At 36.7% G+C, this 144,179-nt stretch overlaps 2 protein-coding genes, 2 long non-coding RNA genes and 1 pseudogene across 6 annotated transcripts; 3 read left to right on the top strand and 2 right to left on the bottom strand.

Moving 5' to 3' along the window:
• The first annotated feature begins 17,779 nt into the window (after positions 1-17,779).
• LOC114318485 (uncharacterized) lies at positions 17,780-19,418 on the top strand. The gene is made up of 2 exons (XR_003649026.2): positions 17,780-17,889; positions 19,149-19,418. It is a non-coding gene; the product is annotated as an uncharacterized LOC114318485 (long non-coding RNA).
• Positions 19,419-29,292: 9,874 nt separating this feature from the next.
• LOC114262637 (cuscuta receptor 1) lies at positions 29,293-68,270 on the top strand. Of its 2 annotated transcripts, XM_082925149.1 has the most exons (10): positions 29,293-29,830; positions 29,932-30,087; positions 30,192-30,266; positions 32,237-32,389; positions 47,889-47,954; positions 48,683-48,838; positions 62,449-62,517; positions 64,793-64,933; positions 65,700-65,846; positions 65,968-68,270. In XM_082925149.1, the coding sequence occupies exons 1-10, from the start codon at positions 29,455-29,457 to the stop codon at positions 68,199-68,201; spliced, it is 3,573 nt and encodes a 1,190-aa protein (XP_082781275.1). In that variant the 5' UTR covers positions 29,293-29,454; the 3' UTR covers positions 68,202-68,270. The 2 variants fall into 2 exon arrangements, with proteins under 2 accessions (XP_082781275.1, XP_028058815.2); XM_028203014.2 differs by lacking the exon at positions 62,449-62,517.
• LOC145824708 (uncharacterized) lies at positions 49,113-52,422 on the bottom strand. Its single transcript, XR_014366677.1, has 2 exons — positions 52,283-52,422; positions 49,113-49,241 (listed from the first exon to the last, which is right to left on the bottom strand). It is a non-coding gene; the product is annotated as an uncharacterized LOC145824708 (long non-coding RNA).
• Positions 68,271-78,391: 10,121 nt separating the features above from the next.
• LOC145789332 (uncharacterized) lies at positions 78,392-82,173 on the bottom strand. Of its 2 annotated transcripts, none has more exons than XM_082925148.1 (4): positions 81,923-82,173; positions 80,762-81,076; positions 79,353-79,672; positions 78,392-78,751 (listed from the first exon to the last, which is right to left on the bottom strand). In XM_082925148.1, exons 2-3 carry the CDS (start codon positions 81,059-81,061, stop codon positions 79,379-79,381), a joined length of 594 nt encoding a protein of 197 aa, XP_082781274.1. In that variant the 5' UTR covers positions 81,062-81,076; positions 81,923-82,173; the 3' UTR covers positions 78,392-78,751; positions 79,353-79,378. The 2 variants fall into 2 exon arrangements, with proteins under 2 accessions (XP_082781274.1, XP_082781273.1); XM_082925147.1 differs by having other exon boundaries at positions 81,960-82,170.
• LOC114306973 (cuscuta receptor 1-like) lies at positions 81,977-99,895 on the top strand (annotated as a pseudogene).
• Positions 99,896-144,179: the final 44,284 nt, after the last annotated feature.

The raw sequence follows: 144,179 nt of genomic DNA, 5'->3' as shown, positions 1-144,179 counted from the left end.
CTTCCATAAGTATGAAATGTACTTCGAAGCTGGCTTCTTAGTTTCGAACCCGTTTATTATTTGACTTTTGGCACCAAAATCTGGTTTCGAAGCCAAATACTATACTTCGAAGCTAGATTCAACACCTGGGATGTGTTTTTCCCTCCAAAAGTATCAATATTGAAGGAAGCTCATCAATTATTGGTTTTGATGTTTTGAACAGCAATTCCCATCCTTAAAGGATGTCAAGTTTTGCTTCGAAGGACATTACTTTCATTGAGAAACCTAAAACAGGTCTTTAATCCTTTCGAAGTAAACGAATACTTGAGCGTTCTCACATCTATAAGTATGAAATGTACTTCGAAGCTGGCTTCTTAGTTTCGAAGTTGTTTATTATTTGACTTTCGACGCCAAAAACAAATAATCTGCCACACAGTTGTCAAGGCTATAAGCCCTGTTGGATCCAATATTGAGCTAAGAGTCATCCTCAGGGTGGCACCTGGGCCTTTTCTCAAAGACGATCCGATTGAAGGTCACCTAGTTTTTTTTAAAGGTCTTTTCCTTACAATCGTTGAGCACTAGAGTCATCACGGCCCAACCCGGATCTGTTCCCTAGTGGCCAGAGTCACCACACACAGTGGAATAATTTCCCTGGACTAAATACACACATGGTCCCAATAATCAATACACATCAGTTTTGCAAAACATGGTGGTTCATCATTATAAACATGAGACCAAAACAAATAGTTTACAGTATGCCAAGTTCACACATGTTTCAGAAATAATTTGATTCAATTGATAATATAATAATTTATCAAAGCAGTTTAGTCTTGAAACAACAATTTAATTTTCCAACAGTTCAGGGTAGGGGAACATTTATAAAAATACGTAGCATGAAACTACTCACCTGAAAAACGAAATAATATAATTCTCGTATAGAGTGTAAAAGTCCAACTAGTGCCCTGAACCAAGTATAAAAACTACACGTCACAACTAATTTAAAAATACTAAAAAAAATAGGAACTAAGTAACCTCAAACTAAAGCGCACTAACACGGCTCAACCCAACTCACCGTTACTCTTAAATATTACCTAAGTTCATGTTCTTCAAGGTTTAAAATCACCCAAGACATGGGTTCCGGTTGAAACTTAATTAAATGTGACTTTGAGATAAAACAGAGTTTTAAACAAATTTTCCCAATCTATTCGCTAACTTTGAAAATTACAAAACCCACACCACACTATTCAAAAAATTCCAATAACCTCCAGATATGATCTAATATATCCTAAGTTTCAAACCCAATTGGTTTCACTTGATTTGCTTATCAAAATAATTTTCTACAATTTATTATATCCAAACAGGTTGTTTTCTGCAGCACTTTAAAGAAATTGACGGTTCTCTTAATATACACGAGCAATCAATGCAAGGCCAAAAACGTACGAAACTAGACTCATAACCGGTTCTAATGACACTAATTTGATAATTTTTGGATTTATACCCAAAGAGAACAACACTCCCGAATTTACTGTTTCGGGCTGATTTCCTGGACAGATTTGGATAACTCAATTTATATGAATTTTGACTCCCAAAAATTATGAAAAAATTCAGATATGCAATTCAATATGTAATTGATCTACTGTAAAAATTTCAGATTAAAATTCATCCGTTTGATATGGTTTCTTGATTTTTAAAGTTTGTGATTATGCGCAAAATTTTTTAACTAAGAATAATACCCATTCTTTATACATGAATTTAACTCCTCAAATTTCTTAACAGTATATATATATATACAAAATATATAAACCTACAACCTCCATCAATGAATTAAATAACAATATTATTAGGATAAAGAACAAAGAAAGAAGAGAAAAAAAACCTAGGAGGCCACATAGCACAACACACCCAAAGCTCTCCTTCTTGGCTACAACAATAGTCTTGATGATTGAAAAACCCCTCTCTTTCCTTCATAAACCCACGGCTGCTAGGGCTGCTAGTGTTGTGGAAAACAATTATAGCAAGAGTTAGGGTTTGTGTTTATTTTATTTTATACTAGTGGTGGGCACACATAGGTCAACTAAATAGATAAATATAGAAAACATATATATAAGTTATATGCAACTCAAATGGTAAGAGCCTAACTAATTAATTTTATGGTCTAGAGTTCAAGTCACACCCTCTTCTCTATTTTTTTTTAATAATAAATATTGCTTCTAAATCAATGACTTTCACCATAAATTTATTTTAGGTTTAAAAATTAATTAAAGGATCCTCCAATAATATTTAATTTGCACCTTAGAATTCACCACCAAAATATTTGAGATTGTAATATTATTATTTAATTATTTACTTAATTTTTATATTCGGGTTCTCACATTCTCCCCTCCAAAAAAAAAAAAGTTTCGTCCTCGAAACTAACCAAAGTAAATCATGAGAATAGATGTCGGTACTTCTCGCGCATCTCGTCCTCGCATTCCCAAGTCGCCTTTTCAACTAGATGATTACGCCACAATACCTTAACCAATTTAATGACCTTTGTACACAACCTTTTCTCTTTCGAATCCAAAATCTGAACAGGTATCTCCTCATACGAAAAATCCTCTCTAATCTGAAGTGGCTCATAATCTATCACATGCGACGAACTATGCACATATTTCCTCAGCATAGACACGTGAAACACATTATGCACTCCTGCCAACCTAGGGGGTAGAGCAACACGGTACGCAACCTCACCAACCTTCTCCAATACCTCAAATGGACCAATGTATCTAGGACTTAACTTTCCTTTCTTTCCAAACCTGATCACTCCTTTCCATGGTGATACTTTCAAGAATACCATATCCCCCTCATGAAACTCTAAGTCTCTCCTACGATGATCAGCATAACTTTTTTGTCTACTCTGAGCTGTCAATAATCTCTCTCTGGTGGTGATAATTTTCTGTGTAGCATCCTCCACCAAATCAGGTCCCAACATTTGCCTTTCACCAACCTCATACCAACACAAAGGAGACCTACACTTCCTTCCATACAAAGCCTCATAAGGGGCTACTCCCAAACTAGAATGATAACTATTATTATATGCAAACTCCATAAGCGGCAAATAATCATCCCAATTACCTCTCCACTCCAAAGCACAAGCCCTCAACATATCCTCAAGGGTTTGAATAGTCCTCTCCGATAGCCCATCTGTCTAAGGGTGGTAAGCTGAACTAAAATTTAACCAAGTACCCATAACTAACTGTAACGCACCCCAAAACTTAGACACAAAACGAAGGTCCCGATCTGACACTATTGACACAGGTGCACCATGCAATCTAATAATCCCCTTCACATACAACTATGCAAATCGAGCTAGAGAATAGTTCATCCGAACTGCAATAAAATGTGCTGACTTGGTTAATCTATCAACAACAACCCAAACTGCATCGTGATTACTACTAGTACAAGGTAAACCACACACAAAGTCCATGGTATCATGATCCCACTTCCACTCTGGTATAGGTAAGGGTTGTAGTTTCCCCGCAGGTTTCTAATATTCTACTTTAACTTGTTGGCACACCAAACACTGAGCCACAAATTCTGCAATATCTCCCTTTATACCATTCCACCAAAAATGTTCATAAAGATCCCAATACATCTTAGTACTTCCAAGATGAATGCTATAACTATAACTAGAACTATGTGCCTCTACCATAATCTCCTTCCTCAAATCACCACCAACAAAAATACAAATTTGGCTACGGAATCTAAGCAACCCGTCATCACTAACCACAAAGTCTACATTCTTACCCTCTGCCATCTTTCCTTTAATACGCTCACACTGGGGGTCAATCTCATGTGCTAAACGAATCCGTTCTCTCAAGGTTGGCTGAACTATCAATTGACTACAATAAGCCATATCACCAGGTGTAACAACCTCAAGCCTCAAACATCTCATGTCTTCCAGCAAACAACTCTCAATAGGCAAAGCAGCTACATCTCCGACTGCTACTTTCCTACTCAAGGCATCTACCACCACATCTGCCTTTCCCGGATGATACAAAATATTCACATCGTAATCTTTTAGTAACTCAAGCCATCTTGTTTGCCTCAAATTTAGTTCCTTCAGTGTGAAAATATACTTCAAACTCTTATGATTAGTGTAAATCTCACATGACTCTCCATAAATAATGTCGGCAAATCTTAAGAGCGAAAATCACTGCTACTAACTCCAAGTCGTGCATAGGATAATTTCTCTCATGTACTTTTAACTATCGTGACGCATAAGCAATCACCTTCCCATGCTGCATGAGCACACATCCTAAACCCTGTCGTGAAGCATCACTATAAATCACAAAACCACCTCCATCTGTAGGTAAGGCAAGGATTGGAGCTGATGTCAATCTCTGTTTAAACTCTTGGAAACTACGCTCATAATCATCATTCCACTCAAACTTTACCCCTTTCCTAGTGAGATTGGTAAGTAGCAAGCAATACAAAAGAATCCTTCCACAAACTGTTTGTAATATCCAGCAAACCCTAGAAAGCTACGTACCTCTATCACAGAAGTAGGTCGTGGCCAATCAACGATTTTCTACCACCTTTGTGCTATCCACAGACACCCTATCTTTACTCACCACATGACCCAAAAAGGACACACTACTCAACCAAAATTCACACTTCTTAAATTTTGCATACAGTCTCTTCTCCCTAAGGATCTAAAATACTACCCTAAAATGCTGCTCATGCTCCTCCTTACTCGATTAAATTAGGATGTCATCAATAAACACTACTACAAATTTATTCAGTTGGGGTTTGAATACTCTGTTCATCAAATCCATAAATACGGCTGTTGCATTTGTGAGACTAAAAGGCATCATTAAGAACTCATAATGCCCATAACAGGTTCTAAAAGCGGTCTTAGGAACATCTTCATCCCTTACCTTCAACTGGTGATAGCCTGACCTCAAGTCAATTTTAGAGAATACTTGAGCTCCCTGCAACTGGTCAAATAGGTCAACAATGCGTGGCAAAGGATGCCTATTCTTCACTGTGACTTTGTTCAGTTCTCTATAATCAATACACAATCTCATAGACCTATCCTTCTTCTTCACAAACAACACAGGTGCTCCCCAAGGTGAAACACTAGGCCTAATAAAACATTTGTCTAACAACTCCTATAACTGAGTTTGTAACTCCCTCAACTCCAATGGTGCCTTTATATAGGGCACTTTAGAAATAAGTGCTGTGTTGGGGACCAAGTTAATGGAAAATTCTACCTCACGATCTAGAGGAAGTCTAGGTAGATCCTTTAGAAAAACATCAACACAATCACTCACTACAGGCAATTCCTCTAACTTCTATTCTGGCAGTTCAATACTCACCACACAAGCTAAATAATCATGACACCCTTTACTTATCATTCGATTAGCCTAAAGAGAAGAAATAAAACAGATAGAAGACCCTTTCCTATCCCCTTGAAAGAAAAACTCAAGTTGTCCCAGCATAGCAAAACTACCCTATTTCTAAAACAATCAACAGAGGTATGATGCTTGGTCAACCAATCCATCCTCGGAATCACATCAAAATCCTTCATCTTTAAAGAAATCAAATCCACTGGAAAAATTCTACCATCCATCTCTATCTCACAAGATCTACAATCATCCCCTAACACTACTGTTTCCCCCACCTAATGGAGTAGACAAGGTAATACAAACATCAAAGGCTCACAAAGAATAGACAATCCAAAAAGATATCTAGGTACTAACTCTTAACCATCAAATTGAAATCAAGAAAGATTCAACACAAGTTTAAACAAAACTAACTTAACCAAACACAACTAAGGACTATAGGGACTCGGACCTCGTCTAAATGATGAAATGCAAGATATGTAACTCGATAAATCTACAGCTCTGATACCACAATTGTCACACCCCAAATCCGGGCATGACCGGCCGTGGCCCACAGGGACTTAGCCCAAGGCACACGTAAGCCAAAACATGAACCCAAAACCATAAAGAATAAATGTGATGATAGCCCAGAAATAAATAAATCAACACTTAATCCAGTGACATACCACAAGTGAAAAACAAGTCATAACCAACTTCCTAAAAACATATATATACTAAATGGGACACAAACCGCCCACAAAATAAAATAATTCTAAATAAAACTTAACCACAATGTATGCACAAAACTCGACAAAGCAACCTAAAACAAATTAAATAAATGCCCTAGAGGTCCATGCAATTGAGTCCCCGCTACGCCATGAGTCCACTCTAAGTCCTTCTAACACCTGGAAATGGTAAACAACTAAGTCAGCTGATAGCTCAGTGAGTAGCAACATGGATAGTAAATACAGTTTTGAAAACAGGGTTCAATTCCAAAATAAGATATATATCACAGAAACTAGATTGGCATACAGTTTGGTAAATACAATCTGTTTCAAAAAGAAGGTTCCACAGTTCAACACTTAAAATACTCATGTCTCGCAAGAACATGATAAACAACATTTTCCACTTAAAACAGATTATAGCATGAACACCAATAATTTTCTGGGTACCAGTAAAAACAAATAATCTGCCACACAGTTCTCAAGGCTATAAGCCACGTTGGATCCAATATCAGGTTAAGAGTCATCCTCAGGGTGGCACCTGGGCCTTTTCTCAAAGACGATCCGATTGAAGGTCACCTAGTTGTTTTTAAAGGTCTTTTCCTTACAATCGTTGAGCACTAGAGTCATCACGGCCCAACCCGGATCGGTTCCCTAGTGGCTAGAGTCACCACACACAGTGGAATAATTTCCCTGGACTAAATACACACATGGTCCCAATAATCAATACACATCAGTTTTGCAAAACATGGTGGTTCATCATTATAAACATGAGACCAAAACAAATAGTTTACAGTATGCCAAGTTCACACATGTTTCAGAAATAATTTGATTCAATTGATAATATAATAATTTATCAAAGCAGTTTAATCTTGAAACAACAATTTAATTTTCCAACAGTTCAGGGTAGGGGAACATTTATAAAAATACGTAGCATGAAACTACTCACCTGAAAAACGAAATAATATAATTCTCGTATAGAGTGTAAAAGTCCAACTAGTGCCCTGAACCAAGTATAAAAACTACACGTCACAACTAATTTAAAAATACTAAAAAAAATAGGAACTAAGTAACCTCAAACTAAAGCGCACTAACACGGCTCAACCCAACTCACCGTTACTCTTAAATATTACCTAAGTTCATGTTCTTCAAGGTTTAAAATCACCCAAGACATGGGTTCCGGTTGAAACTTAATTAAATGTGACTTTGAGATAAAATAGAGTTTTAAACAAATTTTCCCAATCTATTCGCTAACTTTGAAAATTACAAAACCCACTCCACGCTATTCGAAAAATTCCAATAACCTCCAGATATGATCTAATATATCCTAAGTTTCAAACCCAATTGGTTTCACTTGATTTGCTTATCAAAATAATTTTCTACAATTTATTATATCCAAACAGGTTGTTTTCTGCAGCACTTTAAAGAAATTGACGGTTCTCTTAATATACACGAGCAATCAATGCAAGGCCAAAAACGTACGAAACTAGACTCATAACCGGTTCTAATGACACTAATTTGATAATTTTTGGATTTATACCCAAAGAGAACAACACTCCCGAATTTACTGTTTCGGGCTGATTTCCTGGACAGATTTGGATACCTCAATTTATATGAATTTTGACTCCCAAAAATTATGAAAAAATTCAGATATGCAATTCAATATGTAATTGATCTACTGTAAAAATTTCAGATTAAAATTCATCCGTTTGATATTGTTTCTTGATTTTTAAAGTTTGTGATTATGCGCAAAATTTTTTAACTAAGAATAATACCCATTCTTTATACATGAATTTAACTCCTCAAATTTCTTAACAGTATATATATATATATATACAAAATATATAAACCTACAACCTCCATCAATGAATTAAATAACAATATTATTAGGATAAAGAACAAAGAAAGAAGAGAAAAAAAACCTAGGAGGCCACATAGCACAACACACCCAAAGCTCTCCTTCTTGGCTACAACAATAGTCTTGATGATTGAAAAACCCCTCTCTTTCCTTCATAAACCCACGGCTGCTAGGGCTGCTAGTGTTGTGGAAAACAATTATAGCAAGAGTTAGGGTTTGTGTTTATTTTATTTTATACTAGTGGTGGGCACACATAGGTCAACTAAATAGATAAATATAGAAAACATATATATAAGTTATATGCAACTCAAATGGTAAGAGCCTAACTAATTAATTTTATGGTCTAGAGTTCAAGTCACACCCTCTTCTCTATTTTTTTTTTAATAATAAATATTGCTTCTAAATCAATGACTTTCACCATAAATTTATTTTAGGTTTAAAAATTAATTAAAGGATCCTCCAATAATATTTAATTTGCACCTTAGAATTCACCACCAAAATATTTGAGATTGTAATATTATTATTTAATTATTTACTTAATTTTTATATTCGGGTTCTCACAGGATGAACCGCCCCCACCGATGCTGGCCCACGGTGAGACCAGAGTGGCAAGAATGGTATGATCGAGTTGTTCCTAGTAGGACCCTGGACCTTCAAGAACTCTGCCTTCTCGACGCCCTCCGACTATCCAGGTTAACCATCTCAGAAGACCCTTATTTAATCCCTGCTGCTCTGTGCTTTTGGAATTCTACTTTTAACTTCTTTCAATTTAGATGTGGGATGATGGCCCCTACTGTTCTTGACATTTGCCACCTATTAGGATTATCTCCCATTGGAACCCCCATTGGACCAGATTATCCTGACCTAGCAGTCCCCTTTTCCCTCCCCTCTCTTAACTCGTCATATAGTGACTTTGTCAAGGCTGAGAATAGAAGGGAGGGTCCTGTGACTGAGAGGGAATTCTTCTCTTTCTTGTTATATTGGCTTTGCAAGTTCCTTTTTTGCACCTCTTCTCAAAGAATTATGCCTGAATTTGCCCCTCTTGCCAAGCCCTTGTTTTACAGAAGACAGCGGCTTTAGCTCCATACGTTCTAGGTCACGTATATAGAGTCTGCTCTCTTTTCTGTGAGAAGCCCTTAGATGCCAATCAAGGGGGGCCATTTTGGATTCTTCAACTTTGGCTTTTTGCTTATTTCACTGAATTACAATCCAAATGCCTTAAATTTTTTGAGCCAAACCCTTCTACTCATGGCATGAGGCTAGCCAATACTTCACTTTACCCTTCTACTTTTGCTTTTTACTTCTCTTTCTTCCACCAACTTCCAGCTTCTCCTCCTTCCTACTGCTTTCGTCCCTTCGAATCCATGACCATTGTCCCAACTTGGTTGAAGAATTTTCTAAGTGATAGGCTCTGTGCTTTACCTGCTCACAAAGACATATGGGCCTCTATTTTAATCCCTAGAGAACTATTCATTGGGACCCTGAACCCCAGAGCTTACAAATGCATTGCTGAGCCCTACTGTCCTGCTCAATTTGCTAGACAATTTGTCTTTTCACAAGGGGTCCCCATACCTCTCTGCAGTAACACCAATCTAAGCCTTACCACCAAGGATTTGAAAGTTCGACAATCCAGACTAGAAGAAGCAACTTCTAAGTTTATACAGGACTTGATCGATTTTGAGTATACTCCTTTTCTTCCTCAAGGTAACATGTTGAAGAGGTACCACAACTGGTGGGTGACCAATATGGAAGTACACCTGGCCATTTCTCCCCAAGACCTGCTGATGGTGTTGGATGTGCCCAAGCCCAAAAGAGCTGGAGTTGTTACTTCTTCCACTGCCCCTGTGACTTCAGCTCCTGTGCTTGCTACTACACAGTCTGCTCCTGCTGCCTCAACTCCTCCTAGAGTTACCCGAGCCGCCTTGAAGAAAGGTATATACCCTTGTCTCTTCTCCTTTTGATTTCTTTATAATGCTTTTAGCCTTACCTTTAGTTCTTCTTTTGCGAAGGTGGTGCGGGTGCCTCACAGGGAGATTCTCCTCAGAAAACCCAGGCTCTAAATCTTCTCAAAAGAAAACGGCAACAAAAGAAAATGAGGCTTTTACTTGAGCTTGAAAAGGAAGTACCTGAGGTTCAAGCAGAAGAAGAAGAAGAACTTCAAGAGCAAGAGTCACCCCTGAAAAGAAGGGAAAAAGTGACCATCCCTTCTCCTGACTTGGTTCAAGATGAGATAACTGTCAGAGAAGTAGAAGATGAGCTCACTCCTAAGGAATTCGGATCCCAGATTGAAGAAGTTGAGGAGGAAATTGAGAAGGAGCAGACAACATCAATACAGAGAAAAAAGAAAAGAAAGATGGTTGTCTCTCCTTCTGATTTCGTCGAGGATCCTGTATATGAGGCAGCTGCCAAGGCAGTAGAGCAGGAACACTCTAAGGCCATAATCATTTTTGAGAGAGCAGAGAAGAGACGGCAGCAACAATTTCTTAGAGATGAAGCTGCTGCTGCTGATGCATTACAAAGGGAAACTGCAAGAAGGCAACAAACTGCCGAACATTACTCCCTTCATAGCTCTCCTATCATTGCCAACACTTCTGAAAAAAGTAATTTCTTTTATGCTTCTGCTGTTTTTTCCTTGTCAAACTTTGGTATTGAAATTTGACATTACTTTACATTTCTTCCTTTTGCAACAACAACTTCTGAGCCTATTCTTCCAACGTGGACTCCCTCAGTTTCGGTTGAAGTTGATCAGCTGCAGAATGTGAGGACTATTCAAATCATCCTTCACTTCCCAAGCCTGCATTTGATGTACCCTCCTTAAGACCAAGCATTCCTAGATTTCTTTCTTTTGGTTTGACTCCATATCTTCCTTACCTATCCTTCGTTGCTCTTCCTCCTTCTTCCAAGGAAATTCCAACTGCTACTCCATCTCTGATGGCAGTTGATTCTCCTATAAAGGGTGCTGGCAGCTCTCCAACCCATGGTTTATCACCTCTGCCTTGTTCCAGCCCCTCTTCCCTTGACCTATTGGTGGCTAGGACCATAGAGACTGCTGAAGATGCTCCACCCATTTCTCCTATCTCTATGCAGTCTTCTGTGCCTTCCACCACAGCTCTCTCTGCGCCCCTCATGTCTACGGATGAGGTAGATATCTTTGAAGTAAGACTAGCTAGTCTCTTCGACATACCCTCTACCTCTCCGATAGCTAATGATGAAGCTGAGCCATTAGTCTTGGCTAACTCCTTACTAGAAATTCTTGAAAGCTCCTCTTCCTCCAGTAGCAAGCCTTGTGCACCTCTAATGGACTTAGACACCTGCCTGGGACTATTAATCTCTTTTTTGAGGATCCCTTTTGAGGCTTTACAAAGGCCTATAATAAGAAATGGGTTCCTTCAGTGCTGCAAAGTTACTGAGCAGTCCGGCATGAACGTCTCGAGTCATCTATCTCAGGCAGCAGCTACCATCGACTTCTACATCAACATTTGCCATGCTGCCAAGGCTGCAAATGAGAAATTAGTGAGAGACCAGAGCTTTGTTTCCACAGTACATGCTGAAGTCTCAGGACTAAAGGAACAACATTCCTCTGCCTCCCATTTTCGAACTCAACTACTGGAGAGAAAAGCTCAACTTGAGGAGGAGCTATCTGCAGTGAACCAGGCCTTAATCCGAACTAACACCAAACTGCAAATCACCAACCAAGGATTGATTGATCGAAAGGAAGAAATGAGTGCAGCTATTCAGTTGTTTTCATCATTTAACAATAGGAAATTTGTTGTAAAAGAACAATTAAGACATTGTAATGATTTTTGGGCCAATTTATGGCAAAATGTACTCAACTCTTTATGAAGGATAAATTCTTATTTATCATTTGAGTATTCTTGTGTTCTTGTACTTAGCGTTTATTTTATTCCTTGTGTTTCCCAAATGGTTGGAAAATAAGGCTTCAAATAGCTGCCATTAATCTTTTTGGGATGTACATATCCATTCAAATTTCTCAAATGGTATGCTTCGAAAGGAAGGACTCTATGGACTTGGTATGGTCCCTCCTAGTTAGGTGACCATTTGCCAAACTTATAGCTTTTAATCCCTATTGGGAGTATGGTTTTCGACACCAAATCACATTCATCAAAGTATATGTGTTTGACTTTCTTATTATAATTTTTGTCTGCTTTCTTCTTTTGTAAAAGAATGCTATTTAATGGTAGAATTCTAACTTCATCTATGCTTTCTAACTCCAAGAACATACTCTGATGGTACTACTCAAGATCTATTTGGTCTTGGCATCTTACCCTCAAGGAATTAATATTAATTTCCACATGTAGTACTACATCATGCCCATATACTAAGGCATAAGGAGTGACTCCTATGCTTGACCTTGGAGAAGTTCTATAAGCCCACAACACATCCAACAATAAGTTATGCCAATCCCTAGGATTGTCTTCCACAACCTTTGTATTCCCTTTTTCAAGGACTTATTGGATGATTCAGCTTGACCATTAGCTTGTGCATAATAAGGGGTGGAATTAACAAGGCTAATTCCAAATTCTGCCATAAAAGATTTCACCATTTTCCCATCGAACACAGTCCCATTATCAACGGTTATAGTTTGTGGGATGCCAAATCTATAGATTAAATCCTTAATAAATCCAATAACCTCAGTCTGGTCCACAGCCTTGTATGGCTTAGCTTTGACCCACTTAGTGAAGTAATCAGTGGCCACTAGAATGAAACAATGATGCTTCGAAGAAGGTGGGTGTATTTTTTTCATCATATCCATGGCCCATCCTCTGAATGGCCAAGGCTTCACTACTACATGTAGGTCAGTTATGGGCACATGCCTTATGGTGCCATGCTTTTGACATGCCTGGCAACCCTTTGCATATTCTATACAATCTTTAAGCATAGTTGGCCAATAGTAAGAATGCCTTCGAAGCAACCACCTCATCTTCACACCAAGTTGATGAGCACCACAGATGCCTTCATGAACCTCAGCCATAGCTGTCAATGCTTCTTTTGGGCCTAAGCATTCCAGAAATAAACCATCTCCCCCTCTTTTGTAGAGAGCATTACCGTATATGATGTATTGCATAGATTGCAATTTAATCTTTCTGCTGGCCTTCAAGGATGGGCCAGCCAAGTACTGCATTATTGGATGCCTCCAATCTTGTTCCTGTAAGTCACTATGATTGACTTTCAAGACCACATTCCCTTTATTTAAAGGTGGTATAGATTTCTGGTATGTTGTTTGGCTTATGTCCCTTTGAGCATTACCCCTTCTCTTGAAATTCGAAGCTTTCTGAGCCACATCATTAGCTCTATTATTCAAGAATCTTGGGACATGAGTTACATTTGCTATTTGAAATTGAGAAAGCAGATGTAATGCAACAACATAGTATGGCAGCATGCTTATAATCTGACATTTGAAAATCCCTTTCGCTTGGTTGACCACCAATTGAGAATCTCCAAATATGTCAACTGCATGAACTTGTAATCCGATAAGAATTTCCAACCCCACTATTAAGGCTTCATATTCAGCTTGATTATTTGAACAAGTAACTTCATCCACTCTGAAATCATGTGTGGTTTCTACCCCTTGTGGTGACTTAATCACAATACCAATTCCAATTAGGCCATTGGCTTTTGATCCATCGAACCACATTTGCCATGGCTCAACACTAGCCATACCAAGTTCCATTATCTTTTGGCTTTCTGTTTGGGATGGGTAGTCTGCCAAAAAATTGGCTAAAACTTGTCCTTTTACTGCCTTTTGGGGAACATATTGTAAATGAAATTCTGATAAGGCTAATATCCATTTGCCAATTCTTCCTCTCAACATAGGTCTAGATAACATATACTTAACCAAATCTGTGGTTGCAATTACCAAGACAGTTGAAGGCAAAAGATAGTATCTTAATTTTATTGCAGCAAAATACAATGTAAGGCACAGCTTTTCTACAACTGAATATTTACATTCACAAGAATTTAAAAACCTACTAAGGTAATAAACAGCTTGTTCCTTGCCTTCTTTATTGTCTTGGGCTAAGAAAGCTCCCAATGAATCTTCTGCTGCAGCTATGTACAACTTCAAGGGCTTATCACCCTTTGGTGGCATTAGCACTGGAGGGTTGGCCAAGTAGGCTTTGATACCTTCGAAAGCAATTTGATGCTTTGCTGTCCACACAAATTCCTCTTCATCTTTCAACCTTAACAAAGAAGAAAATACTTTAGTTTTCCCTGCAGTGTTAGAAATAAATCTTCAAAGAAAATTAACCTGCCCAAGGAACCTTTGTAATTCTTTCTTACTTGATGGAGGTCTGGCTTCAATGACGGCTCTGGCTTTATTTTGATCAATCTGTATTCCTTTCTTGTGTACTACATAGCCCAAGAAGTTTCCAGATGATACGCCAAAAGCACACTTAAGAGGATTGAGTTTCAACTTGAACTTTCTCATTCTTTCAAAGGCTGCTTCTAAGTGAAACAGATGCTCCTCCATGGATTGGGATTTAACTACAATGTCATCAATATAACATTTTGAATACCCTCGAATGAGGTCATGAAAGATAGTGGTCATAGCCCTCTGATATGTAGTCACAGCATTCTTCAGGCCAAATGGCATTTTAACCCATTTGAAGGTCCCAATATTCCCAGGACATCTGAATGCTGTCTTGTGAACATCGTCCTCTGCAAGGCAGATTTGGTTATAACCAGAGTGCCCATCCATCATTGATAAAATTTGATGCCCTGCTGAACTATCTACCAACAAGTCTACTATAGGCATAAGATATTCATCTTTTGGAGTTGCTAGATTTAAGTTTCTGAAATCAATGCATACTCTCATTTTACCATTCTTCTTAACTACATGCACAATAATGGATAGCCATTCAACATACCTGGCTGTCCTGATAAAGCCTGCCTTGAGTAGTCTAAGAATTTCTTCCTTAACTTTCTGAACTACTTCTGGACTCATTCTTCTTGGCTTTTGCTTGTACGGCTTGAAATTAAGCCTCATAGGGAGCCTATGTTCCACTAATGACCTATCCAATCCTGGTAGTTCATTATAAGACCATGCAAAACAATCTTTACATTTTTTCAGAACAACCAACAACTGGTCCCTGTCCAGAGTATTCAAACAAGCACTCATATAGGTGGTTGTTGAATAGAACCTTCCCCTAAATTTACCTCTTCTAAGGGGTCTTGTATTTGAGAACTTACTGAAACTTCCTCTTTGATCCCTTCTGCCTTCGAAGCAATCTTCTTGCTTTGTTCTGCTCCCAGGTTCTTTAATTCAACATCTTTACCCTCCTCCTCATAGACAAAGTCTGTCCATAAGGCTTCTTCTTCCTGTATCTCCTGGACTTTTGTTTCAATGTCCAATGCACAGTATTTGTCAACGACCAAAACTCTGGCCTGTTGTTGCTTCTGTTTGCAGCCAATTATCATGGCTTCTTTCTCTTGCTCTTGTACTCTCTGGACTATTGATTTTACATCCAATATTGAGAACTTAATTGGAGCCAAAGACTTGGCTTCTTGGACTTCATTTCTTTGCCTACAACCAGGCATCATTGTCATCCTTAACGATAACCTCTTCATCAGCACTTTCTTGGACTAAGTGCTTCAGGTGTGTCACTTCCTCATCAGCCGTCACTTCGGCTGAGCCATCAGGTTTCCTCAGTATACTGAGTGGTGTCACTCCCTCAATATGCAATTTGGCCTCTGCGAAGTCTGCACAGGCTATGAAGGGTTGAGGATCTGCATCAATTTCCTCTGTCTCCCCATTGCCCAAGGCCATCATTATTTTCTGATGCAAAGAGGAAGGCACACACTTGTTAGTGTGAGTCCAATCTCTACCGAGTAAAGCATTGTACTTAGCATTGCTGTCGATGACGAAGAATGCTGTCATACAGTCCCTGGTTTCTACACTTAGGTTGATAGGTAGAATTCCTTGAGCCATCTGTTTGTCTCCGGTGAAACCAGCAATGGTTGTGCTGGTTGGGATTAACCTGGGATTCTTTTTCCCTATTTTCTTCGTGGAAGATTTCGGTAATAAGTTCACCGCTGCCCCATCATCTATCAAGACTCGGTTCAATTGTATCCCATCGAAAAAGGCCTTAATATACAAAGGCTTGACATGCTGTGTCATAAAATTCGAGGGATATTCAAAAGGATATGAGAGGTTAATGCTCACCTCTTCTTCACTCTCATATTCAATTTCCATTGGGGTAGCCATTCCGAAATTATCTTGCACCATACTCACTTGTGAGTCTTCACTAGAGACTGGAATTGGGTCCATTTCTTGCCCCTCTTGGTTCTCATCTCCAGCTTGGAATTCATGCGGTAGTATGTGTACCATATTCATTGATACTGAGCCAAATTGGATGGCTGGCTGTGCCTGTTTGTAATAACCCGACCCTCATATCTGTTTCTAGTATATTTTCAATCTGTTATTCTGTGTATTTACTTGCTTTCTATGAAAAGTGATTTATATCTGTGGCATTTTTATTAGTGTATTTGGAACCTCCCTATTTTATTTTGGGGTATTGATTGTGGTGGTAATATGATGGTGAGGTAAGATTGGACCAAAAACTTTAATTCGACCAAATCGCCCACGATCAGCTGTTACTCTTTTGCCCTTTTATTTTTCCACATTTAGAATTTGGATGTGAGGTTAGAACCATTGGAAAGCTTATTTTCGGGGATACAATTTGGACACAAGAATGACATTAAACGGAGTCCGGATGAGAGAGTTACGCCTGTTTGAAGTTTTCATATCTGTGCTGGAAGCAGGACCGCACGTGCGGGAAATGCGGCGCACGTGCGGCGATGTGCGGGGCAGCAGCTCAAAAACGTGATTTTTGAGTCATTTCTTAGATTTTCTTTTCCTCTCTTCTTCTTCCCTCTTCCATGTCCGAAACCCTAGCTCCCAAAACCTTGATTTCCTCCACTTTTCTCAATAAATCAACCATGGATCTTGCATCAAGGATGGAGAATAAGAGGAGATCACCACTTTCTACCGAATGGAATTTCGAAATTTTTGAGGTATGTTGGGATTCTATTATGGGGTTTAGAGTATGGTTTATGGGTTATGGACCTAGGGTGCCTAATAAATGGGAAGATTTGAAATAAAAAGTAATGGGTTAAGAAGATTTAAAATTTTATTTGAAATTTGTAGATTTCTTAGAAACCCTAGGTTGATTTTTGATGATAATCCATGATTTGGCCCAAATTGATAGTTGAATCATGAAAGTGGTAGGTTGAATTAGATGTGTTCAAATTTAATTGGAATTTGGTTATGTTTGAAAATTATGTTTAAACTTTGCGATTGAGCTTTGTTAAATGCATTGTGAATTATGTTTTAATAAAGGGGAAATTTGGGGAAAAAGATTTATTGATAATGTGGATGATATAAATACGATTATGGAATGTTGAAATGGAATTTAAGAATTCCTTTTGAGATATGTTGAATTGTGATGATTATGTGGGATGGTATTGACTATGTTGATATTAATTTTTGTGACCTAAAATGTGAAGTTTTCAAGAATGGGTTTAATCTCAAATCATTTTACTAAATATTTGTGGGCTTGCTTAATTATTAAATCAAGAGAATGATTTAATAGGATTTCTTATGGGGATGGGGAAATGTTTGGTTTTTAGTGGAAACACTAGAAATTTAAGGAGTTTTGGGGAACGTGGAAATGTTCATAAAAATCCTTTCTTTCTTTGAATAGAAGAGGAATGGGTATAAATTCCATAATGTATTTTGTAAGACTAGTAATCTTTTATATATATATATATATATATTGAGTTGGAGAAGTAGGTTTGAAACTTCATGCTGCAAAATATTGTTTGCTCTATTTTACGTGCTTAACCCTCTAGTATTTCTGGAATTTGTGTTTGATGCCCTTAATGTATAAGTTGTTTACATGTGTAGGGCATAACCTGAGAAGGACAAGCACTCCGTTATAGCACTGTGAGTAGTAGTACCATTATCTGCTTCATATATATAGCTAATGATTGTCATTAACACCTTGTTTATACACGATATGTAATTACGTTATGTTTTGATGTGTGTATATAAAGAAAGGAGGAAAAATGAAGTGTTTTCATTCTTTAAGATTATGGGTCTTTGGCCATACGATGGAAGTAACTACGTTATGAAACAAAGTGCTACACGGGACTAAGTGCTACATTGTGAGTCACCGCTAGAACCCGTGTGAGACACCTCTTGAGTTCATACAAGAATTTACAAGGGCATTCTTAATGCCAATTTACAAGGGCTTAACGCCAATTTACAAGGGCATTCTTAATGCCAATTTGCAAGGGCTTTATGCCACCTTCCAAGGGCTTTATACCAATGTTTAAGGGCTTTATGCCACCTTCCAAGGGCTTTATGCCAATGTTTAAGGGCTTTATGCCACCTTCCAAGGGCTTTATGCCAATGTTTAAGGGCTTATGCCACACCATTCAAGGGCTTTAAGCCAACCATTATGTTCAAGCTGATATGTTTCAAGAAAGGGCCTATAAAGTGAAACAGACTCAGACAAATCATGTGGACTTTGCATAGTATGCTTAAGTATATGTTTTAAAGTTTGATAAGCATATGTTTTAAAGATTGATAAGTATATGTTTTAAAGTTTGGTAAGCATATGTTTAAAGATTGATAGGTATATGTTCTGAAGCTTAGTAAGTATGTGTTTTGAAGCTTAGTAAGTATATGTTTTGAAGCTTGGTAAGTATCTAAGGGCCTTGCGCCACTATGTTAGTGGGCTTCGTGCCACCATGATTAAGGGTTTGTGCCACATTATACAAGGATATTAATCCAAACCATTATATTCAAGCCAATATGTTTCATGATAAGATCTAAGTCTATAATGAATAAGAACAGATTCAGACTCGCATTGTGAATGCTGCATTAGTATACGAAAGTACATGTTTGAAGCTTTGAATACCAGGTTGGAACTTTACTTGGCATTGTAGAATTTCAGAAATTGCATGGTCTGCTCGAGCGGAGACCCATTTTCAGGAACATTTGAAAAGTTGCATTTAGTTCGTATGTCTATCCTCACTTATTTCCAAAGCATATTAGACACAATTTATGGTTCAATAAATATTGAGATGTTACGAATCCATGTGTATTTCTATTATACAATGTTTCAAGTTAAGCAGTATTTTATTTATGTATTACTATTCACTGAGCTTGGCTCACCCTCCGTATGTCTGTTCCTGTAGGTAACCAACCAGGACGTTCGTCCCCTTTTGTCAACCTTTACGAGTCCAGGCACTAAGCGAGATCACTCAGTTTTGTGAAGCTTTGTTAAGATATTGTCTTGTTTTTTTTGATTACTCATTTAAGGTTAAATGTACATGACTTCAATGTTTTTGCATATGCCCAATCTTAGGGCTGGGGCTGTATATGTATATCTATATGACTGATGCTCACAGTATAATTTTGGCCTGTGACTGGTTATTATAATGTATATGATGCATGTGATCCTGGCATATTAGAGGTAGCTCAATGGAGTTTGATATTATGTTAAATTTTAGTGCTTCCGCCAAGGCCCCATATATTACGTATAGCAGGTTAAGTGTCCGTTTCTGTATGGGTCATGCCCGAACTTTTAGGGGCGAGTTTGGGGCGTGATACTGTTTCTCCTTTTGGCCACCTTGTTCAGTTATTGCGGGAGCATCCTCCATGCTGTATTCTGGTACAGCATTACTAACGAGCGCCTCCAAATAATCTTTTCTGACTAGCTTTTCTGCCAAAAATGTTTGTTCAGCCATGAAGGCTTCAAACATTTCTTCCTCAACCATTTCTTCCTTTTGGCCTAAGCCAATTTCCTTCTATGCCTCGTTGTCACTCTCCATCAATGCTTTCTCCAATCCAGCTAGACTGGACTTCTCTCTAGCTTTTAGTTCAGAGTGAACTTTGGCCAACTGTTCTCTGCTACAACTCATTTTTCCTTGTAGAGTTGGTTTTAGAGTATGGTTTGACTTTGGATTCTTCTTCCCTTCTGTCTGTGCCAATGAAGAACTCTCTCCACTCTCCTTCAGGTCTTGCTGGTACTGAGTGTACCTACGTTGAATTTTCCTCCTCTGTGATCTAGAAATTACGGGGACCATATCTAGTTCCTTTGTTTTTGGGTGCTTAAGCAATACCCAATTGTTTGGAGCCACCAAATGAGGCTTGACCATCCTGCCTTGGTTTCCAATTGCACCTCTTTGGGTAAACACTTCCCTAGGTTTGTCCTACATCACAAACCAATCTGGGACCCCAAGTACCCACGAACTTACTGACCCAGCTGTTGAACCGCTTCTTTCTTCCTTCGAAGTCACCTTTGAAGCTGGCTGTGAAGGCCACTGTTTGGCCCTAATTTCATGCTTTGGGCCTAACTCAGGCTTTTGACGAAGGTGTCTACTTTCTATCATGCCTGAGGCTGGTCTAGGGAGCCAATCTCTGGCTTTGGTCCCATAAACTGAACCTCTCTCCAGTCTCCTCTTAGAATGACTGCTCTCCATTCTGTAATAATTAGGTGACCTGGATTCACATAAAGGCCTCTTGCCTTTGGAATGCATTCTGTCAGCTATTGGTTCAACCACCAATGGTTGTTGCCTAACACCAGATGGATATGGCCTTTTATTGTAAGCATTGGCTGGTTTAGGACGTCTTTGCACATCCCTGTATATTGCTTCCCATCAATTGGAAGCCCTTTCAACCATTTGTAGCTCAGTCTGTACCTGGGACACATCCTTTGCATTACAGCTGCTTCTAAGGAGTCGTCATCTAGTGCTTCTTCATCAGAGTCTTCCCTCTGGTGTGAGAAACCTTGTCCAATAGCTAGTAGATTTCCTATGTCTTTCTTGATAGTTGTCTGGTTGGCAACGTGCATCTGCACATTGACCTCTCCCAACTCTTTCAAGGACAAGCTTCGAAAGTCTGGCATTATGACATTAGCTGCCACCTCTCCAATTTCTGGAAATGGATTACTGTCAATCCCCATGGCTTTTTTAGCTTTGGCTGGGAATTTCAAACTTCCTTTCTGAATTTGTTCTTGGATCCTGTCTCAAAAAACAATGCAGTTCTTAGTTGAGTGAGACCAAGAATTATGCCATTTACAATATACTTTTCCTTTAAGTTCATCAAGAGATGAAATTTTAACTCCTTTTGGTAACTTAAGGAAGTTGGCCACAAGCAAATGATCAAAAATATCATTTGCCTTAGTTAAATCAAAAGAGTATTTCCTGTGAAGGTCTTTCTTTTTAAATTGCTGGTCAATTATTGTATCCTTATGAATTAATGCTTCACAGATCACAGGTTCTTTCCCCACAATCTCTGCTGCATCGATCTCATAATTAGGATCTCTATAATATGTCCTGTACGATACATTATTTCGATTTTGTTCCTCCTCTAGTAATGCTTCGTACCTAGACACTTTATAAGTGAGTTCCACTAAGTCTCTGAACTCAGTTGAGTCAAACTTCTTTTAAAGCCTAAACTCTAAACCATTTTGAGCCAATCTCACGAATTCTAGCTCTGGTAAGATGACTCTACATTTATTTCGAGCCCTTTTAAATCTGGCAATAAACTGAGTAGCCTTCTTATCAGGCCTTTCACTCAATCTTGCCAAGTCTGTCATAGAAACCTCTGGCTTTGATTGGAAGAATTGGGCATGAAATGCCTCTTTCATCTATTGCCAAGTTTAGATAGAACCAAGTGTAAGATTAATATACCATACAAATGCTCCCCCAGTTAGGGAATTTGGGAATAACCTTAACTTCATATAGTCATTATTGGTAAATTTGTCGCATTGAGCAGCAAGCCTAGCAATATGCTCCACTGTTGATTGGTTTCCATTTCCATAAAAAAAGGCAAAATCTGGTATCCTGAAACCTCTTGGGTATTCATGTACCCTATCCACCCATTCTGGGTATGGTTTCCTATACACTAGAGTCTGGACTCCCCGAGCCATTGGTCCACACATCTCTCTAACAATGTCAGCAATTTAGTCCCTAGGGACCATATTTTGTGCCTACTGGACCATTACTGGAGGGGCAAACACAGGATTTGGTGGGCAAACTTGTGCATGTGGTCCTCTTGGTCCATAAGGTAGTATATTTGGCACTGGTTGTCCCTGTGGTGCAGGTTGCTGTTGGGGGTGTGGGTAACCCCTTTGAGCCTGTCCTGCGAAAGGACCTACGAAAGGTGTTGGAACTGGTGTTGTGTCTCTTCCATTTGTAGGAAAACCTTCTAATCCCACGGGTATAAATTCGAATAAGGGATTAGTGAACCCCCTTGTACCAGGTATGGCTTCGAACATGGATTTGGAACCATTTTTATGCCATTTTCTTATACTGGGCCAGATCCACCAAATTGCATGGCTTCACTGTTAAGTCCTGAGGCAATAGGCCTCGGAATAGGTTCGTACCAAGACTGAGGTGATGGTCTTTCGTAGTTCTGATTACTAGTTTGACCATTGGAATGTCTATTAACTTGCATAGGCTGTTTATCTCTAGCCAATCTTTGTTGAGGGACATTCGAAACTTCCTCCATGTGTCTTACGTTTGTTAATTGGTGGTTATTCATTCGATCCAAAAAGGATGTTGCCCACCTTTCCATTGTGTTCATTAATTACTGTCCCATAGCATCTACTAGGCCACCCCATGGATTTATTGGCTAAGTAGATGGAACAGTTGTAGATGCGCCCCGTGGGCCTCATGCTACAGTTCGAACTCGTTTTGTTATCGGTTCTTAATATCGGTTCCAAATCCGACAAATCGTTTTGAAAAATAGATTTTTGAGAAAGAAGTGTCAAACATGGACTGCTTTTCCAGATACAGAGTCGCCACCTAAATATTTTTTTATGGGGGAATTTAGGAAACCTTGACTCGTTTGCCTAAGGCCACGTGTCCGTCATCACCAAAGTTGCCTCGGCTCGGGAACTTGGGTACGATTGGGGAAGGTCATCTATGAGCACCCCCGCTCGCCCGATCCGAAGATCGGCCTCTACTAACCATGATATCTAGTTTTGAAAACGTTATGTGTTCTTATTCTGATTAATTAGCTAATCTTACTATGTGATGCGCACAACACAAAAGTATAGACTAGATCACCTAATTTGGAACAAAGCATTACATATCCGTTTGTTCGGAAAATGGTTTGAAATTTGCTACTCGCAAGTATGCTAAAATACATATTTCAACGAGTTGTTCCTACTCAAGCAATCCAACCTTCACCCACAGGCATTCAGGCAGTAATATCACATAAGCACATAGCCACATGGTAAGCATGCTGTCATATTAACATTCACACTCATGCGAGATGCTAAAGCATAAATACTTACAGCGTACTCCGAGCCAAAACAAAGAACATGTTAGCAATCAAACGTATGATCCAAGTCCATGTTAAATGGCTAATGCATCACAGGCAAAATGCAATCTAGAATAGGCTCGGCTAATCCTAGGATGGCATGTGAAATACAACAAGTAACATGTATTCAAGTTAGATTTGAAATACTATGCAGTTAGCATGATACGCCGAGCCCGGTGCATGCAATACTGATGAATGGATGCACGCATGCATAGCATAAGGTATGCTAAATTAAATATGCCCTAGTACTAACCATCAAAAGCAGGTAAGTAAAAGGGAGAAAGAAATAGGGGGTTGGAAGACATGCACACACACACCCACACTTATTACACATCCGCCCTCACTCGGAGGGACCAAAAGAATAATACAAATTAATTAAGCTACAAGCTAATTAATTATTACAGACCACTTAACTAGTTAAGAAAATTAACTAAGCTAAGAAAGCAATAAAACAGCCTCGGGAAGAGGGTCCAATGCATGCGTGCTCGGGTTTGCTTGGAAATCCGTCACCATGCACAAGTTGCCTCTGTTTACCCTGCTCTGCTCTTCTAAAAATTGCACAAGTCCCAAAAAACACTCTCTGAACACTGTGGAGCATCACCGACCAAGGGGAAACATCACCGACTATGGTAGAAGGGTCATTGACCAAATATTCAGCTCTCGGCCATCCATCATTGGTCGATCGGCACTACAGATGGTCGGCCGACCATGTATGCCTGCAGAATCCTGTTTTGACAGCAACAAAGGACAAACATGGTATGGCAATACATTTCAAGCAAATGTGTGCACCAACACCCTCCTTGTCATGTTCATGACTCAAAAGAGGATGGTCCTCGACCCTCGGGCCACCAATCGCGCATTTCAATGCGTGATGGCCAAAGAGGCCAAGTTGTGCATTTTAATGTCAAATGTAATGCACATAAACACATAAGGAAACCAACCTCAATCATGGTGATTCAAGAGGCAAGGCATGCATGCCGAATGCAACCTAAGCATGTGAGCTAAGTATGCAATATGAGCATGAGGATAAGTGATATGAAGGTGCAAGCATGTAACAAGTATGCAAGCTAACAAGCATGCGAATGATATGTGACAACATGTCAAGTGAACATGTGACAACATGTTAAGTAACTACAAGGGGAATGCATGCCAAATGCAACACAACTTTAAGCATGCAACAACATGCCATGGGCCAAGTATGTGACAACATGCCTATGGGCCAAGTATGTGACAATATGCAAGGCAAATGTACACACAAGCATTCATGCACACAATGGTCCAAAACTTCAGCATGAGGGAGTAACTTTTAAGCCCAAAACAGTGGCTAATATATTAAGCACATGAAGGCAAATGTACATACAAGCACGCATAGATACATGATTCAAGACTTAAGCATAAAGAAGCAATTTTATGCACACTTAAAAGGGACAAACATGGGCATGTGGCAAGCATACTAAGCTCTGAAAATCATGTTAAGGATGGTGCCAAACCAGCTAAACAAGACAAACAAGGCATGCAACTATGTCCAAAACTCAAGGCAAGCCAATGGGCTCAAACCATGGCTATATGAAGCAAGTCCCAAAGGGCCATGGGGACTCAAAACCACCCCAAGAAAGACCAAAACAAGGTCAAAGACACACCTAGATGGCATCTAAATGGCCTAAGTCTAAAGGCATGCAAAAGGGTCCAAACATGGAGCATAAGACACCAACCTCTTGAAGCATTAAAGGAGCATCAAATGCAAGCATACAAGCATACCACAAGGACTGAAATGATGTTATAAGTGATGCCAAACCACTGAAACAAGCCAAGTAATGCATGCTCAACACTCGCACACCCAAGGCTAACAAGCCAAAATGCAAGGTGGCTATACAAAGCATGTCATGGATGGCCAAAACAACTCCAAACAGACCTTAAGCATACTAAAACATGCATAAAAGATTCACAAAACTAGGCCAAAAACATGCTAGAAACAAGGCTCAAAACACAAAGCATTTTAAGGCAATTCATGACATTACAAGACAAGTATGCTAAGCAAGCATGGTGTGTCTAAACCAACTTAAAACAGTGTTATATCATGGCAAAATAAGCACAAATACTAGCTAAGACATGGCGAACATGAACTCAACAATGGTGCTCACACATGAGGCTAAAATGATAACTTTTGAAGACAACAAGGAGAGGGGATGGCCCTCTCCTTCTTAGGACCTCAAAGCACCATCCCCACCACTGAAATCCCTCTGAATTTTAGTGGTGAGGAGGCCCAAACAAGGTGGTCCCGGAGCTCACCAAAATAGCACAAAATTGGGGCCAAATGAGGCCTAAGAGGGGTCAAACAACCCCAAACACCAAAACAACCTTAAACAACTATTTTAAGCACTTAAAATCAGAACTTTTATATGTTATAAGTTAAGCTTAAAAACAGATGCAAGGATGGCTAAAAGCCTATGCAAAAATGGGAAATAAATGGGTAAAGTTCTTACCCTTGAAGACTTTCTTCACAAGGACCACTCCAGCCCCTTCTCCAAGCTTAAATCAACTCAAAAACACTGAAAATCACTCCTTAGTACCTTAGTAGCCAAAGGAAAGTGTAACTCTAGGTGTTTGTGTGCAAAACTATGAACAAAACACCTTAATACACACACAATATGGAAGAGAAGGAGATATAGAGATAGAATAGATACAACTATGCTAACCCTAATCCAGAGCTCTGGAACTCAACCTTCTAACCCTTGAGGAGGGAGGAGAAGGCCTCCCTTTATAGAGGATCACTCTTGCAAAGCTTACAAAACAAGCTAGGCAAGAGTAAAATCCATCCATACACGTGTATGGAGGGGGTGCAAAGTGGGTGCCAGCTAGCACAGCTGGCACAAAATATCTGCCAAAAGCAGATGCACAGTGATCGGCCAGCCAAAAATGCCAAATTGACCAAATAAATGGTCGACTGACCAAACAGAGTGTCGACCGACCAAACATTTGGCCGATGGCAACAAAACAATGGCCGGTGGCCTCAAGCCATGGCCGGTGAGATGTGGGGATGGCCAACAAGCCATTCCCTGCTTCTCAAAAGCAAGACACAAGTGTTTAGTACAAAACCAAACACAAAACAGACAAGTCGAGAGGTCTTGAGGCAAGGCGCATGGCCGAGGCCTCCGAGAACTCAAGACGAACACAAACATGGATGATCACCGAGTGTTCAAACGGTGACGACCAAGTCTTGAGGATGGTCAAAAATGGGATGTCTACAACAGTGGATGGTCCAATTCCTTGGTCTCGTCCAATATTATGAACATGTGGTACTTGTTCTGAAGTGCTGGTCTGTTCAACCATGGGTTCTGATAAAATGGGAGTTTCCACATGATGTGTTATCACATTATCCTATGGATTAGGTATATCTACCTCTCCTTCCATGCCTTCTTCCAAGCATTCATTTTCTCCTTGTCTTCTACGTCTAGCCATTTAAATAGAGTCCCACTGGGCGTGCCAAAAATATATGTTGGCTTTTTGGCTTTCGAAGGTTATTTTTGTAATTGCAAGCGTGCCAGTAAGGATCAATCAGTCCTTACAGAAATTTAATTACCAACCAATTATCAGACGATTGTGTTTTAGTTCTTTCGACCTCAATGAAGAGGACTTTTACTGGTGGCTTGATTTAGGAGAATTAAACAAAATATCAATCAAATAAAGAACAACTGAAGCATTTCATTAGAATGAAAATCTTACAATGATCCAAACTCAGCCTCGTAGAGGTTTACAGCGACAATCTACTTGGAACTATCTTATGAACAAAGTGCAGTGCAGGAATTTAAAGTACAGGAATGTAAAGAACAGGAAATGTAAAACTGGAAAGAAAATATGTAAAGTATAATAAGACTGGTTTTTAGATCTGAGTCTGGGAGCTTTTTCTGGGGCCTTCTCTGCTATTTATACTGCTCAAGGATGACCATCGAATTGCATTTCCAACCGTCAAACTGCTCCTCCATGATCACTGATTGTGTTATCCCAATATTAGCTCCGTTACGCCATTACTCGCAGTTAGGTTTCTCTCCTAAATTTGAATTTGAAATGCGAGTAACCGTTGAAACCACATCACCTTGCATCTCTTTGTTGATCCACTGCTACTCAGATCTCGTAATAACGAATACTAATTGCCACGTGTACGATAATGATCAAAGACTTGAATAGTCTTACTACATTATCCTTATTTTATCACGTGTCAAATTATAATTGATTTATATAAAATATATAACCAACAAATATATTATGAACTTAATAATTATATTGTAAAGCGAAAGTTCACCAATTTTTATTTTTTATTGGGGATAAGGTGGGCCATTTGGTGGGTGTGGATAAGAACTAAATGCATGATAGTTACATTTTTTTGATCCACTATCACAACTTTTAGACAAGGTGGGCCATTTGGCGGGTGTGGATTAGAATTCAAATTTGGCGTCTGTTACAATGTTGACCTGGATTGAGGCTAGTCATTTGATCAATGAGGTCCAACCACGTTACCACTACATTCTTATGGAGGAGATAATTTGCTTTGATTTTTCCAAAAAAAATGTTGCCAAATCAATATGGGGAGGGCCTACACACTACCAAAAAAAAAAAAAAAAAAAAATTTAGAAACTAAAATTTATGAACAAAATTATTTTTAGGGACGAAATAATTTTGTTACGAAAAGTGTAGTCATTATATTTTTAATAACAAAAATTGGACATTAGTGATGAATTATTATCCTTTTAAGACCAAATTTTTTATCTCAAAAAATAAACCATTTTGAGACCAAATTATTTTGTCCCTAAAAGTCTATTTATTAGTAATATTTTCAAAATTTTGTCGCTAAAAGTCTTGTTTTTTCTTTTCGAGATGACCTTTTAGAGACTATCTTCGTGACGATAGAAATTGATCCCTAAATATCTTTTGCAACAAAATTTTCACTTTTAGAGATCAAAACAATTGATCTCTAAAACTCTTATATGTTGTAGTGACATGTCCCTACTCTCAATTTATTATTAAAGGCATTGTTATTTAAAATCAAAAATTCAATTCAATTTCTAAGTCTCATGATATAACAATTAATTAAGATATTAAAGGTAACATTATCTCTCATATATTCTTTAATCATCAACTAATTATAGGGGTGGTCGCGGTTTGGTTTTGGAGGGTTTGCGGATCGGTTTGAACCCGCCCACATGTATGTGGTTTGGGAAAATTTCAACCCGCAACAGTTCTCAGTGCGGATTGCAGTTTGTACGAATAGGATTCGCAAATGTACGAGTGGTTTGCAAATTAGACTTTTTTTAAAAAAAATATTATTTTGGAGCCTTTTTTTTCCCATTTTGTAAATATTTATTTTGGGTCATTTTCTCCCATTTTCTAAAATGTTCCAATATTAATAATTAATGAATTAAAACTAATAAAATCAAAAACACAACAAAATCAATTTCTAACACAAGCAAATCATTCAAAATCTTAAACTTTTAAATCAAATCATAAACTAATACAAGCACATCTTTCAAAATCCTAAATTAGATCATCAATCACATTCACTATCTACTACCCAAAAATATAATTAAAGTGAAATCATTCAAAATCCTAAGCTTACCTAAAAGTAATTCTTTGTTAACTTTTACATTCATTCAAAATGCAATAACAAAATAACAATGGTCCAGATTATAATAAAAAATAAAAACAAAGGTCTAAGTGTGGGCAGGTTCTTGTGGGTGCGGATTAAACCCGCAACTCGCAATCATGCCATATTTCAAACTGTATCCGCCCGCATTATGTCCGTGAAACCGTCCATTTGTATGCGGATTGGTTCAGGTTAGGCGAGTTGTGCAGTTCGAATAATCCTATTTCTAGTCCTAACCAATCATATTACTTACACATTATTAAATTTAGAAAATTAGTATAAAAAGTGAACTTATATATATGAATTTTTGATTATTAATTGTCAAGCCTCTGTTTACAAAATTATGAGTTTCACCCTGTTATTAATCAGAACACTTTACAAACACCACCTAACCATGTCTCATACCACCAAATAACATCTCGAGCCCAATGTATCATGGTGCTTTTTGTGCCTTTATAAAGACTAGCACTTGGGTGCTAAATGTGAAATTCTGAGTTTGTGCAAAACGTGCAAAGAAAAATAGGTGTGTCATCATGTTTATAGAGATGAGGTTGGTGTGGTTGTGGGTAATGTTGGTTTTGGTTAGTGAGTGTTATGGGTGTTTGGAGAAAGAGAGGATTGCTCTTCTGCAAATAAAAGCTTCCATCCACAATCCGAATCGCAATACCGTAGAAACATGGGAGGAGGCTTGGAAGGGTGAAGCAACTACTGACTGTTGCGGATGGGAAGGAGTCAAGTGCAACACCAAAACAGGGCGAGTGATCCAACTCTCACTCATTGTTGAACATATTATTTATTGGAGATTAGAAGATCGTTGTCTGAATGTCTCCATGTTTCTACCATTTGAAGAACTTGAAAGTCTGGATTTGTCAAACAACGGATTACAGGGTTGCCTTGAGAATAATGAAGGTTTTTTTATTGTTTGCTTTCAGACAATGTTTACAAAAGGCATGTCGTGCTTTGTGACTAATTGTGATATATGCATGTATATATTGTTGACTGTGTTACAGGTTTTGAGAAGCTGGCAAGGCTGAGCAACCTGCAATTGCTTGATTTGACTGGCAATAGCTTCAATAACAGTATCCTTTCAACTTTGGGCGGGTTAACTTCTCTTAAGTCTTTATATCTAGGTGCTAACAACTTGGAGGGAACTATCAACATTGATGGTGAGTTTAAAGTTTATCTCTTTCCAATCTCAACTAAGAATTCGAGAGACTGGTACTGCAAGATTTGAAAAACTAATATTCTCATTTTCTTGACTTGTGACTAGCTCTCAAATATTTGAATAACTTGGAGGAGCTGGATTTTAGTTCTAATAGGCTTGATGGTTTTACAACGCATTCAGGTATGTTAACAATATGGGAAAGCCTATCACAAATTAGCATAATTTTATCATAAAATTTCGTAATATCAATCCCAACAAAATGCGTAATCTCGTTATAAATTAACGTAATAAAAAATATTGTAATCAAATCACAAACTTTTGTAACATCAATTACAAAATTTTAGACATTTTCTTACGTTAATTTGTGATGAAATTATGTATTTTGTGGTTTATTTTTTATTGGGTAAATTATACTTTGCACCCCTGCACTTTGTACTAAATCTCACTTTGGTCTCTACACATAAAATCATGATAGTCAATCCCTGTATTTCTAGTCAAAATCTACTTTGGTCCTTCTACATGAAATTGTGACAATCAACTCCTTATACTTTTGGTCAAATCTCATTTTGGTACCTACACGAATGTCATTGTCCTATTTTTGTTAGTCAATTGTTTAAATCTTTAACATAATCTAGTCATGTGATAAACATATGACTACGACATGATGGTAAAAAAGAAAAATCATCTACATTTTTCATCAACATACACTTTATCTAAAAATTTACATCAAAATATTACTGTATTAGGCTAAAACAAAACGTAGATTGTGAACAATTAAGGAGATGAATTAGTTTTGCATAAATTGAAATCATGAAACTCTGTTTTTTATGGTACCACAGTCTTCTGTCTATTCATCTCTATTTTTTTTATTTCTTTGTCGCATTTTTTTTTTTAATATTTCAAGAGTTGTATTTTCTTGCCTTTTCGTCTCAATTTTTACCATACGAACATATATATTATATAACTCTCACGTGCTTATCACATAGGACAAAGTGTATTGATGAGAAATATGGATAATTTTCCTCTTTTACCTTCATTTCGCAGTCACATGTTTGTTACATGACTTGATTTTGTTAAAGATTTAAAAATAAAATAATAAAAGAGGAACATTGACACTTGTGTAGGGACCAAAGTGTGATTTGAATAAAAGTGCACGGGGTTGGCTGTCACGATTTTATATGTAGGGACCAAAGTGAAATTTGATCAAAAGTGTAGAGGGTTAACTGTCATGATTTCATGTGTAGATGTCAAAGTGAGATGCAAAGTGTAGGTGTGCAAAATGTAATTTACCCTTTTTAATTTGAGTTAAATACACATATGGTCCCCATATGATGTGTCTTCTGTTATTTTAGTCTCTAATATTTCAAATGTGTCGATTTAGCCCCCAACGTATTAATTTTGTTATTAAATAATCTCTACTTTCATTTTCGTCTCCAATTGATAACAAAAGTAATTGGATATTTTTGTAAAACCACATTTATACATCAACCAAACAAGAAAAAAATGACAATCTGATCACTCTCAAAATATGCGATTTGTGTTATTTAGATACTTAGGTCTCGTTTGGGGACTTATATATTTAGCCAAAAAGTCAAAAAGTTACTATTTTAGCCAAAAAGCCAACAACTCTTACCAAAAAGTCAAAAATTCTCTTTTCTCTCTACTTTTTGCACATCTTTTCGTAATTAGCCAAAAAGTCATCCCAAACATATAAGTTTTTTTTACCTACTTTTTTAGCCAAATAACTAAAAAGTTACTAAATTAGCCTGTTCCCAAACGAGGCCTTAATATTTTAATTATATCAATTTAATCTCCAACTTATTCAGTGTCATAGGTGATTTGATGAAAATGTCCTTACTTCCATTGTCAATGGTTGACAGAAACGGAGGTATGGATCATTTAATGAAAAAATTAATAGGTTGGGGACCAAATTGATGCATTGAAATATTTAGAAATAAAATCACACAAGATGTATATTTTAAGAACCATTTGTGCATTTATCTCTTTTTTATTTTAATAAAATGGATTTCGTATCAATCTTTGTGTTTCCTTTTTAGTTGTGAGGATAGTGGTGATTTGAAATGAAAATTGACTTCTTTTGTGTGTGTGTGTGTGTGTGTGTGTGTGTGTGTGTGTGTGTGTGTGTGCAGATTTTGAAAGATTATCTGTCTTAAGCAAGCTGAAGGTACTTACATTGGCCGGCAATTTATTCAGTCATAGCATCATATCATCTCTCAATGCGTTCCCATCACTCAAGACTTTGGACCTAAGCAATAATGCTATAAATGGATCAATTATGGAAGGTAAGCCCAACATAAAATGTTTAATTATAACCTCAAGGGTCTGGCTTGGTGAGGCTGGGATTTGGAGGTTTGTTTCTTTCAATATCTTAGATTTGACTTCCCTCATTATTAAAAATTCTTGCGGCCATGAACTATAGGGTAAAACTTTAATTCGGAAGGCTTGTTCAAATTGTAGAAATATAGTTTAGCTCATGCAAGTTAACTCAAAATAACCTACATAATAATAATAATAATAATAATAATAATAATTTATTTCATTACAATTGTTTAAATTAAAACAATATGGACTGTAAAATTTGAATTAGACAATAGAAGTGAAAAATATTATTTATCCTTTTTATTTAATTTTAATTTTACCATATTTTAGTATCTTGTAATTTATAATGTGTTTTTTGCATAGTTAATTTTCAATTTTATCATACTAACTTATCTGATTGTTCGAAGATTATAAATTCAATTCCTTTAAAATAAGCTTGTTAATTAATTAATTTGTTATGTTTTTGTTGTTTGTTGCTTAAAAAAATGAGTAAATAACTAATAAATTTCAAATAATGATCTTATGAATTGTTTGAATTTTTTATTTTTTATTTTTTTTATTTTTTTATGGACCCAAAAGTCTCCTTCTATTGTAAATTACATAAATGGCCAAACATAAACGCAAGTGTGTTGTGTGTTAAAGTATAAATGTGGGTTTTGTCATGATGTTAAAATTATTAAATGTAACATTTAAAAAATATTTTTTAGTGTATTTTTCTCAAATATAACACTCTAAAAAGTAACATTCCAATATAACACACCAAAAAACTTCTTAGTATACTTTTGTCAAACGTAATAGCGTAATATTGTAAAAAAAACTTCTTATATGTTTTTCCCAAACGTAACACTCCAATCAATAAAAAAAATTCCTTAGTGTACTTTTTTCAAACGTAACACTCCCCAAGTGGAAGATATTAAAGATAACACTCAAAAACTCCCCCAATGTAATATATTAAAAATCTCCTTAGTGTGTTATCCCCAAATGTAACTTAAACATAACACTCAAATGTAACATACTCAAAAACTCCTTCGTATACTATCCCCAAACGTGACAACGTAACATTTTAAAAAAACTCCTTAGTGGACTTTTTTCAAACATAATACTCCAATATAATACACTAAAAAACTCCTTAGTATATTTTTCTCAAATGTAATAACGTAACATTCTAAAAGAAAATTTTAACGTATTTTTTTCAAACATAATACTCTAATCAATGTAACACATAAAAACTCCTTAGTGTATTTTTTTTTAAACGTAACACTCTAATATAATTATATAGCATTTTAATATAACACCAAAAAATCACACTAACAAAAATATAGATTTTCATGCTTGACAATCAACACTTCAACCACCAATCTCCAAAAATAATCTCATACCTCACCTTTTCATTCTCATGCCAAAAACGAATCGGAAAATTAGAAAAATAAATCACAAAAGAATATTCAGTTAAACTCAAATAGTACCAAATCAAATAAATACAACTTTTTCAAAACGAAAAGAAGGCTAATTTGTTTATAAGAACATTATTAAGACTACATAAATCAATAATTCCCGTAAAAGATTTATGGATAAATTTTTTTAAAAAAATAAATAAATAAAAATAAAACTAACTAACTAACAAAACAGGAAAAGCTGAGGCCCGTGGAGATTGGGAAAAATCAGAACAGAGGATTGGGGATGTGGAGTTCAAAAGCTGTCCCATTCTGTCTGTTACTATCCCTAATTATAATATATTGGGGATGAGGAGATCAAAAGCTGTCCCGATCTGTTTGTTATCATTTCTAATTACAATTAGAAAAGGGTCCAGCTTCTTCCCAGTCTGAGATTGGATTAGAATATATTGTTAGACTTGTAAAGGTCTATCAAAGACCCTGTTTTAATTATTCGAATCGTTAAATGTGTAAAACTTGTCGAGTATTTTATTTCTGTAAAAAATTAAGTTAATTGAAATTTATTAACAAAAATATGATCCGATCAACTAGGTATCAGTATTTGATCAATTTGATTTTTTTTATAAAAATAAAATAATTGACGAAATTTATACATTGATCGGTCTGAATTATCGAAACAAAATCCACGACAAGTCTCGCAAACCCAATAATACTGTCAATTCCACGTAATAAACCGGCCCTACATAAAATGCCATAGAGAAGGTTTTAGAGGTTTTATTCAAATTTTTGCCTCAATACTTTATCTTGATTTTTAATTACACCCCAAATTTTAAATAATTTTAATTTTACCTCTAAAATTTTTAAAATCATTTCAATTTTATTTTTATCGACACGTTCAAAACGAAAAAAAGTTAAAAAATTATATTTTAATTTCAAATTTCAAAAGAAAAATACGAACTTACCCTCGCCTATCCAACTTCTCTCCAACACATTTTCCAAGAATAGTAAGAATTTGGATCGAACACCGACCCAATTTTCTTCTTCTTCCCTGTACTTTTCGACCCATCTTCTACCATATAATCAGTGGGAATCAATTCAGCATCACCATCCAAATCCTCATTTTCTTTCCCTTCTCCACCCACTACTTCTTCTAATTCACCTTCTTGTTCTCTCTTCTCTTCTTGAAGCTTTTTAGTTTCAGATCCCACAGACCCGTGATTATTATCTCCCTCTTTTTTCTCAGTTCCTGCTTTTCCCTCACCCTTGTGCGCATCAACAGTGACATTAGATGCAGACCCATTTATCCTTTTCTCGTCGTTCTCTTTCAAATCAGACCCCAATTTCGCTTTCTTGTGTTCTTTATCTACTTGATCTTTCCTGGGTTCTTTCGAATGAATCTCAGAATCGACAAATTTCCCATTGGAAGACACGGGTTCGGCAATATCTGCAAAAGTACTCCTCTGAGAGACCACAGAAGAAGAAGAGGAAAACAGAGACCAAATCAAAATGAAACAGAGACCCACGACGGCCACTGCCGTCATCTTTACGCAGAACCCATATGAGCGCTTTGCTTGTCGACCAAACCGAGCTATAGCCGTCTTTGTGTGTGTTTGTGTGTGTGTGAACCCCGTTATGATTTTGTGATTTTCACAAAGAAAAAAAACCCAAACAGAGATCATCAAACTAGGAAATCATCATCAAACTAGGAAATCATCATCAAATCAATGTGTAGATAAGAAACCCATGAGAATGAATCAGTATAAATTATTAAAACTGACAGAAATTAGCAGAGTAAAGTAGGCAAGAGAATAGAAATAGGATTCAAAGATGGGTTGATTTCCGACCCAGTTACATTTGAGCCAAATGCCTGATTTCCGTGTTGGGATCTGGGATCCCGCCCAATACCTTATAGAAATCGATCCCGCCCAAGACCTTATAGAAATCATTGCAAGCAGAAAAACACACCCACACACAAGGAGACACAATATTTTACGTGGTTCGGCCCAATGCCTACGTCCACGGGAGAGTAACCGGTTATCACTATACCAATGAGGAGATTACAGAAAGATTACAATAGAGGAGGAGCTCACACTCTCCTCACTCAGCCACTCACCCGTCTCCCTCGCTCACACCGAGGGAGACGGTCTCTCCGCCTCACATCTCTCGCACTCTTTGGTTCACGGTTTTCTTCCTCACTCTTACACCACATTTTGCTCTCTCCTCTCAACCTCCATTTATAGGTGAGGGAGTAGGTGGGAGAGCCTTTGGGCAGCCTCCATCCTTGACTCTTCAAGATGGTTGGTGGCCGCCAAGGTGGACTTTGGTTGGTTGCCTTCCCATTGTTGCCAACCAAACTTGACTTGGATGATCACCCCTTTCACACATGGGTGAATTCAACAAATCACCCCCTCAACCCATGTGAGGTGATCCACTGCATACACTGCTGCTAATCTTGTCACGCCCAAATTCAACATAGTCTGCATCTCTTCACTGAGACGCTGCATCCCCTGAAGCTAGAGATAAAACACCAGAGATACAAGAGGAGGAGGGAATCCGACATCCTCAACTCAACTCACACCACTCTCTGATTTGGAGAGAGCCACTGCTCCTATCTCCCACAGATCTCTTCCATGCTTCCTGTCTCGGATGTCTATACCTGCTATGCTTGAACTTGCGCAACCAAGATATCCGACACCCCCTGATTGGATGTCCTGCACCCCCTGCTTGGATGCCCTTGACTATCATGCAACTCCTTGCATGATGAACACTGGAGCAACTAGAAAACTTCAGAGTTTGACACATCAACATCCTCAAGTTTCCTTGCTCGGAGCTTATTTCTGAACAACCAGCCTTTGCCCTTCTGCACTTCTGAACAACCTCCTGGCGTTTCCACATACGCTTGTTGTCTGTGCTGCAATCCCTGATGTTCGGTTCTGTCTCACTTGTCCGTACTGATGTTTGACAGTTAGCCCTTCTGTCAAGACAACTTCCACCGGTCTGTACAAGTTACCACTATGCAACTCCGTGCATAGTGCTCGCACCCATAGCTTCTGGTCTCCCTGCGTCAAGCTTGCTTGAGAGATCTACATCAACTCTATCATTTGCTGCCATGGAACTAAAGAAACCACCATAGAGAAATAAGACTTGCCACTCCTTGGCACGCACTCTTGCGTTTTACCTGTCTCAATTTCTCTGTCTGGAAGTTCCTGTGAACTGTCAACAACCCGCTGCTGCACACTCTTCTCGCGCCTCTGTACGACACTCTAGCGTACCCTTGCACTGTTGCACGTCTGCAATTGTACTTCTGCGCTTAGTATGCTCCCCTGCAACTATTGTTCTACATGTCCACATACCATTAGTACCTTCTCGTATACAGTAGCTCCAACAGCCACAGTATTTCCCTGAGCCTGTACTGGTTGCCAAATCATCTATCCGTCGATGAATGGTCTTCTCTTTTGATTGAACCAGATCCTCCGATCACCTCAACAACCAGGAAAGTTCCCAGGAAAGACTGGTGGGGTCACAACCGGTCCCACTTAAGAACCAGTCTCCTTAGACAGTGTCTTTTTGACAGAACTTTCCTAGACCTTTGAGATAATCATGTCTGCAATCCTCTGATCGCCCCTGACCAATCCTGATCTCCCTCGATCTGCCATTTGATCAAGCCTGATCTCCTCTGGTCTTCAATGATCTATCTCAATCTGTATCTGGTTGTCCAATCTGGTCAGAATCTGCCCATTCTAACCTCTTCAGTGAATCCGCAGCGTTCCACAATATCCGGCAACCTTCCTTCGAGTATTGAAGATGACAAACTCCCATGTTTTGACAATCTTTCCAAACCGTTCAGAATTTCACTATTCTGACCTCGCGGTTGCGTCCGGAGCGGTCCGTTTAGCTAGGACCAACCTTCGCTGCACTTCCAGGGACCTCACTGAAAAACTATCCCCGAAAGCTGGGCCACACCACAATTTTCTGAAAATGTTGGGCCAAATTGCAATTTTTAGAAGTTCAGGGAATATTCCGTGTACCAACGAAATATTCTGTCCACTGTCCCTGACGCCGTCTGCCACTCTAATCTGCCTTCTTTTTACAGAAACTCCATCTCCAAAATCTGACCGTACGGATGTGTCCGGAATACTCCAAATAGTCGGAAACCACTATTGGATCACCAAAAACGGACTCCAAATGGCTTCGATCTAGCCAAAACATTTTGTACGCCTCAGATCTGCGGCTGCACCGTAGCCGCGAAGCACTGGATCCCTACCTGCCTCAGGTTGACTGGTCAACATTACTGCTGACGTGGCAGACACGTGGCACAACCGTGCTGACGTGGCGATGACATGGCTGCTGACGTGGCACGCGCGTGCCTTGCACGCGCCTCCCCCCACTCGTCTTCTTCCTTCATCCGCGCGTGGGGCGCGTGCCTGCGACTGGGCCGACGCGCCGGCTGCCTACACGGCGCGTGGCGGCGCGTGCCGAGACTGTGCCTCACGCGCCTTCTTCAGACGGCGCGTGAGAGCGCGTGGCAGCTCCTCTGGGTGTCTGCTTTATATGGTTGGACTCCTCTTCTCGAGCCCTTACTCCTGGTATGCTCAAAATTGGATTTCGAGCAACTTGATTTCTGGGCAGTTTCAGACAACACGCTGTTTTTGTTCCGAAACGCCACCGACGAGGCTCTGATACCACTTGTTGGGATCTGGGATCCCGCCCAAGACCTTATAGAAATCATTGCAAGCAGAAAAACACACCCACACACAAGGAGACACAATATTTTACGTGGTTCGGCCCAATGCCTACGTCCACGGGAGAGTAACCGGTTATCACTATACCAATGAGGAGATTACAGAAAGATTACAATAGAGGAGGAGCTCACACTCTCCTCACTCAGCCACTCACCCGTCTCCCTCGCTCACACCGAGGGAGACGGTCTCTCCGCCTCACATCTCTCGCACTCTTTGGTTCACGGTTTTCTTCCTCACTCTTACACCACATTTTGCTCTCTCCTCTCAACCTCCATTTATAGGTGAGGGAGTAGGTGGGAGAGCCTTTGGGCAGCCTCCATCCTTGACTCTTCAAGATGGTTGGTGGCCGCCAAGGTGGACTTTGGTTGGTTGCCTTCCCATTGTTGCCAACCAAACTTGACTTGGATGATCACCCCTTTCACACATGGGTGAATTCAACATTCCGAACAATGCCTGTGAGTACATTTTGGGTTTGAGAGAAGGTGGGTTGGAGAATTGAGTGATTGTGGTGGCGGCGGCGGCGGCTGTGGCGGGGGCTGGGTTTTCCCGGCGGGGGGGGAGGGAATTTTACAGAGAGAAGAGAGTGAGTTTGGGTAAGAGGCGGTTTATATTTTTTTTTTTTTTTTGAAATTTAAGATTAAAATGTATTTATTTATTTATTTTTATTTTTATATTTCAAATGTGACCGTACGATTTCAAAATTTTGAAAGGTAAAATTGAGATTATTAAAAGTTTGAGATGTAATTAAAGATTGAGACAAACTATCGTGGTAAAAATAAAGGTAGAGTTTTGTTTGTGTTTAGAATTATGATTTTAGTGTATAGTTTTATTTTGAGTTTGTGAGTTTTAAAATTATAATTTAAAAAGAAAAAAAATTGTTTGGTTATAAGTTTTGAAAAGAATTTTGAATTATGATTTCAATTGAGTGTTGGAAGATGGGTCACTGTTGTGGTTAAAGCATAGTAGTAACTGTTGTGTCTCAATTTGAGGTGTATTACGAACAGATTTTTATGATTCGAACTGTTCATTTTGTAGGGTTGTTGAGTACTTTATGCCTACCAAAAATCATATTAATCGGATATCAATAACTATAAGATTGAATAGCATATTTTTTATGCAATTTTTTGAAAGAAAAACTTTTATTTATTTTTTTGGTTATCGATCATATAGTTATTAATATCCGATTAATATGATTTTGCTAGATATGAAGTACTCAATAAACCCTACAAAATCAACGATTCGGATCATTAAAATATATTCATCATACACCTCAAATTGAGGCACAACAGTCACTGCTGTGTTTTAACCACAGCAATGACGCCTCTTCCTTGAGTGTTGAAGTTTCAAAATGAGTATTGAGTTTGTGAAAAGTTATTTGATTATGAGTTTTGAGAAGAATTTTCAAAATTTAATTCAAAAATTTATAACTCATAGCCAAACACATAATTTAAAACTTTATGGAAAATTCTATTCGAAACTCATAACTAAACTCTTTTTAAAATTCAATTTAAATAAATAATTATTGACAAAAAATAATTTTTTATTTAAAAAATTTTAAAAATTCTAAAAATACTTTTTTTTAAAATATTAAAAGAAAATATTATTATTGTTTTATTTTTAAAAAATTACTGTGACAAATTAATTTTTATTTCAATTTTTTTTTTTGTTAATTTTAAATAAATGTCCAAATAATTTGTCATTTTTGTCTCAAAAAAATATTTTCTATATTTAAAAAATATCAAAACCAAATATAAACTTTTTTCCTAGATAACAAGTGACAATTGCTATAAAAAAAAATTAAAAAAAAAAACACTTTCCTCTTTTCTTTTTTTTTTTTTATCAGCAAAAAAATGAACTTTTATTGATGAAAAACCACTTTCCTCTTAATTGGCCGGACGATTAGCTGGACGTCTGGGGAGACGACCGAGTAAGCCCAAAAATTCAAAAACTATCTAGGCGGATGTCCGGATGGTCGACTAGATAGACTAAAAATTCAAAAAACTCTCTAATTTACCAGTCATATTTTCAAAATGTGATTTGAAATTATAATTTGAAAACTGTAAACAAATGAAGGGTTGATTATTAGTGTAGAATCATAATTTGAAACACAAACCAAACATAACAATTTTTACTTTTTGCCAGTTGAAAAAGATAACAAGCAAGATTGTACATTTACAATAATAATAATAATAATAATATGTTATTATTAACGTAATTTAAAGGGAAATGTAAACGGGATTACCCCAACGCCCTATATCGGAGTTAAAGAGCATATTATTGTGGCACAATATTATTTTTACGCAAGAAGTTTTTTTTGAGTAAGATCAGCTTTGGAGACTTGACTTTTTTTAGTGATTTTAATTTTTTAAGTTTTTTTTATGAGTTGAAAACGTTAATTGATTTGGAAATGTTTTTTAAGATAATTATGAAGAAAAAAATGATTGATTAATAATGTGCATGATGTGACATTTTACTAATTTATTAATTTTTTAATAACTTTTTTAACCTTTTTTTTTATGGCTTTTCAATTTTTTTTAACCAAAAAAATATTTTGCCAAATGGAACCTAAACAAATATATTATGTAAATTTTCATAAATATACGTAAGTTACATTATTAAATCGCATAAATTTTTACAAATATACGTAAGTTAATTTATAAAAATTTTAAAAATCACAACTTACGTATATTTGTGAGAATTTATAAAATTTTGTTAGATAATTTATGTATATTTGTCTGAACTTATACAAATGCATATGGTATGCACCTTACACACCTAAACACTTCCCATATTTAAAAGCTCCCATGAGGGGATGTAGTTGTATGAGAATTTTTTGGGATATTAATGTATAGGGGCTGGCTTTCCTTCAGACCGTACTGGAGGGTACTATTGAGCCTGTGGGGCTTACCACGAGTCCTTTTTTAATAATCTGAATCATTTAATGTGCAGAACTCATCGAATGTTATATGCCTGTAAAAAAACGCATTAATCGGATATCGATAGCTACGTGATCCATTCAGTTTTGTACAAATAAAAAAAAAAGGCAGTGGCTTTGGTCCAGTCCAAGATCGGACTGGACTGTGTTGTTGGGCCCCATAAGGGCCCACCACGGGTCCCGTTTTGATAATCCAAACTGTTCAATGTGTAGAACTCGTCGAGTACTATATGCCTGTAAAAAATCACGTTAATCGGATATCGATAGCTATGTGAACTAAACAGTTTTTTATCAACCGTTAATTTTTTTACCGTCCATTTTTTTTTATACAAAATTGATTTGATCACATAGCTATTGATATCCGATCAACGTGATTTTTTACAGGCATATAGTACTCGACGAGTTCTACACATTGAACGGTGCAGATTATCAAAACAGACCTAAAAAATGGGCCCCATGGGCTGGACTGGACGGGGTCCAGTCTTGATCTCAACTTGAGACAAGCTGGACCCAAAAAAAAATGGATGGTGAAAAATAAACAGTTGACTGAAATTTGATCCGATGAGATAGTTATCGATATCCGATCAAAGTAATTTTTCACAGAGATATAATATTCGACGAGTTCTACACATTAAACGGTTCAGATTATCGAAACGGAACCCGTGGTGAGCCGCCACGGGCCCAACAGTATCCTCGAGGACTGGAGGGTAGCCTAGCCCTAATGTATACTATATATTAAGGAAAATGAGATTTTTAATTATAAGAGCCTTGTAAAGTTGAAAACTCTTATACTATTTTTTCAGAATTCTTATTTTTTAAATAATTAAAAAATCCTCTATGGACTAACTTTTATTGAAAAAAAAAAAAAATCTTATTATGCTTTTGTTTACACATTTTAAAAGGAAAATTAATTAATCCATTATAAATTTTAAATTTATAAATTTAAAAAGGAAAGTTAACTAATCAGTATTAAAATTTTAATTTTTGTATCACTTAAATATAGGAATTAATTCACATCTTTCATAATTTTTTCTCTTGCTGTTTAATTTTTTAAATAATTAAAAAATCTTTTATTGGTTAACTTTTATTGAATCATTTAAAAAATCTTATTATACCTTGATTTACATATTTTAAAAAGAAAGTTAATTAATCCATTTAAAATTTAAAATTTAAATTTTTGAAAAGGATCTATTTTAATATTTAAATTTTTGTACCACTAAAATATAAGAATTAGTTCACATCTTCCATAGAATTTTTCTCTTGATTTTAATTTTTTAAATAATTAAAAAATCTTTTGTTGGCTAACTTTTATTCCCTTATAATGTGATTAACGATCCATTTTAAGAACTTGCTTCTCTCACTAAATATCATATTGGTTCTTTTTTAATAGCGTATTGTGTATATCAATACAACAAAGTATACAAAACTCCTTTCAAACATTGATGATGTGTTTAGTTCATGGTTTTGGGTAGAAATTTTGAAAGAAAAAATGAAAGTGTGTGAAATAAAGTAAAATGAAGTTATTTTGTATTCATATTTTACCTATCTTTTTTTCCTTTCTCTTTTCAAATTCCAACCCAAATCCATAAATCAAAATAATATAAAGTTGGTTACATATTTTTCATACAAAAAATTTTGAATTAATATTACTTTTTAAAATTGCGTACTATAAACTCGTATCACATGTCTCTCTATATAATAATGATTAAAATTTGTTTTAGTTGGCATATCAAAGTTTAGTGACATAGTCAAAGAAAATGTGTACGTCTTAAAGTTTTAAAATAAAAATTTTATGTTAGAATTTGTTTAAATGCAATTTTCCTAATATTTATAAATTTTTTATTTATTGATAAAAAGCACAGCAAATATTAAGATTTTTTTTTTAATGATATTAAGTTATTAAATATGATGTATTATTATAGGCTTAAACTAGGAATTGTTGAAAAAAAAATAGACTCGAATTAGATTTTCTTGCCTCATTTTTAATATTTAATCAAATATTGAAACCCCAAATTAGCTCACACCGGTCACAAACAGATAAAGACAATTTTTAGTGATTAGGTGAAGGTCACATAAACATAAATATTGGGATAAATTATACTTTGTACCCCCTGCACTTTACATCAAATCCCACTTTGGCCCTACACATCAAATTGTGACACTTAACCTCCTGCACTTTTGGTCAAGTGTTACTTTGACCCTTCTGTTAGCCTCATTGTTAACAGAGGTTAGTCACATGAAAAATATGTGAGGATAAATTATATTTTGCACCCTTGTACTTTACACAAAATCTCACTTTAGTTTCTACCCATCAAAATTGTGACACTTAGCTCCCTAAAGGATAACTTATGTTAGCCTCACTATTAACAAAAGGGTCAATGTGATACTTGACCAAAAGTGCAAGGAGTTAAGTGTCACAATTTGATGTATAGGGACTAAAGTGAGATTTTGTGTAAAGTGCAAGGGTGCAAAGTGTAATTTACCCTAAATATTGAGTCGAGTAGGTTCTAGGTCACTTTTAATGTTTAGTCGAACACCACAAGTTAATCCTAATCTATTTTCACGTAAGAGTTATGATATAAGACAATTTTCAATTGTGAATAGACAAATTTTTAGACTTTACAATTTGCAATTCTGAATAGACAAATTTTTAGACTTTACAAAATAAGAAAAAGAAAAGTATATTAACAAATATAATTTTACTACTATTATATGATAACTTAAAATTATGAAACTTGTAAAATGAAGTATATTTATATTTTATCGTAAATATAATTTTTGTAATTTATTCTTTAATTTTTACCAATTAAATTATGACATGCAGTTTTTTATTAAGAACTTAGAGCACATAATTAATGATATCAGAATAAAATTTATATCTTATGTGTAACTATAATAAAAATGAATAAAATTTAATTGATTATAAATTATTTTTAATACATATTTTAAATAAATTTTATATTATTATTTTAACGTAAAAACTAATTTTTAATTATTTATTTAAACTTGTGCATAATACAGGTAATATCCTAATACATTATGAAAAATCTAGAAATCTCCTACATATCGATTTGTGATTATGTATCAATTTTAGCCAGTAAATAGCAATCCTAATCAAACAATCAAAGACAAATCAATACAACGATTTTATGTGAAAAAATCACAATTGCAACGCCTCTAATTGTGATAAAAAAAACCATGGACAAAAGTCACAAAATAATCTACTAAGAAAACATAAAGAAATTACACAAGTGCATTCTCAATTACCTAGCGAATCTACGCCCGAATCGAATCGACCCCTGTGTGCCTCTTCCAGCCCCGTCTTCACCTCGGAATTGTCTTGTCCAACGTTGAATCCACAACGTTGATGTCGCATCACGATGATGAGCTACTCCGAAATCCACCAAAGCTTCAAGCCTGAATTTCCCAAAATCCACCGAAAAACAACTCTCTCTTTTTTTGAATAAAACAAGCTAAACAAACCCTTTGATATAATCCACTCAATTCATGATTAATCTCTCATAGATATCAAATTAAACAAGTAAAGAAACTCCAGATGAAAACCTTAATACATAAGAACAATATCTGGAAGCCGTATCCTAAATTCGGACTAAAACACTTATTTATAGAAAACAGATCCGTGATCTACGCTTGAGCGCAATAATGGCCGCTTGAGCGAATCTACGCTCGAGTGCAGGAATGGTCGCTTGAGCGGAAAAAAACAACTTCCAGTACTTTAGCAAGCGAGTGAAACTTCTGAAAGATTACAATCTCCGCTTGAGGGCAGGAATGCCCACTTGAGCGAACTAAACAACTTCCCTGACATAGTCAGTAAAGTAGCAAACATGAAAGAATTAACTTTTGAAACATCTCTGCAAGGCATAATTCGGGTTGGATTCGTATCTAAAAACTCATAGCCTACTAAAATAAAAGAACGAATGCAATTACAACTGAAAGGAGTTTTGTCAAATAAGATTATCAAGAATAAAAATCTAACACACTGGAACGCCAAAATGGCTTTTGGTGAGCAACATTCAATAACATGAAATTTATTTGCCATTACATTGATATGTTAGGGGCTGTTTGGCAATGTTTACATTTCTAGTTTTTGTTTATATTTTCAGAATTTTTCAAAACTATCCCATAAACATGTTTTGTAAAAATTTGTATTTATAAATTATTGTAATCAGTTTGTAAAACAAAGACAACTTGTTTCGATTGAGTAATTTGGAGAGAAGAGAAAAAAGAAAAGAAAAGAAAAGAAATATCTCTTGATCCTAATCACTTGTTTGAATTATTAAACAAGAGAGAAATGAGAAGAAATTAATGGAGAGAAATATTTCTCTCATAACTCAATTTTTGAGTCTCCAAAATTGATGAGATTGAAAGAGAAAAGAAATGAGAAGATTACTAATTTCGTCTATTACCAAAATTATCCATCTACGTGCAAAAGAAATAAAAACATTAATGGTTATTTTAGTAAAATAACTTATAAAAATTTCTTTCGTTTTATGTAATTTATCCAAATAAAATTGGAGAGACTATATTTTCTTTTCTTTTCAATTTAACCAAACAAAGAGAATCAAAATCATTTCCTTTCTTCGTTTTCTTTTCTCTGCCAATTACCATTCCTAAATATTAAACATAGTGATAAGATCCAATTTACACTCCATTCTTCTCTCTCTACTACTACAGAAATAGTTAAATATCACACTTAGATAAAAAAAAATATCTCACTTTTATTGAAAGTGTGATAAAAAAAATGAGATTGATATTCTAGTCACACTTAATTTGATTGAGTGTGATAATATTCATTTTTTATGTCACTTTTCAATTTATATATATATTTTTTTAATCACACATTCTAATTAAAGTGTGATTATATATACACTATTACTTTTTAATCACACTTTTTAAATAAGTGTGATTATATATATATTTTTTAATCACACATTCTAATTAAAGTGTGATTATTTATATATTTTTTAATCACACCTTCTAATTAAAGTGTGATTATATATACACTACTACTTTTTAATCACACTTTTTAAATAAGTGTGATTATATATATATTTTTTAATCACACATTCTAATTAAAGTGTGATTATTTATATATATTTTTAATCACACCTTCTAATTAAAGTGTGATTATATATACATTACTACTTTTTAATCACACTTTTCAAATAAGTGTTATTATATATATATATATATATATAATATCACACTCCACTACAAGAAAAAGCATCTTTGGTGACTAAAAAAGCACATTTGGTCGCTGAAAGTATAGGTTTTGGCGATTAAAAAAGTATTAGTAGCCAAAAGTAAAGATTTTTGGCCACTAAAAAAATTTAGTAGCCAAAAGTATAGGTTTTGGAGACTAAAAATCTGTTTGGTTGCCCATATATGGCTTTTACCGACTAAAAAAATTTTAGTAGCCAAAAGTAAGGTTTTTTGGCAACTAAAAAAAATTTAGTAGCCAAAAGTGAGACACTGGACGACTAAAAAGGTGTTTGGTCGCCAAAAGTAAGGTTTTTATCGACTAAAAAAATTTTAGTAGCCAAAAGTGAGGCTTTTTGGTGACAAAAAATAATTTAGTAGCCAAAACTGAGGCATTGGACGACTAAAAAGATATTTAGTAGCCAAAAGTGAGACTTTTTGGCGACCAAAAAGAAGTTTAGTCACAAAAAGTGATAATTTTAGCCCGAGAATTAAATTTTTTAACGACAAAAAAATAATTAGTAGCGAAAAGTATAGAATTAGCGACTAAAATTATGTTTAGTCGCCAAAAGTGGTCTCTTTTTTCTAGTAAATAATTAATTTTTACATAAATTATGTTCAATAAAAAATAATTATCTTTATATATATACTTTTATATTAATACGGGTCTATGTACTATATAAATAATATATGTTGCATGTATAATCATATGGTATTATAGAGGCGTAGTGGAACGAGTATGTTGTATAAGGATTATGATGTGAGAGGGGTTGATGGTTCGAATTTCTATGAGAGCAAATGAGAAATTAGTGAGTGTAATTTTTTTCTTTTTTTTTTCACGAATGAGCTTTTGGCAACTAAAAGGTTTGATCTAAATGTTATTAATCACACTTAAAATGTGTGATCTAAATATTTTTAATCACATTTAAAAAGTGTGATCTAAATATTTTTAATTACACTTAAAATGTGTGATCTAAATATTATTAATCACACTTAAAATGTGTGATTAAAATGGCCAATTTTAATCACACTCTCAAATATCACACTTTAATAAAAACTTAAAAGGTGTGATTAAATAATATATATCACACAAAAAAATATAATTTTTATCTATTTTTGTAGTAATGCTCTCTCTCTCTTCTATTTATTTATTTACTTTTTTTGTGTGTAGAATTTCGCAATATGAGCAACTTAGAGGAGCTGGATTTGGGAAGCACTTCGTTAGACGATATAAAAGGTAACAAGGTGCATAGGTCTTTGTGGAATGAGATGCTCTCCATTATATGATTGTAATGGAAGATGTTCATTATATCATCTAGCTGGGTGCTCAGGATATATTAAAATAATGTTATTTTAGCATATTATTTTATTTGGGTTATAATTTTTTTTTTAGGTTACATCATTTCTTTATCACATCATTTCAAATTCAATTCATATTTCACATTTTTTTCGTAAAAAAAAATTAAAAAGTATACTTATTTAGATCATCACAAACACCCTCTAAATGTTGTCAAATAATTATAAGAATTTATTATAATTTCAAATTTAAAAAGAATAATTACAAACCCTTAGATAATATAATGGAAATCTTCCATTATAATTTTAGAATGAAGAGGATCATAATCCAATTTTTTAGAGTTTGTAATCTCATTTTGCTAGTTTGTTCATTTACAATATTGTTTCAGACAACAAATTTGTACAAAAATAATGTTTGTATATCATTATTCTGAAGGCCTCTAAATTTCTTAGTAAACAAACTAACTTTTTTTCTTTATAATAATATTGATTTCATGTCAATTTTACTGTTTTTTTTTTATATTGTGTTTGATTTATGGATTTGTTGAGATGTTTGAAAAAGGAAAGGATTTGCCTACATTTTCTTTCTAAATTTCTTACCAAATTCATAAACCAAACACAACTTTATTTGTGATGATAGTTTCCTAAAATGGAAATTGATTTTTGCAGGTTTGGAAAGATTATCTTTGTTAAGCAATCTGAAGGTACTTAAATTGGACAATAATATTTTAAGTAATAGCATCCTATCATCTCTTAGTGCGCTCTCATCACTCAAGACTTTACACCTATCGAACAGCAATTTGCGTGGATCAATTGATATAGGAGGTAAGTCATTAAATATAAATTGCTTCGCATATTCATAACATAGTAAAATATATGGTATATCGTTCATATTATTGTACGTCTTATCATACAAGAGTTTAATTTAAAATCATATTATGTTTCTTAGATTTTTTTTTGACCTAGTATTACTCTTCAGAACAAGACAATCTTTCCAGCGTCAATATGAGTTGATAACCACATGTTATTCACAGCTCCGGGTGTAGTAGTTCATACCATTATTTATGTAAAATAAATTGATGTATATTATTGATTGATATTTGTTGTATACAATGACTCTCCTATATATAGAAGAGAAAAACATATTCACCTACCACACTCAACTCTCACCTAACACACTTACATCTACCTACCACACTCAACTCTCACCTAACACACTCAACTCTACCTACCACACTTACAGCCCCCCTCAAACTCAAGGAGGATAGATACTAACCAACTTGAGTTTGGAGAGAGTAACAAAACAGGAAAGTAAACTGATAAATAAAATAAAACAGGATAGGAGACACGGTATGGTCGTGTCAGACCGTTGTAGGAGACACTTATGGTCGTGTCACACCGTTGGAGAAGATAATGTCTGGACAGTTTACGAGGTCACACCGGACCGATGTAGCAGACATTGTGTGGTCGTGTCAGATTGTTGTTGAAGACACGGTATGGTTATGGCAGACCGATGTAGAAGCTGACTGGAATCAATGTCGGGACAGTTTATGGGGTCATGTCGGACTGATGTAGAAGACAGTTTATGGGGTCATGTCGGACCGGTGTAGAAGACAGTTTACGGGGTCATGTCGGACCGCTATAGAAGACAGTTTACGGGATCATGTCGGACCGATGTAGAAGACACTGTATGAGTGTGTATATAGGCTGCCCAAAAGATATACATGTAGATATATATATATCGAGCCCTCAAAAGTCGCGCCCTCAAAAGGCGCGCCCATTTCATCAAAAGTCGTGCCCGACAGAAAGCGTCGAGCCATCAAAAGTTGTGCCGGACATGCGGCGAGGCACGTGACTACCGTGGCTTGCGCGCCCGTTTTGTCGTCTGGCGTCAAGTGGCGCGCGATGCACGTGTCTGCCTTGGCTATTTAACCAAGACGGGGGCTGAGGCTGAGGCAGAAACTTGCGAAAAACCTCTGAAAAACACTTCGTTTTGCTGAGAGAGATAGTCTGTAACACTCTGGTGCCCAGAAAATGGCCTCGTCTTCCCGTGGTCTGCTCACTCTCTTCCCCGACCTCAACGAGTCAACAAGAGAGATAACTGGTGCGGTGGCCAGTGAACCTCAACCAAACACCTCCGGTTTTGCTCCGTTGAACTTTCCGATGCGGTCTGTGGAGCAAAAAATGGCGGTGCAAACTGATATTGAGGTCAATCAGTATACATTGAAGTCATGTGTGGAGATGATGACGGCAGTCACAAACTTGTTGCACCGGCTGCAGAGTAGGACAAATGAGGTGCAGCAGTTAAACGCCCAACTGGCTCTGCTCCAACGCATGTATAAGGATGCGCGAGCAGAGATAAGTGTGCTAAAGGCGGAAAATAAGGAGCTGAAGCGGAAGACCACCGTTATGTTCCGATTTGGAGGTCCGCCATATGCTGTAGTGGAGGAGCAGGGTGGAGTGATCGTGCCCAGTGGAGTGGGAAACACGGAGGCAACACCGTCAAGGGCCGCCCAGGACGGAGGCAAGAAGAAAAGACCGGCGGAATAGGCGAAGAAGTGAGGTCGGTTGGTGGCCGGCTGCAGAAAAGAAAACAAAGCTTTTGGTGTTGTGTGGTGGTTTGTTGTTTTTTTTTTTTGTTTTGTTTTTTTTTTTTTTGTTTTGTTTTTTTTTGTTTTGTGTAAAATTGTGATCGGGGTGGATCCCTGAGATGAATAAAATATGGTTTGGTGTGCAAAGCTATATGGTATGAATGGAATTGGAAAAAGATTAAAAATAATGCGAAAGAAAAATAAAGAAAGAAATAATAAAAATATATTTGAAATCAAAAATGAAAGATGGGGGAAATAAGGAAAGTGGTTTGGAGAAAATAAATAAAAATAATGGAGTTTGAAATCAAACGGAGGAGAGATGATGATGTTTTTTTTTAATATAATATAATAAAAAGATATATATATATATATATATATATAAAATAAAGAAAGTAGGGAACAAGAGTGTAATGAAAAGAAAAAGTATAGGTTGGAGAATCTGAGCATCGTGGGTCACATGGGTGAGTGGTGGTAAAGGAAGTAAAAGAAAAAAAAATAAAGAAATGAGTGGGTGACCCGGTGGATGTCCTTGAGTAGAGAGAGAGAGATTTACACATTCATAAATTTTGCTTCCAGCAGAGTGTGTATAGTGAGCAAGCCTTCAAAACCTGAAATACCTAACACCAATTTATCTCACCTTCCTAGACAGCAGAGACATCAATCTTGGATGATTTTAGTTTTTATGAGGAAAGAGAAAAAAGCTTGCAGGAAAGGAAGGCTAGACAGCAGCAAAATGCCTCAGTTGTTGCTGATGCATCCTCGATTATTCAACTTTCTGATAACTTCGGTGAAGCCCTACAGTTGAAGTTGGAAGATGGTAAACAAGTGCCGCCAAGAACTGAATAGAGAGAGAGAGTAGATCTGACTTAGATGAAGAGAGAGCACTACCGAAGCACAACCCAACACCAGCACAACCCTCGCTTCGGTAACAACGATGTCGGAGCAGCTAAACCCATCACCGACGGCAACATAACCACTGTTGGTGATTCAACTCTGAGTCAATATCAGTGCGAACCACCCTTGCAATCACTCGATCGAACAGTGAGAGGAGGGGCAGTGGTGGTGGCTCGGTGCAAAGGTGATTTTTGCGACAACCGATCGGAGCTGACGGAGTGACTGGACCGGCGAGGTTTCGCCGTCGTGTGAGTCGCCGGAGATTTGTCTTCTTCGTTCTCAGATCTGTGAAAGTCTCTCTCTGGAAGGTACAGTGTTGGTGGCTTTTGTAGTTTGGAGGTGTAGGGAAACTGTACAGATTACAGAAATTGTATGATACCCAGATGAGCAAAACTGATGTTATTGGCAGTGGAAGGAGGAGGGTTTTGTTCTCTTCTTCAGCTTCTGGCTATAGCAAGGGTCTGACCCTTCTTCTCTTGGGTCAGAGGAACGAAGAAAAACCCATGAGAGTTTCTCGGTGACTGAACAGTAGTGCACTCAGCAGGGTGAAGAAAGGAAATTTCAAGGTATGTGTAGAAAATTCGAGCGGACTAGGTTGAGGTCCGGCGGACGGCAAAGGTGAGGTTGCCGCCCGCCGGTGAAGCGAAAAATACTAGGTTCTAAACCCGCTCTGATACCATGTAAAATAAATTGATGTATATTATTGATTGATATTTGTTGTATACAATGACTCTCCTATATATAGAAGAGAAAAACATATTCACCTACCACACTCAACTCTCACCTAACACACTTACAATTTATATATATATATATATATATATATCTATATTAAGATATGAATAAGTTATTATAAAAAGTCAAAAGATAAAATAACATATTACTGCTTCATTATATAATAAAATCCCATTTATAATAAGAAAAAATTTCCAAACAGAACCTATAACTATAATACTAAAAAAATAATTGAATCATTTGCAACAAAGCATCATTAAACATTACTACAAAATTACGAAAGGAAAAGCTTCTTCTTTTTTTTTCCCTTAAGAGTGTCATCGAGTTCTATCAATTTTTAATGTATACAACTAAATCTTAATTTGGTAGCTTGTTTTAAAAAAAATCATATCTCCATAATGTTATGTTTTATTTCAAATTGAATTATTCTCATTAAAATATCAATTACATCTTTATATTTTTATGACCGATCATTTTTTTTTTTTTTTAATGAGAAGAGGTAAAAGTGGAATAAAACATTATTTCATTTTGAAAAACTATTTTTAGACGAATTTTTTTTAAGGATAAATTACAATTATAGTCCCTAAAGTTTAACACTTTTTTCATTTAAGTCCCTAAATTTTCAATTTTGTCAATTAAGTCCTTAAAGTATTAAATTCGAATCAATTTAATCTTGATGACAATATAAAAATAAAACAGAAACCCAAAGGTTATATAAAATTCTATAAAGTCCGAATTTTAATTTATTATTAACATAATTATCCTCTGCGCTTGTGTTTTAGAATTGATATTAGAATTTGATTTCTTAGTTTAGCCAATATTAATATATAAGCATTAAATACATTGAAGAAGTCGACCAAGACAATCTAAATAATAGTATTGCACTACAAATAATTATTGAACAAAATAATACTATAATCAGGTTATGAAAAGAACCTAATCAAAATGTTAAGGAAAATCAAATAGAAATTATACATAAAGTTCAACATTTACTATTGGATAAAAGGTCACCAGTTAGCTCCTGTAGAAAATAATATAGATAATTATTCTTATTTTTATAGTATAACTCTCCAAGTGAATCTTTTCAATAATACCACCAAAAAAACAATGGATCTAAGTAATTATAGTCTAGCAGAATTAATGGCGGAACAAGAAAAAGATAATGAAATGAAATATAAAACAATAGCTAAAATAGTTAAAAAAATCAGATAAAATAGATAATTGTGTGTTAAAAGAAATAAATAATAGTAGAATAGAAATAGGAAAAGACCTATATAAGCAATTAGAATTAATTAGTCTGAGAGAAATATACCAATTATAAAAACACACGTATAGAGGATAATTAAGTTAACGATAAATTAAAATCTAGGCCTAATCTAATCACAAATTTATATAACTTTTAGACTTATGTTCTATTTTTATATTGTCCTCAGAACTAAATTAATTCGAATTTAATACTTTAGGGACTTATGGTGTGTTTGTTTGGACGAACTGAATAATGAGGGATTGGAATCCACCGAACTGTTAATCATGGGATACCTTGTCCCTGGACTATTTGGTTGGACTGGATTTATATCCATGTTTGTTTAGTCATGTGATTAGATGTTAGGAAATGACTATTTGGTTGAATAGGATATGAATCCTATGTTTAGTTGGGATATTATGGAGAATGATAAATGTTCAAATGATTATTTTATCTTTTTCAATTATTTACTAACTAATAGCAATATTAAACATATCTTTAATATTTTAATTATTTTTAACTAGATTAAATAAAATTTTATTTTATTTTATTTTTTACACAATTAAACAAATTTATTTTTTAAAAATTAAATTAATTAAATAAATAAAATATCAATAAAAATATATGTTATTTTTTAATTAAAACTTTAAATAAATTTATTTTAAAAAATAATAATAATTAATAATAAAATTAAATAAAAACATCTATTAAAATTTAAATAATGAAATTAAATAAAATATAAACAAAATTTTAAAATAAAACATCAATAAAATATCTATAAAAAATTACATAAATAAAACATCAATAAAAATTAAATAAAATTATTTTATTTTTAAATTGAGACAATTAAATTTTATTGAATTTTACTAAATATAATACATAATTAAATAATAGAGGGTCAAAATGGTCATTTCACAACCTAATCTCATATCCCCCCTTATCCCTCTATTTGTGTCCCACATGGGACACAATAGTCTAATAGATTTGGGACTAATAGTCCGGTATCAAAATTTTGAGCCAAACAACGGACTATTAGTCCGGATAGACTAATAGTCACATTCCACCCCTCAATTCCTCAAAACAAGCACCACCTTAATTGACAAAATTAAAACTTTAGGGACTTAAACAAAAAAAAGTGTTAAACTTTAGGAACTATAATTGTAACTTATCCTCTTTTAAACTATGAAGTTTCCTAAAAACGAAAGAAAAATCCGAACAAAAGGTTTTGTATATTTTTAAACGGATTTTCTTTCATCTTTAGTGAACTTTTTTCATATATAAGTCAATTTTATACTTTTTAGAGTTATCTAGGTTAGATACATCTAAAAAGAAAAAAAAAATTACTAAAATATGAAAAAAGTTTACTAAGGCAAAAGAAAACCTATTTAAAAATAGTTTTTGAAAAATCAAACTAAATTTAAAACTAAGATTTTGTCTACATTGAGATTTGACAGGGCAAAACGGTAATCTTAGATATAAAAAAAAAAATAAATAAATAAATAAAGGTTTTTTTTGTTTTTTGTTTTTTTTTTGTTTTAAGAGTTGAAAAAAAAATAGCACTTATTGATAAGGGAAATGCATTTAATCACCACATCAACTTGACTCTTTTCTTCACTCTCTATATGTATTTATGCAATAAATAATGTGTATATGTGAGAACCATCATATTTAAAAATTTGTAACCCCATCATACCACATAAAGTGAAAAAAAATTGAAAAAATATTTATTTGATATATTACAGTTCCTATTAATAATTTTTTGAGTTGTAATGCTCCAGACTTTTATTACTCACCAATTCATATAGAAACATGCGGAAGCTAGAATCATTAGTATCAATAACTAATAGAAATTCCCTCTTGTTCATACAATCGAATGCAAAATGAGTTACAATTAAATAAAATACCCCCAGGCTTACATTGAAAACAAAACGAAGGGGTTGGCCCTTTACAATTGTAGTGGCATGTTGCCAACAAATAAGGTGGCCCCGAAGCTGAAGAACAAAGTGAGCTTCTCAACTTCAGGGAATTCTTTATCTTTGTACTTGAAAAGTTTTCAACAGCATGGGATGAAGATAAAGGTTCTGTAGGAATCCCAAATGATTCTAAACAATAGCAATATACAGATAACTATGATCATGAATGCTTCACACCATATTATATAAATAATATGACATTTCTATATCCAAAATTTACATGCTTATGTACTTTTTCCCAAAAGATCCTCTTTGACCACAATGCAAAACATAACCCGTCTTACCTTTATACCGTCCCATTTTAATTGAAAAGAATCTCACAACACTTCTTTTTGAAACACAAGCTCACACATTCCAATCTCACTCTAGTCTTGCATCCCAACTCACCATGTACATACCAAGACAACTACCATGTTTTATGGCCTCAAGTATAAGGGTGAATGGAGAACCCACCAGGATGTATATAAATAAATTCAAAAGTTAATAACGAAAAACAACACATATTCCTATCACTACTAAAAAGCAGGGCTTTTGAGTCGGCAGCTTGCCGTCGCAAATAGCGGATTTGCCGACGCAAAAACTTTTTGCGACGGCATTTCGACGGCAACTCAAGGGACGAAAATGGTGGGGTCGCAAAAAGTTTTTGAGTCGGCAATCTGCCGACGCAAAAAGTTTTAATTTTTTGAGACGGTAGATTGCCGACTCAAAAAGTGGTTAAATGTTTTAAAAAATTTAACTCATAATTTTCTCACTGAGGCTCCCAAGGTTCGAACACACACCATTTGGACAAGTTGACCCAAGGTCAACGCACTACACCCACTTCACCAGCACACCTCTTTCAGATATTAAACGAGATATATATTATTTATAGTATATACACTCAATATTAATATAAAAGTATATGTATAAATAAATATATTTATTAAATATAATCAAGTAAATAAATATATATCTTGGTTATAAATTTTTTTTTTTGCTACGGCATCAGTTGCCGACACAAAAAGGTCTAATTTTTTGCGTCGGCACAAATTTGCCGACGCAAAAGGTCTATGCCGACTCAAAAGGTCTAATTTTTTGCGTCGGCACAAATTTACCGACGCAAAAGGTCTATGCCGACTCAAAAGGTCTATCTTTTGCGTCGGTAAATTCAACCGACTCAAATAATACTATCAAATATTAATTTTTTGTGTCGGCCAACGGTGCCGACACTAAAGGTTTGGTATTTGAGTCGGTAACTCTGTGCCGTCTCAAAAAGGCTACCTTTTGCGACGGTAAAATTTGCCGACTCAAAAAACCGACTCAAAAGACCCTTTCTTTAGTAGTGTATGTTTTATCGACCAAGGACAGAAGACAAATGACGCACCCTTCATAACATAACCCACTTTACTGCGAGCGAGGTAAAAGGGAGGGGAACCTGTCTCAACGCATGCACTGCACTTTACCGTATCAAAATCGGAAGGGAGAGGGACCTACCACACTTTACCGGGCACAAATCAGAAGGGAAAGGGATCACTGTCCAGGCGCACACTTTACCGGGTGCTAACTTGAAGGTAGAGAAACCTATATATAGCACTCCTTTAACCAACTCATCACAATTCCACATAAAATCCAAATTACACAAGTATTCTATATGACATAACATGTGTGTTCTATTCAACAACAATTAATACAATCATCTATCAATGCCCAAGGACAAAACCTCTAAGGCATAATAAAATAATATAATCCTCATAAGGCGTCAAGCTCAGCAACAACAATAACTCTTACAACAACATTTTACCCAAGGTATAACCTATTTTCTTTCTCAATTTACAAAAGAGTTTGCAAAACATCCTTTTATATCAAAACAAAAACCCATTGTCTCAATTCTTCAACATCCATAACCATTTGCCAAAAGCCTCATTTAACTTATAAAAACTCCAGTTTTGTTGGTATACAATCATAACCCAACCCATACACAACACCAATTAAATCCCATAACTCAAAACAAATAATATAATCTAGGGCTTTCAAGGCAACCCTCAAACATAAGCTCAACTAACCCATAACTTCCCTAAAACAACAATAACATAAGGTTTAAACTCTCAAAACCTCAAAACCCTAACCCACAAGTCATGCTTTTGAAAATCTCATGGCAAAACATGCTTTTAATGCGAGAAAATCTACTACATGTCTATCTATAACGAGGCATTAAAAATGAGTAAATAAATCCCTACCTCTTGAAGAGAAAATGAGAAGGAGAGAAGAAAACCTCAAAACTCAATGACGACAAAAACTAGATCTGCTCAAATTAAAACGAAACCCTTGATGCACTCAACAATCTTTCTCAAAGGAGCAACGTGAGAGGATAACTTGAAATGAGTAGATCTGAAGAAACTTGAACTTGGAGAGAGAAGAAATGGTGGTCACGACATAAAGGAGAAGAGAGAGAGAGAGAGAGAGAGGAAATAGGGTGTCTTGAGGGTCTATTTACAGTGCTAGGACAAAATAGAATATTAGCCCCAAAGTCAACAAAAAGAATAAGTAAAAAATCTCAAAAAGTAGGGCCCAAAACGCAAAACAAATTCTGAAATCTGCTATCAAGTGTCAACACCAAGAGGAGGGATGTCTCTACCAAGAACCAGTGTTGCTTCTTTCAGCTTTGCACCAGACAGGGTGTCGACACCATCAAGCCTAGGTGTCGACACCAGAAACCAATGTTTCATGCAGCATCCAGCACACGCAGTGTCGACACCAGGAAGTAGTGGTGTCGACACCCAAAAATTATAACAAAAGGAAAAAAAGAAGATAGGAGCAAGTGTTGATCTCATAAAGCCTAGGGTCGACCCCCAAAACAGAATTTCAAAGTCAACACTCCTATTTTGACAAGATTAATCGCTAAAGAACAATGCAATCAAGTTTAGATCGGATTTTAACAAACCAAAACTATGATACACCAATACCAAACAAAGTTAACTTAGACTTCAGTCAACCAACATCCAAATATACCTCCCATAGGATCTAAATGACATGACGGAATGAAATTAAATCCGTCACAAGGACTAAAGAAGCGCAAGTTTTACATGAGCAAATTACGATGGTAGTCCCTGTACTTTGATCATTGTGTCATTTTAGTCATTCTAATTTCAATTGGCCTGATTTTGACCTTAAATTTATGATTTTGTCTCAATTTAGTCCAATTGATTACAACTCTTAACATTTCCTTATGAAAAATATGCACATAAGTGTCATGTGTCATATTTTTAAAGGCAAAATTATAAATTTACTCAATTAAGTGAGTTAACCTCAATTAATTTAATGATAATTTTCTTTAAAAAATATGAACAATATTATCAATTTAACCAAATTAACACAAAATCTAAAATTAAGAGTCAAAATTGAACCAATTGAAAGTGTAGGAACCAAAATGACACATGAGGTAAAATATAAGGACCACCAATGTAATTTGCCCTATTTTTTTTTTAATTATTAATTAAGCTTGCATGATTAAGCTTATTTAGACTTCATTCAATCATTTTAATTTACTAAAAGTAAATGAAAGGGTGTTTATATTTTGGACTGAATTTTTGTTTTTTTTGTTTTTGTTTTTGGTTTTTTTTTTTTAACTTAATAAGATTTGAGGCTTGAATTGGGGCCATTTTTTGGATTTGGATAAGTGCCCCTTCATTTTATTGAAACTCAATAAGAGTAAATTGTGTTTGAACTTGATACAAGGATTGAACTGAAATGAGGGTTCTATATTTTTAGACAAAATTGGGTGCCCAAAGTGGCGACTTTGCGGCTATGCTTGGGGCAGGCCTGAACATATGTGTTCCACTTGCTGGGTGGCTGTGAGACGGATGACCCGCCTAACTTGTCTAACTTAGCTTGATATTTTTAAGATTTGAAAAAATATTTTGCCTATAGAATTAGGCTGGACTAAAATTTGAGCACATTTAATTACTAAAGCAAGGCTTAGGATATAAAATTTTAAATTTTTAGACAAAATTGGGTGCCCAAAGTGGCGACTTTGCGGCTATGCTCGGGGTAGGCCCTGAATTTATGTGCTCCACTTACTGGGTGGCTGTGAGATGGATGACCAGCCCAACCCGCCTAACTTACCTCGATATTTTTAAGATTTAAAAAAAATATCTTACCTATAGAATTAGGCTAGACTAAAATTTGGGCACATTTAATTTTTAAGTAAGGCTTAGGATAAAAAATTTTAACCTAGTCCAGCCTAGCTCAGTCCATCCCACCCATTTATAAATTACTAATTTTAATTTTTGTATTATTTAATTATACAATAATATAAAAATACATATGTAATTATTTCTTAAAAGAGTTTAAATTAAAAACTTCTTAAAAGATTATATTTATTTTATAATTAAATTGTTAATATTTCAAATTCAAATAATTATTAAAACAGTCTAAATAATTCAATAGCCCCTTAAGATGAGGGAAAAAAAAATATTAATAGCCCATTTGTTGTATTAAGTGGACAAGTCTAAAACATAAATATTTTTTTAAGGTCGAACTTAGAATGATTAGATGTAACCTGCCTAGCCAGGCCTGGTATAACACATATGGGATGTGTTGGGTACATTGTGGAAAGTTAATTTTTTTGATTTTTTTATGTTAAAAAAATTAAAAAATTACAAAAAAGAATAAAAAATAAAAAATAAAAAATTAACCTTTTCTTAACTTTTTAAAACACCACATAATCTTTATAAACACCATATAATATCCCAACCCAAATTCAACCCGATGTTTGTCTACTCCTGGCTGGGAGTAACGGACAATTTCCTTGGAAGACTCCATAGGCTCTCTCTCTCTCTCTCTCCCTCTCTCTCTCTCTCTCTCTATATATATATATATATATATACATATACACGCTGTTTGGTAAGACCAATCTTAGACCAATTCCATTGCATCACGTAACAACTTGTGGTGTCATACAAGGTGTCTGTACAATTCAAATAAAATAAATAAATAATAATAATAAAATTAGGGTCCAGCTTGTCTCAAGTTGAGATCAAGACTAGATCTGTCCAGTTCGGCTCATGGGGTCTATTTTTTGGACCCGTTTTGATAATCCGAACCGTTCAATGTGTAGAACTCGTCGAGTACTACATGCTGGTAAAAAATCACGTTGATTGGATATCAATACCTATGTGATCAAATCACTTTTGTATAAAAAAAGTGGACGGTGAAAAAATTAACGGTTGATAAAAAACTGTTTTGTTCACATAGCTATCGATATCCGATCAACGTGATTTTTTATAGGCATATAGTACTCGATGATTTCTACACATTGAACGGTTCGAATTATCAAAACGGGACCCGTGATGAACCCCTATGGGCCCAACAGACGGTCCAATCCGATCTTGAACTGGACCAAAGCCACTGCCTAAAATTAATATTATTATGTGTACTTATAATTTAAGTGATATAAGTCCTTCTACCTTAAATTTATAGACACGGATTTCAAACCTTACCTCCCTTTTTGTATATCTTTTTTATTAAAAAAAAAAAAAATACTATCACATGGTATAAGGAGAATAAAGATTTCATTACACCAAACTGAGATCCTCACTCAATAGAAGAAGATCAATAGATGGATTAATAGAACAGAATAGATATAAACAGAAGCTTTACCGGGTAATTCTTTTTTATTTTTATTTTTATCAATAAAGTAAAATTTTTATTAAAAATATAAAATTAATGGTACAAAAAGATACAATGTATCAAGAGAGATTCAGACAATACAAAGGGGGTGTTTGTTTGTGGTTTTTTGAGCTAACTTATAACTTTTAACTTTGGAAAAGTTATTTTGGATAGTTTGATTAAACTTATTTCAAACAGTTTCTGATTCTAACAATTTATTTTAACTCAAAAAGTTGATTATGAGAAACTGCTCAGCCTTTGATTCTGATTATCAACTTATGCGGTGAACATGTTAATTTATAGTTATATTCTTAGATTTTTTTTTTATAATTTTCTTTTTTAAAATAGAAAAAGGCCCAAATAGATTATAGATCATTATCATTATTTTTTATAAAAAATATATGTAAGTAATGAATAATAAAAAATAAAAATTAATTAAAAAAAATTATTTCATAATATATTTAATAAATACTACTCATAATGTATAATTTATTAAGTTATAACTTATAATTTATTTTAATAATTACACCAAACGAAATTACTCACGCTCAAATAACCAACCTGTCGACGTCATGAATTTTTTTAATAAAAAGTAACCCCAAAACAGGACCAGACAAAAAAATTTACAGTTAAAAAAAAAAAAGAAAAAAGAAAAAGCATGAAGGCCAAAGTCAAACACCACAGCAGACATGCACAGCCACACCACACTACTCCCAAAGCAGATGAAGCCAACCTTGATTATTTAATCTTTTTCAGAGCTTTTTCACACATTGATCCATAGCATCAAAAAAACGAGACGCGTGCGTGAAGAAAACGAGCGAGGATCCCTCCTTGCCAATTTTACTTGATCCCCTCCTAGCAATATTTAAGATTTACTCTAAAAAAATTTAACAGTCCAAATCACTTTATTAAAAAAAATTAAAAATAAAAAGATAATATTTTTAAGATGATCTGGCCATTAGATTTTTTTAGAATGAATCTTGACCATTAAAAAAAAGAGCCAAGTAAGAAAGAAAAGGAAAGGAGAGAATCCTTCCTCCTCGAAGAAAACCTTCATCGCTGTTCTGCTGCTCCGACGCTTGACCTTTCCGCCAGCCCTCACCCACCCCTGAAACCTCCGCCGGGCTTTACCTGGATAATCCATATTCCTCAGAATTGAATAATTACCCAATTTCACGATAGTTAGAGTCGACAAAATTCATAATACGACCAAAAGAGTCATTCCTCCTGATTGAAATGCAATTCATTGCATAAGGTATATAGCCTGCCAAATTTGTAAACAACGCTTCAGATTTACTCTCGTTCCTATTTTTATTAATATAAATAATTAATATATATTTATATTTTTTTTAGAACTTCATAATATGAGCAACTTAGAGGAGCTGGACTTGAGTGACAATCAATCCATGGACGACATAAAAGGTAATGGACAAGATTTCAGAGGTTGTACTCTCATTTCCCAGTTGAAAAAGATTTGTTACCAAAATTGTGGTATGTATGGTAATGCTTATATTTATGGGGATAAAAGACAATTTTAGTTCTTAACTATACTTTTTTCATCATTTTAGTTTTATCATTTTAATTCTTAAAGTTGTTAATTTGATAATTTGATCCTATCTCTAAATGTCCGTCTACATTGGTAAATTACACTAACACCCCTCTAATTTTTTTTCTTCAAATATCACTGGCAGCACCTTTAATACTTAAAATTACACTGACAGCCCTTGTTGGCTAACTCTGTTAAATGTAATGGTTAGAGCATCTCCAACGATAGTAGACATTTTACCTATCTAAATATTACTATAAAGTATATATTTTATTTTGCCTATCAACTGTTTTATATTTTTACTCCAACCATACTCTTTATTTTAGCTATTTATCCAAATACTATTAATTTTATAGAATGCCATGTCAACAACAAAGATGGAGGGAAATGATCCTAATGATTGAATACATTTTGCCTAGCGTTGAAGGCTAGCTACATGTAGCTAGTGAATATGAGTTGAGCCAAAATGCCTAATCATATGCCTAGTGCATTGGAATTGAAAAAAGTGAATCATACTAGGCATTTTAACTAACAAGTATTATATGCCTAGTGCATTGGAGATGCTCTTAAATGAACATTTCTAGATTAGGCAAATTTCATCTATCAACCACTATCCACAACTTTACTTAGGGTTGGTTTGAGGGTATTGGTTTGAGAAGTAGAGGTGAAAAAAAAGTTCAAGTGTTTGGAAGTAATTACTTTTTACTTTTTTATGAAAAAGTATAAAAAGTAGAGAGAATTTTCGTATGATTTTTAAAATTTTTGTCTTTTTAGCGATTTTTTTTTTTAAAAAAACTTTTTAGCTATATCACCCTCATTTCAAGCCATTCCTTAATCTCTTTCGCCCTATAATAGTTGTGGTTTTGGGTTTGAGTTACAACCCAGAAAAGAGAGAGAAATGAGAAAGATATTGTGTATGGTGATACAATACAACAGGGTGTAAAGGTTCTATTTAATTTGATTTTCAGAATTTGTTTTGTGAAATTTTTTGAAAAAAACTAAAAAATAATTTGGTGAAAAAAATAGATCCAAAACTTATTATTTTCATGTAAATTTACATTTTTTTAGAGCAAAAATATTATTTAAAAATTCAAAACTATCGTTTTTTATATTTATTTTTGTTAAATTAATTTTAATTTTTTTAAAAATATTATGAAAACAATTTCTAAAATTGAAACCAAACAAAGCCAAAATATATTCAAGGTAAATAGACACGTGATATAACATGATTGAAGTTAGGATCAAATTGACTAAAATTAATGATTTTGAGGATTAAAATGACAAAATTAAAACGTAAGGGACTAGAATAATAAGAAATGCATATTTTAGAGACTAAAATAGTCTTTTATCCACATTGTTCCCATTATTAATGTCAACAAACGTTAGGGTTAAAATCAAATTGACTCAAATTGAAAACTTTGAGAAACAAAATAACAAAATTGAATTTCAGGGACTAAAACAATAACGAGCGCATATTTAAGGAACTAAAATTGTTTTTTTATTTTATTTTATCCAATTATAGTTTTATGTTTATATTTGTAGAATGTTTGAAAATCGTAAACAAAAACTCGTTTGGTTTTTGTTTTCAAAAAATTGTACACAATTAAAGTTTATAAATAAATAAAAAATTGATTATTTAATTTTTTTTTTTTTAATTCTTGGTTCATTTCTTCCTCTTTCTTCCACTCTTTCTGACCACCGCCCATTGTTTATCACTACCAGATACCATTGCCAATAACCTCCTCCGTGGCCACCACCTCCCTCAGCCACCAATTTCCTATCACCGTCGCCAACCACCTCTAACAGGATATAACCGCCTTTGGCCACCACCTCTTGTTGAAACCATATTAGATAGCTGATTGGCCACTATCTTCGACCATCTGCAATACTTTCAGCCGCCACTTCCCATGGCCAGCAACCATCTCCAACCACTGTGAACCACCTCCTACTGGAGGCAACCATCTTCAGCCTCCACCACCAATAGCCGACAACTACCTTCTCCAACCCTCGATAACCATCTCTTTCACTTGTTTCCAAAATAAAATTTGAAAATACTTGTATAGAAACATTTTTTTTTGGTTTTCATTTTTATTCAAAATAAACATAAACTTTGCTAAACGGTAACCCTACAGTGTTCTTTTCAAAGAACAGGTTTGAAGAGACTGGACAAGCTGAAGATTCTTTCCTTGAGTTATAACAATTTTAATGCAAGCATTCTACAGTCACTACCATGGTCCCTAGAGATGTTGGACCTCCGACGGACAAACTTGCAAGGATTGGTTACGAGTAATGGTAAGACCTTAAGCTTAATTTAAATTGGCCTTAATTCACTTAAGTCCAAAATTTAACTACTTATTTTCCACCAAAATGAGCCCATAATGTCTTCTAACATAGCATTAAATGCCCATACAGAAGATTTTGTAAAGAGTAATGTTATACAAAACAATTAAAATTTACAAATTTTTTTATTCAAAACTGATGTGGCTCCTATCATGTAATGAGTAATGTTTCTAGGTTTCATTTGCAATTCTAAAGTTCTATTACCTGTATGTCATCTCAATTTGTAAAAAGTGTTTATACAAATTTTTGTTTAGTGTAACGTTTTCCTTCCATAATAACACGAAGCTCTATTAGATCAGTTACCTTTTTCTTACATGGCTTGAGATATTGGCTCATGATACATCAACTTATCACAATTTGAATCATCTTTGTAACTTTCAAGGGCATTCATTTTATGGATTGAGACATGGGATTGTATTCTATGTCCAATAGATTTACTAGTCCAACGTTTAATTAGAAAAGTGAATGTCGTACTAATAGTCAAATACACATAATTTTCAGCCAAATAGTTTAGGAACTATTTATCTCAAGACTAACAACCCATTGTATTGTAATCCTCCCCTTATCTAGTCGATACAAATAGACACCCTCGAAGGATCTATTTATCTCATTGCAATTCTCTTTTATCTAGTCCATCCAGGAACTATTTATCTCATGTAATGATCACCACATTTTCATGGCACTATGTAGTGAATAATTCTTAAGCTACATCTTTCAGGGTTGGAAGGATTGAAACACTTACAGGACTTGTACTTGGATTATACATCCATTAACCAAAGCTTTCTTGATAATATTGGAGTAATGTCTTCCCTAAGGGTGTTGACATTACGCGGAATTGGGCTTAATGGAAGCCTACCTAATAAAGGTATTCACACTTCGATCATATTCTTTGGATTTATTTTTTTACCATGTGAATGTGCCATGAGTTATCTAATTTTTTGTGTAGATAAAATGTCAAGCTAAGCATGAATTCTTTTATTTCACAGGTTGGTGTGAACTTTCTAACCTCCAAGAGTTAGATCTCAGTGATAATGGTTTTAAGGGAATGCTTCCCTCATGTTTTGGAGACTTAACATCAATCCGATTATTGGACCTCTCCTCAAATCAGTTCACCGGACATCTTGCCCTGTCTCCACTTACTAATCTCACAACACTTGAATACCTATTCCTTTCATATAATCATTTCGAGATCCCACCCTCATTCGTCTCATTTTTTAACCATTCAAAGCTTAAGGTATTTTTAGGTGACAACAATAGATTGAGTGACCAAACTGAGTCTCAAACATGGATTCCTAGGTTCCAACTGCAGGTTTTCAGTTTATCAAATTGTGGATCAAACAAGCTTGGTATGAAACTTCCACATTTTCTCTTTTACCAATATGACTTGAGAGTAATCGATCTATCACATAGAATCTTGGTGGGAAAGTTCCCAGTTTGGTTGTTAGAAAACAATACGCGATTAGAATCTATTACTCTGAGAAATGGCTACTTCACAGGGCCTTTTCTTTTGCCATCTTATCCCAATCCCTATGCTTCTATAATTGATATTTCTGACAATCATCTTGAGGGTCCAATTCCAACAAATATAGGTTTGTTTTTTCCCAATTTGTTCAGTTTAAACATGTCTACAAATCGATTTGAGGGTTATATTCCTACTTCTTTAGGTGACATGCACTCCTTGTTGGAATTAGACTTGTCTAACAATATTTTGTCAGGGCAGATACCTGAGCATTTGGTAATTGGTTGTTCCTTATTGAGCTTCTTGCAACTATCAAACAATAATTTGTATGACCAAATATCCCCTTTTTTTGTGAATTCAACTTGGTTGGAATACTTATATTTGGACAATAACCATTTTGTGGGCAAAATTCCAAATATCATGTCTCTTCCTCCTTCTTTAGTGGTATTTGGTATCAGCAACAACCACTTATCTGGAGAGCTTCCAAAATGGATGGGGAACATGACCAAATTGAATGGAATTAATATGTTCTCAAATCATTTTGAAGGTCCTATTCCTATAGAGTTATGCAAACTTGGTCAACTTGAGTTCTTAGACCTTTCTGAGAACAACCTGTCAGGTTATATACCATCTTGCTTCAACAGCTCAAGTATGATGATACATGTCCACTTGAATCAAAATAAGCTAAGAGGTCCGATGACATTTTCATTTTTCAACAGCTCTTCTTTGGTGACTTTAGATGTTAGTGATAACAATCTAAGTGGTACCATTCCTAGTTGGATTGGAACCCTTTCTATGTTGAGCATTCTTGTCTTAAAATTTAACAATTTTGAAGGTGAAATTCCAGTTCAGTTATGCCAGTTGAAACAATTAACCATATTGGATCTTTCTCAAAATAACCTCTCTGGTCCCATCCCTCATTGCTTGATTGACATATCTTTTGAGACAACCTATACAAAATCTTCTGTAATGACGAATGGTTGGCGGGACAAATTAGCATTTCCGGTGTGGGACTTTGTGAATGGGTCAAAGTCACTGGGAGAAGATGATACATTGCATTATGCTAATGATCTCTTCCGATCTTTGAATATCCATCAACAAGTGGGGTTCACAACGAAGTATGGATTCTATTCATATAAAGGCAAACTTCTTGATTACATGTCAGGAGTTGATCTCTCTTGCAACCACTTAACAGGGGAAATCCCAATTGAAGTTGGAAAGTTAAGCAACATCCATGCACTAAACTTGTCCCATAACAATCTAACTGGATCAATCCCAACAACATTCTCAGATTTGAGGCAGATAGAAAGCTTGGATCTCTCTTACAACAATTTGAATGGAAGAATCCCTCAATTGATTGAATTAAACAATTTGGAAGTCTTCAGTGTGGCACACAACAACTTATCAGGTCCAACCCCAGATCAGAAAGCTCAATTTGCGACTTTTGAAGAAAGCAGCTATGAGGGAAATCCCCTTCTTTGTGGACTTCCCTTAAAAACCAATTGCACTAAAATTTTGCCAACATTAACAACGTCAAAAGTTCTGCATAGAGAGGAATATGGTGGTTTCATAGATATGGAGGTTTTCTATGTCAGCTTTCTAGTCTCTTATATTATTGTGTTGATGGGAATTGTTGCAGTTTTGTTCATAAATCCTCATTGGCGACGGTCTTGGTTTCACCTCATTGAAGTTTGCATGACCTCTTGGTACTATTTTGTTTTGGACAATTTCACGAAGCTTTGGAGCAGTAGAAATGTGTAAACTTTTTATTTTTGATGTAAGTTTTGTATTCGAATCTAAGGAAATAAATGGTGATTGAAATTTCCAATAGGTTTATGTTAGCAAGATATATCAATGTCTTTTCACAAAATCTTTCCCTCATCCCATTTCTTGTGCCTTGTTGCCACAAACATTTTTGTTCCCAAATTTTTTGGTCCATTTTTTGGAATTAGTACAAAAATGTAAGTATTTACCCTGATTTGGGTATGTGGTAGGTCATATGTTAATTTTGGGAGTTAAATTAACTTGGGTTGCTATGGGTAGTACTGGTCATATCAGCAAAAATTAAAATTCTACAGGTGTACTCTTTGCATGAGAGAGATTTTGGGTCATCCTTTATACTTTAAACAACAAACTTAAACCAATGGATACATGCCCTGAAACGTTTGGTAATGTTGAATAGTGATTAATTGAACAAATTCTAATTCAATAAGAGTGGACCAATCAAACTCATTATACATTTTATTTTTTGTAACAAGGGTGTTCAGAGCTTTATCTTCACTAATTTTCTGGCACATGTAGCTTTTCATTTCATACATATTGGGTGATTACCAACCACAAGATTGGACTCGATTAAATTTTAGGTAGTGTTTAATTTACTATAATGGAGATGGAATGGAATAATTATTCCATTAGAACGTTCATTTTCACATTTGGCTTGCTAATATATATATATATATATTATATAAAAAAAAAAATCATTTTTGGGTAAATTACACCATTAGTCCTTGTTGTAGTTTAAGAGAAGTGTCAATTTGATCCCTATATTTTTAATTTGTACAATTTGGTCCTTGCGTTTTTAATTTTGTTACTGTAACGCCCCTAAATAAATGACGTAATGATAAGTGCAATTAATCCATTCAATTACAATAATCCTAACTCAAATGATCAAATCTCTATGTTTTGTATTTCATTCACGTGAGAGATTTACAAAAGAGGTCCACATGCGATACATATTCAAGCTTTGTAGAGGGTGAATCCATAGCATGTGTGATGGTGAAAACAAAAGAAATAATACAAACGAAATGCCCTAAAGGCTACAAGTTCCAAGGCTTAAGTCCAGTTACATAAAAGATGGTAATCCAAAAATCCACACAATTAAAGCCCTTGGCTTGTCAAAACTTACAACAAAACCCAATAAAATAAAATAAAAATAAAAGAGCCTCGTGCTCTCAAAACATATTCCTTACCTTTTGCTAGGCGGAATTACCATATCCTTCCCTGTACAATTCCATTAGGGGTGAGTACAAAACCCAGTAGAGATATCTTAACAAAGTATATATGTTTAGTAGTCTCATTTATGTATAAATGCAATGCCATGCCATGTTATGCACTAAATGCCATAAGTTTTACTCTATTGAAAAAAAAAAAAAAATCATATGCACTAATCTTTTAAAGTAATTTCATCATCTTAGTAAATTTCAACATTTAAATACGGAGTGGTAAATACTACCTAGGTAATCACTAGGCTGGTGTTTACAAGTAGGCATAACAAGCACTAGCAAATCACTACTTTATCGGCTCCTAACCGAAAGGCACGTGGTACTTGTAACGCCCCAAAGAAATTGCACAATATAAACTCAAAGACTTCCCATTAGATCATCTTGTTTCCAAATCAATAACCTCCAATTACATTATCTTGTTTCCAACTCAATAATTTCCATTGCTTAATGTATACGGAAATAAAGTCTCAACATTGACATCATCATCAAATCTCCAACATTTGTATTCGTTAAACATTAAGAAATTTACAAAAAATATTCTACATGCGATTATACATTCAACATTCCTAGAATATGAATATATAACATGTGGCGCAATAAGTCAAATACAAATTAATGTTCTCAAGGGCTACAAATTCCAAGGCTTAAGCTCGGCTACATAAAATAATTTTCGAACCCATACATATAAAGCCCTTGGCTTGTCAAAATAACTACAATAAAAGTAAATGTAGACATGTAGACACCCCATTTTGACTGCCCTTAAGACTTGGACGCCTCACTCTAAACACTCAATGATAAAATGTTACGCTGTGCAATTGTTCGATTCTTCAGCCAAATGATTCGGTTTCAAGCTTTAAAACCTAAACCTTACCCTCTTTGAACCAAAACCTTATTTTTTCTAGCTTGACCACTCAGACAAGAGCTGGCCAACAAATGGCAGGTAGGCCATTTTCAGGTGGCCGGCCGTACCTCTTCATGGCTGGCCGACCATGTTTGCCGACAACAAATATTTTGCAACAGCCAGTTGTCCCTATGTGCATGCTTTGCACTAGCTGTCTCTCTACTAATATTTTCGACATAAGAAGTTGTTTTTCTATAAATACAAGACCCCCATGGTTTGGGGTTAGAAATTTTTTGCCAAAGAGCCATATCTTGTCCAACACATTTCCCTCCCCTCTTGCAATATACATACACTATGCATACACCTTACAAGCTAAAACTTGAAGCTTTTGCTGAGATTCTAGAATACAATTTCAGCTCCTTAAGAGTGCTTAGCTTGTGGTTTGTGAACTAAGGAGCTCACCATCTCTTTCAAGAGGTAAACTTGGAGCTCTTTTATCATCTTCTCTCTCTCTTTTCTTTGTCATTCCATACTAATTTTAGAGTTATTTTTGAGCTTAAAATGTGATTAAAACTTGGTTACAAGTGAGTGAGCTAACCACCCTTTCATTGGCTAACTTACTAGTTGCTTACCCCTTTGTTTTTGTTTCATTTTTTTGCTTTCTTTTCACTTTATTTGGTTAAATTTCAGTACCTTTATAGCACTATTTTTAGCTTGTTTTGTGTGATGTGACTTGAATATGGGCTTAGAAAAGGGTCCTAGTCCTCCCCGCTACTTATGCTCTTACTTTTTATGCTTTAAATATCATATTTGTATTGTTGTAAGTCCTCTCGGATTTGGCGTGTTTAGGATATAGCGGCCAATCCGTTGAGTTGATTATTTTTGGCTTTCCTTATGTAACTTGGAACCTTGTGGTCATGGGAGGATTAGAGCTTAGGCTTAGCCACCCCACCACAAGTTCATTTACCTAGTGTAAATTTCCTACTTTCATATTATTGTTGTCCACTTTGAAGCTAGGTAGTAGCTTCCGTGTTCAAAGTGTTGAAAAACTCTCTTTTCGATCATTTTTCGGAACATGGAAATGGATATCTCATCTTTACTCCATGAAAAAGAGGAGTTGTCAACAACTTTGGCAAGTTGTGTGTTTAAGCTTTGATAGATAGCTTGCTTTTTGTCTTTTTTTTCTTACTTGCTTTGTTACTCCTAGAGAGCTCTTCCTTGAGAAGTGTTGAAAAATCTCTCCTAGTTCCATTTTGAAGCATGGAAAGGGATGTTTAATCCTTATTCCATGAGTAGAGAGATGAGTTGACAACACTTTTTGAGTTCTTGTTATTTTCCATTTTGATTGCTCTATGATCATCACGTACTATCTCGTGATTTGATGATTTGTGAGTCAAGCATATCTATCTCTTCCTTGATTAAGTTCATGATAGGAAGAAGGTAAGATGTGTAGCACTTTGTGTGTGGAGTTAAGTCTTTTCCTTTTGTTCTTATGATCATCATGTAACAAATTTACAATGATTGATGATTTGGAAAGCAAACCTACTCCTTTCTTGAAAATCTCCATGATAGGAGGGAGCATGAAGGATGAATAGCTTTCGGAAGCCCTCTGCCTTGCTCTGTTTCAGCTCTGTTGTAGCAGGGTATCCCTTAGAAATAGTGGCCAGCCGGCCATCCTTTTTGTACAAGCAGTGGTATTTTTGTAGCAGAATAGAGCAGATCTTGAGGCCAAAACAAAACAATTTTCTGACTGCAAACAGAGCTAGTTCTGGCAGCAAACATAGAGGTTTCTGGAGGATGTTCTCGGTTGCGCACACGCGGTTCTTCCCCTCCTGTTCAAATCCATTAGATTAATAGCTTTAATATTTGTGTTTTATAATTAATTAGTTGATTTCATTTGGACTTGTAACAATTAGTTAATTATGTAGTTTATTCATTTGTGTTTGTAATAATCTTTCGGACTCTCCTGTGCGAGGGCAACCTTGTAATATTTGTATGTCTTTCAACCTCAATTTCTTTCTCCTTTTCACAAATATGCTTACCGTAGTTGCATATAGTATCATGTTTTCGTTTTATATCATTACCATGCTCCGTATCCATTTTTGCATGCATTAGGGTTCGATTCATCATTCTTGAATGTCATTATCACTTCTTACTTACTTGAATACGTGCGTTATCACATGCTTTGAGTTAATCCATATGACACGTTAACCGACCGAAGCTCGTAGTTACATGTTGTATGTGTTGCATTAGTCATATACATTGTTAGGGTCATGTATTTTTCTAATTACTTTCTTTTTTCTTTAGCTTACCTCGGAGTACTAGGTAAGCATTTTTTGCTTTAGCATATCGCATGTATGTTTGTGTTGCCATATCAAGCATAATACCATTAGGCTACGTGCTTATTCGAAATAAATTATTTGAATGCATGTGGATGAAGGTTATTTTATTTGCATTGGGAATGATTTTGATCAAATATATGTACGAGCTTATTATTTTCCTTTTGAGTTGTGTACATTCAAAACTCTTTCAAAAATCACATAAAATCAAATCATTTCCAAAGCAAGCGAAATAGTCTATATTTGTGTGTCTCACATAGTAAGTTAACATATTAATAATCAGAACAAGAGCATATAATGTACATAAAATTCACATCATGATTAGTAGATGTTGATCTTTGATCGGGTGAGGGGGGTGCTTTATTCATGACCTTTCTCTCTTATACCTAAGTTCTCGAAACGAGACAACTTTGGTTACGACGGACAAGTGGCCTTTGGCACGATTCATGGGTTTCCTAAATTTTTCAAAAATATTTAGGTGGCAACTCTGAAATCTAGCAATGCAATCCATTTTTGGCATCTTTGATGATTAATGGATTTTCTAAGATTTGCCAAATTTTGACTTTCAGTTGTGCTTTTTTTTTTTTTTTTTTTTTTTTTTTTTTTTTTTTCTGTTTCACATTACACTTGTGAAACCAGATTCAGAACCACGGGAGTCCAAACTGTAGGGCTATTGTAACCGAGGAGACTAAACCCCTCCGAGGATCACGAAAAGCTTGCTACAGTTTCTGGTGACTCGGTTGGGGATATAGAGAACTTGACTTGAATTTCATGATGTGATATTTTATCTACAGATATATGTTCATTGTGTTGCATTTGCATGGTGCTCTAAGTCACTCTGTTTACCATTTGATATCCTGGACGATTTGCTGGAGGCTTGAGAAAATCTTGGTCTAACGTAGGCAATGTCACGTTAGGAACACAACCCTTAGATCTAGGTTACCGATGTATCGCTTGATTCGCCTTTCACTTTTCGGTGTTAGGTGTGAAGGGTATATTAGGTAACCTTACTAAGGTACTCTTTTAACCAATTGGCCTAGTGCATATAGCAAAACTATAGTGACTGTTCCAACATAGGACATGATGCTCACCCGTATGCAGGATTTTGTAAAACTACTTGCTTGAAATAATAAAACCCTAAACCATGCCAAAGCTAGGACAGGGTAACCCTACCCCCCTCATAGGGGTGTTTTGGCTCTCTTTACCTGGTATGTGTTCTACAGTGAAACTATACAGGGGTGCTTCATATCAGTGGTTCAGTTATCAATTTGTGGGGCAGAATTTAGTGAGGACTACAAACCTATATCTTTGATCATATCTGTTGCAAATTTGGGCCAAGGTGTTGTTCGATTTTTGATTATCGCTTTTTCTTTATTTCTTTTGCTTGGTAGTCTAAAATCATAGCTTCAGAGAGACCTGATATCCCCCAAGTTTTGTGGATTTGCATCAGTAGGCTTTGCAAAATTGGAGATCTAATTGACTGTCAGCTAGTGTTAGTCTTTCTTCCATCAGTTGTTCGAAGGAGAAGAACCAAGTAGTTATCACCAGTACAGAGCACTTATTAATCACTCGTTCGTTCCCACTCGCTCAGTTCATCAATTTCTAACTCGCCTAGATCTATAATGGCGTAAAGTGTGGAAGAAGTTACAGCTATGATAACAGCATTCCAACGGGCCATGGATACACTGAACCAGAGGATAACTGTGCAAGATCAGACCATCGTTGAAATGCGATGCCCATCTAGGGCATCAACATCTACCACACATCCAGTCCTAGTTGTCCAGCCAAATTTTGATCCACCTCCGCTAGCTGAAAACTTTCAAGTTCCGGATCCCCAAGAGGTGTTAGGACAAGCTCAAGCTTTCAGGCCTCTGGCACAGCCTCACAGAGGGCTTCTTCCTTTCGACCTCAATGACATTGATGCTGCCATGATAAAAATTACTAGGCTAAAGAAGATGCTTAAGAAATCTCAAGGCTTCAATTCCATCCCAGACATTGAGGCCGATTATACTGAGGCTTCTGTAAGATTGCCAGAAAAGTTTAAAATGTCGCACATTAACAAATTTGATGGAAGTGGAGATCCTATCATCCACATTTGTCTCTTCTCGGATATCTTGAAACCAATGGGCTTGACGCGGGCTCAGAAATTGTCATTATTCAGAAGGACCTTATTAAAAGTGTATGCCAAACTGGAAGACTCGACCAAGCGAAACTGGGAAGAACTATGTGAGGGATTTGCTAATCAGTATTCCTACAATACTCAGATGGAGGTAACAATCAGTGAACTGGAGGCAACCTCTCAAAATCCCAAGGAGCCCTTCATCGACTTCGTTGCTAAACAGAGGGCAAAGGCAGTCCGAATGAAAAACAGCCTTTCAGAGAGGGAACAGGTTCGATTGGTAGTTCAGAACCTTGAACCAGACATGTTATAGAGGATGATAGTCGCGCCATTGTCTACCTTCGCTGCTTTGCATGAATTAGGGGTTCAGATTGAGAGTGCTTTCAAGAAGGGAATTATCCAGAGAACAAGTGAACTGGCAAAGAGGCCATTTATTAGGGGTACCAATGCTAGCAATGGCACTATTTCTAGGCCTGCTGAAATTAGTACCATCACCACCACAGCTAAGATAGCCGATCCATTCGCTGGCACAACTTCACAAACCACTGGCCCATCCTGAAACCAATTTAGAACCTCCACCCCTCTCCACATGAGTTTGACTTGTGCTCTCAAAGTTCTAATGGACGAAGGGTACCTTATGCCCCTTGATCATCGACCTCTCCCTGACCCACTTCCAGCCAAACATGACCCCACTCAATACTGTATCTGCCACCAACAACGTGGTTACCCCACTGACTGTTGCTTTCGCCTTCGTCATGAGATCCAGGATCTCATCGACAATAAGATCATAGCTCCACCCCCAAAGCCAAATGTAACCACCAACCCACTCCCTGCCCACAACCAAGTCCCCCTACCCAAAAATATCAACCTCATCCAAACAATATCGCCCACCTTCGACCCCACCATATATATCACCCCATCCCATTTGCCGAAACCCAAGGTAGCTATTCCTGAAGGCACGAACTTGTGCATGATAGATATAACACTCGAAACCCAACCAAAGCCTATGGTGGCAGTAGTTGAAGAAAAGGAAAATTCACTGAAAGAAGGGTTGTCTGATACTTAGATAGTGGAGAAGGGGCTATCACCCATAGAAGAGTATGATCCCAGTCAGTATATTGTGACTTCTGACCAACCAAAGCCAACGATCATACTACCAGACTCGCTCTGCATCAATGCTATTGGAGAAAATGGGCCAAGATAAAGTCTTGATGACTGGCCTGAACAAGGTCTTGATGACTTAGCAGAAATAGAGGAAGACTTAAAGAACCTCTATTTCTTTGAAGAACATGATGTGGGAAGTGTGCAGATCGGATTGTGGAATCTGAGCCAGCCTGAATCTAGTCACAGGTGGTTAAGCAGTAAAGAGGAATTTGACACAAAGGAACAGACAAAAAATATCCAAAAGAAGAGGAAATTGATAGGAATAGCAAGTTTGAGGACATGATTATCGCTGAAAGGGAACGAGTGCTGGAATAGTTTCAAAAAAAGAGAATGAAGGAAATACAGAAATCAAAACTAGCCCGGGAGCAGGTGAAAGGAAAAAGAAAAGAGGACGTCAAGTTAGGAGAGAACAATGTCAAAATCGAAGAAAAGCCTGAATGGGAACTCGGTAACAAAGAGAAGATACCAAGGAAACTAAGGCATTATCGAGGGGCAGAAATTGAGTCAGCCTCAAAGGAGGAGCAATGTGCCAACAGAGCATGGACTTAGACAACGAAGAATGAGATCCTTTCAAGAACCTACCTAAATTCGCTATATCTACCTGATGGTGGAAGGCGCGATGTGAACATGATTCGGGTAGAGCCAAACAGTGGCCCAGCAATGATTGCGAGAGAATGGTGGGAGGACAATGATCTAAGTTTGGCTTACACCGATGAAGGGTGGGGGGCCGACACCCCTGACAATACATGGTATATGGAAGAGATCAACCACATGACGAGAAGTGGTCGCTATTTCAAACCCTCATCCCTAGACCAAGGAGAACCCTCTAGGATAGAGGTTGAGAAGATGAAAGAGAAGGCGATAGAAAAAGACCTGGGGTTGAGGCAACTTAAGCAGATCCAAGCAGATATTTCAATTTGGGGTTGTTGATGGCTTCTCGAGAACACATGCAAGCACTACTGGAGGCGCTAAACAAGACCAAGCTGCCTATAAACATATCGGCACTTAGTTTTTTATTTTTTTTTTATTTTTTGCAGAAATTATAAATCAATGGAATAGTTAAGAAATATTTGCATTTTTAAGATGCAAATTTCTTGTGTGCAAGCCATTGCTGTGTTTGGTACAAATCCTTCTTATTTATTAAAATTATGCCAAAAAAAGATTCCATCTATATTATAATTAGTTTTCCACTATCCACTGATTTGCATTTCTCCCCCTCTTTTTGCAAATTGCAATATTTAAAAATCATAGGGTATCTATTGTTGACCTCAAGTCAAAGTCTCCTCAAATCATACAAATTAATTGCATTTTTGTGTTGCATTATCATAACTTTTAGTCAAGGTGGGCTCACCATTAGGCAAGTGTGGATTAGAATGCAAATCTGGCATCTGTGACAATGTTGGATAAAGTTTTAGAGTACCCAATTACCATATTAATATTATTAAGCACAATTACAAATTGTTATAGACTAATAGTTTATAGTTGAGAAATTGAACTTGATCGTATCTCAAGTGAATGTACTTTTAGATTTGTAGAGAGAAGTTTAGGATTTAACCTTATGGAGAAGTAAAGAATGTCTGATTATACTAACTTAATTTATTAATTTATTAACGTCTTATTTGACAAAAAAAAAAAAAAAAAAGAAAAGAAAAGAGAAGAAAAAAGACTAATAGTTGAAATTGCATTATTGCAAATTTAGATTGTTGTTAGTGGTGTATTTGGATTATTCAATGAATTCGTGGTATTCAAATTGAATTCGAGGTATTCAAATTGAAAATTTTATACACTACAGGAAATGACAGTTTTGGCGACCAATCCCATTTTTGGTCGCCGAATGTAATTAGCGACTAAATTTTTGTCACCAAGTTCGTCGCCTGTACCCTGTCGGCGAAAGTGTTGGCAACTAAACTATTTTTTATCGCCGAAAGTTAAACATTTGGCTACTAAACTTTGGTTAGTTGGGAAAGGTGATCTTTTGGTGACTAAATTATTGGTCGCCGAAATTGATCTTTTGGCTACTAAAGTTTGGTTAGTGGGCAAACGTATCTTTTAGCGACTAAAATATTAGTCGCCAAAAGTTCTCACAGAAAACTAAATTAAACTATTAGAGACTAAAATTTTAGTTGCTAATTGAATACGTACATTTAGCAACCAAACACTTTAGTCGCCAAAGGATATCATGTTTTTAGTGACTAAAATATTTAGTAACCAAAAGAACTTTCCTCATTCTGATTTGTTTTAGCTACTATGTGGTTTGGTCACAAAAAGCTATTTGGTTATTTTTTGCTACTAAATTATTGGTCGTCAAAACAATTGCTTACATTTTTTGCTACCAACATATTTAGTCACCAAATACTATATTAATTTTTTTTTTTTTTAAATTTCTGAACCGCCTGTATCCATTATTAGTGCAACCTATTCCCTGTATAAACAATATAATCCATCAATACTGAATATATTATCAACCATTCAACAACGTGCACATATTTCACTTCCAACCATCGAAAATATTTATATTCAACGTCCAATTTTAAATGTAATACAAATTCCATACGAACCAAGTATAATTCAACCCCAATAAATTTAATTCCATACATAATAGAGGATTAACCAAATTTAATATCCAAAAGGAAATCTATACCACACCAAAAATTTATTCTGTACCGCCCCAAAAACTAATTTGTACCACGTCCAACGCTAATTTCTATCGGGCCAAATTTTGGATATTTACCACGCCAAAAAACTAATTTGTATGAACCACTATATATACGGACGGAGATGTAAAAATAATGCTCTTCCGTACTTGTCAAAAAAAGTCATATCCACATTTGTACGTCAAAAACCAGCTGCAAAAAAAAAAATCATTAGTATTGACTAAATATTGGCCAATTTAAAATTATAAAAAAAACATATAAAACTCGAAATTAAGTAATCTTTTCAAATTAATCATTAGTTTTGCATACTCGAATATATATGAAATAAAATTTTTGATATTCAATCTGAGTACATACAACATATGAATCTAGTTGCTCTATCTGAGTACATACAACATAGATTAATATATACATATTAGTCCTTCACGAACCATAATAACTGAAACATCAGTTAAAGAAAAACATACCACAAACCCATATGTGCTACTCTCTATTGGCATTCCATAAATCATGAACCAAGCAGCATTACAAATGCATCCCAAAACTTTGAATAATTGGATTTTAAGGTTTAATAGCAACACAAGGATATATGGAATACAATTTGTGGTTGTCCTTCATTTTGTACACTTATTTTTTTTTTTTTATATGGAATACAATCTGTTTCTAATCAAGATTTACATAAAATACACCAATAGGGGGACAATCGTGCAAAGTGTCTTCTATGAATTGAATCACAAGTACAAATTCAAATTATACTACTCAATACAAATATTCAATAAGCTTTAGATTGTACCTGGAACAAGGTTGTGCATTAGATGCCTACACTGTAGGGATAAATGATTTGCCATAGGTCTGCAATAGTTGATACCTTTTTTCAGACAACTTCTTCAGCATTTCAGCAGACTTAGCCTTCATTTTTCTTAAATGTTCCTCCAAATCCTCATCACTCATATAATCCTTATTGTAACACCCTTGGCCTGAGGAGGTGCTGCCGTTCAAATCTTTGCGCTTGACTCCTAGGGCACTGCTGTGGCTCAGTTTCTCAGCCACATTACAATCATTCACTACGGAACCTTGAGAAGTGGCAGTGAGCCTCATCGAATTGATTTTTTCCTAAGAAAAAGACATTAGAAACATCAAAAACATTACACAGTAACATCAGAAACGTTTCTCCTATAACCTACACATGGTCCAAGAATCCCAAACTAGTTTTGAGAGATATCTTTCCCTACATATACGTTACTCTAACAACCAAGTCTAATCCCACTCATTCAGCAAAAAGAAAGTGTCATTGCCACTCCCATGCCATTCACACAAGAAGTGGACGGTTTTTCCAAAGGTTCCTTAATACCCATTATCATAAACCTACTTTTCTAGTATATCAATCATTTAACTTGTCAAAGAAAAAATAAAAGTTTCACAAAACTTACTTTGCTTGATACCTCCATCTGTCTGTTTATCTCTTCAAACAGGAGGTCAATTTCATCACGCAGCTTTTGAATATCAGTAATAAGTGCCGCTATTCGTGCATGACAACTTTGGTCAAGAGTTGACCCAGAAACCACAAAATTAAATTCACAAGTTATCAATTCATATTTGATAAGAATTCCAATGCATTACAACTTCAAGCCAAACAGAGTGTATGTTCTTTCTAGTCTTTCACTCAATGACCAACTCTTACTTTCACTAATTTAACCACATCAAACCAGAAGGGTTTTTCTATCCTGAATAGATCATTTCTAACCAGTCATATATGGACCATGAAATCGCATAAAATATTGGCTCCCAGAAAGTCTTTTTTAACCCCATAATTTGTTATCTAACCACCATAAACAGTGTCCTTCCAGAAAAGACATGGCACAGAGAATTTCAATCCCTTTAATGTTAAGACACAAGACAACAAAGAGAAAAGATAAATAAATAAATACTACTATAAAACCAATCAACCACATGGTCTCACAACAACATAACATAATAAAATTTCAATGTTTGAAATTAATAAAATATACAAATACATGGATCATCAATATCTTGTAACCGTGCTAATTATCTTGAAAGGGCTTGTAACCATACTGGATATCAATGGAAATCATTAAATTTAATGGTTCAATTTGTAACAAAATAGCATATAAACCAAAAAAAATGCCAACACAGGAAAAAACCAAAATAGATTATAGTAACAAACATCATTTCAAAGAATACCTTCACACATTCCAAGATTGTTGCCCGATGCCTCTGCACTGCTTGTGTATCTACTATGATAGCTCTCATCAGCATGTTCAAAGCAACATATTTGAGAGAAAAGGACATGATAAACAGTGTCAGTTTGAATATCAGCAAACCATTATAGAGAGGGGGAAAAAAAAGAAGGGATCCACCGGTAGCAGCCTTGTAGCTGCAACCATCCATTGCCCGAAATACTCTACCCCTCTCCTTGTGATTCACAAGCTTTGTTGTACCCTTCTCTAACCCCAATCTATCTAAGAATTTGTCATCAACCATCCCAGAGAAATCTACCTGCCATTGAGAAAACATGGGGGACTTTAAACATACTTGAATACAATAAACAATTCACAAATCACAACGCATATCTAGATACTTTTCAACGATTTAAAAAAACAAAATTTTCTAACAAAATTGTATTAAGTTGAATTAGATTGAATGATATATGTGAAAACACCTTGCACTAGGGAAAAATAATATTTTGAATTGAAAATCATATAGTATGTATTTATTCTATCTATTCTATCATATTGAAAATCATCCATTTGATTCTAGGGTCGAGATGATACAACAAAGTAGAGCTGAGACTTAAGGCAACTGTGCATGGTTGAGTTGGAAAGCAAAAACAATTAAAACAATACTAAATTACATATATATTTTCTTCTAAATCCAAACAACCCAACAGAGAAAAATCAAAAACATTCGAAAACCCAACCATAAGAACATAAATAACCAATTTAATCCTAGGGTTTTACTAAATCTCAAAAACCCATCAACTAAACCACAAATTGCAAACAACCCAACAGAAAAATTTTAGCAGATTGTGTAGGTAAACAAAAGTATATTAGATTTTTGAGAAGCCTAAGAGACATTTTATCAAACAGTTTGAAGGCAAGAAAAAAAAAACAAACAAACAAACAAACAAATTGAAAAGCCATAACAACTTTCCAAACCAACAATTCATGGGGGGCAACGAGCCATTAGATTTTAATGGGTTTTGATTTATATATATGGATATATATATATATATATATATACATACAACGAAGACTAGAAGAGGAAGAAACAGAGAGTGGTAGAAGAAGATTTCAGTGAAGAAACGATTGCAATGAAGAAAAACATTGATGGTTCTATCAATACCTAGAAAAATGGTGTAGAAGAAGACCTAATCACCAACCTAGCTTTTGTGTCAAAATGCGAACTGCACAGAGAAGAGAGAGCTTGCAATCGGTGCTCCAGTTGTCGGCGGCCCTGAGGAGGAGTGGCGAAGGCACAGCTGGTGGAGCGGCGGTGAGAGAGGGAGGGGAGAAGAGCAGCGGAGAGGCAGAGGGAGAGGGAGAGGTAGACAGAAACGTTGAAGAGAGAGAGACAGAGGCGCTGGTCTGTTGTCTGGGAACCAAATATATATATATATATACTAGTGGGTGGCACACACGATGTGTGTGCAATTTAAATAAGTAGGAATAAAAAAAATAATAATGAAATTAATATTGTAATGTGTACTTAGCTTAAGTGGTATGAGTCTTCGTACTTAAACCCATGGTCATGGGTTCAAGCCTTGCCCATCTCTTTGTTTAACTTTTTTTTTAAAAATAAAACATACTGCCACATGGCATGAGGAGAGTAAAGCAAAGCAAGCTTCAGGACACCATATTATGTGTTCACTTTATAATAGTATAGATAATATATATATATACTAGCGATGTGTGTGCAATTTAAATAAGTAGGAATAAAAGAAAATAATAAAACATACTGCCACATGGCATGAGGAGAGTAAAGCAAAGCAAGCTTCAGGACACCATATTATGTGTTCACTTTATAATAGTATAGATAATATATATATATACTAGCGGGTGGCACACACGATGTGTGTGCAATTTAAATAAGTAGGAATAAAAGAAAATAATAATGAAATTAATAATATAATGTGTACTTAGCTTAAGTGGTATGAGTCCTCGTACTTTAACCCATGGTCATGGGTTCAAGCCTTGCCCATCTCTTTGTTTAACTTTTTTTTTTAAAAATAAAAAATACTGCCACATGGCATGAGGAGAGTAAAGCTTCAAGACACCATAAGAGTTTGTGTTCACTTTATAATAGTATACTCTTTGTTTAACTTTTTTTTTTAAAAATAAAAAATACTGCCACATGGCATGAGGAGAGTAAAGCTTCAAGACACCATAAGAGTTTGTGTTCACTTTATAATAGTATAGATAGATAGATAGATATATATTACGCCGTTACTGACTGAATACTCTACGTCTGAAATTTGAAATCTCTCTCCACACATGTTAGGTTTTTGGCGACTAAAATAGTCTTTTGTCACTATAAATACACTTTTGGAGACCAAACTTTTGGTCGCCAAAGATAAAAACTATTTTTTTTTCTTTTCATTCAGCTACTAAACAATTTTAGTAGCTAAAACTAACTATACGGCGACAAAAATATTCTTTTGTCGCTAAAAATATACTTTTGGCTACCAAATTTTTGGTCGCTAAAGATAAAAAATAATTTTTTTCTTTTCATTCGGCTACTAACAATTTTAGTAGCTAAAACTAGCTCCATGGCTACTAAAATTTCTTTTAGTCGCCAATTGTGATATTTTTAGCTACTAAAATTTTTTTTGGTCGCCAATTGTAATATATTTAGCTACTAATTTTTTTTTAGTCGCCAATAATCAATATTCCCCGACTAAAAAAATTTAGTAGCTAAATATTTGACTTTTGCCGACTAATATTTAATGTAATTATTTTGATATTCGTAAATATTCTTCTACTGATTGAATAAAAATAAATAAATGAAGTTATCAAGTACCATATTAATGCAATTAAGCTAATTTACAAGCTATAGTAGTTGAAATTGCACTATTACTAATATACATTGTTGGTATGCTTTTTAATAGAGGTCAGCATACTTCTTGATTGCGGAAGCAAAGAAAATCTCTTAGTGAGAGGAAATTAACACAAGATTTTGAAGCAAAACCAAGTTATTATTGACATTTCCTTGTCAAGAGGTGAGATTGAATTTTTCTACTTACTACTAAATGTTAAATTAATTTATTTAAAATTGCACTATTACAAATAAACATTGTTAGTATTTTCTTTATAGAGCCCATCATACTTTTTGATTGTAAGCAAAGGAATTTAATGAGAGGAAATTATGACAAGATTTTGAAACCAAATTAGGTAATTATTGGCATTTCCTTGTTAAGAGGTGAGATGAATTTTTCTAATTACTATTGAATGTTAAATTAATTTATTTAAAATTGCACTATTACAAATAAACATTGTTAGTATTTTCTCTATAGAGCCCACCATATTTTTGATTGTAAGCAAAGAAATTTAGTGAGATGAGAGGAAATTATGAGAAGCTTTTGAAACCAAATTAGGTAATTATTGGCATTTCCTTGTTAAGAGGGGAGATGAATTTTTTCTAATTACTACTGAATGTTAAATTAATCTTGATGTATAATTTTTTATTTTTTATTTTCTTTGGTGTGTAAATTGTATATATTAGTAATGCTAATATATAGGGATTTTCAATCCTTAGACCCAGACAATACAAGAACTGAATAATAATTTCATGGTCTAATGTGTGAAAAGGAGGCCAAAGTTAGAAAACACTTTAGGTGGTCCTTTAGTCAATAAATAAGTGGCAGGGCACAGTGTATCCTGGTGCTCTTTGTGCCTTTACAAGTACTTAGACCACTTGGGTGCTAAATGTGCAATTCTGAGTTTGTGCAAAACATACAAAGAAGAAATAATAGCGGTAGTTTCATGTTTATAGAGATGAGATTGGTGTGGTTGTGGGTAATGTTGGTTTTGGCAAGTGAGTGTTACCGGTGTTGGGAGCATGAGAGGATTGCTCTTCTGCAATTAAATGCTTTCACCAACTACCCAAATGGCTCTACCCTACAAACATAGTTGGATGCTTGGAAGGGTGAGGAGACTACTGACTGTTGTCAATGGGCAAGAGTCAACTGCAAAACTACAACGACGAGAGTGATCCAACTCTCACTCAATTATTCAAGGACTTATTATGATTCTAGAGCTTGGTATCTGAATGCCTTCATGTTTCTTCCATTTGAAGAACTTCAAAGCCTTGACTTGTCAAGCAATGGATTAGTGGGTTGGGTTGAGAATGAAGATTTTTGATTACTTGAATAGCAACCAAACAAGTTCAGTCTATTGTTTGCTTTCTGACAATGTTTACAAAAGTTATGTTGTGACTAATTGTGATATATATATATATATATATTGTTGACTATTTTACAGGTTCTGAGAAGTTGGCAAGGCTGAGCAACCGGCAGGTTCTTGATTTGAGTCACAATAGTTTCAATAATAGCATCCTTTCAACTTTGGGTGAGCTAACATCTTTTAAGTCTTTATATGTAAGAAGTAACAGGTAGAAAGGAACTATCAATAATGGTGGTGAGTTTAAAATCTATCCCTTCCCAATCTCAATTAAATAGTACTGCCAAATCTATATAAAATAAAAATAAAAATAAAACTAAGTAGTACTGCAAGAATAGAAAAACCAGGTTTACTTGGTTTCCGACTAATACTTTCATTTTCTTGACTTGAGACTATATCTCAAACATTTTAATAACTTGGAGGAGCTGGGTGTGTGTTGGAATAATCTTGATGGTTTTATAACACACTTCCTTTGGAAAGTCCATTTTAGTGGCTTTTTGGCTAGGCCTGACCCTGAGATTTCTGGGGCCCAAAGCCGATAATCAACTAATAAATTTTGGAGCCCTTCACATTTTTTTTTTTAATTGAATGAAAAAAAAATTTCAAGGTAAAGGACAAAAGATTTGTGTGAAAATCACAAAAAATACTTAGCATTACATTACAATAACTAGTAAGTTTCACTTGATCCTTATTCTTCTTGCATTTTTAGAAGCAAATAAATCAATCATATTTACATAATCTAGTTTTTTGCAAAATCATTTTCAATGGATAACAATGCTTATCCATTCAATCTTTCTTGTGACATGGTTGATCGAAGGTAATTTTTGATCATTTTCAACTTTGAAAAGCTTCTTTCCCCCGATGCAACTGTAACCAGAATAGTCAAAAGTATCCTATAAGCAACCCATGAATTTGGGAAACAATTTGCCATCAATTGCAAATGATTGAGCACTTCAATTGGTTTATTGACTTCTTTTGGCAATCTCTCTTTCAAGACTTTTAGCTCCATCAATAAATCTCTTCCATCAATATCGGAAATCTCACCATGTTTTAAAAATTCTTAAAGGTTCACACACCCTGTCTTCAACGACTCATCGCTGCACTTTTTCAAGTCAAACAAAATGTCAAAGTTTGCCTCATATACTTCGAATTGTTCGAACCTATTTTTGAGTGAACAAAGGGCTTGATCAACAAAATACAAGAAGTAATCAATTCTAAATGATTCTTCAACCGATTGGGTCACCTCTTCTCTAACATTCTCATCAAATTGTTTCTTTCTAGAAATGATGTGCTTTTCAACAAATGTAGGTTCAATTCCTAATTCACTTGCCATTTCTTTAGCTTTAATCATAGCCTCCATGAAACCAACTTCTCTATACATTGCAACATACTTAACAAGCCCATCTAGTTGCTTTATAGCAACTGCTATATCCATATCTTTACTTTGAAGAAGTTTGCTAACAGAGTTCACATGAAACAACAAATTGTACAAAATTACAATACTAAATAAGAACTCAAAAGTCTCAAGATCATGAGTAACTAGGGATTTAGATTCACTTTTTGCAATCAAATCCGTGGTAGGATTGTTGTACAAGTCAACTAAAGCATCTCTTATTTTTGGAGCATGGCATCTTAGTGGTTTAACATTTTCAATGCGACTTTCCCAACACGTTTGCAACAATGACTTAACTGTGAGGCCTTCCTTTAGATTATCTTTTAAAACTGCCCAACATTGAATGGAAGATGAAAACAATGCATATATGCGTTGTACCACACCAAACAAAGTATTTGCTTTAGAGCAAGAGTTGGTCATATCACAAAGCACATGGTTAAGACTATGACAAGCACACGACGTATAGAATGCTCTAGGATTTACTTGAAGTACTCTTGTTTGAGCACCTTTGTTTTTGCCTTTCATGTTAGAGCCATTGTCCCTTGCCCTCTTAAGTCATCAATATCAAGTTGAAGGTGAACTAATGCTTCTTGATGTTTATCAAAAAGTCCCATCCTAGATGTATCATCCACATTCAAGAATTCCAAAAAAACTCTTTCACCGTAATTGGACTTGTTGAAACATCCACGCATCGTACAACAAGAGACATTTGTTCTTGATGCTTATATTCGGAGTACAATCAAGTATGATCGAAAAGTATTTTGCTAGTTTGATTATCGACAAAATTGCACTTTTGCCTTCCCCGGCCAACATTTGTATCACCTCATTTTGAATTTTGTGACTCAAATAATGGTAATGAATCTTACCCTTTTCTATCTGCCGCAAGTACTGTTCCATCGTTGGATCAAACTTGCCAATCATTTCAATTATGCTTAAAAAAAGTTCATTGCTCTCTTCATAAATCTTCTCATGGCTTCCACGAAAAGGCAAATTATTCTTGGCAAGTGTTTTCACAAATGCAAGTATCGTCAATAAAACTCATCTCAAGTGCTCTATTTCGTTGTTAACTTGTTCTTGTATACTTTTCTCTATTGTTTGATGCTTTTCCAATCTTTTCTCCAACTCAATCCATTTTCTCATGCAAGTAATGTGCTCGTTACCACTTTCATGGCCTTTAAGTCTCTCACCAATATTTCTCCAGTCTTTAAATCCTTCGATGGCCAATTGAGTCTTATTTCCCTCTTGCTTGAACAACTTACAACAAAAGCAAAATACTCTATCCAAAAATTCCGAGTCTATCAACCATGTCCTATATATCAATTTTTTCTCCATTTGGTAAATGCCGAATGTAATGAACATGTGAGAAATGCCTATGCCTCAAAGAATCATCCTTAGGAAAGTTGAACTCACAATTTCTTCGCATAGGACCTCTTTCGACTAAAAAATCGCGTAAATTCTGGTCAATTATTTTTCAAGTCCCCGGATCATCTATATTTCAATACTCACATTCCACATTCATCTCATCATCTTGATTGGCTTCTGCACTCCCAAATTCCCCATTTCCTTCTTCATCTACCAAATTTTCATTCTCATTATTCACCAAAGTTTCAAATTCTTCATTATTCAAGTCTTCAACTGATTGTTCTACTTGTTTGTCACTCATAAAGAACTTGTCAATAGCTCCTCTTTGACACTCGACTAATTTTTCGACTCTTTGCTTCTTTTTCCTTTTTGTGAATCCAGATGGATAATTTCTTTTAAGAGTCATGATGAACTGAGATCAAAATACTTTTTTAGATCAAAATTCAAAATAATAGCACCACCACCACTTAGCAAAATAATAAAAAAAAAACTTTTAAATTATGTGATGTTACAGAGAAGGCCCTATGAGTGACATGGAATAATTGTCAACAAGGAAAAAGAAGAATACATTAAAATTTAAATTATGTTATGTCACTAAATTGAACAAATAATTCCAGATATTGCAAACTAAAACACAATGTATAGTCTCATCTAAACAGCCTTAGCCTCATAATATATAAGTCTCATTAAGCAATTACCAAGTCAGATAATAAATTTTACATAAATTGCCCAAACAATTAGCATAGCTTTAACACATAATTCACCAACTCTAGGGTTTCAATCTATCAGAAAAATAAATTTTCAAAATTTGTTCTGCATGGGCAAGTCAACAATATATATATATATATATTTGTATATAAATAAATAAATAAATCCACGGCTATGTTTGTTTGGAGGGAAAATATTCTCTAAATTTTTCCAAAAGAAATAATCATAAAATGGTGGAAACTTTCCAAGAAAATATTTTCGCCGAAATAAACAGACCTTAAATTTCAAAAAAGAAAAATGGACTGCAACTTTTCAATGAAGAGAGATGAAAAACAAAAAAAAAAGTGACAGAAACTTACTCAAAATTGGTGGTAATTTGGACGAGTGTGCTGCTGCTAGGTTTGTTCTTTGTTGGGCTGTTGCTGTCAAGTTGTTGGAAAAATTGGATTAAGAGTATTTAGGATTAGGAATTAGATAGGGAGAGAGAATGGGCCTTTTTAATTTTGAATGGGTCTTTCAATTTTTTAACGGGTCAATTTATTTTAAGTCAGTTTGGGTCGTTTTTAATCTTTTTTGGATCTAAAACATACCTAATATATTGCACTATACTATAACAAGAGGGGCCCCCTTTTTGAGTCTATTTTGAGGGGCCCCAGGCCATGGCCTGGTGGGCCTATGTCCAGGGCCAGGTCTGTTTTTGGCTAAAATATAAGTTAAAAAAATGAAGTGTTTGGTAGTGGCTTTTGCTTATTTGGTGGTTTTTTTTTTGTCTTTAGTAAATTTTTTCTTTTTGAACTTTTTCAAAAAACTTTAGACTTCTAGGCCATGTTTGTTTGGCGGATTAGGTTGGATGAGACTGTTAGTGAGGAGATGGTTAGTGAAGAGATTGTTAATGTAGGGATTGTTAGTGAGGGGATTAAGTGAAAGTGTATTTGTTTTGATAATAGTGTGAGAAATTGTTAGCGATGGGATTGATAAATTATTTTTATATAAAATAAAAAAACCATATTTCTATATTAAAAAAATTCTAAAACAATTATAAAAAAAATAGACATAACAGTAGTTGGAAAAAAAAAAAGAGCACTGTTTCGGACGACCAGCCACACTCTAATCTCCTCAATATTTTCTCAATCCCACCTTCTCCTCTACAAAGCTAATCTGCCCATTCTGGCCTCATTTGGGAACATGTTATTTTAGTAACTTTTTGACTTTCTAGCTAAAATATGAGATAAAAAAAACTAGTATGTTTGGAATGACATTTTCATTTTTTAGGAAAAGATGCGCAAAAAGTAGAGAGAAAAGAAATTTTTTGACTTTTTGGTATAAGTTATAGGTTTTCTGATTTTTTTAGTAATTTTTTGGGCTTTTAGGCTAAAACACACGCATGCCAAACGAGGCCAATAAGCCTAGTATTCCGATTGGAGTATCACTCTAGCCCCTCATTTCACAACCAAACATGCTGTGGGTGGGACCCATAGCAAACCTAAGCCACTCTGGTCACTGAAAGCGTGAAACAAATGCGACCCTAGATTTAGCTCAACGAATCAAAAAATCAAAAAATTCTATAATTAAAAGTTAAAAATAAGTAAAAAATAGTGGACCTATTTGACTTATTTTGGCTTTTTAATTTTTTTTTATAGATTATTTATTTATTTATTTTACTGTTTAGATTTGTCGACACAAGACAACTGGAAAAATAAAAAAAATTAACATAATTTTGCAAAAGAGTCACTAAAAAAAAAAAAAAAAACTAGAAAAAGATATTGCTTATTTGGCTCCTCCATGTTGGATATCACCCCATGTGAGGGATGATCTTCTTTCTCTTCTGCTTGTGTGAAACCTAGTTGGAGCTCAGAAGAAGAAAGTCAGGAATGGCAGCACTGAATTCAGCAGAGTGCGGCGTATGTGGGAGAGCCAAATTTGACACTGCAAATCAAGAGTGATTTGCAGAGGAATGCCAGCCAACTTCTTCCTTCTTTGGTGTATAAAGAGAGGAGCTGAGGAGAGAGCCAAGTGAGTTGGAAAACCGTGAGTGGGAAAATGTAGAGAGTGAGATAGAGAGTCCCTCTATGTGGGAGAGGGGAGCTCTCTCTTTGTGAGAGGGGGAGCTTAGTGGGAGTTGAGAGTGAGAGTGGTCTCCCCTCCATTGTGTAAATCTCTTTGTAATCTCCATTATTATAATAAATCTTCGGTTATTGTCCTGTAGACATTGGCATTGAGGTCAAACCATGTTAAATATGGTGTCTCCTTGGGAGTGTGTGTGTTTTTTTGCTTGGTATAATTTATGGGAGGTCTTAGGCGGGATCCTCAATCCCTAACAATTGGTATCAGAGCGAGGTGGTGAAAAAAAGAGTGTTTTTCCTGAATGGCTCATAAATCAAGTTACTTGAAATCGAGTTTTGAACATACCAAGAGGAAGGTCTCGACGAGAGGAATCCAGACCTAGAAAAACGAGCCCAAACAGAGACTGGGGTGGACTTCACGCGCCCTCTGAAAATGGCGAGTGAGAACCACTCTCGGACACGTGCCACACGCGTAGTAAAAGGTTGAAGAAGACCACTGTTCACCAAAGCCGCAGTGTTTAAATATTTGTTAAGGAAAATATAACACAAGGCGTAGCCTTGGCAAAGTAGATAAGATGCTGTGGTGCGTACATGGTTAATGGTACAAAACCCCAGCTGCGTCCTGATAATTATTTTTTTCAGTGGAGGATGATGCAGTGGATGACGTCAGCAACAGTCTAATTAGGCGAGTCCAACCTGATTTAACCCGATCCAAGAGGGGTCTAAGTGATCACATCAACATGATGAGGTGCTGGCATAGTGATGACGTCAAGAAACAGAATATTCCTTGGAAAAATGGAATATTCTTGGAGGGTTCTAGAAAATTGCAATGAGGACCCAGATTTTTCTAGAAATTGTGTTGTGGCCTAACTTTCGGGGATGTTTTTCAGTGAGACCCTTGGAAGTGCAGCAAAGGTTGGTCCTAGCTAAATGGACCATTCTGGATGTAACCGCAAGGTTAGAATAGTGAGATTCTGAATTGTTTTTTGAAGATTGCCAAAATAAGAGAGCTTGTCACATTCAATAATCGGAGGGAGGTTGCTGGATTTTGTGAAACACTGTGGATTCACTTAGAATGTCAAAATAGATAGATTTTGACCGGATTGGACAACTAGATGCAAATCGAGAGATAGATCATTGGAGACCAGAGGAGATCATGCTTGATCAAATGGCGGATCGAGGGAGATCAAGATTGGTCAGGGGCGATCAGACGATTGTAGATGATTATCTCCGAAGTTGATCAGAAGATTTGGTTCAATCAAAAGTCCATTTGTTGATGAACAGATGATTTACTAGAACAGGCTCAGGGAAATGTTGTGACAGTTGGAGCTACTATATACGAGTGGTACTGGTAAAAATGTGGATGAGTAGAATAATAGTCGCAGAGGAGCATACTAGGTGCAAGCACACAAGTACAAGAGCACAGATGGGTATGCAAGAGTGGCGTGTAAGGTGCAGATGTATAGTGCAGAGAGAAGGCACAGGTAGAGTATGCAACAATGGGTTGTTAAAAGTTCACAAGAACCTCTAGGTAGAGAAATTAAGACGGATAAGACGCAAGAGTGTGCCAAGGTGTGCCAAGTCTTTCTTCTCTATGGTGGTTTCTTTAGTTCCATGGCAGTGGAGGATATAATTGATGTGGATCTCTCAGGTGAGCTTGACGCAGGGAGACCAAAAACCATGGATGCGAGCACTATGCAAGAAGTTGCATACCTGACGATACTTTGACTGATGGAGCTACTAACAACCATCAATCTATTGAATATCAAATCAGGGATTGCAAAGGAACAGACAATGAACGTATGGGAATGCTGGGAGGTTGTTCAAAAGTGTAGAGGGCAAAGGCTGATAGTTTAGAGGAAAAGCTCCGAGCAAAGAAAATCGAGGACGTTGATGGAACAAATGAAAAGTTTTTTGTTGCTTCAATGATTGGTCGTGTGATGTGATACATGACAGTCAAGGGTATCCTGGGTAGGGATATAGGGCGTCCAATCAAGAGGTGTAGGATATCTTAGTTACGCAAATTCATGTATAGCAGGTGAAGACATTTGAGACAAGAAAGTGTGGAAGAGATCTATTGGAGATAGGAGCAGAGGCTCTCTCTAAGAGAGAATCAGAGAGTGGTGTGAGTTGAGTGAGGATGTAGGATTCCCTCCTTCACTTGTATCTCTGTATTTTCTCTGGTGTGTTATATCTAGCTTCAGGGGATGCAAGCGTCTCAGTAAGCAGATAAAGACTATGTTGGCTTTTGGGCGTGATAAGATTAGCAGCAGTGTGTACAGTGTATCACCTCACATGGGTTGAATGGGTGATTTATTGGATATCACCCCATGTGAGGGGTGATCTTCTTTCTCTTCTGCTCGTATGAAATCAAGTTGGAGCTTGGAAGAAAAAAATCAGGAATGGCGGCACCAAATTCGGCGGAGTACGGCACATAAGGAAGAGCCGAATTTGACACCGCAAATCAGGAGTGATTTGTGGTGGAATGCCGGCCAACTTCTTCGTTCCTTGGTGTGTAAAGAGAGGAGTTGAGGAGAGAGCTAAGTGTTGGAAAACCGTGAGTGGAAAAATGTAAAGAGTAAGACAGAGAGTCCCTCTTTGTAAGAGAAGGGAGCTCCCTCTGTATGAGATGTGGAGCTTAGTGGGAGTTGAGTGAGTGGTCTCCTCCTCCATTGTGTAAATCTCTTTGTAATCTCCATTGTTATTATGAATCTCCAGTTACTCTCCCGTAAACGTAGGCATTAAGGCTGAACCACGTTAAATATGGTGTCTCATTGGGTGTGTTTGTGTTTTCTGCTTGGTATAATTCCCGTAGACGTAGGCATTGAGGCTGAACCACGTTAAATACGGTGTCTCATTGGGTGTGTTTGTGTTTTCTGCTTGGTATAATTTCTAAGAGGTCTTGGGCGGGATCCCCGATCCCCAACACTCCAAACAACCACTTGTTGACTTTGGTTATTACCAAACAATATAACAATACCAATTGAATATGTAAAAGTAATGGATCATTTTGTTTTTTATTCAACAACAGGCTTCTGTTTCTTAAATTTTTACTTTTGGATAAAATATATCTATGGTCCTAAAATATGCATTTTTGTGTCATTTTGATTATTTAAGTTTTATTTTATTTATTTATTTTTGTCCCTAAAAGGTTGTTATTTGAGTCATTCAAATTTAGGCAAACGTCTAAATCAGTAAAAGAATAATAATAAAACACGTTTATGATTCCTAAAGAATGTATTTGTGGTCTGTATAACTTTTGTTTTCAAAACTTGAATTTTATTAATTTTGGCCCTAAACACTGTGAGGTTATGCATCCATCGCCTTTCTCATTAGTGTTTATCTATTAAATTGTCAAAATTGAAAACTTTAGAGACCAAAGTGATACAAAACACATTTATAGACTATAGGAATAACAAGTGTAATTTATTATTATTTTGTTAATGATTTCGAAGACTGATTTAAAATTAGACTAAATTGACGCAAATTAAAAATTCTTAATTAGGAAATTGATAAGATTGAAATTTAATGAATTGGGTGACAGGTGCTTCTTAATGCACCATTTTAATTTTTTTCTACATCCACTACTTGCATTATAACACTTGAAGAAACTCTTGTACAAATAGATGCAAGTGTAAAAAGTTAATTTTTGGATGGATTTAGAAACTCCTCAAAATGCACATATATTTATCCTTTTAATTTTTCAATGATGCCTTTTATTTTAATTTTCTTTTCTATCCTATCTCTGGTATTGAATATTTCCTTGCAGTATTTTCTTCTTAAATTATTTGGTGTCTTGAGATCATCTTGGTTAAGTAGGATTATTTAAAAACTTTCGCTGCTCAAATCAAGTTTGTTGAAGCATTCCTTTTTTTAAACATCTTTTTACCAACTATTTTTTTTTTAAACATCTTTCGTTGCTCAACCCTTCGCCATGAAGTTGAGGTTTAAAAAAAAAAATAACAATGTTTTTTAAACAAACTTTTGTAAATGGAAAATAAACATCATAGAGAATTTTTATATATAAAATCTAGGTTAATTGTCAATCTCAGACTACAATGTAACATTGTTCACTTGGTGCTCCTCATCAATAATATAATGAAAACCTGACGAGTGAGACAATACTAATCCATTTTTGTTGCGTAGTTAAGAAATGAGGGATGACTCATGTAGTATGTTTTGCGATTTTTCATTTGTTGAAGTACGACGTAGGACAATTTATTTAATAGTAACATCCGACCATCTCTTAGTGTGCTCTCGTCACAAGGGTAATGGAGAATTTTTGTAGAGGTTGTACTTTCATTTTGGAAGTTAAAAAAGATTTACCAGTAAGATTTTTTATTTACAAGATTTACCATCATTATCCCAAATGAAGGTTTCCAAGTGTTTTAGTAAACAAACTAGCTTCTTCTCTCTTTGTTTTTTTTTTCTTTAATAAAAAGGATTACATCTCAATTTTATGTTTTCTTTTAGTTGTGAGGATGGTGGTGACTTGAAATGGAAATTGATTTTTGCAGATTTTGAAAGACTATTTGTGTTACCATATTTTGTTGTGCCCTCATCACTCAAGACTTTATACCTACAAGTTAACAATTTGGGTGGATCAATTCATGTAAGAGGTAAGCTACGTCTAAAACACTTCATGTATTCACAACCAAAGGCAATCTTTCTAGCATCAAATTGAGTCGGTAACCACATGAACAAGTGCACAATATCCATGTGTCACACCACCTGCTTGGACTGGCAAACAATTCCTTAGAAGATTCCCTAGGTTGTTTATACATATTTTTTATCCTTGTTTTTTAGGACCAATATTAGGAAAATTTATTAAATATTCTTGGAGGTATTGTTTACGTAGTATTTTCAACAAATGAAAAATCACAATACACGCAAAATGGGTCATTCTTTTTTCTCTCAACTACCTAAAAAAAAGTTAATCAGCATGTTCTACTCATAAAATTTTCCGCTCATGATTGGTTTGACACACCATGTAAGTAATGTCACATGTTTTAGACCAATTTTGTGGAAAAAATTTATTAGGTTGTGTTGGAATACCATATGACATTATCTACTTGGTGCTCCTGACAATGTAAAATCACAAAACACATTAGGTGAGTCATCCTTATCTCCCAACTACTTAACAAATATAGGCTAACATTGTCCCATCTAAATTTTTTTTGGTTACATCATTAGTTAGGAACACCACGTACACAATGTCACATGATATTCCTGAAGTATTGAATAATTACCCAATTTCACAATAGACAAACTCTCATTTCTTTTAAATTTTTTTTAGAATCCCATAATAAAAGCAAGTTAGAGGAGCTAGACTTGAGTAATAATCACATAGACAACATAGAAGGTGATGGTGAAGGTTTCAGAGGTTTTATTCTTATTTTCAAAGTTGAAAAGAAGATCATATATTTATAATAGTTTTCACACAACAGGTTTAAAAAGTTTAAGCCAGTCAAAAATTCTTGACTTGAGTTTTAACAATTTTAGTGCAAGCAGCCTACAGTCACTGGGTGCACCATTGTCACTAAAGACGTTGAACCTCTAATGGAATGGATTGAAAGGACTGGTTACTAGTAATGGTAAGAACTTAAGCTTACATATTGGCATTAATTCACTTCAATACAAAGTTTAACTACCCATTTCTAAAATTGGCTGATACTGTTTTCTAATGTAACCATCAATGCCCATATAGGAAAACTTTTTTACACAGTTTCATAGTAACATCAAGCTCTATTATCTTTTTGTAATTTGTCTCTATCTATTTGATTTTTAATGATATAATGCTTGGTTTAATAAATGTCACAAAATAAGATGACGGGCACATAGTCACCGTTTTAAAAAAAAAACGCCGCAATAGGTGCTGATGACATTTTCCTAGGATTTTGCGGCATTTATCAAACATCACTATATGTCAATTTTCTTGTAGTGTTTGTAGTTGTAATGACATTAGTTTTAACCTTGAATTTTCACATTATGTAAATTTAGTTAAATTAATTGAGGAAATTCTATAAAACACACACCAAAAAAGGAGTGTACTATATGCCCAGTTATGGTTTTTATGCTCCTTGGTTATGATCAATTGTTGTGTTTGTTATAACTTGATTATGATTCATTATGGCTATTATTTTGGTTATGACTTAATTATGACCTACTATAATTGTTAGTATTTTTTTAGTTATGACTGAAAGTGATTTACTTATGACATTTGTGATAATAACACCACAAATTATCATAACTTATATATTGTACACGCCTCAAAAAGGGGTGTGTATTGTAGAAGGACCCACACTTTAGAAAGTAAAAGTTACCATGTGCACCCTTTGGTAGGCACTTTATACAAAAAAAACATAACTTTTACCATGAGAAAATATGATCACAAAAAGTATAACTTTTACTATAAAAGTTTGTCATTCATAACTTTAGGGTGTACATCATAATTTTGTCATTTATGACTTTTATCACAAAAATCATAAATTCCACCACAAAAATTCATGACTTTTACCAAAAAAATCGTACTTTTTCTTATGATGTAGGCCTTTTAGGAGTGTACATTGTCGCATTTCCCATTTAGAACTTGGAATTAAATTAATAGGAAAAATTGTAGACTTGATTGATTTAGTAACTTAACCTCATAAGCAACATGTGTCATATTTTTAGAAGCAAAATGGTAGACTTGATTGATTTAGTAACTTAACCTCAACTAATTTAATGATTTTTTTTTTGTCAAAAACTCTATCGAGATTATTAATTGGACCAAATTGAAGCCAAATTTAAAATTAGGGGTCAAAATTGAATCAATTGAAACTGTAGGGACTAAAATAACACAAGCAGCAAAATATAGGGACTACTAGTATAATTTGCCTTTGAATAATATGTGTCTTGTCATGTAATGATTGCTATTTTTCCATATCACTGCTATTGTCCTTCATAAACTGTTATTTTTTTAACTACTATTTATAGGGTTAGATGGATTGAAACACATACAGGTCTTGTATTTGGATTATTCATTCATTGACAAGAGCTTTCTTTATAATGTTGGAGTAATGTCTTCCCTAAAGGTGCTGACATTGTGCAGAGTTAGGCTTAATGGAAGCCCACTTGATGAAGGTATTCACACTACTGATCATATTTCTGGGATTAATTATTTTACCATGTGAATGTACCTTCATTCAATTAACTAATTTCCATTCAGGAAAATATCCACGCTAAATATCACTTTATTTCACAGGTTGGTCTGAACTTTCTAACCTGAAAGAGTTAAATCTCAGTGAGAATGGTTTTAACGTAACACTTCCCTCATGTTTTGGATACTTAACACCAATCCGATTATTGGACCTCTCCTTAAATCAGTTCATCGGAAATCTTGCCTTGTTTCTACTTATTATTCTCACAACACTTGAATACCTTTTTCTTTCTTATAATCATTTTGAGATTCCACCCTCATTTTGTCTCATTTTTCAACCATTCAAAGCTTAAGGTACTGGTAGGTGACAACAACATATTGAATGACCAAATTGAGTTTCAGATATGGATTCCTAGGTTCCAACTGCAGGTTTTCAGTTTATCAAACTGTGGATCATACAAGCTTGATATGAAACTTCCACAATTTTTCTTTTACCAATATGACTTGAGAATAGTTGATCTATCAAACATCTTGGTCGGAATGTTCCCAATTTGGTTGTTAAAAAACAATACAAGATTAGAGGTTCTTACTATGAGAAAATGCTGCCTCATTGGGCCTTTCCTTTTACCATCTTATCCCAATCCCTATGTTTCTTCAATTGATATTTCTGACAATCATCTTGAGGGCCCAATTCCCACAAATATAGGAATGATCTTTCCCAATTTGTTGAATTTAAACATGTCAAGAAATCTATTTGAGGGTTACATTCCTACTTCTTTAGGAGACATGCACTCCTTAGAGATTTTAGACTTGTCTACCAATAATTTTTCAGGACATATACCAGAGCATTTGCCAACCTCCTTAGGATTCTTGAAACTACCAAACAATATTTTGTATGGCGAAATATCTCTTTCATTTGTGAATTTGACCTTATTGGTTTACTTATACTTGGACAACAATCCTTTTGTGGGCAAATTTCCAAATAACATGTCTTTTCCCCGTCACTTAATGGCAATCGGTATCAGCAACAACCACATGTCTGGAAAGCTTCTGAGATGGATGGGGAACATGTCTTTTTTCTTGGAATTAACGTGCTCTCAAATAATTTGGAAGGGCCTATTCCAATTGAGTTATGCAAACTTCATGTACTTGAGTTCTTAGACCTTTCTGAGAACAAATTGTCTGGTTCTATACCATCTTGCTTCAATAGGTCACAAATGTGACATGTCCACTTGAATCAAAACAATCTAAGAGGTCCATTGACATTTGTGTTTTACAACAGTTTGTCTTTGGTGACATTGGATGTTAGTGATAACAACCTAAGTGGAATCATTCCTAGCTGGATTGGAACCCTTTTTGAGTTGAGCATTTTTCTCTTAAAACTTAATAATTTTGAAAGTGAAATTCCAATTCAGTTATGCCAATTGAAACAATTAAGCATGTTGGATCTTTCTAAAAATAAATTCTCTGGTCTCATACCTCATTGCTTCATTGACATACCTTTTGAGACAACCCATACAAAATCTTCTGTAAAAGCTAGTAATGCTTCGGTTTACACAGTATATACAATGTGGAGCTTTGTGAAGGGTTAAAAGTCATTGGGTGAACATGATATGTTGGATTATGATTTTCTCTTTCTATTTTTCGATATTCAACAACAAGTGGAGTTTGCAACGAAGTATGGAATCTATTCATATAAAGGTAATATTCTTGACTACATGTCAAGAGTTAATCTCTCTTGCAACCACTTAACAGGAGAAATCCCAATTGAAGTTGGAAAATTGAGCAACATCCATGCACTAAACTTGTGTCACAGCAATCTAACTGGATCAATCCCAACAACATTCTCACATTTAAGGCAGATAGAAAGCTTGGATCTCTCTTACAACAACTTGAATGGAAGAATCCTCTCAATTGATCGAATTAGACAAATTGGCAGTCTTCACTGTGGCACCCAACAACTTATCAGGTCCAACCCCAGGATGGAAAACTCAGTTTGCAACTTTTGAATAAAGTAGCTACGAGGGAAATTCTCTTCTTTGTGGACTTCCCTTAAAAACCAACTGCCTTGCAAATGTTCCAACGTCAACAATGTTGAAAGTGCTGGATGGAGAGGTAGAATATGCTGGTTTCATAGATATGGGGGTTTTCTCTGTCACCTTTGTAGTCTCTTATATTATCTTGTTGATGGGGATCATTGCAGTTTTGTTCATAAATCCTCATTGGCGTCGGGCTTGGTCATTGAAGTTTGTATGACCTATAGCGATCCCGGTTTTGACCCGACTCTTGTGGTATTTCAGACTTGGGTTTAATGCTTTCATATTGTTGTTTACCTCTTTCTTCCCTTGTATCTCTTGGAAATTGGCTTTTGGGTTGTTGTGATTGTGTTTGGGTAGGTTAGTCGCTTGTTTTTCAAACCTTGTGTTGCCTAGAATTTTGGTCCTCTGCACGAGCAGGCTTTGAAAACTCTCAGTTCTTTTGCAGGTCTGCAAAACTACTGGGAGAGTGATTTCTATGCTCGAGCTGCGTTTTATACGCTCGAGCGGGTGGGCGCTCAAGCAGTCTTTCTTGCGCTAGAGCGTTGGTCTGTTGTTTGCAAAACTACTGGATATGTGTTTTGTACGCTCGAGTGTCACTTCTTGGTCTCCAGTGGTGAGCATCTTGTTCATTGTGTCTTGGCGCTCGAGCGGCCGTTCTTACACTTGAGCGGAACAACTCTTTGTGTCTGACGCTCGAGTGGCACTTCTCACGATTGAGCGGACTATGCATATATTAGATCACGAAAATGACTTTTTACATCACTTTTTCAGATCTTTTCTCCCTAAAACCTAAAGTTGGGACCCTCTTTTTCTAAAATACTCTCCTTACATTTTCACCTAGTTCTAGCGATTTCTTCACCCTAATCCTTTTAATAAAAAGGTAGACCATCTCAAGATCTCCATTTTGATTCGAATAGAGTTGGATTTGGGCATCTTTGAAGTTTTACTCTTGTTTGGCTCGTCTTCTTTCTTTGAGGTAGGGATTTTCTACACCTTCATATGGTTTTTAGCTTAGTTATTTGTCATTGTGTAACAATTGTGGGATTTGGGAGTACTTTGAACAAACCTAGGATTTGGGTATGAAATAAGAGAGGGGTTTTTGGTGAATATGAAATAAGTGGGTATGGAGTTTGAATATGAGGTTATATTGTGTCAAAATTGGTGATTTTGGCACTTGGGTTGATATTTGGAAAATGAAAGTTTTGCCCTAATTGGATTAAATTGTTGTTTTGTATAAATAACTGAAATTGACATTGGTAATGAGCAATTGGATGATTGTTGATATAAATGGTGGAGTTGGACACGTGTTGTCTCTCACATATAGAAATTTGAATAATTTGTCTAGTGAGAAGATTGTCTATCTGTTTAGAAATATCTGTATTGGGCTATTGGTGGAGGATAGCTACGATTGTTGTAGAAACTACATGAAGATTAGGTGAACTAAAACTAATCTATTGTTGATTGTCATTGAATATGACTATGTTTAAATACATTGTATATGTATGATGTTTGGAAGGTGAAAGGGGATGTCCTCCATTGTTTGAGAGGAGATATTGTTTGAGAGGAGATAGGGGATGGATTCCATTGAAAATTAAGTTGGCCGGAGTGTCCAGGGTGAAAGTCCTGAAATCTTGTGTATACATGGGTGCCGATCCCGTGGACAAAATTTTTGTCAAATGGCAGATTGAAGTGTTTGTGTGGTAATTGTGTTGATTTGAGAACCACTGAGCTGTAGTCTCACTTGGGTTATTGAAGATAATGAAAGTGGCTCATGAATTGAGAAGAATAAATTAATTTGAAATGAATCGAGGGAAAATGAATTGAAATGTGAACTTTGGTGCTTTATGGTTATATAAAATGTGGATATTTTGTCACCAACATTGTAGACGCATATTGTACTTATATCTTCGTTAAATTTCATATATTGAGTCGGATTGTTCCTACTGGGTTTTGGCTCACCCTAATTGGGAAAACCATTTTCAAGTGTTGGTGACATGCCTCCACCAAGACAATAGCTTGGAGGGACTTTTGGGAGCAAGAGCTTCGTTATTTTGTTATATTCTTTTGTATAGCCAAGGGCTGAAATTGTATTGAGCTAGGCTCACTTTTGTGTAACCAAGCAATGACTTGAAAAGATATAAGCTTATAGGGCATATGACTATATGTTTAGTTTTTAATTCTCTTAACATTGCAACACATGCTGTAGATTCAGGATGAACATTTGTGAATGTATAATGCATTTGTTAACTTTGGTAAACGAACTCTGATGAACGAAAGCATATCATTTCTGTTATTCTTCTGCTTCAAGGATTTGATTTACTGTAGTAATTTGGGGGCGTTACATGACCTCTTGGTACTATTTTGTTTTGGACAATTTCATGAAGCTTTTGAGCAACAGAAGTGCGTAATCTCCTCATTTTATTAGATGTAAGCAAGGGCAGATCCACCTAAGGCCTAGGGGGGTCACGTGCCCCCCCTAAACTTTCAATATTTAAACTGTTACCCATATAAATAAAGATTATGTATTATGTATCATTTATAAAATTATAATAGTGACCCTCTTTAAATTATGTAAAAGTTTTTGCTTTTTTAAAATTTTAAAAATTCTCTGTTTTATTATTTTGATTATTCTTATACACTTTTAATTGATAGGTCAAGGTAAGAATTGAATCAATTGATAATTCATTTATTATTATGAGATTTGTTTAGTTGCTTATTTCTCCTCATTGTGGGACACTTTTTTTTGAGTTGATAGGATTGAACTTATTGATTATTTGGTATGAATTTAGTTATTGATTATGGATTTATAAGTCATATTAATGTAAATCTCAAGATAATTGTAACAAAAATAAAAATAAAAATGTATAAGTTTAATAATATCTCGCTGTTACTTGTTATAGGGGGGAAGGTAATTCATTTTTGTGATTAAAGTGTGTGTAGGACAATCTTCACTGTATTTAAATAGTTTAAATTCTGTTGTGTACTAAATAACAACCAGAATATAAAGAAATAAAAGAAAGGAGAGAATTTGTTTGATTACAAAAATCAAACTAGAAATAAAAATAAATATATAAAAACAGATTTTATTTTGTTACAAAAACAAAATTAAAATCTGATTTAAATAAATAATAATAACACCGAAAATAAATTAAATAACTTACTTGATTAATTCTTGAATAATAATCTGATCAAGTCTAGTGTTTGACACTGTGTCCTTAAGACAGATTCGTCCTCTCCATGGTGCTTTCAGAATGTGTACGTCTATCTCCCAGAATGAAATGATCCATCAACGAATAAAAGCAGCACTACAATTTATTCGTTCGTTGAACACACTAAGTGTTTATACTCTCTCTGACAATAAAATTCTATAGATTGTTGGAAATGGTTATAAAATTTTGGGTAAAACCAGAATTTTTTCCTAAGTTTGGTCTATTTTTTAGGTGGGCCCCGAGCGTCGATTTTCGCGGGTCAAAGTGGTAACGCGTTCTATGTCGTGTTGTGATTCACGTGGTATATTTGGTTGCTCAAAACCATTAACGAGTGAATGGAAAATTGAAGCCAAAGCATGCTCCGTGGAAATAGAGTTTTGGTGGAAAATCCTTAAAGGTTTGAATAAGGCTTGTCCCACATTGATTTGGTGGGAAGTTTTGAATGGGTTTATAAGGCATGGGTTTGGTACTTGGGGTGTGCCCCAAGGGGTACCCAAGTGTTTTAGAGAGGGATGTTATGGGCAAAATGGGCTAGACCCATTAGACTCAAAAATCACTGCGCGCGTCGCCGCCGCTGTCGCCCGTCCGGTCGGGCGGGTTGAGCTAGGCCTGCGCTTCGGCGCGGGTGCGTGGTGTGTGGTTCGATTGGGCTTGTTCGGCCCAATACTAATCTTTTTGGGTCAAAAACATTTGAATTAAATTTTATTTTTTGAAAAATAAAATCCAGAATTCAAATTAATTCCGGAATTAAACTGGTCCCGTTTTTTTTTGTACACCCAAACAAGGCCCTTCCCGTTTTTATATGTTCAAATTCAAATCCACCCAAATTTCAAACCAAACAGTGCCTTAAACAGATTTGTATCTGTTTAATTCAAATTGAACAGGTACTGTACCTGTTTAATTCAAAATGGAAAGCCACCAATCCATCTATAAATAGATCAGCCCCTCATTTGGATTTATTCACTAATTTTCGTCCATAAAATTCTCTCCTTTCTTTTATTTCTTTATATTCTGGTTGTTGTTTAGTACACAACAGAATTTAAACTATTTAAATACAGTGAAGATTGTCTAACAATCTTAAGACAGATTCATTTTTGGTATCTTCGTTGTATTTAATTTTTTGTAATTTCATAAGACATATTCTGGTTGGAAAAACAAATAGTGGTTTATGCTATTTGACAGATAGTAGTAATATACTGTCTCTTTTCTTTGACAACTAGTAGTAATATACTGGTGTCATTAACAATTGTAGAATATTAATTTGTGTTACAAAAAATTATTGTGATATTTTATTTTTCTAGTTTTAGTAACAAGGAAAATAAAATTATTTTGTGTTATAATTTATTTTCTGGTTTTAGTAACTAGAAAATTAATTTGTGTTTTAATTTTTCTGATTTTTGTAATCAAAGATTATGGCTACTGCAACTGAAACTGCAACTGGAAGTAGTACACCGATTGTTACACCAACACCGGTCCCTATCCAGAACCATGTTCATATACTAATCAACCATGGAGAAAAACCGAAAAAATTTAACGGTATTGAGTTTAAGAGATGGAAGCAAAAGATGTTGTTTTATATTACAACTCTAAATTTGGCCCAGTTTCTCCATGAAGAGGCTCTAGCACTTAAAGAGGGTGAAAGTGATCCTCAAGTTGTTGCCGCTGTAGATGCTTGGAAGCATTCAAATTTCCTGTGCAGAAACTACATCCTTAATGGCCTTGACAACATGCTGTATAATGTATAAAGTCCTCTGAAAACAGCAAAAGAAGTATGGGATTCTTTGGAGAAGAAATACAAGACAGTTGTCGTCGGTAAATTTCTGGACTTCGTTATGGTTGACTCCCAAACGGTAATTTCTCAAGTTCAAAGTTTTTAATTAATTTCACATGATATTCATTCTGAGGGTATGTCTCTAAGCGAGTCTTTCCAAGTCGCTGCTTTAGTGAAAAAGTTACCACCGGCTTGGAAAGATTTCAAAAATTATTTAAAATATAAACGCAAAGAGATGACCATGGATGAACTTATTGTAAGATTGAGAATTGAGGAAGATAACCGTAAGGCTGAAAAGAGGAATGGGAAAAATCCCATTGAGTCCAAGGCTAATGTGGTTGAACAAGTTCATAAACCACATAACAAAAAGAGAAAGTTTACTGGAGATGGTCCTAAACAAGGCGATAGCAGCAAAAAGTTCAAAGGAAAATGCTATAACTGTGGCAAAACTGGACATCGAGCTTCTGACTGCCGCCGCCCTAAGAAGGATCATGGAAGTACAAGCAAGAAGACTACCAATCAAGCCAATGTAACTGAACTAGATTACATCTCTGACGGAGTGAATGACATCAACCTCTTTACTGTGGTGTCTGAGGCTAACTTGGTTGGAAATTCCAAAGAGTGGTGGGTTGACACTGGAGCAACTCGTCACATATGTGCGGACAAGAGGATGTTCACTACCTACAATGAGGCTGCAAATGGTGAACAACTTTTCATGGGAAATTCTTCTACTTTTACTGTGGCTGGACAAGGAAAAATGGTTTTGAAGATGACATCAGGGAAAGAACTGACCCTCAACAACGTACTACATGTACCTGACATCCGGAAGAATTTAGTTTCTGGTTCTTTGTTAAGTAAAAATGGTTTTAGGCTTGTATTTGAGTCTGATAAATTTGTATTAACAAAGAGTGGTATGTATGTTGGTAAGGGATATATGAGTGATGGTCTCTTTAAATTGAATGTAATGACAGTTGTACCGAAAGTTGCTATAAATAAGAATAACACATCTTTTGCTTATATTCTTGAGCCAAATTTATGGCATGGTAGATTAGGACATGTGAATTATGATGCTTTGCGTAGATTAATTGGTTTGGATTATATACCAAAGTTTGAAATTAATCCTAATCATAAATGTGAAGTTTGTGTAGAAGCGAAACTAACTAAGGCTCCATTAAATCGGTTGAAAGGAAAACCGAACCTCTAGAATTAATTCATACTGATGTATGTGATCTAAAATTTATTCAAACTAAAGGAGGCAAAAAGTATTTCATAACATTTATCGATGATTGCACAAGATATTGTTATGTTTATTTACTTAGAAGTAAAGATGAAGCCTTAGAAATATTTAAACTCTACAAAACAGAAGTTGAAAATCAACTTGGTAAAACCATTAAAATGGTTAGAAGTGATAGGGTGGTAAATATGATGCACCATTAAATGAATTTTGTGCACAACATGGCATTATTCACCAAACTACAACACCCTATTCTCCTCAGCAAAATGGAATTGCTGAAAGGAAGAATAGAACCCTAAAAGAAATGATGAATGCCATGTTACTAAGTTCAGGCTTACCACAGAACTTGTGGGGGGAAGCAATATTGTTTGCTAATTATGTTCTTAACAGAATACCCCACAAGAAAACCAACAGCACTCCTTATGAATTGTGGAAAGGTCGACCGCCTTCCTACAAATACTTAAAAGTGTGGGGGTGTTTGGCAAAAGTTGAAGTTCCTGTTCCTAAAAAAACTAAGATTGGACCAAAAACAGTAGATTGTGTGTTTATTGGTTATGCTCAGAATAGTAGTGCATATCGGTTTCTGACTTATAAATCAGAAATACCTAATATAAATGTGAACACTGTTATAGAGTCAAGGAATGCTGTGTTTTTTGAACATGGGTTTCCTTGCAAGAAAGGACAGGAATTAAGTTCACAGAAAAGAACTTATGATTGTACACAAAGTCAAGAGACTAATGACAATCAAATACAAGAGACAAGTAATGGTCTCGACCAACAGGATTTAACTGATGATGAACCAAGAAGAAGTAAGAGAGCGAGAATATCAAAATCCTTTGGTCCAGATTTCCTAACATACCTGTTAGAAAATGAACCTCAAAGCTTTAAGGCAGCAATGACAGGTCCTGAAGCACCTTTGTGGAAATAGGCTGTTAATAATGAAATTGAATCCATTATGCAAAATCATACTTGGGAATTGGTGAATCTTCCACCAGGTTCTAAACCTCTTGGATATAAATGGATATTCAAGAGAAAAATGAAAGCAGATGGTTCAATAGACAAGTATAAAGCAAGACTTGTAGTAAAAGATTACAGACAAAAGGAAGGTCTGGACTATTTTGACACATATTCCCCTGTGACAAGAATAACATCCATTCGTATGCTTATTTCTATAGCAGCGTTGTTTAATTTAGAAATACATCAAATGGATGTTAAGACAGCTTTCTTAAACGGTGATCTAAATGAAGAGATCTATATGGAGCAACCCGAAGGGTTTGTAGTGTCGGGGCAAGAAAAGAAAGTTTGTCGACTTGTAAAATCCCTTTATGGATTAAAACAAGCACCTAAGCAATGGCATGAAAAATTTGATCATGCAATGCTTACTAATGGGTTTAAGATAAACGAATGTGACAAATGCGTCTATGTTAAAAACACTGACCAAGGATATGCTATAGTTTGTCTTTATGTGGATGGCATGCTTATCATTAGAAGCAGTCAAAACATGATCAAATCAACTAAGCAAATGCTTAACAAAAGATTTGATATGAAAGATATGGGGGTCGCAGATGTTATATTAGGAATGAAAATTACTAAAACATCTGACGGATATGCATTATCTAAATCACATTATATTGAGAAAATTCTTGGTAAATTTATCAAGGATGATATGAATTTAGCTAGAACACCTGTAGACGTCAACCTTTATTTATCAAAAAATAAAGGTGACGTAGTGTCTCAGTTAAAATACTCCCAAATCATTGGAAGCCTAATGTACCTAATGAATTGTACTCGTCCTGATATAGCTTATGCTATCAGTAAATTGAGTACGTACACTAGTAACCCCGGAGAAGACCATTGGAAAGCGATCATTCGAGTTCTTAGATATCTAAGATTCACCCGTGATCATGGTTTGAAATTTACTCGATATCCAGCAGTACTTGAAGGTTATTGTGATGCCAATTGGATATCGGATACTAAAGATTTAAAATCCACTAGTGGATATGTCTTTACTCTAGGAAGCGCTGCTGTTTCTTGGAAGTCCATGAAACAAACTTGCATTGCACGATCCACAATGGAATCCGAGTTTATTGCTTTAGACAAAGCAGAAGAAGAAGCAGAATGGCTTCGTCACTTCTTAGAAGACATTCCAATGTGGCCAAAACCTGTACCAGCTATGTGCATTCATTGTGATAGTCAATTTGCAATAGGCAGGGCACAAAATCATATGTATAACGGTAAGTCACGACATATTCGTCGTCGACATAATACCGTAAGGCAATTGTTGTCAAACGGAATAATCTCAATAGATTATATAAAATCTAAAGAGAATATTGCAGATTCGTTAACAAAAGGTTTGACAAAAGAGCTAGTGTATAGTTCATCGAAAGGGATGGGATTAAAGCCTATTACATAAGAGTCGTCATAATGGTAACCCTACTTATATGACTGGAGATCCCAAGAACTAAGTTTAAAGGGACAACTAAGTTATGTATGGCTCGCCAGAAATCACCAAGGGATTAAAATTCCTTACCCATTCCTATGGTAAGAGTGATATCTGCAACATTTGTTGTATGTAGGGGCATAAGGATAAACATTGATTTTAATGATTACTTATATCTTGATTGAGGCATAAAATCAAGACGAGTATAAAGAGATACTCATAATAAGAATCACCTATATGAGTGTCGAACTGGGGTCGGTTCTATGAGAATGCAAAAGGCTAAATTCTCTAGAAACACTCATGAAAACTAGGCACATTCAAGGCCAAAATGAACACAACAGTGAGAACCACGATGTGTTAGAAGATATTTTGTGTGAAATCTGTTGTCTTGGCTTACACAAACGGTTGAACAATTCAAGGCATCACGTCCATTGGTTAGCCAGTAATTCCGATAGGTTATCATTAGGGAAGGTTCAATGCCGAAAGCTACCTATCTTGATGCAAGATATTTTTGACTTATACTCTTTCGATAAAGTCTGCATATTGTTGCATTTCCGTTGTCATCAAATTCCATTCATGTGGGGGATTGTTGGCAATGGTTATAAAATTCTGGGTAAAACCACAAATTTTTCCTAAGTTTGGTCTATTTTTTAGGTGGGCGAATAGGTGGGCCCCGAGCGTCGATTTTCGCTGGTCAAAGTGGTAACACGTTCTATGTCACGTTGTGATTCATGTGGTATATTTGGTTGCTCAAAACCATTATCGAGTGAATGGGAAATGAAGCCAAAGTATGCTCCGTGGAAATGGAGTTTCGGTGGAAAATCCTTAAAGGTTTGAATAAGGCTTGTCCCACATTGATTTGGTGGGAAGTTTTGAATGGGTTTATAAGGCATGGGTTTGGTACTTGGGGTGTGCCCCAAGGGGTACCCAAGTGTTTTAGAGAGGGAGGTTATGGGCAAAATGGGCTAGACCCATTAGACCCAAAAATCACCACACACGCGCGCGCGCGACGCCGTCCGTCCAGTCGGGCGGGCTGGGCAGGGCCTGGGCTTCGGCGCAGGTGCGTGGTGTGTGGTTTGATTGGGCTTGTTCGGCCCAATACTAATCTTTTTGGGTCAAAAACATTTGAATTAAATTTTATTTTTTGAAAAATAAAATCCAGAATTCAAATTAATTCCGAAATTAAACTGGTCCAGTTTTTTTTTGTACACCCAAACAAGGCCCTTCCCGTTTTTATATGTTCAAATTCAATCCACTCAAATTTCAAACCAAACTGTGCCTTAAACAGATTTGTATCTGTTTAATTCAAATTGAACAGGTATTGTACCTGTTTAATTCAAAATAGAAAGCCACCAATCCATCTATAAATAGATCAGCCCCTCATTTGGATTCATTCACTAATTTTCATCCATAAAATTCTCTCATTTCTTTTATTTCTTTATATTCTGGTTGTTGTTTAGTACATAACAGAATTTAAACTATTTAAATACAGTGAAGATTGTCCAACAGTGTGCCCCTCTACATTGAATTTTCGGCTCCACCACTGGATGTAAGTCTTGTATTTGAATATAAGGAAATGAAAACGTCTTAGGTATCTATTCTAACCTATGTTACCAATTTTTCTTCTACAAAGCTTGGAGAAAAAAATTTCCCTTAAATATGGGTTTTGAACGAATGGTGATTGAAAATTTCCAATAGGTTTATGTCAGCAAGATATTATATTGTGATGGTAATGACAACAAATTGGTTTTTTTGAGTGAAAATGCCTATTATCAATTATGACAATTGACTTGAGTCTTGAGATATATCAATGGCTCTTCACAAAATCTTTCCTTCATTCCATTTCATGTGTGTAAATAAAGGAGGGGGGGGGGGGGGGGGGGTGTTTGGAAACGCTTAATTAATACTATCTCTAGGTATACTCACATATTTTGTTTAATTTCATTTGGTTTTTCCAATTTTGCAGGATAACTGGGATGGCATTCACACAAATTATAATGATCATTACGTGCTTTCTCCTTGCTTCTGCTTTTGGTGGTACACTCTACATCGCAACAACAATCCTTGGAATGTGCTAAGGTATTTAGTTTTTTACTATGGTCCCAAATGCCTTCGAGCTTTTCAGCTTGAAGCATTTTGGAATAAAGTAGAGTTGAGACATTTTCAATTTGGTGTCCACACAAAATTAAAAACAACATGATGCAAAAAATAATAATAATAAAAGTACTTTTTATTTGTCAAATGTGTTAATTATTTTAATTTTTTTAAAATACAACAAAAATTTATAGATTGAGTTACAATTATTTTTTGAGAGGGTCACTTATGGTGACCACATTTTCTAATATATTTAATTATTCATATTAGTTTTCATCACTATATTAATTTAATAAGTCAAACTGTTTATCTCAATTTATATAAAGTGATAAATGTATTATATTTTTTCATTTTTTGTACTAAATTAATTTTTAAGTTTATAATTTTTTTTTCTTTCGAAAACAAATTCTAAAAATGAAACCATACACATTTTAGATCCAAAATCAATTCATACGTCAATTAACCGAACTCATAAAAATTGAATTGATTCAATTTTACAAAGAGAAATTAAAATAAGAGTCAGATCACTTGCCCCATCCCAACCCCACTTACGGTTAGGGTGCCGAGAACACGAAAAATGCATTTGAAAAAAAATAAAAGTGCCAAAGCTTCTTCCAATGGTAAGTCATGAAAAAACACAATTGGTGTGCCTCCAATTGTGATAAAAAATCACGGGCCAAAGCCACAAAACAATCTACTAAGAAAACAAAAGGAATTACACAAGTGTACTCTTAATTACCTAGCGAATCCACGCCCGAATTGAACCGACCCTTATATGCCTCTTCCACCACGGTTTTCACCAGGTAATTGTCTTGCCCAACGTTGAATCCACAACGTCGATGTCGAATCCACGACGATGAGCCACTCTAGAATCCACCAAAGCTTCAGGCTCAAATTTCACGAAATCCACCGAAGAACAACTCTCTCTTTTTTTAATAAACCAAACTAAACAAACACTTTGATATAATTTACTCAATTTATGATTAAACTCTCACAGATATCAAAGGAAACAAGCAAAGAAGCCCCAGATGAAAACCCTAATACCCAAGAAGAAGATCTGGAATCCGTACCCTAAAATCAGACTAAAACACCTATTTATAGAAAACAGATCTGCGATCTCCACTTGAGCACAGGAATGGCCGCTCGAGCAAAAAAAAATAACTCCCAGTACTTTTGCAGGTGAGTGAAACTTTTGAAAGGTCGCAATCTCGCTTGAGCACAGGAATGGCCGCTTGAGCGGTCAAACAACTTCGACTGCAATTTTGCCTTTTACTTTGGGGGTGCTGCCCCTCGACCCTGCTTGGGTGCTACCCCCTGGACCCCCGCGAGCTGACCGAGTAGCTCGATCCCGACATAGTCAGAGAAGTGACAAACATGAAAGAATAAACATCACAAACTTCTCTGCAAGACACAATTCGGGTTGGATTTGCATCTAAAACTCGTAGCCTCACTGAAATAAAAGAACAAATAAAATTACAACTGAAAGAAGTTTTGTCAAACGTGATTGCCAAGAATAAAAGCCTAGCAAGTCAGATCAGATCTTCCATTAGATATCTCTCTCTTTCTCTCTCTCTCTTGAATTTTGTTATTAGATCTGGATGTAGGTAGTTAACGAAATATGTGAATGTGCGTCAAATCCATTGCGTCTTGTTCTCATGTTGAGAAGAATTCTCTTTAGATTTTGTCCGAATTGTTCTCTTGTCCTTGTTTCTAGATACAACCGGCTGTGGCATTGTTTCCGAACATTTTGTCAAGTGAGATACCCATTATTCCTTATTGATTAATTCCTATTTAATACAATCTCTAGGTAATTCCTACTTATTCCTTGTTGGTTTTTCCTATTTTACAGGTCAAAAACAATCCCTAGGACAATTTGGATGACATTCACACAAATCATAATGATCATTACATACCTTCTCTTTGCTTCTGCTCTTGATGGTACACCCTACATCGCAACAGCAGTACTTGGAATCTACTATGGCTTTCAGTTTTCCATAATGGTCCCAACCGCCTCCGAGCTTTTCGGATTAAAGCATTTTGGGATAATCTTCAATTTCATGTTGCTCAGGAATCCTCTCGATGCTCTTCTCTTCTCTGGTGTCCTCGCAGGGTTTGTATATGATAGCGAGGTAGCAAAGTAGCACGATACTTCTTGCTTGGGCCCAAATTGCTTTAGGCTTACCTTCATTGTTTTGGCCAATGTGTATGCCATGGGCACTGTCCTGAGCATAGTTCTAACAAAGCGAATCAAGCTAGTTTACAAGATGCTTTATGCTGGGGGATCCTTCAAGCTGCCTCAGAGTTCAAATCATTGATGAGAGAGAAGAATGAAGTGTGAGAATGTAAGATATATATATATATATATATATTGAAAATACAATGTCATGGACTACTTTTTTTTGTGTATGTGTGTGTGTATTGCTTGTTGAGCCTTGATATATGTTGGTTCTTGAACTTCCATCTGATCATTGCACATGAAGTTTATAATTTGTGCAATACGATCCTTCTTTTTAATGTTAAAAAGAAGTTTTAGTAACATATCTATGTTGGATTTGAACAATCTAGCACTTGATATTATTCGACACTAGAAGTGGTGCCACACACATTGGGTATGAAATCATTTGTTTCATTCCAATTCTTCTACTCATTGATTTTGGTATGGCGATTTATATGAGACAGAAAATAGTACAAATAATATGTAGTCTATGGTGATATAAATTGTTAATTTCAAATGGTTTTTTTTTTTTTTTTTTTTTTTTAACTCCGTTAATTTCGAATGGTTGATAGTTACAATTTTACTTTTACAATTGAGATGAGAAAAAAAAAAATTGAACTTCTAAAAATCATTAGCGTTGCATATTTTCAGTTTGGTGTTCATACTAAATTAAATTGTTCATAGATTATTATTAAAAACAACATGATGCCAACAAAAAGACAAAAAAAAAAAAAAAAAGAAGTATTATTTTTCAAAGGTGTTAACTTTTTTAATATATTTATTTTTGTAAAAAAATATAACAAAAATCTATAGATGCAGTTACAATTATTTTTTGAGAGGGTTCACTTTTGGTGACATCACATTTTTATAATATATTTAACATATCTCCATAATTCAAATAGTTTAATGTGTAGAGGCCGTCAAGTATATTATATCTGCAGAAAATCACATCAATCAGACATCAATATCCACTTAATTAGATTATATTTGTGCCAACAATTTATTTTTAAAACTATAGACACAGATTTGATATCCAAGTGGCTATCATTATCTGATTGATATGATTTTTGATAGATATGATGTACTAAACAGTTCTTATATATTGAACAATTTGAATTATTGAGATGAATCCGAAATAAATCTAACACAAGTCAACAACACGCTCTAATCTAATTAGGGTCTCTCCCTTAATTATAATATAAAATTGTGATCATTCTAGTATTATTTGTCTAAAGTGATGATGAAATTCCCAAGCTAACACTTTGTTTTCAATGAGTTATTTTATTTCTTTAAAATTATTATTTTACCTGTCAAAGAAAAAAAAAAAAAAAATCATTTTAGCATCATCCTTTGCCACAATTGGCTACACTTGGCAAGTATTATGTGTCATCTTTTTTCTTTCTTTTTGTGTGCATGTGTGCGCACGTGCGCACGTGTTTGTTTTCCCGTTACTCCATTTGTAGAGCTATATCCCAACCTTCGCCACAATTGGCTCCATTTGACAAGTATTATTTTTTTTTTCTTCTTTTGAGTCAATATCTGCCCTCAAAGAACTGAATAATCTAGGGATTAATTTTATCATCTACTAATAAATGTTTAATTAAAGCTGTGACAAATTCTATATAGACTTCCTTAAGAAATTGTTTACACGTAGAGATTTCAAACTTTTGACCAAGGAATGAGCACACTCTAGGTCCCAAGTCCCAAGTCTTAACTACTAGGCAAATTCCTACTCTAAACAACATATAACTACAAATTAAGTTGGTTATTTATATTCTCTTAACTGAGAAATTGCGGGAGTTGATTCTTGTCAAATACTAAGTTGATTAATTTTCACCTATTATGGGGATTGCCATTGTATTGAGTTGTTTTTCTAATTTCATTATGATTCATTTTTGTGTTGGTTTGACGCTTCTAGAATTGTATTGTTGGAGTTCAATTTGATATAATTCTCCTTACATTTGTAAATAATCTCTTACCAATCAATAATAAATAAATAAATAAATAAACTTCAATAGATATATGGATTGGAATGTTGATTGATTTCGAATCATGATTAATTGAATAAATTTTGATTCCATGATAGTGGGCTAATTGAATCAATCTTACCTTTTTATTTTTTTATTTTTTTTCCTTTTCGATAGTGAGAGCATTTGGGGCTTTGCTCGATTAGTTCCATAATAGTCTATCATTATATCAAGTAATTACTGAGTACAAGTTCTACAGGTGATTCCAACGACAAAGCACTTCTTAATATTCAAACAGGTGACTTTTACTCTTTGAAACACTCATTATGGCACATGGCTCAACTTACTGCTCAACTAATCCTTAGAAATTCCAAGAAGCCAAGTTTGTCCTGGTCCGTGTACATAAACACTTTCGTTTACTCATAACCCTCTCAAAATCAAACTTCATTTGAAATAAAAACATAAGACTTCGTAAAATTATGTTACAAGTAAGAAAAAAAAAAAATTCATATCTCACTAATGTTGTACATAAGGTAAAAAAAAAAAGCTATAGGAGACCACTCTTGTATATTTTTAAATGGGAGGTTAGGAGGTCAGTCTTTACCAAAGACAAAGTTTGATTATTTTGTTGTATTATGTTTATTTAATATCATTATGGGATCTTTCTTTTGTTGGTGGTTAGTATTTGAGTGATATTAGTTGTGGGACTATGATTGTCCGTTTGATATAATTTTCTTCACATAGTTAAAAACATTTTACTGGTTGACAAATGTGAGATCCAAAATAATCCCTCACATGGACTGTTGTTGAGATTCAACAAAGATAATCCCATGAACCTACAAGAGATAAGTCTGACCGGGGTTACCGGTCGGGGACACTCCGATGATGAAGTTAGAATCCATGAATGAAGAGTATAGATCAAAAATAGTCAAAAGTGCTGTGTGTGGAGTGCAGGGGAAAAGACATCCCTCTTGTGTATAGGGTGTCCTCATTTTATAGGGGACAAAAGATATTTGTTTGGACTGGGCCCATTATAGGCCTTGTTTGGGTTATGTCACAACCCAAACCCGCCTCTATGGGTTTAGTATCGTAACCGGCCAGTAATCTGAGATTATCGAAGGCCTGCTTAACAGTAAAATAGTAATACAGAGTACAGGGGATGGCGGAAGCCAAAACAGTAATAAAAGATGTCCAATGAGCTGTGACACTCTGTATGCAAAAAGATTTTTTAAACATATACACATTCAAATCATTACAGTATATACATACATCATATACATGTATTTAGGTTAGGGATCAAATCCCTACCATAACAGTACAGTAACAGTCTATACAAAACAGAGACAAAAAAGGGGGAATCTAAAACACCCTGAAGCAGCCTTAGCTTGGCAGCACTTGGAACCTCGTGGTGAGGCACGTTGGTTGGCTTGACAAAAAGGGAGTTTAACCCCACGCCCCTAGCTCCGATCCGGTGCCTGGACACCTACATATATATATAAACAATGAGCTAAAGCCTAGTGAATACCATATGCGTAAAGAGATTAAGAATGAATATCCTTTCAGTATTTAAAACAGTCACTTGAACAGTATATCAGTTATTCGATCATAGCAGTCATAAGTGGTACAAATAGCAAACAGTACAGTAGGTCTTATCAGACCGAACAGTCAATTGATGGCCATCATATCAGTAAACAGTAGTGGTTCCAACATGGGAACCGACAGAGATCTCTGTAACAGTAGCAGTAACAGTTCAGTAACAATAAATTGCTATGGATGCCACGAATACAGTTCACAAATAGGACAAACATTTATTCAGTAAACAGTGTCATTTCATAAAGCAGTACAGTCATTTATTTAGAAAATAATCTGAATTGAACATATCTTTACAACATAGTTACTCACAGAGTTCTGGGCTACAGATAAGCTAGTGTGCGTCCTCGGATGCCAACCCTACACAGTTACAGGATGAACACACACTAAGTCACATACTTGGGAATCGAAGACTTAGTCCTTACTTAGACTCGGTGTGGTTCTACAGCAATCTCATTAAGATGCCTTAAACTAGGCCTAAGAATACCTAAGATGGAATGAGGATGCAAAGATGCACTTTTAAACACTTTTCAAAATTTGCTGAAACAGGGGTCCACGCTCGAGCATGGCTTTCTACACTCGAGCGGACATGCAGAACAAACGCTCGAGCGGACTGTAAAATCGTGCAAAAGTACTGGATGCATGCAATTCACGCTCGACAAACGCTCGATCCCCGTTCTCGAGCGTGAGACACAAGTCCTCGCTCGAGCGTGCATTCCCTCGCTTGAGCGAACTGTAAACATGGGCAAAGTATTGGGTACACACATTTCCCGCTCGAGCGTCACTTTACCCTCTTGAGCAGGCTGCATGAACACAGGTTGTACGCTCGAGCGTGGAGTTTCCCACTCGAGTGTGAGTCCAAATTCTGGAAATTTCAGATTGAACCTTCAAGCTCAAAATCAACTTTAAATGTACCAAAATCGATCCTTTTGCGCTAATTTTTTGGAAACCACTTGTAAACTCATAGTATGACATGTTTCAAAGATCAATTTGAGAAATCAAAGCCCAAAGGTAGTTCAATTTAAACACAATTTCAAAGAAGTTTCCATGAATCATGAAGAACAATGCAAATTCAACACATGCATGGGTTCCTAGGAACACCAATGCTACAAAACAAGATCAAATGCAATGTTTAACTTCAAAACATGGTGAGTTCATGGATCAAGACCAAAAATATGAACATGCATGAAGAAATCCTCATGAAACAACTTCAAAACTCAACAATATGAACATGCATGCATGAATTCCTACTCAATTCAACATAATAAGCCAATTCTTAACTCTACTCTTCAATATATCAAGAACCATGCAAGAACTAACTTAAATACAAGTTCAAGAAGATGGTTCCTCTACCTCATGCCTTGAATTACAAGTGTAGAAGCTCAATTATGCAAGACTCCTTCAAATTCTCTAAATTTCCAAGCAAAACAAGATGAAATCAAGCTTCTCCTAATTCTCTCTCCCTTTAGTCGGTTTTGGGTCAAGGAATGGATGAGGAAGAGATATGAATTAAGTCTCAAATGTTTTATGAGATGGCCCACTAACATGGCATTCTTGTAATAAACTCATTTAATGTAAATCAACATTATTTAATCCAATTTAATCATACCAAATCAATTTTCAATTAAATATACCATTAAGTCACATTAATTCTAATTAACACAAAGCATTAATCAATTTCAGATTTGGCCGCCGATAAGGCCTTCAATTTGCAGTTTAAAACATAAAACATGAACAGATCATTTAACGGTCAACAGATAAAAATGCATTTAAACTAATACACTAAATCAATCAGTTCAGAATTTCAGTCAATCAGTCAATTTACATGCTTAATCATAGTTTAGCACTAATTAGTGGTGAGGGTTGTCACAGTCTCCCCTCCTTATAAAGAGTTTGGTCCTCCAAACTCGAGTTACCTTCATTCTGAAAGAAAACAGGATTCGGTCGGAATAGTTCAGGATATCTCTTTATCATGTCGTCTTCCTTTTCCCAAGTGGCATATACGCCACCATGGTTTTGCCAGTCAACTTTCACTAACAGAATCTCTTTATTCCTCAACTTCTTGATTCGTCTGTTTACAATCTGAATAGGCTGTTCTTCATAGGTGTAGTCGTCACTTAACACTACACAGGTAGGCTCAATCACATGGAAAGGATCCCGAAGGTAATCCCTCAACATTGAAATGTGGAACACGTTATGCATATGCTCCATTTCAGGAGGAAGTGCTACTTGATACGCCACCGGATTAATCTTTTCAACATTCTCATATGGTCCGACATATCTCGACGCTAGCTTACCCTTGACTCCAAAACGAGTCTGGCCCTTCATCGGTGTCACTTTTACAAAAACATGATCACCTACTTCATACTCTCTGTCTCGCCTTCGGACATCCGCATAACTTTTCTGTCGGCTTTGTGCAGTTTTCAGTTTCTGCTGGATCAGTTTCACTTTTTCGGTAGTTTCTTGTACAATCTCGGGCCCAAGCAAAGGCCCATCTTCAACTTCTACCCAGCAAATCGGAGATCGGCATTTTCTGCCATACAAAGCCTCGAAAGGCGCCATACCAATGCTCGAGTGAAAACTGTTATTGTAGGCAAATTCAGCCAACGGTAAATGGTTTTTCTAATTTCCTTGGAAGTCAAGAACACACATTCTCAGTAAATCCTCCAGAGTCTGGATTGTTCTTTCTGACTGACCATCTGTCTGAGGATGGTATGCACTATTCAGTCTCAGTTCAGTACCCAATGCCGTCTGCAAACTTTGTCAAAATCTCGATATAAACTTCGAGTCCCTATCAGAAACAATGGACACAGACACTCCATGCAATCTAACAATCTCATCAATATAGATTATAGCCAACTTGTCCGCATTATGAATTGTTTTGACAGGTAAGAAATGAGCAGATTTAGTCAGTCTATCAACAATAACCCAAATTGAACCCATACCTTTACTGGAGCGAGGTAAACCAACAATGAAATCCATAGTGATATGTTCCCATTTCCACTCTGGTATCGGTAAGGGTTGCAGTAAACCTGCGGGTCGTTGATGTTCGGCTTTAACTTGTTGGCAATGAAGACAATTCGACACAAAGTCAGCAATCTCTTTCTTCATTCTCGGCCACCAGAAATTCAGTTTCAAGTCTTGGTACATTTTTGTATTTCCTGGATGAATAGACAGTTTCAAATTGTGGCCCTCTTGCAGAATTCTTCTTTTCAGTTCAGAATCACTCGGTACACATAGTCTTTCCTGGAATTTCAACACATTGTTCTCAAATTTGAAATCCGGTCTCGGTTTAGATTCCCGTTCTTCGATGATCTTCCTCAAGAAGTCAACCTGTTGCTGTTTCTCTTTAATCAGTGCCGGTTGAGCAGAAATAGCGGCTATTGTTCCACCTTGTTCACGCAAAACAATCTCAATTTCAAGTCTTTCAAGGTCACATAGCAATTCTTTCTGCCCAGTGAGTAAACAGGCTAAATTTCCAATCGATTTTCGACTTAGTGCATCAGCAACGGTGTTAGCTTTTCCTGGATGGTACAAAATTTGCAGGTCATAGTCTTTTATCAGTTCTAACCATCTCTGCTGCCTCATGTTCAGTTCTTTCTGTGTGAAGAAGTATTTCAAACTCTTGTGGTCTGTATACACCTCACATGTTGCCCCATAAAGGTAGTGACACCAAATTTTCAGTGCAAACACTACTGCAGCAAGTTCCAAGTCATGGGTCGGGTAGTTCTTTTCATGTGGTCTCAGTTGTCGGAAAGCATACGCAATCACTTTACCATTCTGCATTAAAACACATCCCAAACCCTTATAAGAAGCATCACTATATATAGTATAACCATCCGTACCTGAGGGTAAGGTGAGAATCGGTGCAGTCACTAGTTGAGTTTTCAACTCTTGAAAAGCTGATTCCCTCTGATTGGTCCAGTCAAATGATATCCCCTTCTGAGTCAGCTGTGTCAGTGGTGTCAGTGGTAGGGAAATTTTGGAGAAATCTTTAACAAACCTTCTGTAATACACAGTTAAGCCTAGAAAACTTCGAACTTCGGTAACATTTGTCGGTCTAGGCCAGTTCACTACAGCTTCAAATTTCTATGGGTCAACTGTAATACCATCTTTACTGATCACATGTCCCAAAAACATCACACTGTCTAGCCAAAATTCACATTTAGTTAGTTTTGCATAAAGTTTCTGTTCTCTTAGGGTCTGTAGGGGAATTCTCAAATGGTGTTCATGTTCCTCCGTACTTTTGGAATAAATTAAAATTTCATCTATGAAAACAACTATAAATTCATCAAGGTATGGTTTGAAAATTCTGTTCATAAGGTCCATAAATGCAGTAGGTGCATTGGTAACTCCGAAAGGCATAACAAGAAATTCGTAATGTCCGTACCTCGTTCGAAAGGCAGTCTTTTCGATGTCCCCTGTCTTGACTTTCAACTGGTGATATCCAGATCTAAGATCAATTTTGGAGAACACTTGGGCACCCTGTAACTGGTCAAATAAATCATCAATGTGAGGCAATGGATATTTATTTTTTACTGTTACCTTGTTCAGTTCACGGTAGTCAATGCACAGTCTCAATGAGCCGTCCTTCTTTTTCACAAATAGGACTAGCGTGCCCCACGGTGAAGTACTGGGCCTGATGAACTTCTTATCTAATAGTTCTTGCAGCTAAACTTTCAACTCTTTCAATTCGGTAGGCGCCATTCTGTACGGAGCTTTAGTTACAGGCTGTGTACCCGGAATCACATCAAGGGTGAACTCAATCTCCCTATCAATCAAATCCCCTGGCAGATCATCTGGAAAAACATCTGGGAATTCTCTGACTATAGGAATACTGTTCACATTAGTTTTAGCATCAGTAGGTACAGTCAATACACAACACAGATACCCTTTACACCCATTTTTAATCAGTTTTAAAGCTTTCATGGATGAAATCAGATATGGGGGAGGTACTACTCCAACTCCGTTAAACACAAATTCAGGCAGTATGGGTGGACGGAAAACAACTTGTTTTGTTACACAGTCTATGGTAGCATGATATTTTGTTAACCAGTCCATTCCCAATATCACATCAAAGTGATTAATATTCAAAGGCAGTAAATCAATATACAAATGAACATCTCCAACAATAATTTCACATGCAGGGTACATATAAGCACAAGTCATGGATCCCCCAACAGGTGAAGATACAGCTAACAGATAGTTCATGGGTTCCAATGGTCCATTCAATTTTTACGAAAAAGCATACGATACATATGAATGTGTAGACCCCGAATCAATCAAAACATACGCATTTTAAGCACAAATTGAGAGTATATCTGGCACAACGGTCTCAGTATTCTGTACGTCTCCCGGTACAAGTGCGAACACTCGGCCTTGCCTCATAGGCTCTTTTCCAGTAGCTTTGGGGTTGGGTTTTGGTGGAGCAGTTGATGCTGCTGCGCTTGGTGCAGCTTTACTATTGCCCTGAGGAGCAGAAGGATAATCTTTGATCATGTGGCCCACCTTGCCACACCTGTAACAAGCACCAGATATTTTATAGCAAACCCCCTTATGTTTCTTACCACATTCAGAACAGGACAGTACAGAACCACTTCCCTGATTGAAACTGGTTGTTGACCCTGTATTCTGCTTTTTGTTCGATGAATTATTTCTGCCTTTCTTAAACTTGAAGCCTCGCCTCTTACCACGCCACTCGGTTCCCAGTGTTTCAGTTTGTTTCAGTGCCTCGATGTCGACTCAACCATTATTGCTCGGTCAAGAACATCCACATACTTAAGCAGTTTCAAAACATTAATTCTGTCAAGTATTTCCACATTAAGGCCGCCTTCAAACGTCCTGGCCTTTTTGTAGTCAGTGTGCACCATATATGGTGCATATCGGGCAAGTTCAGTAAACTTTGATTCATACTCTGCTACTGACATGGTGCCTTGTTTCAGTTGTTCAAATTTAGTCACCTTTTGGTCCTTGACACACTATGGAAAGTATTTCTCAAAGAAGGCTCCCTTAAACTGAGCCCACGTCATAACAGTGTCAGTGTCACAGACAAGCATCCACCACCTTCTGGCCTCTTCTTGTAAGGTGAAGGTAGCCATTAGCACTTTGTGTTCTTCAGAACAGGGAAAGACTTCAAACAATTTCTCGGTCTCTAGGACCTATGCTTCGGCCTTTAAGGGTTCAAGGCCTCCCTGAAAGGATGGCAGTTTCATCTTGCTAAACTTCTGTGTCAGAGCTATTATATCATCATTAGCATTCTGTTCCGGTGGAACTGGAGGAGGTGGGGGCTGTTGGTTCTGTTGTTGTAGCCTTAAGGCCTCAGTCAACATTTCCACTGTTCTTTCGAGCCTTGCCATTTTGGCCTCGGATGATTCAGATTCATCAGTAGTTCTTGCGTTATCCATTTCACTATAGACAAGTATGGCAATTATAAACATAGACAGTTGCATACTTAACATATTAACACATTAGCACATACATTCATGTCATCGCCACACACACTTATCAATGCTCATGCAATGCCCTATTCACTTTTCTAGGACATCCTGTAGCTCATTTGGACACGTGTGTGCGGTATAACTCGTGGTTTAGTATCGCTCTGATATCACTCTCTCATGACCCAAACCCGTCCCTATGGGTTTAGCACCGTAACCGACCAGTAATTCGAGATTACTAAACGCCTGTTTAACAGTAGAACAGTAATACAGAGTACAGGGGCTGGCAGAAGTCAAAACAGTAATAAAAGATGTCCAATGAGCTGTGACACTCTGTATGCAAAAAGAATTTTTAAACATATACACATTCAAACCATAATAGTATATACATACATCATATACAGGTATTCAAGTTAGGGACCAAATACCTACCATAACAGTATAGTAACAGTTTATACAGTCTATACAAAACAGAGACAAAAAAGGGGAATCTAAAACACCCCGAAGCAGCCTTAGCTTGGCAGCACTTGGAACCTCGCGGTGAGGCACGTTGGTTGGCTTGACAAAAAGGGAGTTTAACCCCACGCCCCTAGCTTCGATCCGGTGCCTGGACACCTACATATATATATATATATATATATAAACAATGAGCTAAAGCCTAGTGAATAACATATGCGTAAAGAGGTTAAGAATGAATATCCTTTCAGTATTTAAAATAGTCACTTGAACAGTATATTAGTTATTCGATCATAGCAGTCATAAGTGGTACATCCAGTAGCAAACAGTACAGTAGGTCTTATCAGACCGAACAGTCAATTGATGGCCATCATATCAGTAAACAGTAGTGGTTCCAACATGGGAACCGACAGAGATCTCTGTAACAGTAGCAGTAACAGTTCAGTAACAATAAATTGCTATGGATGCCACGAATACAGTTCACAAATAGGACAAACATTCATTCAGTAAACAGTGTCATTTCATAAAGCAGTACAGTCATTTATTTAGAAAATAATTTGAATTGAACATATCTTTACGACATAGTTACTCACAGAGTTCTGGGCTACAGATAAGCTAGTGTGCGTCCTCGGATGCCAACCCTACACAGTTATAGGATGAACACACACTAAGTCACGTACTTGGGAATCGAAGACTTAGTCCTTACTTAGACTCGGTGTGGTTCTACATTAATATTCTCATTAAGATGCCTTAAACTAGGCCTAAGAATACCTAAGATGGAATGAGGATGCAAAAATGCACTTTTAAACACTTTTCAAAATTTGCTGAAACAGGGGTCCACGCTCGAGCGTGGCTTTCTACGATCGAACGGACATGCAGAGTCATCACCTAAATATTTTTAAGAAAGAAGTGCCAAACATGGACTGCTTTGCCAGATACAGAGTCACTGCCTAAACATTTTATTTTTGGGGGAATTTAGGAAACCTTGACTCGTGCCTAAGGCCACGTGTTCGTCATCACCAAAGTTGCCTCGGCTCGAAAACTTGGGTACGATTTGGGAAGGTCATTTCGGGAGCACCCCTGCTCGCCCGATCAAAGATCGGCTTGTACTAAACATGATATTTTGTTTTGAAAACATATGTGTTCTTATTCCGGTTAATTAGCTAGAATTACAATGTGATGCACACAACACACAAGTATAGACTAGATCGCCTAATTTGGAATAAAGCATCGCATATCCGTTTTTTGGAAATGGTTTGAAGTTTGCTACTCATAAGTAGGCTAAAATGCGGATTTGATGAATTGTTCCAATTCAAGTAATCCAACCTTCACCCACAAGCATTCAGGCAGTTATATCACATAAGCAATTAGCCACATGGCAAGCATGCTATCATGTTAACACTTACACACATGTAAGATGCTAAAGCATAAACACTCACAGTGTACTCCGAGCCATGTTAAGATGGCTAATGCAACACATACGAAAATGCAATTAGAATAGGCTCGGCTAATCTAAAATGGTATGTGAGATGCGACAATTCGACACATGTGTTCAACTTGGAACTTGAAATACTATGCAATTAGTATGATGCGCCGAGCACGGTGCATGTAATACAAGTGAATGAATGCAAACATGCATAGCATAAGGTACGTTAAATCAAATATGCCCTAAAATTAACCATTATAAGTGGTTAGATAAAAGAGAGAAAGAAGTGGGGGTTGGAAGACATGCATCACACACACGCACGCTTATTACACAATTGCGCCCTCTCGAGGGAGGGACTGAAAGAATAATACAGATTAACTAACTAACAAGCTAATTAAATATTACACAATACTTAATTAATTAAATGAATTACTTAAGCTAAAAAAGCAGTAAAGAGGCCTCGGGAAGAGGGATGAATGCGTGCATGCTCGGCTCCGCTCAGAAATCCATCACCATACTCATACTACCTTTGTTTACACTGCTCTGTGCTTCGGAAAACTTCACAAGTCCCAAGGAAGCTTCAGAATCACTCCCTGAGCATTGTGGGATGTCACTGACCAAGAGGTGAGGCCACCAACCATGGGGAACTGGTCATCGACCATTTGTGGTAATATCGGCTAAAAATTAATGGCCGACCGGCATTGAAGATGGTTGACCGACCATCTCTTCCTGCAGAATCCTATTTTGCTGCAGCAGAGGACAGACAGAATATGGCAATGCATTTTCAAAGCAATGTTAGCACCACCACCCTCCGTATCATGTTTAAGACTCAAAGGAGTATGGTTCTCAACCCTTGGGCCATCAATCACGCATTTTAATGCATGATGGCCCAAGGTGCCAAGTGTGCATTTTAATGTCAAATGAAATGCACACAAAACAAATGAGGGACCCCCAACCTCTATCATGGTTTATCAAGGGGCAAGGAATGCATGCTTAAAACTGTGCAACCTAGACATGTAAGCAAGCTAATGCAACATGAACATGCAAACAAACAATGTTGCACAAGGTAATTAGCATATAACAATATGCAAAGATAAGCATGCAAACAAGCATGCAACTTCATTCAATCATTTAACAACATGTGAGGCAAACATGTACAACATGTTAAGCAATGTAAAACCAATAGAATGCATGCCAAATGCACTATCGCTTAAGCATGCAACAACATATTAATAGGCCAAGTATGCGACAACATGCAAGGCAAGCATGCAACAACATGCAGGAATGGTCTTACACCAAGATGGACAGCTCTCTAATAGGTCCAAAACAGTGGCCAAAATGCTAAGGGCATGAGGGCAAATGCACAAACAAACATGCATGCTAATGGCCTATCACTTTAAGCACAAAAGGGCAATCTTTAAGCACACTTAAAAGGAATGAAAAGCATGCAAATGTGACGACATTACATGCTTTGAAATAAAGCTAGGAGTGATGCCAAATCACATAAATAAGTCAAGCATGGCATGCTCAAGACTGAATCCTAAGACTAGTCGAGGGACTTGAACCAAAACTACACAAAACAAAGAGCATATGGAAAGTATGACCCAAAGCAGTCCTAAATCAGGCTAAAGTGAGCCTAAAACATGCAATGACCAAAGCCAAAACAAGCTAAAACAAAGGGGCAAAATCATGAGGCATGCAAGGTCATCAAAGAGGTGTTACACTACACCTAATACAACCAAACATGGCATGATTTAAGCAACCCAAAACAGAGTTATGACATGTCAAAACAAGCCCAAAAACCCGCTTGGATGGCATCCCAATGACCTAATCATGGAGACATACACAATGGTCCAAACATGGAGCACAAAACAACAACTCTTCAAAGCATTGAAGGGATGGCAAATGCAAGCATACAAGCATGGAACATGGACTGAAATAACATTCTAAATGATGCCAAACCACTGAAATGATCCACATAGAGCATGCTAGCAACTTGGACACACAAAGCTAACAAGCTAGATTACATGGTAGCTATACAAAGTAAGTCATGGATGACCAAAACAACCAAAATCAGAGCTCAAGCATGCTACAACAAGCGTAAAAACTTCATGGAGTTGAGCCAAAATCATGCTAAAAACACATGTTACAACATGATGCATGTTAAGGCCAAAACAAGGGATTACAAGCCAAGTGTATGAAGCATACATGGCATGTCTAAACCAACTCAAAACAGAGGTGTATCATGGAAAAACAAAGCCTAATACATGCTGAAATAGAGCTACAACAAACTAAACACACATACTACCACATAAGCCATTTATGCAAGCATTAAATAGGGATGACCCTCTCCTTTTTAGGACCTCAAAACCACCTCTCCACCATTGAAAATCCTCTGGATTTCAGTGATAGAGAGGTCATGCAAAGACCAAAACAATGGCCAAAAGGTATGGCCTAAAACAAGGCCTAACAAGGCCTTGGAGGGGAGAGACAACCCCAAACCTCAAAGTGACCTTAAACAAAGTTCTAAAACACACAAAATCAGAACTTTTATCAGTTATAGTCGAAGCTTAAAACAATAAGCAAGAAAGGGGTAACTAAAGTAAGAATGCTCACCCTCGTAGACCTTCTTTAGGAACAAAGCTCCAGCACCTTTCTTTGGTCAAAATCAGTCCAAGAACCCTAACAACAATCTTCTAAGGCCTCAACAACCCAAGGATGGTGTAATGCTAGGTGTTCTAGTGCAAAAGTAAGACAAAAACTCACTTTAAGGCACAAAATAGGATCAAACAAGGGAGTATAGATACAAAACTATATCTCACTCTCTAAACCTAATTTTTTCTTAACCCTGGAGGAGGGAGGAGGGGCTCCCTCTTTATAGAGGTTCAAATGCCAAGCTTCCTAAGCAAGCTAAGCAAGAGGCAAATCCCTCCATACGTGTATGGAGGGGGTGTAATGTGGATGCCAGCTGACATAAAATATCTGCCAAAAGCAGATGGAAAGGGGTCGGCTGGAAAATATGGCCGATTTACCAAAAAAATGGCTGGCCGGCCGACCAAAAACATTGCTAACTAACCAAAATATTTGGCCGGTAGCAAGAAAACAAGGCTGGTGGCCTCAAGCCAAGGCCGGTGAGGTGTGGGGATGGCCAACAAGACATTCTCTGCCCTCAGAAGCAAAAACACAAGTGTTTGGTGCACAACCAAGCACAAAACAAACAAGTCAAGAGGTTTGGAGGCCAGGCACGTGACCGAAACCTCCGAGAACTCGAGACGAACACGAACACGGATGATCATCGAGTGTTCAAACAATGACGTCCAAATCTTGAGGACGGTCAAAAGTGGGGTGTCTACAGTGGCCCCTCTTTGATAGAACTCGAAAGTCATAACGATGACGGGAGTAAATGTCAAAGCCCAGAGACGACCCATTTTTGACAAGGCTGAAAACTTAGACAAAGCATACAAGCTAGCGAGATATGTGCCCGTAGGCAGGGGCAAGATGCAAAGAACATGCATGATGCCGAACATAACTTATGATCATGCAAAGAGAGCTGTAACGAAGCAAATACATACAATAAGTGCAACAGTTTAAGCAGGTGGATACAAATCTAACTACATTACATGCAGAAAGAATGTAAGAGAATTATTCAATTCTCGCTACGTCTCATGCGGAGAATACAATACTTGTGCGGTTCGTCTGGTGGTGCCAGCTTCAAATGAACCGTACATACAATATCGTGCCTGTGCGGTTCGTTTGGTCGCGCCAGCTTCAAATGAACTGTACATACAATATCGTGCCTGAAAAAGAAAGAAAACTTAATAGGTACAATATTGTTAGAAACATGCATAGCAATGCAAGTGAGAAGTGCGTAACAATGCAAGTGAAGTGTGCATAACAATGCGGGTGGAAGGGGTGCATAACAACGCAACCCGAGTGTGTGCATAACAATGCGATTTGAAACAAGCATAACAATGCTATAAAGGCAAAAACACATCTAAGTAGAGCATACGCGACAACGTATACAATGTGTGAAGGTGAGAAAAAGTATACACATGTAAGTAAAGCACGCGCGGAGACGCATGCAATGTGTAAAGTAAAGAATAAAATGTACACATGCAAGTAAAGCACACGCGGAAACGCATGCAATGTGTAAGGCAATTTTGAAGATAAGCATGAACACATGTAAGTAAAGCATGCGCGACAACACAAGCAATGCGTAAAGTAAGGAATAAAATGTACACATGTAAGTAAAGCATGCGCGCTAACGCAAGCAATGTGTATAACAGTGCGAAAAGGGGAGAAAGGCGCATAAACACATGTAAGTAAAGCACACAAGAAAATGCATGCAATGTATGTAACAATGCGGAAAGGGGAGAAAAGGGTTAGTAAGGGTTAGTTACGTCCACATGCGGCACGCGAGTGGAGAAAAGTTAGAGTTACGTCCACACGCGGCACGCGAGTGGAGAAAAGTTAGATACGTCCACACGCGGCACGCGGGTGGAGAAAAGTTAGATACGTCCACACGCGGCACGCGAGTGGAGAAAAGTTAGAGTTACGTCCACACGCGGCACGCGAGTGGAGAAAAGTAAGGCATCGAAACATGTTCTGAATGCTCTTATCCAAAGAAAGGGAAACATAGGAACATATCCTGGTGTTCCCAAAGATAAGAAGGGGGGGACATAGGGACATATCTCGGTGTTTCGGAGAAGGAACGTGCAAAACAATGCAAGTTAGAGGGGTGCAAGACAATGCACCTGAAATATGCAACAATACGAGAGCTTGACACGCATGATAATGCAAATGGAAGATGCATGACAATGCGAGTTGTTCGAAATGCACGACAATGCAAACAAAAGACGCATGACAATGCACGTTATTGAAATGCATGACAATGCGAATTATTGAAACGCATAACAATGCGAATGAGACATGCATGATAATGCATAAACTGAAATGCATGATAATGCAAACTATTGGAATACATGACAATGCAAATGAGAAACGCATGACAATGCATGAACTGAAATGTTGATGAAAGATACACGACAATGCGTGTAATTGAAATGCATCACACTTCATGATTTATTGAAATGCATGACAATGCATACTATTGGGATGCACGGCAATGCAAATGAGACACGCACGACAATGCATGGACAAGAAACATGCATGACAATGCAAATAAGGTGCACATGACAATGCATGACAAGGAACATGCATGACAATGCATGTGAGGTGCGCATGACAATGCGAGATAAGGAAGATGCATGACAATGCATGTAAGGTGCGCATGACGATGCGTGATATGGAACTACATGACAATGCAAAGTAAGGAAATGCACGACAATGCATGTTTAAGGGAATGCATGACAACGCGAGATAAGGAAGATGTATGACAATGCATGTAAGGGATGCATGACAATGCGTGACAAGGAACATGCATGACAATGCATATAAGGTGCACATGACAATGTGAGCTAAGGAAAATGCATGACAATGCATGTGAGGTGCGCATGACGATGCGACCTAAAGAATGTGCATAATAATGCAAGTATGGCATGCGCGACAACGCACAAAATGTGTGCATAACAACGCGAGTGAAATGATGCATAACCAACGCGCGCTCACAACAAAACTTTGTAATGCAACGCATGTAAAGCAATTTCTGAATCTCTCAAGAGACAAAAGGATATGAAAAAAAAGGATACACCTCATACGTATCAAGTGCCACGCATAGAAGACACGGCTCGAGGTCAATACGGAGACCAGTTAAGCTTTGAAAATGCACTTTCTTGCACTGTCTTGAGTAATGAAGATCCATAACCGCATAATTGACCCAACCAAGGGAGTAGGAGATGCACCAGCCACCGGGGAAGACCACCGGCCATACATCGGCCACGAAATAAGGTGACCGGCCAAATATTTGGCCGACTGGCTAACAATTTGGCCGACCGGCCAAAAATTACTGTATCGGGGCAGTTTTGTCCCTTGGCCACGGGTCTTCAAATATGGGGTTCCAAACCCCATATTTTCACTTCTCACAAGCTCGAAAACCTCTCCCCTCTCTCTCTAGGTGATTTTCCAACCCTCGATCGGAGTTTTTACAGTGTTTTAGCGCCCTTTTCGTCGTTCGATTCGCGAAAACCTCCTCGTTTCGCACGTTTTGAACCGAACGAATCTCAATTTCGGTGTACTTTTCTCCATTTTCATCACTTGGGGTTTGTTTCCCCTGAGTTTACCTCGATCTTTGTGCCTTTTTCAGACTCTGACCTTTCTGCCCATTTTTCACCCTCTCGGGGTTGACTTTTGGGTTGACTTTTCACATTCATGCCCAGTTTTCACACTTTCGGCCATTTTCACACTATTCTTGAGATGACATACGACATTCCAGGCGATGGGGCTCCCCCGGAGTTGGACATGGACCCTGAGGCCGAGCTTCTACCTTTTCACATCCGGCCGTTCGATCCGGCGGCCTACAGGCCGGCGATACATGTGTTGCCTCCCGACGGCATTCGCCACTTCCGGAGCTATGCACGAGGCGCGCCACTGGAGGTTTTGTTGCGCGAGCCAAAGTCTCACCTGTCCTTCAGCGCTTCTGAGATACACTCTTCTTTGTTTCATTTTCTGTAATGTGGAACACATAACTGCGATAGTCGATTCTGTTCTTTAACTGCTTAACTTATGCACACTAGTACATTGCATGCTGTATTTCACCGCGAGCACAACTGCACTCGATACCTGTTTGAATCTGAACACGTGTACACACGCTGTATTTTCCACTGAACCACTCAAACACACTGACACATCACATGCTGTAGTTCACTACGAGCACACCCGCACCCGATATCTGTTTGAATCTGAATACGTGTACACACGCTGTATTTTCCATTGAACCACTCAAACACACTGATACATTACATGTTGTAGTTCACTGCGAGCACACCCGCACCCGATATCTGTTTGAATTTGAACACGTGCACACACGCTGTAATCTCATCAATTCTGAGTGCATTCAACACTGTATTTGTAACACTGCTTCGTAACTATTTATTTTGATCATAGGGAGATTTCCGTGCCTTCCGGGGATATGGGAACACTGCCGCCAGAGGTTGGTACATGGAGCTACCTGACGCGGTTCGTCGCATTATTGATCGAGCTGGCTTTGGAACTTTTTGCATGGGACTCTCGCGCCTCACTGTGAGTAGGCCCCTCCTTGCTGCTCTGGTGGAGAGGTGATGGGACACCACCGACTCCTTCCACCTTTCTGCCACCTGGGAGATGACGATGACTCCCTTCGACTTCTCCATGCTCACAGGCATCGGAGTGGGGGTGATCCGATCTCCTTTGATACAGACATGGATGAGTGGGACACCGCTCAGCTATAATTGCTCGGCACTCAGCCCCCTCTCACTCGGGCAGGGTTTGTGAGATACTCATGGTTCGAGGATCATTTCCGGATCCAGGAACCTACTACCTGGGAGGAGGAGGAGCAGTACGCTCGTAGCTTCATTATGTTCTTGCTGGGGACCACACTCTTTGTCGACCGGGCGAACACTGTCGCCCTCTACTTACTGAGCGCGCTTGTGGATGTGACACGGATCTGCCGCTACGACTGGGGTGGCGCGGGCTTGGCCACTCTTTATGGGTATATGAGCTCATCTTCCTGCCTCAGCAGGCAGTTACGTGGAGGCTACTGGCGAGCCTGGGAGTTACATGTTCCCTTTTCTGTCTTTTTAGTTACTTTTACATTATCTGTACTCTATACACTGCACACATGTAATCTGCTTTACACTGGTTTGCACACTACACACACGATATACACATAATCTGCTTTATTCTGCATTCTGCCTTATCTGATAATCATACTGGTGTTTGCTCTATTATACTTTGCAGTTGTGGGTATATGCCTACTTTTCGAGACTTGCCCCAGTGCCAGACGAGGAGGTCCCTCTCGGTGTTCCATTCTCTCACCGCTTCGACGTGAGGTGTGAGCGGAGACCACGTGGGTCCTTCATGTTCTTCCGCTACTACTTTGATACCATCACCGTAGCCGAGGTATGTCAAACATTTTAGTTCATTTAAGCTTCGCTTTACATTATTCTTTCAATAACAGTAGATAACAAGCTATGTTTTATTTGCAGATCACCTGGCAGCCATGGGCCCCGTTGCCTGACGCAGTTCAGGAGCGGTACGTCGGTGCTCGGGAGACTGCCCATTTCAGAGTTCTGCTAGAGGGTTCAGTCTGCCGCGTTTGGTACTTGGGTGAGCGCTTCTTGTGGCAGACCCTTGGCATACTGGAGCAGGTAGTTCCAGCACCTCCTCCTACGACCATGAGGCAGACAGAGATGTACACCCCACAGGAGATGGCCTATTATACGATTGGTTGGGACTCGAAGGCCTTTAGAGATGAGGACGATTACACTGAGTTTATCCAGGCCTATCTGATGCCGTCTCTGAGTAGTGCTCGTTGAGCTGAGAGGGAGAGGCCAACGGCACCAGCGGCTGGAGCAGGAGCACCGAGGGCACCGAGGGCCCGAGGTAGGAGTGGGCCCCAGAGAGGGCAGGGAGCTGGGTGGCCCGAGCTGCCTACTATGATGACATGCCGAGCACAGGGTGGGGAGACTTACCAGGTCCCCATCGCTCCCCCTCCGCCTGATCACTAGCTAGTCGGATTCTACGGCTTGCCTCCGGTATGCACTACTGCATTTTGCATCTTGTACAGTCATTTCATTTCATTTCTCTGGATGTTCCGCAGAATATTGATGCTTCTAACACTTTTGCAGACTTCTGCCAAGTACACTCGCCAGTCTTTGGAGTTGACTGCTTCCGTGATAGGGATGCTACAGCGGAGCCTCGACCTGCTGGCTATTTACAGTATCCCGGTAAGCTCTTTCAACCACAATCTCAAACTATGCATAATCTGTTTCGCATATAATCTAATGCATCGCACTGTCAACATGGCACTTGATACGCGACCCTCACGGCTTTGCTACACTGTAACCCACTGATTGTTCACAGCATTGCTCACGACATTCATACATTGCACTCAGTCACTGCATTCTGTACTGATACACTGTTCACAGCATTCGTACCCTGTACTCATACACTGCATTCTGTTTTGATACACTGCTCACAGCATTCATATACTGTACTCATACACTGCATTCTGTTCTGATACACTGCTCACAGCATTCATACACTGTACTCATACACTGCACTCTGTATTCATACTCTGCTTTGCGTAGCATAACTGATGTATTTACCATTTGTCCTTTTCAGTCCCCATTCCAGATACCAGTTGCAGGAGGTGCTCCAACAGGGCCATCCGTGTCTGCCTGAAGAGGAGGGAGAGCAGGGCGAGGGACCACAGTACCCCCTCACACCAAAGCGGGGCGCACTCATGTTGGGAGCAGCTCGGGAGCACCGGTTCCAGATGATGATGAGTCCGAGACAGAGGCCGAGGCAGAGTTGTCTGAGGATGAGACTAGAGATGACTCGGGCTCGGGCTCAGATGGTGGGGCCGGCGACGATGCTCCTGGACCCTCGTCCAGGAAGAGGACGAGGACAAACTCTCGTGCCTGAGACCAGTTGACGTTGATCTAGACTTTTGCTGCTTTTCTTTCTTTTTGCTTTATTTTCCTTTTAGCTAGTAGTTTGAGCACTTTGTACTGCCTTAGGCAGCTTTTATTTTCCTCAAAACTATGTACTTGAAAAGATAATGGAATGAAACAAGCTTTTTGTTTGGAAAAGAGTTATATTTGCACATTTTATTCATCGCATCGCATCACTTTACACAACAATGTAAATGAGATTGAACTTTTGTCTGAAAATTAAACACTTGTATCGTAATAACCGGGTGGTGAACCGACTAACAACAAAGCAACTCATACAACATACTGGTCATTCTGAACACACGGCTCATAACATAGTGCTGAGTTCATTCGGCACACAACTCATACACATAGCTCATTTTGAACATACAGCCCATAACACAGCGCTTGGTTTATTTGGCACACAGCTAATTCTGAACAAACAGTTCAATCCGAACAGACGGGATGCAAAGATGGGATTGGCAGAAGTTGAAACATACTCAGATGCTCCAAATGTGGAAGAACAAACGTGGAGAATGACACAGCACTCTGAGCAAAAAACGATTCATTTTGAAAATCGAGAAATGAATTCTCAATCGGGTATTGAGCCTACGACTGAATACAGCGAAAAAGACTCAACAACAAAAAACAAAAGGTAAACAACCTAAAGACAAACACAGACACTTGAAACGACTCAAGACAAGAATCGAGACAAACAAAAACAAAAGACACGACGCTCGGACGTGTTACAAAGGTGAGAGGCCCCTCAATTCGCGAGGAGCCAATTTCTTTGAATATTATTTCCCACCTTTTCTCATTTGTGATTCTCACATCACTCTGGCACTCAATCTCTGTTTTTCTGAAAAAACCCTTTTCTCACTTTTTGTCAACGCACATCTCTCTATTCTTCAATCTCTCATTTTTTTATCCCTCCCCTGGGTGGTTTGATGGATAAACAAGAAGTTGTGGGTTCATGCCCAACATTACCAGATCGCGGCTATTTCTTCCGGTGACGTCTAGTCGGTGCCCCGGATAAGGGAGTGGAGTAACTTGACCCACTCGAATTCGCGCTTCGCACTTGGCTTGATACCTCGTTGCTTGGAGGATGTTGAGAGCTTTCGACCTTTTGCTATTAGCCTCAGCTGTGCGCTTTTCTGGCGAATACGGTGCCTTTTCCGGCAAGTGTGGTGCCCTTTCTGGCAAATGCATGGATAACGGGGAAAAGACAGGAAGCCTGACTCAACTATGCCCCTAGTTCATCATTTTGACCATTTTTTGTTTTGGTTTTCTACTAAAACAATTTTGACCAATATGAAAGTTTGATTAACATGCTTGCTCAATTTTCTGATTCGAAATCATGCAAGTTAGATTGCGAGCACTGAAAATTTTCCTTTTTGGGTCCAAGAAAATGGTCCAGTTTTGGAAAAATGGAATAATTTTCGAGAGAATTAGTCAACCTCAGTAAAACTTCTCAAAAACTATTTTTGCAAACGGCCACTGCTCAACGAGCACGGAACCTACTCTCAAGATGCGCAACCTCGAATCGGAAGCAATGGAAAACTGCCCCTTGTCTGAAGGACACTGCACGGCAACGGCAAGTTGCCCCTTGTTCGAATAGTACCGCATCACACTGTATGGCAACGGAAAGTTGCCCCTTGTTTGGATAGCACCGCAGCGCATTGTAATCAGCCTTCAGAGTGACGATCACAACCGAACTCTCGGATATAGAAAATACAAAGATGATCAAAACCAATGCATGGACACAATCGATTTGGAAGTGTTTGTGGCTGGACTTTAGAATGAAGTTGCCTACGTATCCCAAACATGGGAATCAAGCCTTACATAGTTCCGATTAAGGGACACTCGGGTATTAACCTCTCCTTTTACACTCTAACTATTGCCAAGGCCGCCCTTCTGGGTTTTCAACCTTGCGAGCTTTGTTTTTCTTTTCTTTTCAATTCTTTTCATTTCTTTTCTCTCTTTTTTTTTTTTTTGCATTTTTCTTTTTTGTTCTTTTTCTTCTTTTTCTTGATCTAACTTTTGCCTGGGTTGCCTTTCCGGGTTTTCGGCCCAGTGAGCCTCTCAAGGGTAAAAGTGTAGCTTTGTCCATGTGAAATGATTTTGAGATCTTGAAGCCGTCTGAATCCAGGAGAGTGACTGTTGTTTGCTGATGATGTCGGAGTCCATCCAATGGGGGGCTAAATTTGCCCCTAGTGTTGTGGATAGGAACTCGGTTGTTCTCCAGCAGTACTTTTTTCTTTCCTCCCTTCTGGGATTTGGCATTCTTGTCGATCTTCGTCTTGGACTCTTCGAGTGCATTATCTGACGTCTTTTGCCCCTTGTTCGAGAGGTGCTTCTGATCTGGCCATACAAGCCCCACATTGCGGTTAACTGTTGAACATTCTGAACGCAAGTTCAACTGTTTGAAAGCAAAAGGGGGTCGAGTCTCGAGGCTGAGAGCGATCCTAAGCTGCACGATCTTAAGAGCGATTCCACACAGGTCTTCGCAGGACCGTGCAAAACATTTTTTGAAAAATTTTAAGAAAGCGACAAATCGCTCACGCTGAAGGCAGTGTAGAACCAATCTGGATCAAGCCAGGACCTTTCTCAGTACTCACACTAACAGACATGATCTCATTCATTAAGGGCTTAGCATGCCTCTCTTTCTCTCAAGTTAATCAAATTTTGCAAATCCCGAGGAATTCCTTCCTCTTCGTTTTCAACACAGTGTCCAAAAAGTTTTGAAAAACTTAGGTCAATGCAATGATTTCAAGGTACAGAAGAGTAGGTGAAGTGTACTGCCGTTTCATTCTAAACTTGTTGGCACAACAGGCTCAAAGTAGCAATAGGCAAAAAAACATGACAGTCACAGCTGTTTCGTTCAAATTTCCTCGTTACAATTGGCTCCACAGCAGAGACAGACTCAGAAGAAAGAAAAAAGACAAACACAAAATAAGCAAATGATGTCCGAGGTAACATCCCCAGAATCACCTGACTTCTATATAATAGGACTGACTCGATACAATAAGATAGACCCGACTGACATAGTACAAAAAGACTGACTATATACATGACAACAAAACTGACTGAATATCCAAGTCAGAAAACACAAAACTAGCATTCGCAAATGTTCAAAATTAGTGCGTGCCATATGCCACATCTGAAGTAAACCGGACGCCACCCGCAGGTGGACCAACCCCTGATCACATACTTGTATCATCTTCAAAATCCACCAATCCAGTGCTGACAGACTTTGCTGAGCTCGGCGGGAGGATGACTTCATTGTCAGTCAAATCTTGCGCTTCGTGGCGAAGGCGGAAGCAATTGTCGGTGCTGTGACCGGTTTGCTGGTGGTACGCGCAGTACTGAGTAGCATCATGTGAGAGAGGGAGGTTACTTGGGAGAGGTCGAGGCTCGAGAGGTTTAAGATGCCCCTTTTCAGCTAGGATTTGAAGTGCCTTAGACAAAGGCATGTAGAGGGCATAGAAGACTCTGCGGACTTTTGCTGGATGCACTAGCAAAGGGATCGGCAGGTGTTGCCTTGGCTCTCTGATCTTTTTCGGGCGTAGGGTTAGGATTGACAGGAACAGTTCCGGTGTGACAGTCCTTATCCCGATTTACCCTCTGGCTTGAACTACTCTCGGTCTGAGTGGGGAAGATGTAATCCACAATCTTAGCCAAAACCGTGAGTACTTGTTGCTTATTCAACCCCTCGACTTTTAGAGCCTCAACAGCTTGCTGAAGTTGTTCGTAGGGATCAGCGTCCACCTTCATCTTGTTCTTTCCACTAGCCTCAGCTTGGTGGGAGGTTTGGGTTGTTGCTTCAATGCGAAGCCCCGTTGTCGTTGATACGTCATTGCCGGAGTTTGAGATAGCTTCAGGTTGGCTGAGCTCAATTACAATTCACCCCAGTAGCGGGGGCTCCTGCGACATGAAGTTCCCGGCATACGATGTGGTTGGTGGTGAAGCCGACATTCCATAGGCGAGGTCAGCCACATACCTTTGGAGGTCGCCAATCATTCCCATCAACTCAAACGTGGTGGGCTCACGAGTTTGAAACAACTGGGGCGTCCAGATCGGGTGCGCAATAGGCGACCTAGGCGGATGTGGTATTTCAACATTGGTCTCATCCTGCAAGATGATTCCTTGGTCTAATGCGGCTGTCATAACCACAATTTCCTCTGAATTTTGTGTCATCATAAGTCTGCTGATGTCACACCCCAAACCCGCCCCTAAAAGTTTGGGCATGACCCGTTTGAAAACGAACACTTAACCTGTTGTAAATAACATACAGGGCCTCATCAGAAGCATAAAGTAAGAAAATAACTATACATATAAATTCCATTGAGCTACATCTACATGCCAGGACCTCTTATACATCACATTCATCATGGAAAATAGATAAAGCTCCAAACCATATTTTGTAGCATCGGTGATAAACAAACATACGTATAGACCCAGCCCCATCATTGGGTTTATACAAAAATCATTGAAGTTCTATGTCTTCAACCTTAAATGGGTAATCAAAACTAAGCTAACATTTCAATAGACTTTACAAAAATAAATGGCTTCGTGCAGGGCCTGAACCCACGAAGGTTGACAAAGGAAAACGGGTGTCATGACTAGGACTGACCACCTGGTTGGTTACCTACAGAAACAGACATTAAACAGAGTGAGCCAAGCTCAGTGAATAGTAATACATAAATAAAACGATGCTTAACTTGAAACATAACACATAGCAATGCATATAAAGATGTAGAGTTCACATAGTGGCTATAAGCCCTCGAAACATGGTGGCACGAGGCCCTTGAAACTTGTGGCATAAAGCCCTTGTAACATATGGCACTAAGGCCCTTGAAACATGTGGCATAAAGCCCTTGTAACATATGGCACTAAGGCCCTTGAAACATATGGCAAAAAGTCCTTGTAACATATGGCACTAAGGCCCTTGAAACATATGGCATGAAAGCCCTTGAAAAGTTGGCATGAAGCCCTTGATACAAAGAACTTGTAACATCCTTGAACTTGTAACATACATAAACTTGTAACAACATAAACTTGTAACATACATAAGCTTGTAACAGACTTAAACTTGTAACATATACTTGAAACATACCTGAACATACTTGAACTTGTAACATACTGGAAACATGCCTGAAACATGCTTGAACATCATTCATTAATTCAAACGGAACATATCATAACCAGAGCATTTCTTGTTGTATCATGTCATTATCGTACGCTTAACAATGAGAGACTAATTCACATTCTCATGAGGGTCACACAATGATGCTAAACTTTGCACTTATATCGTAGATTCTGAATAACTTCCAATTCATAAGCAACATAGCAAAATAACTTCAATTCATCTGGATACACATAGCTACTCTTATATTTACTCAGAATCCATTCTTCAAGAATGAACATAAATTCTTTTGGGTAAATGACTTACTTTGCGTGCTCTATTAATCAATAGCATACACCTTTGTTTAATCATTCTTTTATGTTAACATAGTTGCCTTGCCTTGTAATTAACAGAGTCCTAATGGTAACCGTTACATCATTCCCATGAGTTGACATAATTAACGTAAAGTTAACAGGACATTCCTGATAATTAGTAACGAAAAGTAAGTACATTTTCATTAGATTATAGATGACTTTATTGGTTTCACAATTTCACAGCTCGGCCCTTGGCCTGAGGGGTTCACACATTCACAATAGCCTTTGGGTTTCATAGATTTACAACTTATCACATCGGCCTTCGGCCCTTTGGATTCACAAGTTCACAAGTTTGGCCCTTGGCCTCATAGCTTCATAAGTCACAAGTCGGCCCTTGGCCACATAGGTTTGATCTTCACGAGTTCTTTTGATGTTTTCATAATTTCATAATGTTTCTCACATAACATACATAACTTCACAAACTCTTTTGAAGTTTCCATAATGTCACAGTGTTTCTCACATAGCATACATAACATTTATGTCAACATAATTCTTACGACGAAGATTTAACATCAATAACGATAAACGGTTAAAGGTACATCAAAGTACTACTACTCACAGCGTTCAGGTGCTTGATCCGTCCCTGTAGCTGACCCTACACAATTCACATAATTCAAACATAATTCATCATAGTACAACACCAATAAATTCACTATGAGTCAACACAACATAATCCAACAAAGTCAATATCACTTAGTTCATCAACACCATTTGTAATTTAACATAATTCAAAATAAATCCTTGAATCCCATTTCAACATTCCAAAACCAAGTTCATATCATTCATACCATTAATAGATTATTTCCCCAATTTTCCCTTCACATGATAGCATGAATTCCAATATTCATAACAAAGTTCATTCGCAAATTTTAAATATAATTTTCAAACATTTCCAAATTCTAATTAAACTTGAAGACATATAATTCAATACCTCAATTTCATTATTCTACTTTCAATTTGGGCCAAAACATTGGGTATCATCATTAATCAACCTAGGGTTTCAAGAAAAATGAGGATTTTAAACAAAAATTCACACTTCTTAAATCACCACTTTTAATTCCAATTTTCCCAATGATTCTACTTCTAGGATTCACAATTCAACCCACCAATTTAACTTCCAACATCTCAAACTCTAAATCCCCAAATCTCATAATATGCCCTAGATGATAAAAATGAAGATTTTTACATTAATATACTGAAGTCACCATAAATCTATCCATAGATGTAAGTATTGAGGAGATCTAGAACCCCTACCTCGAAGAACAAACAAAGGAGAGAGCTTGGATGAGATTCCACCTCAATTTCGAAATTCAATCGGTTGGAAATGTTGACCCTTTCTTGTTCTCCATCCTTGATACAAGATCCATGGAGGATTTGTTGATAAAAGTGGAGGAAATCAAGGTTTTGGAAGCTAGGGTTTCGGACATGGAAGAGGGGAGAAGAAGAGAGGAAAAGAAATTGCAAGGAATGGTCCAAAAATCCCGTTTTTGAGCTGCTGTCCCGCGCAGACCGCACGTGCGGCGCTATTCCCCGCACGTGCGGCTCTGCTTCCAGCACAGATGTGAAAACTTCAAACGGGTATAACTCTCTCATCGGGACTCCGTTCTAGGTCGTTCTTGTGTCCAAATCGAAGCCCCGGAAATAAGATTTCCAATGGTTTTAACCTCACATTCAAATTCAAAGTGTGGAAAAAGAAAAGGACAAATGAATGACGGCTGATCGTAGGTTAATTATTCGAATTAAATTCGTTGGTCCAATCTTACTTTACCATCATACCACCACCTCAAACAATACCCCAAAATAAGGTAAGAACATTCCAAACACACTATTAAGAATGTCAAAAATGAGCCCATGCTCGAGCGGAGGGTAAAAAAATTCCAAGCCGATACAATAAAGGTCGCCATAACTCAGCAGATAAGTCTTTAATTCCGATAGATATAGTTGAATTAAAACACATTAACCCCTAATTAAATAAGGATGACTTTCTATACGCATTTTGGGGTCATTACAGCTGAATTGAACGGAGATGATGTAACCAGCGACTGACGGAGCAGGTGAACCGGTAAGCCTTGACTGGTCTTGCCTCAACAAAGGAGAACACTGGTTGCTCCAAACTGAATCTCTGAACTGAAAGAGAAAGTAGGCATGATCTCAACCCAATTTTTACTAGAATAGACATAAGTATAGCTGAATAATTGTATTCGACCACTAATCATTGTTCTCCAAAATTACTGCCCCAAATTTGAATCTGATACCCGCAGATATAACTGATTCTCAAAACACTGATGCCCGCAGGCCTGATACCCAGACTTGCAAACTTATATGTGCATTCCTGTAGAGGTCAACTCAAAAAGCACATAACAAGCAAGCAAGAGCCAAAACACCCCTATGTTGGGGTAGGGTTTCCCTGTCCTATTGTCAGGAGCTACGGTTTCACTACGCGCACAGCGGTTTCAAACAACCTATAATCGGGTAAGCAACCTGTCCTATTTTGGAATGGTCACTATGGATTCCGAATATGCACTAGGTCGAATGGTCAAAAGGGGTGCCCCGGTGAAAATCGGGGTTTGTGTTCCCATCATGGCAGAGCCCATAACCGGTTAACCTTATTGCACGCTTTTCAAAGCGAGCCTCCGGCAAACCGTTAAGGAATAGCAGATGGCAAACACGGTGTCCTAGGCGCACCAATGCACATGCAATGCAAAGAAACGCATGAGTGTAGTCAAAACAAGATATCATGAGTTCGAGTCAAGTTCTCTAAGTCCCCAGCAGAGTCGCCAGAAACTGTGGACGTTCCCTCGGGCTTTATGCTTTTCCACAGTTCGGACTCAAATGTCACGGTTCTTAATCAGATCCCACAATGTGCGACGTAAGATTGATAAATCACCAAAGATTCTAAATCAGGCAAATCGTTTTGAAAAACTGATTTTTAAGAAAGAAGTGCCAAACATGGACTGCTTTGCCAGATACAGAGTCACCACCTAAATATTTTATTTTTGGGAGAATTTAGGAAACCTTGACTCGTGCCTAAGGCCACGTGTTTGTCATCACCAAAGTTACCTCGGCTCGGGAACTTGGGTACGATTGGGGAAGGTCACTTCGTGAGCACCCCCGCTTGCCCGATCAAAGATCGGCCTGTACAAAACCTGATATTTTGTTTTGAAAACATTTGTGTTCTTATTTCGGTTAATTAGCTAGAATTACTATGTGATGCACACAACACACAAGTGTAGGCTAGATCGCCTAATTTAGAACAAAGCATCACATATCCGTTTGTTTGGAAATGGTTCGAAGTTTGCTACTCGTAAGTAGGCTAAAATGCGGATTTGATGAATTGTTCCAATTCAAGTAATCCAACTTTTACCCACACGTATTCAGGCAGTTATATCACATAAGCAATTAGCCTCATGGCAAGCATGCTATCATGTTAACTCTTACACACATGCAAGAAGCTAAAGCATAAACACTCACAATGTACTCCGAGCCAAAACAAGAACATGTTAGTAATCAAATGTATGATCGAAGTCCATGTTAAGATGGTCAATGCAACACATACGAAAATGCAATTAGAATAGGCTCGGCTAATCTAAAATGGCATGTGAGATGCGACAATTCGACACATGTGTTCAACTTGGAACTTGAAATACTATGCAGTTAGTATGATGCGCCGAGCCCGGTGCATGCAATACAAGTGAATGAATGCAAACATGCATAGCATAAGGTAAGCTAAATCAAATATGCCCTAAAACTAACCATCATAAGCGGTTAAATAAAAGGGAGAAAGAAATGGGGGTTGGAAGACATGCATCATACACACGCACGCTTATTACACAATTGCGCCCTCTCGAGGGAGGGACCGAAAGAATAATACAAATTAACTAACTAACAAGCTAATAAAATATTACACAAGACTTAATTAATTAAATGAATTATTTAAGCCAAGAAAGCAGTAAAGAGGCCACGAGAAGAGGGATGAATGCGTGCACGTTGGGCTCCGCTCGGAAATCCATCGCCATACTTATGCTGCCTCTATTTACACTGCTCTGTGCTTCTGAAAACTTCACAAGTCCCAAGGAAGCTTCAGAATCACTCCCTGAGCACTGTGGGATGTCACTGACCAAGAGGTGAGGCCACTGGCCATGGGGACTGGTCATCGACCATTTGTGGTAATATTGGCTAAAAATTAATGGTCGGCCGGCATTGAAGATGCTCGACCGACCATCTCTTCCTGCAGAATCCTGTTTTGCTGCAGCAGAGGACAGACAGAATATGGCAATGCATTTTCAAAGCAACGTTTGCACACCACCCTCCATATCATGTTTGAGACTCAAAGGAGTATGGTTCTCAACCCTCGGGCCATCAATCACGCATTTCAATGCATGATGGCCCAAGGTGCCAAGTGTGCATTTTAATGTCAAATGAAATGTACACAAAACAAATGAGGGACCCCCAACCTCTATCATGGTTTATCAAGGGGCAAGGAATGCATGCTTAAAACTGTGCAACCTAGACATGTAAGCAAGCTAATGTAACATGAACATGCAAACAAACAATGTTGCACAAAGTAATTAGCATA

Source organism: Camellia sinensis, chromosome 4, assembly GCF_055761805.1.
Source record: "Camellia sinensis isolate YWXY chromosome 4, ASM5576180v1, whole genome shotgun sequence".
Lineage (NCBI taxonomy): Eukaryota > Viridiplantae > Streptophyta > Magnoliopsida > Ericales > Theaceae > Camellia > Camellia sinensis.
Note: the sequence above shows the minus strand (reverse complement) of the source record. Positions and strands in the feature narration are given on the sequence as shown.

Excerpts from the sequence above, each read along its gene's own strand:
- LOC114262637 (XM_082925149.1), top strand. The coding sequence starts at position 29,455 with ATGTTTATAGAGATGAGGTTGGTGTGGTTGTGGGTAATGTTGGTTTTG. Across the intron at positions 62,518-64,792 it reads ATCCATGGACGACATAAAAG|GTTTGAAGAGACTGGACAAG; the intron begins GTAATGGACAAG and ends TTCAAAGAACAG. Across the intron at positions 65,847-65,967 it reads TGGAAGCCTACCTAATAAAG|GTTGGTGTGAACTTTCTAAC; the intron begins GTATTCACACTT and ends TTTATTTCACAG.
- LOC145789332 (XM_082925148.1), bottom strand. The coding sequence starts at position 81,061 with ATGGTTGATGACAAATTCTTAGATAGATTGGGGTTAGAGAAGGGTACA. Across the intron at positions 79,673-80,761 it reads CAATCTTGGAATGTGTGAAG|GAAAAAATCAATTCGATGAG; the intron begins GTATTCTTTGAA and ends TCTTTTTCTTAG.